The 139,179-nt window shown below is 52.9% G+C and overlaps 8 protein-coding genes across 17 annotated transcripts; 2 read left to right on the forward strand and 6 right to left on the reverse strand.

Annotated features, from left to right (window-relative positions):
- The first annotated feature begins 1,423 nt into the window (after nt 1–1,423).
- On the forward strand, nt 1,424–4,368 carry LOC102574080 (POU domain, class 5, transcription factor 3). Its single transcript, XM_006276531.3, has 2 exons — nt 1,424–2,379; nt 4,185–4,368. Exons 1-2 carry the CDS (start codon nt 1,789–1,791, stop codon nt 4,362–4,364), a joined length of 771 nt encoding a protein of 256 aa, XP_006276593.3. The 5' UTR covers nt 1,424–1,788; the 3' UTR covers nt 4,365–4,368.
- Nucleotides 4,369–8,587: 4,219 nt separating this feature from the next.
- On the reverse strand, nt 8,588–21,228 carry ABHD16A (abhydrolase domain containing 16A, phospholipase). 5 transcript variants are annotated; one of them, XM_006276529.4, is made up of 20 exons: nt 21,045–21,224; nt 19,374–19,430; nt 18,394–18,460; nt 17,802–17,888; nt 17,175–17,260; nt 16,489–16,562; nt 15,994–16,098; nt 14,895–15,009; nt 14,243–14,344; nt 13,775–13,838; nt 12,875–12,924; nt 12,365–12,488; nt 11,646–11,750; nt 10,866–10,929; nt 10,557–10,613; nt 10,305–10,367; nt 10,045–10,121; nt 9,456–9,554; nt 8,908–8,954; nt 8,588–8,795 (listed from the first exon to the last, which is right to left on the reverse strand). In XM_006276529.4, exons 1-20 carry the CDS (start codon nt 21,174–21,176, stop codon nt 8,712–8,714), a joined length of 1,659 nt encoding a protein of 552 aa, XP_006276591.1. In that variant the 5' UTR covers nt 21,177–21,224; the 3' UTR covers nt 8,588–8,711. The 5 variants fall into 5 exon arrangements, 4 of the variants coding, with proteins under 4 accessions (XP_006276591.1, XP_019346846.1, XP_019346847.1 ...); XM_019491301.2 differs by having other exon boundaries at nt 18,372–18,460; nt 21,045–21,188; XM_019491302.1 differs by lacking the exon at nt 21,045–21,224 and adding an exon at nt 20,300–20,356.
- Nucleotides 21,229–21,282: 54 nt separating this feature from the next.
- LOC109284092 (uncharacterized) lies at nt 21,283–24,680 on the forward strand. 2 transcript variants are annotated; one of them, XM_059714365.1, is made up of 5 exons: nt 21,283–21,539; nt 23,162–23,443; nt 23,658–23,811; nt 24,001–24,038; nt 24,138–24,680. In XM_059714365.1, the coding sequence occupies exons 1-5, from the start codon at nt 21,422–21,424 to the stop codon at nt 24,188–24,190; spliced, it is 645 nt and encodes a 214-aa protein (XP_059570348.1). In that variant the 5' UTR covers nt 21,283–21,421; the 3' UTR covers nt 24,191–24,680. The 2 variants fall into 2 exon arrangements, with proteins under 2 accessions (XP_059570348.1, XP_019346849.1); XM_019491304.2 differs by lacking the exon at nt 21,283–21,539 and adding an exon at nt 22,395–22,654.
- Nucleotides 24,681–26,689: 2,009 nt separating this feature from the next.
- LOC102573215 (lymphocyte antigen 6G6e) lies at nt 26,690–31,021 on the reverse strand. 2 transcript variants are annotated; one of them, XM_006276528.4, is made up of 3 exons: nt 30,921–31,021; nt 27,811–27,924; nt 26,690–27,065 (listed from the first exon to the last, which is right to left on the reverse strand). In XM_006276528.4, the coding sequence occupies exons 1-3, from the start codon at nt 30,970–30,972 to the stop codon at nt 26,857–26,859; spliced, it is 375 nt and encodes a 124-aa protein (XP_006276590.1). In that variant the 5' UTR covers nt 30,973–31,021; the 3' UTR covers nt 26,690–26,856. The 2 variants fall into 2 exon arrangements, with proteins under 2 accessions (XP_006276590.1, XP_019346841.1); XM_019491296.2 differs by lacking the exon at nt 30,921–31,021 and adding an exon at nt 28,980–29,079.
- Nucleotides 31,022–32,794: 1,773 nt separating this feature from the next.
- LOC109284088 (sperm acrosome membrane-associated protein 4-like) lies at nt 32,795–39,781 on the reverse strand. 2 transcript variants are annotated; one of them, XR_009455422.1, is made up of 3 exons: nt 35,925–36,030; nt 34,435–34,551; nt 32,795–34,342 (listed from the first exon to the last, which is right to left on the reverse strand). XR_009455422.1 is itself a non-coding variant. In XM_059714372.1 (3 exons), exons 1-3 carry the CDS (start codon nt 39,561–39,563, stop codon nt 34,119–34,121), a joined length of 390 nt encoding a protein of 129 aa, XP_059570355.1. In that variant the 5' UTR covers nt 39,564–39,781; the 3' UTR covers nt 32,795–34,118. The 2 variants fall into 2 exon arrangements, 1 of the variants encoding a protein (XP_059570355.1); XM_059714372.1 differs by lacking the exon at nt 35,925–36,030 and adding an exon at nt 39,515–39,781.
- A 3,019-nt stretch (nt 39,782–42,800) lies between these two features.
- LY6G6C (lymphocyte antigen 6 family member G6C) lies at nt 42,801–73,368 on the reverse strand. The gene is made up of 4 exons (XM_059714103.1): nt 73,357–73,368; nt 46,902–47,100; nt 44,621–44,734; nt 42,801–43,503 (listed from the first exon to the last, which is right to left on the reverse strand). Exons 1-4 carry the CDS (start codon nt 73,366–73,368, stop codon nt 43,283–43,285), a joined length of 546 nt encoding a protein of 181 aa, XP_059570086.1. The 3' UTR covers nt 42,801–43,282.
- Nucleotides 73,369–87,084: 13,716 nt separating this feature from the next.
- LOC106738204 (uncharacterized) lies at nt 87,085–110,165 on the reverse strand. Of its 2 annotated transcripts, none has more exons than XM_059714340.1 (3): nt 110,081–110,165; nt 90,824–90,918; nt 87,085–89,254 (listed from the first exon to the last, which is right to left on the reverse strand). In XM_059714340.1, the coding sequence occupies exons 2-3, from the start codon at nt 90,824–90,826 to the stop codon at nt 87,920–87,922; spliced, it is 1,338 nt and encodes a 445-aa protein (XP_059570323.1). In that variant the 5' UTR covers nt 90,827–90,918; nt 110,081–110,165; the 3' UTR covers nt 87,085–87,919. The 2 variants fall into 2 exon arrangements, with proteins under 2 accessions (XP_059570323.1, XP_059570324.1); XM_059714341.1 differs by lacking the exon at nt 110,081–110,165 and adding an exon at nt 107,878–107,965.
- A 9,516-nt stretch (nt 110,166–119,681) lies between these two features.
- Nucleotides 119,682–136,093, reverse strand: LOC132243839 (uncharacterized). 2 transcript variants are annotated; one of them, XM_059714338.1, is made up of 2 exons: nt 136,012–136,093; nt 119,682–123,917 (listed from the first exon to the last, which is right to left on the reverse strand). In XM_059714338.1, the coding sequence occupies exon 2, from the start codon at nt 123,592–123,594 to the stop codon at nt 122,230–122,232; it is 1,365 nt and encodes a 454-aa protein (XP_059570321.1). In that variant the 5' UTR covers nt 123,595–123,917; nt 136,012–136,093; the 3' UTR covers nt 119,682–122,229. The 2 variants fall into 2 exon arrangements, with proteins under 2 accessions (XP_059570321.1, XP_059570320.1); XM_059714337.1 differs by lacking the exon at nt 136,012–136,093 and adding an exon at nt 133,808–133,893.
- Between the last annotated feature and the right edge of the window lie 3,086 nt (nt 136,094–139,179).

The raw sequence follows: 139,179 nt of genomic DNA on the forward strand, positions 1-139,179 counted from the left end.
AGCGGGGACCCGGCTCTCCGGGCTCGCAGACACCCCCTTGATCTCAGTGCACCCCGCTCCCCCCAAAACCCGGCTCTCCGGGCTCGCAGACACCCCCTTGATCTCAGTGCACCCCGCTCCCCCCAAAACCCGGCTCTCCGGGCTCGCAGACACCCCCTTGATCTCAGTGCACCCCGCTCCCCCCAAAGCCCGGCTGTCCGGGCTCGCAGACACCCCCTTGATCTCAGTGCACCCCGCTCCCCCCAAAACCCGGCTGTCCGGGCTCGCAGACACCCCCTTGATCTCAGTGCACCCCGCTCCCCCCAAAACCCGGCTGTCCGGGCTCGCAGACACCCTCTTGATCTCAGTGCACCCCGCTCCCCCCAAAACCCGGCTCTCCGGGCTCGCAGACACCCCCTTGATCTCAGTGCACCCCGCTCCCCCCAAAACCCGGCTGTCCGGGCTCGCAGACACCCTCTTGATCTCAGTGCACCCCGCTCCCCCCAAAACCCGGCTCTCCGGGCTCGCAGACACCCCCTTGATCTCAGTGCACCCCGCTCCCCCCAAAACCCGGCTGTCCGGGCTCGCAGACACCCCCTTGATCTCAGTGCACCCCGCTCCCCCCAAAGCCTGGCTCTCCGGGCTCGCAGACACCCCCTTGATCTCAGTGCACCCCGCTCCCCCCAAAGCCCGGCTCTCCGGGCTCGCAGACACCCCCTTGATCTCAGTGCACCCCGCTCCCCCCAAAACCCGGCTCTCCGGGCTCGCAGACACCCCCTTGATCTCAGTGCACCCCGCTCCCCCCAAAACCCGGCTGTCCGGGCTCGCAGACACCCCCTTGATCTCAGTGCACCCCGCTCCCCCCAAAGCCCGGCTCTCCGGGCTCGCAGACACCCCCTTGATCTCAGTGCACCCCGCTCCCCCCAAAACCCGGCTCTCCGGGCTCGCAGACACCCCCTTGATCTCAGTGCACCCCGCTCCCCCCAAAGCCCGGCTGTCCGGGCTCGCAGACACCCCTTTGATCTCAGTGCACCCCGCTCCCCCCAAAGCCTGGCTCTCCGGGCTCGCAGACACCCCCTTGATCTCAGTGCACCCCGCTCCCCCCAAAGCCTGGCTCTCCAGGCTCGCAGACACCCCCTTGATCTCAATGCACCCCACTCCCTCCCAAACCCAGGTGTCCAGGCTCACAGACACCCCCCCCCCCGTGATCTCAGCGCACCCCACTCCCCCCAACCCAGGCATCCAGAGTCCCAGCCCCCCACTCCCCCTGCCCAAGAGAACCTAGGTGTCCAGGCCCCCTTGACCCTGACCTCCCCCAGGCTGGAGGAGGGGCCAGCCCTTGGAGGAGGGGGGAATCAGCCAATGGGGTGGGAGCAGGCAGGGAGGGGTTAATGGGGGTTATCAGCCCTGGGATACCTGGGCTCTTTCCAGCCCCAGCCCCAGCCCCAGCCCTCCTCTTGGCTTTCACCCTGGGCAGGGGACACCTGGGTTCAAAGGCTCCTGGACACCTCAGCTCCCACTGTGGGCACCGAGTGCCCCCCCAGCCCCCTTGGACTACTGGGTTCCTCCTGGACTTCACCTTGGAGTGGCAAGTGCCCAGACACCTGGGTCCCTCTAGGCAGCTGGGCCTGAGCCTGAGGTCAGAGGTCGGGCAAGGGGGTTGGGGGGGGGGTGGAGCTGAACCCTCCTGGACACCTGGGCTCCTTGACACCTGAGCAGCTTTTGGACGCCTAGGTTCCCCATTGCCTGGACACTGAGATCCCTCAACAGCTGAGAAGCTCCCGGACACCTGGGTCCCTTGTGGCCTGGATGCCAGGGGGGTCCCTCGACAGCAGAGCAGCTCCCAGACACCTGGGTTCTTCAACTCCCGGACTCCTGGGGTCCCTCATCGCTTGGACATTGAGGTCCTCGGACAGCACAGCAGCTCCTGGACACCTGGGTTCCTCGTCTCCTGGCTGCTGGGGTCCCTTGACAGCGGAGCACCTCTCGGACACCCGGGTCCCCGCCATGGCTGGCTCCTTCCCGTATGACTTTGGGGGACCGCCTGGCCCAGCGCACACCAGCTCCTTCCTGCCCGAGGGCTTCGTGGGGACCCCGGTCTTGGCCTTCGGCCCCCAGGGGGGGCTGCCTCCAGCCTGGGGCCCCTTCCCGGGGGGAGGCGGTGAGGCCTGGGTGCCCCCCGCCGGCCCCTACCCCCCCGGCCCAGCTTACGCCAGCCCCCAGCCGGAAGCTGAGGGAGGGGAGCATGAGGCCGTGGCTTGGGGAGATCCCAGCCCCTCACCCCCTGCCCGCCTTGCCAGCCCCAACCCCGGTGATGTTGGCCCTGCCAAGACCCCAGCCCCTGTGGCCCCCGAGGACCCTGCTGCTGGTGAAGCTGATGAGGCCCATGGGGAGAATGAGGTAAGGGCCAGACTGGGGGGCTGAACACTGAGATCTCCTGAGATCCCTCCTCTGCTTCCTCCAAGATCCCCAGAGATTCCTCCCTCGGTTCCCCTTTAGACCCCCCCGGATCCCCAACTGAGATCCCTCCCCTGGCTCCCCCAGGATCCCCCTGAGGTCCCCCAAGACCACCCTAGCATTTTTCCCCTGGTTCCCCCAACCCCCCCTGAGATTTTACCCTGGCTCCCCCAAGATCCCTCCTCTGGTTTCCCTTGGGATCTCCTGAGGTTTCCCGTAAGATGTCTCTCTGGTTCTCCCACCCCTGAGATACCCACTTGGTTCCCCCATAAGATCTCCCTCTGGTTCCCACTGAGAACCCTCCCTGGTCTCCCCAAGATCCCTTTGAGGCCCCCTCCTGATCCCCTCAGTTCCCTCTCCTGGTTCCCCCTGAAATCCTCCCTGTATCTGCCTGAGACCTCTCTCTTTAGTCCCCCTTCCCCAAAGCCGACATAGGATTCTCCCACACAAGATCCTCCACTAGATCCCCTAAGACTCCCCCATGTCCCCTCTCAATCTCTTGAGGCTCCTTCTGAGATCCCTCCTTGGACCCTAGATCCCCCAGAGCCTGGCTTAGAAACTGCTGAAACCTTCCCTGTTTCCCCAGGGGGCCCGCAGGTTCCCCTGCTAGATCCCATGGAGCTCAGTGGGACCCACACATATCTTGGGTCACTGGGATCACTGCTTCCCTCCGGGCCTTGACTGAACACCCCACAAACCTGGACCGGACCCCCCTGGATTCCCACTAGATCCCTCAAAGGGGGCATGGGAGAGACCCACCAAGAGACTAGTGGGGTCCCTCAACAGATCAAGTAGATCCCTCCCCCAGGACCCAACTCAATCACCACAGATCCCACGGGGGTGGGTGAGCTCATGGGTTCAGCGGAACTGACTACACCCCATAAGGCGTCGCAATAGGATTCACCCCAGATGCCAGCTAGATCCCCCAGGGTCCTGCTGGGATCCTCCCAGTTCAGGAGTGGATCCCTGGCAAGGGATCACCTGGCTGGGTCCCCTTGGGGAGTTGGGGGGGGGGTCTGCTTGAGACGGCCTTCGCTGTCACCCACACAGCCAGAGAGGGAACCCAGGCGCCCAGCCCCCACTCCTCCCAGGGAACCCAGGTGTCCTGGGTGTGGAAGCCCTGGGGGTGGGCGGGGGTCTGGGACCCTCCTTGATCTGTATCAGCCCGGATGCCTGGGGTCCCTGGGAGGGGGTGGGGGGATGGGACAGGACAGAGAGGGGGGAGGGGGCTGGGAGCTCAGACACCTGGGTCCACTGGAAGGGGAGTGGGGCCTAGTGGTTGGGGGGCTGGGAGCCCAGACTCCTGGGTTCCCTCGGAGGGGGCTGGGTTGGGCTCATTCCTGGCTGATGGGCCCATCAGGGCCCTGATAGCAGCACATTGTCCCTAGGGGCCCAGCCCTGGACGCCTGGGCTCTCTGGGGGGCAGGGAGGGGAGACTTGGGGGTGATAGCAGGGGGGCTGGGAGCCCGGGGGGGGGGGGGATGATGGGGGCCGGGATGCCTGGGCTCTCTCCCCTCTCTGTAGGGCCAGGGGAGTCTGGAGGCCTGGATGCCTGGGTCTCCTTCCTGCTCTGGGTGGGTTGTGGGGCTGGGGGTTGTCTGGGGAGCTGGACACCTAGGTTCCTTCAGGGCTGGGAGGAGACATCCGGGCATGTGGAGGCCTGGGCTCTCTCCCTGCTCTGTGTGGGGGGCAGGGGGAGGGCTGGAGTCCCAGACACCTGGGTCCCATGGTATTCTTCTCTTCCCCAGACCATGACGACAGAGGAGATGGAGCAGTTCGTGCGGGAGCTGAAGCACAAGCGCATCATGCTGGGCTTCACCCAGGCTGACGTGGGGCTGGCGCTGGGCGTGCTCTATGGTGCGCTGGAGGCCTGGGACCCTTCCTGGGGGAGGAGTGGGGTCAGCCGGACACCTGGGTTCAATCCCTAGAGGGAGATGGGACATGGGATGAGGTCCCCCAGACACCTAGAGAGGTATCATCACCTGGATGGATGCCTGGGGTCCCTTTCCTGGTGCGGGGGGGTAGGTTCTCCCAGACACCTGGGTCTCTTTCCCAGACAGGGTGGGGTTCCCCAGACGCCTGGGTCCCTTTCCTTGGAAAAGGGGGGCGATACGAACAGACGCAGCTGGACACCTGGGTACCTTTCCTAGAGGGAGCGACAGGGTTGGTCAACTACCAGTCCCCCCAGATGCCAGGGGAGATGGGGGTTGACTTACCTGGATGCCTGGGTCCTTGTCCTGGGTGGAGGCTAGGTCAAGGGCTCCCAGATGCCTGGGTCTGCGCTGACCCCCTATCCCCACCCTCAGGCCGCATGTTCAGCCAGACGACGATCTGCCGGTTCGAGGCACAGCAGCTCAGCTTCCGCAACATGTGCCGCCTGCGCCCGCTGCTGCACCGCTGGCTGCGCGAGGCTGACGCGCGTCCCGAGCTGCAGCAGGTAGCATCTGCGACCAGCGGCACTGGGGCGAATGGGGCTAGGGGCGGTGTCCGGTGGTGGTGTGGGAGGATGACTGACCCCATGTCCAGCCACCCCAGGGCATTGATGTGACCAGGCCCAGGGGGGGCATGACTGGGCCGTGGGTTCTGGGAAGTGTGGGGTCATCTGGGGGTGTCTGACACCCGAGGGATTGGCATGACCAGACCTGGGGCTCCCATGAGCTGTATCGGGGGGATGGGGGGTGGTGGTGAATCCTGTTTCCGGCCCTCCTGGGGAGTCAGTGTGACTAAGGCCAGGGCATACCGGGGGGGTCTGACCCCTAGGGCGTTAGCATGACCAGGACTAGGGGGGTGGGTGGGGGCTGTGGGACATTGGCGTGACCAGGCCCAGGAGTCTCAGAGGGGCCGTGGGGGCTGGTGTGACCAGGCAGGTGGTCCTAGCTGGGGGGGAAGGGCCCAGAAGGCTGTGGGGATTGGCATGACCAGGTTCACAGGGACTGGGGTGGGGTGGGGTGGGGTGCCCAGGCTGGCATTCTGGTGGTGCCTGACCCCCACATTGCCCCCCCCCAGCTGTGCGGCATGGAGGTGACGCAGGCCCACAAGCGCAAGCGCACGCGCATCGAGAGCGGGGCCCGCTGGCGCCTAGAGATCTGCTTTCGCCACTGCCCCAAGCCCGGCCTGCCACAGATAGCCCGCATCGCCCGCAGCCTTGGCCTCGATAAGGATGTGAGTGGCTTTCCCGCGTGGGGGTGGTGGGGCATCTCAGGGGTGGGGGGGGCCGTCCAGGCCTGATGCGTCTGTCTGTTCCCCCAGGTCGTCCGTGTCTGGTTCTGCAACCGACGCCAGAAGGGCAAGCGCCGAGGGGCCGCGGCTGGGACTGGCCCCCCAGCTGAGGCCTTTGAGGGCCCCACCCCACCCTTTGCTCCCCCCGGCCCTGCCCCGCCAGGCCTTGGCCCCGCCTCCCTGGGCCCTGGTCCTGCCTACATACCCCCCTTCCCCCCCCAACCTGGGGATCTCTATGCAACCCCCACCCCCATGCATTCCAGCTAAACCCAAAGCCTTGTGGGTAATCCGGCCTGCCCCAGGGGCATCTAGGTTATTGGGGCTTGGGGGAGGGATATACCTCCCAAGTTTTCAGTGGCAAAAGATCGTGGGTAAAGCTGGAGGCGGGAATTTGCCCCTTTTCAATGGAGATGCGGGGAAGAGCAGAAGATTATGGGTAAGGGAGGAAGTGGGGATTGCCCCTTACTGGGACAAAGGATTATGGGTAATGCTGGAGGGTGGGAACTGACCCCATATTGAGGGGGTAAAGAGCAAAGGTTTATGGGTAAGGCTGGTTAGGGCGGGGCAATTTACCTCTGCCGAGGTGGAGAGAAGCAAAGAATTGTGGGTAAAGGTTGTAGACTCACCTGGCGCTTAGGGGACCCAGAAGGTCCCAGAATGCTCTGGGTGCTGCCAGGTGTCTTCTTGGTCCCAGCAGGTTCTAGGTGCCTCAATGGGGAATGCTCCCAAACCCCTTAGGTGACCAAAGGGGGGGGTGTGGGGCGCAGGGAGGTTCTCATCCCTCTGCCCCCGCTTCCCTCCCAGAGCTGGGGAGAGAACACGTGTCCAGGCCAGGGGTGGACAAAGGCCCTTGGTTGTAGAGCAGGGCGGGGATGGGAGCGGCCCCGGGGCTCCTCCGTGGGGTGGGGGCGTTAGAGCTCCCCCAGCCAGGACTAGAAAAGGTGGGGTCCCAGATGGGGTTGGGGAACCTAGAACCTATTCTAGACTAGTCACTGAGGGAGGTCATGGGGTCCCAGGGGGACTAGCTCCACCCCCTCCTGCTGGGATTGGACTCCAGGGGGCTGGTCCCACCCCCCCCCACATGCCAGGATTGGATCCCCCTGGGCACCTCTGGTCTGGAGCGTAATTTGGGTCACCCAATAGGTTTTAGACCCCGCTCTTGCTGACAGGGTCCCAGCCCCTGCTGGGATAGGGTCCCATGGGGCTGGCCTCACCCCCTACCCACCCCCAGATTGGGTCCCCCTGCCCTAGGGCACGTTCTAGACCGCCCAACCCAAGGCCTTGAGTTGCGAGGGGTCCAGGAAGGCACCACCCTGTTCCCCCCCCAGGGGTTCTAGAACTGGCCCTGGCACCTAGAACCCCCCCACCCCAGGGTGGGGTGGTAGATGTCCCCACCCACTCTTTTCTGTAATAAAGTATTACCCCCTGTAATAGGGTGTGTATGTGTGTGTGGTGGAGGTGCGGGGGTGGAGAATCCAGGCATCCTGGCTCCCAGCCCCCCATCCCTTGCTGAGAGTTGGGGGAGAACCCAGCTGTCTGGGCCAAGGGCCAGGTTTCCCCCCAAGGCTGGAAAAGCTGGGTGGGTGGGGGGGGGTCTCTATATAGCTTCCCCCCTCTCTATGGTGCCTGGGGCCAGTGGCCCTCGATGGGGGGGAACAGTCCTTGGCAATGGGACACAGCAGGGGTACCCCAGTTTCCTTGGCAACAGGGGGAACATTAGTATCTCCTTGGCAACAAAGACCCCCTCTGTGACCTCTTGCTGGAGCCCCAGTTTCCGTGGGGGTGGGGTGGGGCAGAGGGAACATAGCAGAGGATTTGTGGTCTCCTTGGTAACAGGTCCCGCCCCCCCACCATGTATTGCAGGAAACCCACTTCCTTTAGAAACAGGGACTCACACAGTGTAACCCCGGTCGGTCTCAATGGCAACAGCCCCCCTGCCCCTTAGTGAAGCAGTGCTGGAACCCCATTTCCTTAGCAAAACTGAGCCCCCACCATATGATACTGCCATGAAAATGAATCCCCCCAACATAGTGCTGGCCCCCAGTCTCCATCGCAACAGGGGTGCATCATGCTGGAACACTGGTTTCCTCAGCAACGGGTACCCCGCTGGTTTAGCAAGGGGGAGAGGGTGACATCACGCTGAAATCCCAGCTGTCCTTAGCAATGAGGGTGACAGCATGGTGGAACCCATCTCCGTAGCAACAGAGTGACATCCTGAGACCCTTGTGGTCTCCATACAGGGGTGATATCTCTGCAGCAACAGGGGAACCCCAGGGTCCTCCCTAAATGGGTTTTCTGGTGAGGCAGCTGAGGAACACCGGTCTACATGGCAACAGGGTCCCCATGTGACCTAGTGCTGGAAACCCAGTTGCCTTAGCAACAGGGAAGGCCTTGCACTGGACCCCTGGTATCTGCCTGGCAATGCAGCTCTGCAGCCATAGGCGACTCCTGGGTTCCCTGGGAGTGGAAAGGGCGGAGGAGGGGGATCCTGCCAGGGGAGATCCCAAGACTCACCCCCTCCCTCTCCCAGAGACCCCAGGTACCTGTGCTCTGACCTCGCCCAGACCCAATTGCCTGAGAGAACCCAGGCATCCAGATGCCCAGAGCCCCCTGCCACCCCGCTCTAACTGCCAGATGTCCCCCTCCAGGAAGCCCAGGCAACCCCCTGCTCCCAGCCACCCCCACCCCAGCATCTCCCCACCCCAGAGCTGGAAAGAGCACAGGCATCTGGGCTCCTCCTAGGGGTGCCTGAACCCATAGCTGTATCCCCAGCTGTGACCTCAGCAAGGGGGCAGGGCCAGTGCCTCCCCCCTAAAGCTGAGTGTACCCCAACTGATGAACTCAGCAAGGGGGTGGGGCCAAAACAGCCTTTCCCCTCACAGCAGGGCTGGGTCAAGGTCCCCCCCAGAACTGGGCGCACCAGGGCACCAAGTACAAAAAATACCTCCTCTTTATTGCAGGCTCCTCCAGGCCCAGACGGTGTGTATGTGTGGGGGGCAGGTATGGGGGGTGGGGGAGCCATAAGTGCAGAGATGGGGGTTGGGCAGGGGGCAGGGCTACAAGCGCCAGGGCAGGCGGAAGTTGTGGTGGGGCAGAGGGGTGCAGTGCGTTGCCTCGAAGTTCTGCAGGTGCTTGCGAGCCTGGGGGCAGGGGGGAAGAGTGGAGGTGAAAACCCAGGCATCTGGGTTCCCAGCTCTGCCCCTGATCCCCCTCCCAGGGAGCCCAGGCATCCAGGTCCCCCCCAAGCCTTACCAGGAACAGCGCCAGCTGCCGTCGGCCCTCCGGCATCATGTCGTCCCCTGGGGGTGGGAAAATGCAAATGAGAAAGGGGAGGGGCCATGGGAGACCCTTCCCCCTGGCCCATGTTAGCCAGCTGACTAACCATGCAAGACCCCCGGCCCAGCCTGCTACCCACTGACCTCCCCTCAATTCCACCCCCCACTGCCTTTCCTGACTTGGCTCCCTTCCTTAATCCCACCCCCTTAGGCTCATTCCCCAGTGCCTGTCCCTCCTTAGTCCTGCCCACTCCCCTCAGCCTCCTCCCTTACTGGCTGTCCCCAGTCCCACCCACTTCCCATAATCTTCTCCCCATTGGCTGCCCCTCCCTGCCTGCATGCAGCCTCCTCCCCATTGGCCAGATTATGGCCCTCCTCCCCCCAACACCCCAGTGGCTCACCCAAACCCCACCTGCACCCCATTGGCCAAGCCTTACCCCACCCCTTCTAACAACTTCTAGCCTCACTGTCTATCGCCCTCCGGTCCCACCCCTGCCTTCCCATTGGCCAGCTCCACCCACTCACCTACGCTCCAGGGGAAGTCAGGGCCATGCTGGTCGCGGTAGGAGCGAAGCACGGACATGCACCAGTCATCCTCCACCTCATAGCGGCTGCACACGGCCACTGGAGGGAGCAAGGGGGAGGGAACGTCAGCCCGGACACCTGGGTTCCCTCCTGGATGCCTATGTTACTTCCCCAAGTGGGGGTGGGTCAGCCTAGATACCCAGGCTCCCTCCTGGACACCTGGGTTCCCTCCTAGAGAAGGGGAAGGGTAAGCCTGGACGCCTGGGTCCTCTTGGGGGCTCCAGGTAGAGCCCGAGGAAGGGGGTATGGGCTTGGTGCAGGTACTGGGGACCCGGATGCCTGGGCTCCATCTGAGCATGGGGTAGGGAGCAGGATCTGGCAGGGCGGAGAATCCAGACACCTGGCTTCTCTACTCAGCTGTGGGACAAAGAAGCTGGGGCACCTGGGTAGAGAAACTGGGAGCTGGGAGGAGGTGGGGAGCCTGGAGACCTGGGTCCCTCTCCTGGCTCTTAGGAGAGAGGGGCCTGGGAGCAGGGGCACAGTACTGGGGGCCTGGACACTTGGGTTCTCTGCAGGGTCTGGCCATTACCTTCCTCCATGGGGCTGGAAGCTTCTAGCCACTCCCGGACCATGCGCACCCCCTCCTCACCCATCACCTTGGGGTACCTGGGAGGTGCAAGGGGAGGAGTTAGGTGCCTTCACCCCCCTGGTGCCCCTCACTTCCAGCCTGCAGCCCCCTGTCCCCCCAGCCCTGCTGGTGCCCCTCACTACCCAACCACAGCCCCCTGCTGCCCCCAGCCCTGTCAGTAACCCTCAACTCCGACCTGCAGCCCCCCACCCCCGACTCACCGGTGCTGGAGCAGTTTGAGCAGCAGATCATTGCCTCGGTTGGACATGATGTCCTCTGGGACCCTGGCCAGGGATGAGGCAGAGTTAAGGGCAATGACTGGGACACCTGAATTCCCTCCATGCTCTGAGAGGGAAGGGAGAACTGGGAGCCTGGGTTCTCTGGGAAAGGTGCAGGGGCTGAGGGGTGGGAACGGGAAGGGCTGGGAGCCCAGAGGCCTGGATTCTCTGGGAGGGGAGTGCAGGCTGTCTCACGTGGTAGTGATGATCTCATCCTTTGTCCTTCGCACCAGCAGCACTGGGCCCTGATATCTTGAACAAAGAAGATGGTGTGAGAGCGGCTGCAGGACATGCATCCACCCCAACGCCTCTTGCCCCTCAAAAGAACCCAGGTGTCCGGCTTCCCACCGCTCCTACTCTCACCCCCCCAAACTCCCTCCCCTCTGCTGCCACAGAAGCCAGGCATCCGGGCTCCCAGCCTCCCTGCTCTACCCCCAATTCCTCTCCCAGAACAAGAGAACCTAGGCATCCCCCCGCCCCTCCCCATCACTGCCCCCCAGGTACCTGCACAGCTGCTCCCCATTGTTGAGGTTCAGGTGTTGCCTCACGGTCCTGGTCACCAGCCCCCCTAGGAGAGGCAGGAGAGGGAACCTCGTTACAATCTTGGCTTGGTTAACGAAGCAGTTCATTAATGAGCAGAATGTCCTTGGGGGAGGGGGTGGCTCTCCCCAGAGTGGGTGCTACGTAGGAAACTGGTACCAACAGCCATTTGGGGAGTGGGTCTCCTGGGGCCGGGTAAACACCCTGTTCACAGACTGGGGAAACTGAGGCAAGAGTCCCAGGTGAAGCTGGCTCTCCTGAATCAAAGTTCTGGCCAGCCCAAGCCAAAGGCTGGGGGTCGGCAGGGGAACTAGATGCAGATATAGGTAGAGCAGGGCTCCTAACATGGTATTACATGTGGTACGGTCCAGTGTTGCATTGGGAGGGGGGAAATCAATTGCCACCTGCCCACCCCCACAGGCATGGAGCTCCCTCCGAATGGAAACTTCCACTGCCCCTGCACCATTTATACATAGAGCATTCCACAACCTCCCCCCATAATGGAACCTTCCTGCTCCTCCCACCCCACCCCAGCTGTGCCACATGGGTTGTGCCAGCCTATTGACTGGCAGGGTGGGGTCATATGACCTCCTAGCAGTGGGTGGGTGAAAGTTTCAGTGAGAGGGGAAAGGTCAGCAGGCTTTGGGCTGATTAATGGGTCTCTGGCTGGATGGGGGGAGGTAATAATTTGGACTGGACTGAAGCACACCACCAGGAGTGGAAGTGGGCGGGGGTGTTACTTACTCCAGCTCTCAGGCATGACCTTGAGGGCCAGGGGCACCAGGTCGTCAAAGGAGGCATCCAGCACCAGGGCGCTGATCTCAGGGTACGTCATGGCTGCCCAGGTGGCTGCGAGGACAGATGCATGGATAGCATCATCTGTGGCGGGGAGGGGCTCAGAAGCAGCCCCACCCCCAGATCCTCCTCCCTTCTCCAATCCACTTAGTTTCTCCCATTCGGTGCCCGATCCCCCATCTAGGGGGGAAGCTAGGCCCACACAGTTCTTCCTGCTCTCCTCCTTCCTCCCACCATAGTTTTTCCCATCCAGTCCTAGCCTCCCCCATTCACTCTATCCAATTGTTCCTCTAGTTCCACCTTCTTCCATGCACTTGTCAGAACCCCCCTCCACGCCCACATGGTTCCTTCCATCCCTTTTTAGCCCACCCCCACCATCCATATGGTTCTTCCCCCACACATTACCCCAGGGTCCCTCTCATCCCTTTTTTGTCCCCACCCTCCGTCACCCACATGGTCCCTCCCATCCTGTTTTAGCCCCTCCACACATCTCCCATCCCTCCCCACATCACCCACGACCCCCTCCCATCCTGTTCTACACCTCCCACCCCCCAAATAGTTCCTCCTGTCTCCCCCCACTATCACCCACATGGTCCCTCCCATCCCATTCTAGCCCCCCCATCTCCTACAAGGTTCCTCCCAGCATGTCTCTGCGTGGTCCTCCCCACCTGTGAAGCCACCAATGGACCAGGCGTACAGGACGATGTCGTCAGGCTGGAAGCCAAGGCGGTGGATGGCAAATTGCACCACAGCGTCCATGGCATTGGCCTCAGCCTGGGGCAGCGGGATGCCCTGCGGGGCCAGGCCGGGGTCAGAGCCAGCACTTGGACACCTGGGTTCCTTCCCTGTGCCCATGGGCAGTGGGGATGGAAAGATGCTAGCTTCTCTTCCCACTGAACTAGGAGTGCGATCTGGTGGGTTAGAGCAGGGGAAGCCTGGCTGCTCTCAGTGTGGGGAGGGGCAGGGCAATGGGAGCCCAGACGCCTGGGTTGTCTGCCCTCTGCTGAGGAAGGCCGTTTTCTTTCCATGCCTCAGTTTCCCCATATAGAGTTGGAGGCTCTGAGGGTCTTGACTGGACCTCCAGGGCTTGTGAAGGGGCTGATCTGAATCCGAGTGGCCCATGCCCCCTCCCACTTCTGTAGTGGTATTTCCTGGGGTGCGTGGGGGGCGGATCTCACCGTGCTGCCTGCAAAACCAGGGTGGTTCCATCCGAGCACCGAGTAGCCAGCTGGGGAGGTGGGAAGAGAAGCCTGGATTAACCTAGGACCACATCATTTTGGATCCCCGCCTCCGCTTCACAAGAAAACTGAACCTCCCCAATGCCGCCCCTCCCCCCAGCCGCAGAAATAAAGTCGGCACAGGGCCAACCACTCCCACTTTCAATATAGCACAACCCCCCTGAAATGGATTTGTCCAGGAGATTCCCCCCATAAAGGAAAATGGAAAGGTCCAAAAGATCCCCCCCTCCGTTGGAAGGAAATGGATGAGGCCAAGAGATTCTGCCTCCCAATGGAGGGAAACAGAATCTCTTGGACTTATCTTTCCCCCCAATAAATGGAAATGGAGGAGTCCAAGCTATTTCCTGCCTCATTAAAGGGAAATGAATGAGTCCACGAGATTTTCCCCAGTTAAAGTGAAAGGATGAGTCCAAAGGATGTCTCCCCCCACTTAAAAGGGAAGTGGATGACTTCAAGAAGAAGATACCATTTTCCTTCACAGCAAAATAGTTCTGTCCATTAGGGCAAAATAGTCTCCCCATCCATGCTGATAGGTAGAGTTGCCCCACAAGGTGAGGTTATGTCTGCCCCTCATGGAGGAAAAGCTGTCTAACCCAAAACACCCTCCACAACAGAAAACAGAATGGATGGGTCCACTCCTAGCTGCATTCCTCTGCAGGGAAAATGGACTGGTTCAGAAAGGCCCCCTGAAGCAAAGGAATGGATGAACCCACACAGGGCAACTTTCCCCCTACAACAGAAGTGATCTGGTCCAAGATGATCCATGTCCAAGAGAAGTGGATTATTTCAAATGGGGAAAACGGGGGTTGGGAATGAACCATTCCTGGAAGCGGATCATACCATCCAGTGGGGTGGAGAGGCACCCCACTTCGTAGAATCCAGCATTGCCTTCGCAGCAGATCACCTGGGAAGGAGGGGATCAGTGTTATACCTGGTCGGACACCTCCCCAGAGCCAGCTGCAGCTCCTGTCCCCATTGTAACCAGCCCAATGTGCCCCAGAGCCAGCCACACGTTGACATTGTGTGAGGGACCCCATATCCCCAGGCAGGGGGTGACATGAGAGTGGCTGCCTTTAAGGAAGCTAGGCCCACACAGATATTCAGGTCCTCCCTGAGGTGGGAGATGCCCCTGGAGGGGATTCAAAGTCCTTCCCCCCAGCAGGGCCCAGGCAGTACAGGGGGCCGTTTGTATTCACAGTCTGCTCCCAGGACAGCTGGGTTCTCTGGGAAGGGCTAGCGGATTAGACCAAGGGGGCTGGGAGCCCGGATGGATACCTGGGTTTTCCCCCCACATTCCCCGGGCCTCACCAGCTTGGCGCCCTGGGGCTCTGAGGTCCCACGCCGGTCCATGAACATCGTGTCTATCTCGTTGCCATCGCAGGCCAGCAGCTTGGCCCTCTTCCCGCCGCACTGCCGGGAGGGGTGGGGGGGGCGGGGGGGTTAGCCCGGATGCCTGGGTCCGCTCCCAGGTCTGGGAGAGGAATGGGGGTAGCGAGTCAAAGCTGGGAGCCTGGACATCTGGCTTTTCTCCAGATCTGAGAGGGGGGTGAGTTTGGGTGGATGACAGCAGAGCGGGCTGGGAACCTAAATGCCTGGGTTCTCTGGGAGGGGGGGTGAGAACCAGGGGTCTGTGAACACGGTTGCAAGGGAGGACTGGGGGTGGAGGGGAGGGTAAATGGATTAGATCTTAGATCAGGGGTGTAGCTGGGAGCCTGGATTCTCTTCAGGGGGGGATTGGGATGTAGAGAGTTACAGCAGGGGGTGCTGGGAGCCTGGGTTCTTTTCTAGCTCTGACAGGGAAGTGGAGTCTGGGACAGGTAAAAGGTGGGGGGAACTGGGAGCCCCGACGGGGCATGGGGGGTTGGAAACCTGGCTTCAATTCCAGCCCTGGGAGGAAGGTGGGGACCGGCAGCTCGCACGCCTGGGTTCCTTTCCCCAGCTCCCTGCCCCCCAGACTCACCTCCTCAACGAGGCGGGCCTGGCCCTGGAGCAGCATGGGCATGAGGGCTTTCTGGAGCAGGTAGACTGAGCCAGGGTAGAGCATCCGGCGCCCGAATGTGTGAGCCACAATGTAGCTGGGGGGTGGGGCAGGGGGCAAAGACAAGGGTGTCGTGATGCTCCCCAGAGCCAGCTGCAGCTCCTGTCCCTGTTACACCCAGCCTGACATGCCCCAGAGCCAGCCACACCCCAGCACCAGGGTCCCAGACCCCTGTTGTCACACCCATGCCATATTTAAAAAGTTACTAGTTAGGTGATCTCACCCCCTGGCCAATAAGCAGTCATAATTACCCCAGTCAATCTCCGTGAACCCCACTTGCCAGCCTATGAGCTATTTAGATCCTCCCCAGCCAATCAGGTGCCAGAATTCTAGCGTTACTTCCTCTTCCATCCCCCCAGCCAGGCCAACCCCCAAGCTGGCCTATCTGCAGGCGCCAACCTTCCGATTCCTACCACCAATCAGCATCCTTTTCAGCTCTGCCTCCAGCCAATCAGGACTCTGAGCTGCAGCCCCTTCCCCAGCCAAACCCCAGCCAGAGATCCCTCCAGAACTTCTCAATGCCTACCAATCAGTATCTTGGGCCCAAGCCCTCAACCAACCAGGGGACAGGTCTCTGGACCTAGATTCCTAAGCCACACCCCACCAAGCCCTGCAGCCAATCAGGAGCTAGGGATCCCTCCTGCAATTCCCAATGCCTCCCTCCAATTAGCTGCTGGAAACACCACTCTGACCAATCAGAGGTCAAACATCTTGGAACAAAGATTCCAAGGACATGCCCCCCCAACTCACCCCAGCTGATCAGCAGCCAGGAAACCCTACCATGATTCCCAATGCAGCATCCTGCACCCACGCCCTTGGCCAATCAGGGGACAGGTCTCAGGACCAACATAGCAAAGCAATCAGCAGCTAGGGATCCCCACCCACACTCCCTGCAGCCTCCCAGGATGCTTTCCCACCCCTCACCCCTCCAAAGGGAAGCCTGCAGACCCCACCCCTTGGCCTGTTGCAGCCAATAGGGAGGCAGGGAGCTCAAACCCCTCCCCTGGGGGGAGGGTTATACCTGGCAATCTGGCAGGGCAGCTTCTTTACAGCATTGAGGAATCCGTTGGCCGTGCTGCGGTGCTTGGGGGGCGGCTGCAGCAAGGAGATCCCCCGCGAGTCTGACCTGGGGAGAGCCAGATGCCTGTGTTCTCAGCTCAGGAAGAAGACGGGGGCTGAGGGACTGGACGCTTGGGTTCTTTACGAGGGAAGTGGGGGCTGGGGGGCAAGAGCAGGCAGGGCTGGGAGCCTGGACACCTGGGTTCTCTCTCACTTCTGGGAACAAAGTCAGGGCTGGTGGGTCCGAGCATCAAGCCAGGACTCCTGGGTTCTCCCCTTGCTCTGGGAAGGGAGTGCCTGGACACATGGGTTCTCTGGGAGGGAGGGAGGGAGGGAGGTGAAAGCAGGGGATGCTGGGAGCCCAGATGCCTGGGTTCCCTGGAAGGGGAGGGCATTGGTGGGTAAAAGCAGGAGGGCTGGGAGCCCGGACGCCTGGGTTCCCTCCCCGCTCACCCACCGGCTGGAGACCTCATCCCAGCGGAAGTCCACGGGCCAGCTCCGGAAGTCAAAGTTGTAGCTGGCGAGTTTCTTCTGTGCACACAGGAAGGAGAATGGTTGGGGTTGGGCATGAGGGGCTGAGACCTCATGCCCCCCCCAAAACTACCCCCCCACCAGCCCCTCCTTGGGAGTGGGTGGGGATCCCTGCTTTGGCTCCACTCCCCTAGCCAACCCCCAACCCCCCCAGACCTGGGTCTGGTTTCTGCCCCTTTAAAAGCAGGGAAAGCTGGTAGCTGCAAGGCATGCTGGGAAAGAGTCCAAAGCACAAAAATGGTTGGGCTGCAAACCATCCTGGGAAACAAGGGGGGGGGGGGGAGTGGTGGGCAGCTGCAAGGCATGATGGGAAACTGAGGCAGGCTTGGCTGTTGTGGTACGGTGAGGAGGTTAGGGTGCAAGGCATGAGGGGAGAAGCGGCAGCTCCCATCATGCCTTGCGGCAAGGCCTGGCTGCCAGGGATGGTGGGGAAGGGGAAGCTGAAAGGCATAACGGGAAACAGCAGAAGGTCATGCAAGACCAGGAGGGGGTGGTGCAAGCTGTGAATGGCTTGGCAGGAGAGGGCGGGGCATGCAAGGCACTGTGGGAAGCAGCAGGGTGGATGGCATGCAGCCTAGAGGTGGAGCCAGAAGCCCGGTCACAGAGCCTCACCTTGATCTCAGGGGTGCCGATGCGGTGGCTGTCCTCCAGGATGGTGATAAACTGGATGTACTGGGGGTTCGTCCAGCGCCCAATCCCTGGGCGGGGAGGGGGTGCAGTTAGATAGGCTGAAGGGTTGTGGGAGAACCCCAAAGTCTGGGCTTCCACCCCACAGACCCTACCCCGCTCCTAGAGAACTCCAGCGTCTGGGCTTGCAGCCCTAGCCCCTAGCATACATCCCCCTCCCGAAGAACCCAGGAGTCTGGGCTGCCACCCCCACACCCCAGCCCACTCCTAGAGAATCCAGGCATCCGGGCTTCCAGCCCTAGCCCACCGGCATTCATCCCCCTCTCGGAAAACCCAAGCATCCGCGTCCCTAGCTCTCCCTGCTTCCACCCCGCAATCCCCACCCCCTCCTAGAGAACCCAGGGATCCGGGCTCCCAGTCCTAACCCCTCACCCCCCAACATCTTCCCAAAGAACCTGGGTGTCCGGGCTCCAAGCCCCACTCTTCTCCCTGAGCTGGGTAGAAGGGACCCCTGTCTCCCAGCCTGCCTCCCTTGCCTCCGGAGCTGGGAGAGAACCCAGGTGTCCAGGGGGCGGGGGTGTAGCCCTTTCTTACCCACAAGCCCCCACTCACCTCTGAGGCAGGCGACACCGGCCAGGAGGAAGAGCATGGTGGCAGCGTAGTGGGAGAAGGGCACCACTTTGGACATGGTCAGGTAGCCTGGGGGGGAGGGTGGGGGCGGGGGGAAGGGGCAGAGGAGAGGGCGTCATGGCCAGGCCCCCGACGTGCCCAGCTCTGGGATGAAACAACTTCCCTGATATGCCCTGGCCCCTTAAACAACCCCAACCAACCCCCCTGGCTCCCCCTACCTGCCCCTTCAACCTACCCCCCAACATGTTGGTGCCCCTTAGTCACCCCACCCCCTCATTTATCTGCTCCCCACCCCTCTACCTGTCCCCAGGTCCCAGGAGCCTGCTCTTCCTGACCTCCCCACTTGCCCCCCAAGCCTCCTACCCCCAACTGATGCCCTCTACATGGACCTTGCCTCCCCTAGATCCCTCCTGTGTCCCCTAAATGCCCCCTCAAGCTGTATCTTCCCCCCCCACCTGCCCCCACAATAGCCCCTACCTGCTCCCCTAGTACACCCCCACCAGCCCCTCCCCATACCCCATATATGCCCCCTGCCCTCCACAAGCCCCCTACCTGCCCCCGCAGTGCCTCCTACCTTTCCGGTACAGGTAGAAGAAGGCCAGCGGGGAGGTGTAGTAGGAGATAGACCAGAGCACCGAGGCCTGCAATGGGACCAGACATCAGAGTCAGTGCCGGACACCTGGGTTCTCTGCAATCCAGGGAAGGGGTGAGGGCTGGGAGTCCGGACACCTGGGTGCTCTGGGAGGCGAGTGGGAGCTGGGGGGTGAAAGCAGGGGGGGGATGGAAGCTTGGGTTTTCTAGGAGGTGAAGAGGGGCTGGGGGGCCAGCACGGGTGGGGGGGGGGCAGCGGCCCGGATGCCTGGGTTCTCAAGGAAGGAGGCAGGGGGTTGGGGCAAGGGCCCAGACACCTGGCTTTTCTGGGAGTGGAATGGGGGCCAGGGGCTGAGAGCCTGGACACCTGGGGTCCCTCTGCAGGGAAGGGAGTGAAGCCAAGCTAGCTCAGTGCACGGCCAGGACACCCGAGTTCTCTGCCCAGTTCGAGGAAGGAAACAGAGTCTGCTGGGTTACAGCAGTGGGCGCTGGGAGCCCAGACACCTGGGATCCTCTCCTGGGGGGTGAGGGCAGGAGGAGCTGAGAGCCCGGATGTCTGGGTTCCCTCCACGCTCTGAACAGGATTGGGTCTGGTGAGCCAGAGCAATCGAGGCTGGAAGCCTGGACGCCTTGGTCATCTGGAACAGGAGAGGGGCAGGGCGGGGAGCCCGGATGCCTGGGTTCTCTGGGAAGGAAAAAAGGCGTGGTGGATTCAGGCAGGACAGGGGAGCATGCTGGGAGCACGGACGCCAGGGGTGTCTTTCCGCTCTAGGGGACAGAACCGGGGGCCTCAGGGACTGGAGCAGAGATAAACATGTTTGTGCTGCCAGGACTGCTCCCCTGGGCAGGGCCCAAGAAGGGGAGGAGCCTGGACACCTGGGTTCCCTGGAAGGCTGGGGAGGGGGGGGATGGGGAGCCCACATGCCTGGGTTCCCAGCCTCCCCCAGAAGCAGAGGAGCTCACCAGGGCCAGGATGCTGTCCGAGTGCTTCTCCAGGCTCCGCGGCTGGTAGTACGAATCCTGCACGGAGAAAGTCTCCATCACCCCAAGACTTGGGAGGGGGTCAGTGCCACAGGTGGGGAGTGGGGCATGCTGGGAAATCAGCCAGAGGGGCACAGTAAAGCCCTTGGCTAACAGCGAGGGGGCAGTGCAGGGCATTATGGGATGCAGCAGCCGTTCTGGGGTGGCCAAAATGGAGTCACGCTAATGGTCACCTCATGGTCAGGGACATGGTGGCCATTGTGGCGATGCCATGGGGTCACATCAAAGGTCACCTCACCATCAGGGTCATGGTGGCCATTGCGGTGATGTCACATGGGGCGCATTGGCCATGGTCTCGCGTGCACAGCACCTGTATTGCCCCCTGCCAAGGCAGGATCACGACAGGTTACAGCGGAAGCCAGGCCAATCCAGCCCAACCAGGCGGGCACCACGGTGGCCAGGGCAATGTGGGCAAACTAGGAAACGCCACCACCGCCATCTTGGCCAGGACGCCCACCTTGGCTTGGCTGTTCTGGTCATGCCAGCTGAGCCCCATTGGGGAGGGTGGGGGCGGGGGGAGGCAATGTCTGCCATCTTGGCAACACCAGTCATGCTAACCCACCCCCTACTGTGGCAGACTGGTAGCAAACTTGAGAATCACACCACCACGGCACCTCCCCCTGGGTCGAGGCCCTGACTGCCATCTAGGAAGTCGTGCCAACATGACGTCCCCACTAATAGAGGGGCCCCGGCCGCCATCTTGGGGGTTACGCCAACCCGGCCTTGCCAGGCTGGCGTCATAGCACTAGGGAAGTAATACAGGCCAGAGGGGAGGACGGGAGATACCATATGAGGTCCTGGAAGGGAAACGTGTCCCCCTCTACCCACTGCTTCTACAATGGTCTCACCCAGAGGAGTATCAACAGCTTCCTGAGGGTGAGGCGTACCATGCAGGAAACAGGAGTGGGAGCACCCCTCTTTTCTACAATGGTTCGTCTCAGGGTAGTAGCAGCAACTTGATACAAGGACTGCAGGGCTGCACAGAACAGGGTGGGGAGATACTGTTAGGGGGAAATATATCCCCTCCCCCACCCCCATAGCCTGATCCACTGGGGGAGGGGGAAATACCATCCAGAAGAGCAATCATGCTCTCTGCCCCTCAAGTTCCTGCCCCCTCTTTCCTCACAAGGGTTTGTCCCCAGATAGCACTATCCTAGGGGACCTGGATAAGGAGAAGTGGAGAGGAAGAGGGGCATAATTGTCCCCTCAACTCCATAACCCCACTTTCTAAAATGGTCTCTTTCAAGAGGGGAGGGGTCACTTGGGGGGCTCATAGAAGAAGGAAGTAAGGGGTAACAGAGTCTCCCTTTCTTGTCCAACATGGTATCGCCTTAACGGGCATCTAGACGCGACGACTGGGAAGGTCCCATCACGGCCACGCAAAGACACATTCCGCCCCTCCCCCCCATCATGGTACCGGCCTAACGGACATCCAGACCCAGCGACTGGGAAGGTTCCACTAAGGAAAAAGGGGGCGTGCCCCTGAACGGCACCCCTCTCCAGGCAATGGTCTCGTCCGAACTCCCGTAGAGAGAGGCAGTCGGGAGATACCACTTCTCCCCCGCGGGGGGGAGGGTTAAAAACGGCACTCACCCAGGAAGACTCACGGGAGGCTGGGGACCCCTCGGCAGCCTCGTCCCCATCCTGGGGGAGCCGTGCGGGCCCCCGTTCCCTGTAGACCCGGTAGAGCCGCGGCCCCAGCACGCAGCTCAGCAGCTTCGCCATCTTGGGCCGGACCAAGCCGGGTCGGAGACCGAGCAAAAGCGCCACTTCCGGGTTCTCTACGGGGTACCGGAGGTAGCCAAACTTCCCTCAGGGGTTATGAAAACGCGTTTTCCCGGCGTCCTGGCTGCGGGCTTCTCTCTCCCCCTCCCACCTCCCTTGTTAAAGAGCCAGGCACCCATTTCTGCCCTTCTTCCATTGGAGTGAAAGAGTCGCCATCTTGGCCAACTGGGGGGTGGTTACACCACATGGGACACCAATTAGAGGCAACTGGGAGAAACTGGTGTGCACAGGACAGCCATGTTGGCCTGGTTCTAAGCTGCTCAGGGTTGGCAATACAGCAGCCATCTGGAGAGTCACGCCAAGGTGGGGTGGGATCTGTGGGGTCGCTGAACAAGGGTGGGGTGGTCAGGCCAACTGGGATACCACTGGAGGGCAACTGGGAGACACTGGTGGGCACAGGGCGGCCATGTCAGCCCTAGGGGACTCACACCAACTGGGCCACTCAGTGTTGGTGACACACCGGGCATCTTGGAGTCACATCAAGGGGGGATCTGAGGGGTCACTGTACAAAGGTCAGGCCACCTGGGACACCAGTGGGAGGCAACTGGGAGACACTAGTGGGCACAGGGCAGCCATGCTGGCCTGGCACTAGGGGTGCACACCAACTGGGCCACTTGGGGTTGGCGATACAGTGGCCATGCTGGCGTTAGGTCATGAATGGGCACCATTTCCGAGCCGCCATGCTGGAGGTAGGTCAAGATGGCGTCTGTGGGGCGTGGCAGCCATGTTGGTGCCACTATGTTGGAGTTAGGCCAAAATGGCATGTGTGGGACATGGCAGTCATATTGGTGTCGCCATTTTGGAACGGCATCAGCTAGGTGCCTCAAGCCTGGGGCGGCTGTTACTCAGCCGCCCCTGGGGTGGAGAGGCAGCATGCCAATTGTTTGGGCAATGCTAAGTGAAGGGGAACTCATAGGGGAGCGTCTGCTGGGATGCCTCTATGTGAAAAGAGCTCCTCCCTGCCTGAGTTGCGGCTGGCTTGGGGGAGTGTGGGGTGGCTTGGGCTGGGTATAACGGGCGAGGAGCTGCAACTGGCTCTGAGGGGGAGTAGGGGTGGATGTAATGGGGGTAAAGGCTGTGGCTGGCTCTGGGGTGGAGCAGGGCTGGGTATAACAAGGACAAGAGGTGCAGCTGGCTCTGGGGTGGAGCAGGAATGGGTGTAACGAGGACAAGAGCTGTGGCTGGCTCTGGGGGAACAGCTGCTTTGTGTCACTTCCTCCACACATCCATCCCTGTGGGATCCTGATAAGGTCCCTCATCCTTCTGCTGCGTCACTCCAGACATGGCTCCAGCCTGACCAGCTCCTGGCGCCCTCCCCTGGGTCACACCCTGCATCCCCGAGGAGATGCCGGCAATGGGGGCAGCCGTAGAGCCCTTCTGCCTCCTTCTCCTGCTGCTGAGACCCACCATGGAGGGAGGTAAAACCCTTCTGTCTGTTCCACCCCAGAATCAGCTGCACCTCCCTGTATAACCACGTTCCACCCCAGAATCAGCTGTGTCTGTGTTTCTCCCCCATTGTACCCCAGAATCAGCTGCATCTCACCCTAGAATCACTCACATGATCTATGTTCCACCTCAGAATCAGCTGCATGTCTGTTTGCAACCATGTTCCACCCGAGTCAGATGTGTCTCTGTGTATGACCACGTTCTACCCCAGAATCAGTCAATTTTGCTGTGTATAACCAAAGTTGCCCCCAGAATCAGCCACATCTCTGTGTACACTCAGCTGTTTCACCCCAGAATCAGCCACGTTTATCCCCTTTCACCCCAAAACCAGCCACATGCCTGTATATAACTGCTTCACCCCAGAATCAGCTGCATCTCTGTATATACTCAGATGTTCCACCCCAGAACCAGGCGCATTCCCAGTGCATAACCACATTCCACCCCCGAATCAGCTGTGTCTCTCCCTTTGCTCCCACCAGAGGTCTCCGTGGCTGTGGGGGCTTCGGTGGAGCTGCCCTGCCCTGTGCAGCGCCACCTGGGGGCCGGGGAACAGCTGTTGTGGCTGTATCGCAACAATAGCCTAGACCTAACCGTGGCTCAGCGACTCCCAGCTCCGGGGCTTGGAGGGGACCAGGACCGGCTCTCCCTGCTCCCCAGCCAGTCTCTGCTGCTGCGAGAGGTCCAGGTTGGGGATGCTGGAACGTACTGGTGCACGCTGGGGGGAACGACAGTAACCGGCTACGAGCTGCGCGTGGTGGCAGGTGGGTGAGCGTTGCAGCCCCAGGTGGGGCAGGGTGCCTGGGTTCCCCGGGAGGGGAGGGGAGGCAGGGGGTGGGTGGGTGCTGAGAGCCTGGTTCCCTTGGGGGTGAGAGAAGTGGAAGGTGGGAGCCCGGATGCCCAGGTCCTCCAGGAGGGCAGTGGGCCCGGGAGTCTGGACACCTGGGTTCCTCTATCCTGCTCTCCCGTCTTCTCCAGTACCGGGGTCTTCCCAGTGCCCCGAACCCCAGAGCCGGGATCCTGGGGTCTGTGACACCCTGTGGGCTCCACTGGCTGCCTGTGTTGCTGTGGAAACCCTCCTCCTCCTCGCCATGGGGGCAGCACTGTGGAGGCAGAGACACCAGGGCCGCAGGTGAGGGGCTGGCAGCCTGGGTTCCCTCGGTGAGAACAGGGGCCTTGGAGCCCCGATGCCTGGGAGGGGAGCGGGTGTCTGGACTCCTGGGTTCTGCGGGAGGCTGGTGGGGCCTGTGGTTGGAGCAGGGGGGCTGGCAGCCCGGATGCCTGGGTTCTGCACCCCTGCTCATTGCCTCTTCCCCTGCAGGGCGGCACCTCCAGCCCTCTTGTTTCAGGCCCCGCCAGGTGAGTGCTGCTCTGGTCCCAGTTCCCCTCCCTTAGTGGGTGAACTGGGGGCCCTCCATCCACCACATTGAGCTAACAAGCCCCCCCACTGTCTTGCAGGCCCCCTGGAATCTAAGGGTGAAGCCAGCCTCTACGAGAACATGGGGGCCTGATGGCCCCTCCCGGGGGCGGGGTTCCACCCACCTGGCCACACCCCCAGCACTAGCCCTGCCCCATCAGAAGCCACACCCCCATGCCCAGCTCCATCCCCTAAGCTCACCCCTGTGAAGGCCCTACCCTTAGCTCCATCCCTTCCCAGCCCTGCCCCTGCCTAAGCCCCACCCCCAGTTGCAGCCCCTCCCATCTCTGCCCCTTGCTCAGACTTTTCCTTCATTTGAAGGCCTGCCCCACCCCAAGCCCTACCCCTCAGAAATCCCACCCCAGAACCCTCCCCTACTAAGCCCCACCCCTTCCTGAAGCCCCCCGCCCCCCCACTCCTCATCCTCAGCCCCTCCACCCCAGTCCCTCTCAGCTGCCCCCTAGAGGACCCATCCAACCAGGCACAGTCCCACTGGGAAGGGCTGGGGCAAGGGACCCTGGTGTCTGGGTGCGCCCTGGGCAGGGTCTGGGGCAGGCGCTGCGAATAAAAGCAGCAACTGGGAACTGGTGGCTGCAGCTTTGTGTCAGGCCAACAGGCGCGCAACCCAGGCATCTGGGACACACATGAGCAGGGAACCCAGGCATCTGGGACAGCTCCCCCTTGCCCCTCCCCTCATATCCAGGCCTCAAACCACAGTATAATCAACACAGCCAGTGGTGATGTGCCTCCCCACGAGCGCCGGCTGGGGAGTGGAGTGCCGTTTCGCTCCCAGAAGCAGCCTTAGCCATTCCCAGAAGCTGACTAAGGCAGCACCAGTCGCCCATGAACACAGCACAGGCCTGCTGCATCACCCCAGGGCTGCGGGTTGGGAATGAGGGACACCAAGGCGTAGGGGGCTGAGGGTCGAGAGTGGGGTGCACCGGCAGGGCGGGGGCAGGGGCTGCGGGTCTGGAGTGAGGGGCACTGGGGGGGGGGGGGGGCGCATGGTGCTGTGGGTTGGGAATGAGGGACACTGGCAGGGCTGGGGGGAGCAGGGGCTGCAGGTCTGGAGTGAGGGGCACCGGCAGGGCTGGGGGAGCAGGGGCTGCCTGGGTGGGGCAGGAAGCCAAGCAACTCTGTCCAGATGCTGCAGTCTGGGGAGAGGAGAATGAATAAAGCTACAGAGGAAAGAGAGAACGATGGGATGGATGAAGGAAGGAATGGGTGAATAAAGCCATGGAGGAAAGCAGGAATGGCGAAAACCAGAGAACTCAGATGAAGGGAAGAAAGAACAAAGGACAAAACTAACAGACAAAGCCACAAAAGAAAAGAGGAACAAAGAAGCAGCAGAGCAGATGACTGAATGAAGGGGAGAATGAATGAGTGAAGGAATGAATGAGTGGGGGGAGACAATGGATGAAGGGACAAGTCAATGAATAAACTCACAGAGGAAAGAAGTAATGAAGAAGGCTGAATGGATGAAAGAACAAATGGATGAAAACAGCTGTGGAGGAAGGGAAAGAAACCAGAGTGAACAATGACGGGAAGAAAGCCTGAAAGAAGGAATACATGAACGAACAAAGCCACAGAAGAAAGAATGAATGAACAAAACCCAGAACAAACATGAGAATGAAGCAGAGAATGGGTGAAGGAATAAATGAGTGCATAAATGCATGGAGGAAGAAAAGGAAAGAAAAAAGCAGAGCGAATGGCTAAAGGAAGGAAGGACCAAGTGAATGAGCAAAGCCACAGAAGAAAAGGAACGAAGGTGAGAATGAATGGATGAACAAATGAACACACAGGAATGAACAAATGAAAAAAGTCAGAGTGATTGAGTGTATGAATGGAGGAAAAAAGAACAAAGGAAGGAACAAATGAATGACTGAACAAATGAGTGAACAAAAAACCAGAGCGAGTGAATGACAGAAAGAAAGTGAGGAAAGAATGAAGGAAGGAAGGAACAAATGAATGTACAAACCCATAGAGGACAGGATAAAAAAGAACAAAGGAATAAGTGAATGAATAAAACAAAAGAAAAAAAGGAGAAAAGAAGGAATGAAGAAAAACTAGAATTATAAAGTGATCAAAAGAAAGAAAGAAAAAAACAAAGGGAAGGAACAAATGACAGGAACAAAGAATGAACGAAACCCAGAGCAAACACGTCAATGAAAGAAAGGACAAAGACCAAGTGAGATCAAGAAGGCATGAACCAAAAAAAAAAAGTGAACAAATGAGTGGGGGAATGAAAGAATAAACCAAAAGATGTGAACAGGTGAGGGGAAGAACCAAGGTGTAAAAGAAGAGGGGGAGGAAAAGTAAGAAGGAACAGACAAAGGGTGAATGAAGACAGAAGGAATCAAAACAACCATGGAACAAGAGTGAGAAAGGAAGGAAGGGGAAGAAGCCAACAGAGAAGAGGAGGAGAGAGGAAGACAAGGAAGAATCCAAGCTCCAAATGACCAGGAAGTGAGGGGGCTTGTCAAGTCATTTCCTGCCAACAGATGCCTCTCCCTCTCTAGACCCCGTCCCCCTTGGCCCCGTGTTCTTATGGCCCCTGGCGCCTGAGAAAGGTTGGAAAAACCACACCGGGATCTGTTTTTTTGATCACCCCTTTAAGGCCCAAAGTGGGCGGAGCTATTTAAAGGCAACCTCAGGCTGAATTTTTTGCCCTCCTGCAAACATATAAAAATGTAAAACTCTTTCCACTCCCTCCTTCTCCACCCCAACCTGTTTCTTCCCATGACTGGGGTGGGGGCAGGGCTAGAAGCCCCTGGCCAGCCACACCCCCAGAGCAACTAGCCCCGTGGCCAATGGGAGGTGGGGCCCAGCACCGGCCCGGGAGTTGCAGAAGTCGGTACGGCAGCACTCGTAGCTGGTGACATAGGAGATGCCCAGGTAGGTGGTGGTGTCATTGCTGTGGCACTTGGAGAGAGGGACGCAGTTCTTCCTCTTGATTAACTTTTTGCCAGCTGTGGGATGGACAGAGAGGTGGACCAATGGGAGGGGACCCAGCTGAATTAGCTCTGTCCCCTTCTCTAGAGCCACTGGGATCCCATTCCCCTGCCCAATCCACTACTCTGCTTTCTGCTCCCTGGCCTATACTCCCAGATCCATCCACTGTTCTGCTTTCTGCTCTCTGCCTTGTGCTCTGTGCCCCATTGGTTGCTCTGCTCTCTACTTCCTGCCCTGTCACCCCTGCCCCATTGCCTACTCTGCTGTCTCCCTGCCCCATCCAAATGGCCTGTCTTCTGCTCTGTTTTCTGCTCCCAGCCCCATCAGCTGTTGCTTTTTGCTCCCTGCCCTGTACCTCCTGCCCCATCCACTGCTTTGTTTTCTGCTCCCTGCCTCATCTACTGTTCTAGTCTCTTCCCCCTGCCAGATCTGCTACTCTGCTATCTGCCCTTACCATATCCACTGCTCTGTTCACCATACTCTGCCCAATCTGCTGCTCTGCTCTCTGCTCCCTGCTCTGTCCTTCATGCTCTGTCTTCTGCTCCCTGCCCCATCTTCCCTGCCTGCTCTACTATTCCAGTCTCTGTTCCTTGTCAAGTCCACTGCTCTGTTCTCTGTTCCCCGCCCTGTATCCTCTCCCTGATCTGCTGCTCGGCTCTCTGCTCCCTGCCAGATCTGCTGCTCTACTCCCTGCTCCATCTCCTGCTCTGCTTTCTGCTCCCTGCCCAGATGGGCCCCAACCCCTGGGCCCGAGGGACTCACCGGCATGCCCACGGATGATGGCACAGGCCTGCTCAGCCTCACAGGTTACAGGGCTCGTGTGACACGGCAGGTCGAAGACTGTGAAGCTGCACTTGAGGCACTGCAGGGCCAGGCCTGGGGGACATGGGGGTGGGGGTGAGGGCCAGGTGGGGGGGGTGGATACACACACACACACACACACCCACCCCACTCAGGTGTTTGGGCTCAAAGCCACATGAGGCCTTTCAACTCCTAAGGAACCCAGGTGTCCAAGACATTGACATGGGCACACACACCCCAGCATGGGACCCAGGTATCTGGGATGTGCATGCACGCGCGCGCGCACACACACACACACGGCATCTGGACAGGGTCATACACAGACAACCCAGGCACCCCCGCCCTCCCTCCCACACAGAACCTAGGTGTCTGACACCCCCCCTCCCCTGCAAGCATCTGGGGGACACACACACTGTTGTTTTCAAGCCCTGCGGCAGCCTCAGCCCTGCCTGGAAAATGCAGGGTCTGGCCAAACCACAGACTGGGAACAGAGACAGTGTGTGCACGCATATGTTTGTGTGTGTGTGCATGCATATATGTGTGCATGCATGTGTCCTGGATGCCTGGACACACACACACGCACACAACCCACACACACACACACATACAGAGCCCAGGTGTCCAGGACACACACACAAAACTAAAGCAACAAGGACACATGCGTATGCATGCACGCACACACCCCCAAGGGGTCTGGGACACACAGACACACAGAGAACCCAGGGGTCTCACACATACACACACAACCCAGGCATCCAGGGCACACGCACACATGCACACATACAGCCCACACATCCAGGACACCCCCCCCCGCCCCCCGCCCCAGGAGTCCAGGATACAGACACAAAACTGAGGTGCCAAGGACACTTGCACACAAACACAGACACAGAACCCAGGCATCCAGGACACACACACACCCCCTTCCTCTGGAAAAAACCTACGCCAGGGCACAGCCAATCTCAGGACAAGGGGTGGGTCCTGGGATGGGCAGGGTGGAACCCAGGCATCTGGGTCCCCCTCCCCTGCCCCTTGCAGATCCCACTGCCCCCCACCCCAGGGTCTGGGTCCCCCCTCCCTGCTGTGACTCCCCAGACCTCCCCCCCACCCAGACCCAGGGTCTGGGCACTCACCCAGCCCCAGGCAGCCAAGCACCAGCAGCGCTCCCAGCAGCAGCCGGCCCATGGTGGCACTGGAAGCACTGGGAGCACTGCGGTGGGTGGGGCTGGGCCCCTTGATATCCTGTGGGGGGCAGGGCTAGGCTGGGAGAGGGGCCACACCCCCTCACATACAAGCCCCCCCATTACACAACCACATAGGGTAACACAACATTGACCCGCAGCCTGATATAAGACACAAGAGGGAACCCAGGCAGCCCCTCCCCACACACACACATCCCAGTCACACAGACTATAACACAATCCCCCCATAACAGTCCCCACAACCACTCACACCATAACCATGTACACAACCACACCCAGCTCCCCCAAACACACACACACACACACACACACCACATGCACAACATGGCACCTCCCTAACACACACACACAACTACATAACACAACACAGGACGGCCCCTCACACAGCCATACCACACACAACACAACCACACACACGACACCCCTGATTACACAGCACAATGACACACACGTACACAACACATGCCCCTTCACACTGCCACACATGTCCCCCCATACCAACCTCCCACAGACACACAGAACACAACTCCCAAAACACACACACCACCGTGCCACACAACTACACAACTGATGACTTCTCGCACAGCCACACCCATACCCCCTTAACACCCCTGGCAAGTACACACTACACAACAATGCACACACTACACAACATATCAGTACCCCCACAGCTCACCACACTCATACACCCCCCCAGCAAACGTCCTATAACACACACACACACACCCCACAGCCATGCATACAACATAGCCCCCACACACTACAACCGCACACACAAGTACACACCATAACCCTATATGCACATGCGTGCAGCCACACGCATATGCCCACATACACAACCTGAAACCTCAGTAACAACTACACAACACAACCCCTGCACACCACTACACCCATACATACATACCCCATAACATAAAAGCACACCCTAACACACACACAATATGTAACACAACGATACACAAAACTACATAACCCAAATTATGTACACATGTATGCAACCACACCAACACACACACAACCCACAACCACACTGGCAACTACACAACACAACAACCTTCACGCACTGCTACACCCATGCATATGCATATCCATAGCATAAAACACACTCTAACACACACACAACACAACCACACACACAACCGTGCAAAACAACCCATGTGCACACACAACTGGCCACACCCATGCACACATACTACCTAAAACCACATTCACAGCTACACACCATGACCAAACAGCCCTCACACACCACTATACCCCTACATACACATAGCCCAGGACACAAAACACCCTGAACCACAAGCACAACTTAACCTTCACCACAGCCCATAACACAACCACACATACAACTACACAATATAACCTCCTGTGCACATATACCCTGCCACATCCATGTGCACGTAGACACATCACAACCATGCACACACAACTACACAATGCGATGTAACTCCACATGGGCATGCAGACCGCCACACCTGCCCAGGGGGCATCACAGCCACCTACACAGGACCCAGGCATTTCACACACACACACACACACACACACACACACACACACACATGCTAGGAGTCCGAGGACCACCCTGCTAGGTCTCTCTCTCACTACACACTACTCAAACCACACAACCACATCCACACCCACTGCTAAAACAACCCCCTGCCTGCATGTGCACACACACAACTGCAACATAACCAGACACCCATCCACATCTGCTCCCCCCCAGGCAGACCTCTGGAGAAAACACAGCTCCAGAACACAACTGGTCCCAGGACAAGAAGCGGGTCCTCCAGCTGGGCGGGGAGGAACCCAGGGTCATGGTCCTCCTCCCCTGCTCCCCCCTAGATCCCCCCCTGAGCCCAGGGTCCAGGCACTCACCCAGCCCCAGGCAGCTAAGCATCAGCACCACAGCTAGCAGCAGCCGGCTCATGGTGGCACTGGGAGCACTGGGGCGGGTGGGGCTGGGGCCCCTGATGTCTTGCAGGGGGCGGGGCCAGGCCCAGGGAGGGGCTGGACACACCCACTACACAATCATACAGGGTAACACAACATCAGCCCCCAGGCAGATAGTAGGAGGCACCTCAAGAAGACATACAGAGGGAAACGTCCCCCCACATCCCTCTCACCCCTGCCCCCAGGTCCCTCTCACACCCACACCCACACACACTTCAGGAGTCTGGGGACCACCCCCCCAGGTGACACACACACACATACACACTGTCATGGAAAACACGCAGCAAACTTTTGGGTCAGGTCAGCAGAAGATTTATTTGGCTAGAGCTACAGCTGTAGGAGGGGCCCAAAGTGACATGGATTCACCATGCACTTGGAGGGGGCTCCCTTCCTAAACGTTAAAGCAAAAGGCTTATATACCTTTTAACAGCCACCTACAATTCACGTGAACGTATAGTGATTTTTTTTAGAAACCTAGCTGCGGTAACAGTTACAAAAACATTATTTTCATTTCTTTATTACAAAACACTCCTTTCTTGCTGTCTCAGTAACCGCTGATTACCACAAAGCCAGACATTCTTCCTCTTTTCCTAGCCCACACTTTTACACAATGCCTTTTTTATCTTTACAACCTTTTTTTAATCAAAGTTTAAGGCCTTTGATTTTTTTATACCTCAACACACATTACACAACATAATTGCACACCACACACCTGCATGCACACTGCACACATTGGGGCTCACACAACCCCCCCCCCCCCAACTACACAACATGACCCTATGTGGCTCCATGCTGTCAAACATGCTGTCAAACACATTCAAACCCACAACCACCCTCACCTCTGCTGCCTCAACCCCCTCAACCAGCCTCGCATCCGCTGCCACAACCCCCTGCCCACATGTGCACACACACAACTATGCAACATAAGCAGACACCCATACAATACACATCTGCCACCACATGCACACACACAACCCAGGCATCCAGGACCCCCCCACACACACACATGCACACATTAAACACTCCCCCTTCCCCCACCCCAGACAGGCACTAACCACACATCCGAATAAACTGGTGACACAACCAGCGCTGGGCTGGAAATAGCCTTGTCTTAACAAACTCCCACACGCAGGGGGCATTGGGGTGGGGGATGGATGGGAACAGAGCAGTATCTGGGGGAACGTTTGTTCACGAAAGCGCCCCAAGAGATGACGAGGTCGAATGGTCACAAACTACTACAAGACCATTTCAGGCTGGACATAAGGAAGAATTTCTTTACTGTCCAAGCCCCCAAGGTCTGGAACAGCCTGCCGCCGGAGGTGGTTCAAGCGCCTTCATTGAACACCTTCAAGATGAAACTGGATGCTCATCTTGCTGGGATCCTATGACCCCAGCTGACGTCCTGCCCTTTGGGCGGGGGGCTGGACTCGATGATCTTCCGAGGTCCCTTCCAGCCCTAATGTCTATGAAATCTATGAAATCTATGAGAGCAGGACACACACAAACCTGGTCATCAGGCAGTACATACACAGCATGAAGGGGTACACCCCCCCCCACCCCGGGCACACATAGAACACAGGCGTCCAGGACACACACACACACACACACACACATAGCTAACACAACCAAGGTATCGAGAACAGATACACAGACGCAGACAGACAGACATGCACACACACACACACACAATTCAGGCATCTGGGCTCTTACCCCCACCTCGTACCCCCCCCAGCATGCCCCCCTCCCAGAGAACCCAGGTGGGGGCTCCCAGCCCCCACAACACCAATGAGAACATGAGGTCAGGGGGTTATCATTTATTGGGGGGTGAATATGCACAGGGCTCTGCATGGACCCCCTGCACCTCCCCCCCCAGGCTCCCAGGGACCCAGGCATCTTGGAGGGGCTAGAGTCTGGAGGTGCTGGTGCCCCTATAGGAGCAAGGCTGGGGCAGGGGTGGAGCCTGGATGCCTGGGTTCTCCCCCACCTTGTGGGGTTTAACATGGCTGGGACTGTGGTGAGTCACAGGAAGGCCATGATGTCAGTGGTGGGCGGAGCTGGCCTCCTGTGAGGTCACAGCCAGGTGACATCATCATGGGTAGCCACCATGGGGTCAGTGAGGTCACTCACCATGGCCACACTGGGAGGTGGTCATTGGTCATGTGATGGTATGTCAGAGGTCATGTGGCGTCAGCACCATGTGTATGTTGGGGGGTGTGATCAGAGCTATGAGATCATAGGGGAGATGAAGTCAAAGGTGGTCACTGTGGTGACACCATGGAGGTTGGTGGTTATGAAGTCACCATGGTAACGTGAGGGGCTGTCACAAGACACTGTCACCATGGCCTCTGGCAGATGAAGTCATCACCAGGGGCCTGTCACTGAGGTCAAAGGTTGCTTGCACACATGGGTCAAGTGAGGTAATCACATCCATGAGGTCAGTGAGGTCATTCCGTGATCACTATGGCAACACCATTGGTTAGCTGGCTATGGCAACATGAAGGCGGTCATGGGCCATGACCATGGCTGTGGAGGGTCACAATCATGAGCATGGTGACATCACAGAGGTCACGTGATGTTGCCATGGCTACCCGGACGAGGTTATAGGTTGTGACCATGGCAACAACACAGAGGTCACAGGTAACTATGGTGACACTCTAGTGGCCATGTGACATCACGGGCATGGCAAGATTACTGACATCAAAGGTCGTAGGCAGGGCCACACCACAGCGACCATGTGACATCACAGCCATGGCAACTTCATGGAGGTCAAAGGTCATAGGCAGGGTAATACTGCAGCGGCCATGTGACACTGCTGCCATGTCAATCTGCACGAGGCCATGGGCCACAACCACAGCAACCCCCTGGAGGTCAAAGGTCACAGGCATGGTCATACTACAGCGGCCATGTGACCTCACCACCATGGCAACCAGGTAGACATCAAAGGTCATAGTCAGGGGGACACTGCAGCAGCTATGCGAGGTCACAGCCCATCACCATGGAGATGCCACGACATCCCCCCACCCCCAATCAGGACTGTCCACTGTGACCCGCTCCGGGGCCCTGCCCTCCCCAGAGCCAGGAGGAGGCAGGGCCTGTGTCCAGTGCGGGGCAGAGGGCACGGGGTCAGAGGGCACGGGGCAGCCAAGCACCCAGGGCAGCGGCCAGGCCCAGCAGGGTGGGGATTGCTGGGGGGAGCTGGGCCGGGGGGGCCGCATTGCACAGGTCAGAGCTGCAGCAGGTGGAGGTGATGCGGTAGGAGCCCAGGTATCCGGGCAGGTACTCCCGGCCCCCGCAGTTCCATGCTGCCGCGCAGCCCCGGCTCCAGATGGGGTCGTGGACCTTGTGATCTGCAAGACAGAGCGAGAGTGAGAGGCACCGGGGGGGGCTGCGGGGGGCAGGGGAATGCAGGCCGGGAGTGGGGCGCACCGGGTGCCCATACCTGCCAGTCCTTTCCAGATGGCGCACTTGTCTCCCTCTTTGCACGTCACCACCTTGACCTCACACAGCTTCTCAAAGCCGCATTCGTAGCACCTCAGCCGGTGATTTTGGGATTCCCCTGGAGAGAGATATGGGGTTAACGAATGGGGGCAGGGGGCTGCGGGTCAGGAGTGAGGGGCACCCGCAGGACCAGGTGTGGGGGCTGCACATCTTTCCAATCTCTCCAACATCTTAATCCATGAATCTCCAATTAAATCCAGGCAGAAATTTCCTATCCACCCCTATTTTTTTGCCCCAGAAAACATATGGATTCTACCAACAAAGAGTCCCTCCCTGGGGAATTTCTTCCTATGGTTGAATCAAAGACAAAAAAACCCACTTTTTCAATGAAGAATTGCCCAGAAATATCCTTTGCACACTTGAACCAATCAGAGCCCTTATATTTCTCCTTTATGAGCACGAATTTGCCACTGGGCCCCCAAAACAGCCGGAAAAAGCCCTTCATTGGGCTTTTTTCTAATAATACCATATTTATCTGTGTATTATGCACCCATAAAAAGACACCCTGGGGAAGGCAATTTGAAGATGACAGGAGGTCCCCCCCCCCCCCCTTTAATCAAGATAGTTAGAATCAGACCCATTTTTAATGACTAATTTTGGAATAAGAAAAACAATTGCTGTGTGGTACGTAGTTAATTATGGTATTTCATTTAATCCTTTCTTTTTCCACCTGAGCACACCTTGCAACTGGAAGCTTGGCTGAGTCTCTCCCCGCCCCTGGAGTCGAGGGGGGGGGGGGGGTTCCTATATTACTGTACATTCTCACATATCGTTTGTCCTCAAATAAGACCCACTCTTTTGTTTTGGGGGTGAAGAAAAAGAATACCATGTCTTGTATACCAGACACCCTCATCTAAGACCTACATATTATTCTGGGGAAGATACAATGAAGGAAAAATAAATAAATGTATCATTCCATACAGCAGTGTAAATCTCCAGCTCATGCACTCAGCCTGTTCGAACCATTTGCACGGCTGACATATTAGCAGCTCAGCCAAAAGCTGCAACCCTAGCTGCTGCAGGAGACTGGATTCTGCGGTTTTGGAATGAGCTAAAAACAGGTTGTGAAATAGGAAGAGAGAGACTAGGAGTAGCCAATAAATGGCACAAATTCCCAAAGAGAGGTTAGCTTACTTAGTGGAACATCCAGCTTATTATAAAAGGAGAAAGTCTCATTAGCGGCTGTAGATTAGCAGGTGGAGTCTAACAAGCAGTGATGTTGGTTTGGTCTGAATTGAAACTTTCCCTACTATAATGGAGCTTTCCCACTTAAAAACACATCCCCCCATTTTTTCTGGGGGGCAGGGGCACACAAAGGGGTGCATATGGTAGGCTGAGAAATATGGTAGACTTCTACAGCCTCTGGAAAAGAAGAGAAACATTGCCAATGGAATGGAAAAAAACAAATAATTTGGGTTATATCATACTCACAAATCCTTGTTTTTCTTGTTTGGCTGGAAAAACTGAGACTCGTTTTGCCAAAGGAGGCCAGAAATCAAGCCTCCACCCAGCCCTTCTTCTGTTTAGTCAGTGGAAAAACAAAAAAGGTGGGGGGGGGGGGGGAAGGAAGAGGGGAGGAACATTCCTCAAACTGCCTCTTAGGATAGGAGAAAAAAGAAAACAAGGAGGATGAAAGGGCAAAGGAAACAGCTAATCCTATGGATGTGTTTGAAACATGGTTAGCTGGGAACGTTAATCTAAGGAATACTGAAAGCCAGACATCGCTAGCTGGACACACTAATACAGAATATTGAACAACTAAATGAGCTAATCATAAGGCCACATTACAAGACATCCTTAGCTTAGCTGTTAATTAATCAGGAATGCTGAAAGATAAAATCAAGATCTAGTTGTCTGGATTTGTTAGAAGATCTCGTTAGCTGGTCATTGTTAATTAATAATGAATACTGAGAAAGAAAAGAAATACTGAATCATATGGCTAGCTGGACACATTAACTAATAAAAAATATTGAAAGACTAGATAAGCTAATCATCATATGGACATATTTCAAGACATCGTTAGCTGGTGGCAATTAATAAGATCTATTGAAAGACAAAAGAAATACCCAGTCAATTAATAAGGATTGCAGAAACACAAGAAATAACCAATCATGTGGCCATATTATAAAACATCCTTAGCTTTAAATAACAATTAAAGTTGCATAGTTGAAAGGGAGGAAATAAGTAGTATGAGACCTAAGTGGAAAGTGCCAATTTTTAAGGCCAACTGAAAGACAATTGAAGGACAAGGAAATACACAACTATGTGGCTGCATTCCAAGCCATTGCTAGCAGAAAATAACAATTTAAAGCAAAGTTTGAAAAACAAGATTATAGCTCATCATGTGGACGTGCTATGAGACCTCGTTAGCTGGCAATACCCATTAATAACCCAAGTTCCTTCCCAAATCTAACCATGAAAAGGAGTGAGATCAAAAAGACCATGCTAGTCAGGGAAGCCTGGAGGAAATCTGTAGTGACCACAGAAGAAGAGAGGCCAGACGACTAGTTCAGGTCAATGTTGACCAACAGAAGCAAAGGGTCTTGTGAACATGACCTGATGGACCTTTCCCAGCTTGGACATCCCAAGGAAAAGAGACCACCATTTTCGACCTGGAGGGATGTGGGCAGTGGGGTCCCCCATGGCTCGGTCCTCGGGCCCGCACTGTTCAACATCTTCATCAGTGACTTTGACGAGGGGGTAAAAAGCACCCTATTCAAATTTGCTGATGACACTAAGATGTGGGGGGATGTGGGCATACTAGAAGGGAGGAATAGGCTGCAATTGGACCTAGAGAGGTTACAGGGGTGGGCAGATGAGAACAGGATGGGTTTCAACACTGACAAGTGCAAGGTGCTGCACCTAGGGGGGAAGAACCAGCAGCAGACCTACAGGCTGGGGAACTCCCTTCTCGTCAGCGCAGAGCCAGAAAAGGATCTGGGAGTCATTACTGATGCCAAAATGAACATGAGCCGGCAGTGTGGGGACGCGGTCAGGAAGGCAAACCATACCTTGTCATGCATCTACAGATGCATCTCGAGCAGGTCCAAGGAGGTGATCCTCCCCCTCTATGAGACACTGGCCAGGCCCCAGTTGGCGTACTGTGTCCAGTCCTGGGTGCCGCACTTCAGGAGGGATGTGGACAGCATTGAGAGGGTTCAGAGGAGGCCACCTGCATGATGACAGGGCAGCAGGGCAGGCCCTACGAGTAAAGGTTAAGGGACCTGAACCTGTTCAGCCTCCACAAGAGAAGGCTGAGGGGGATCTAGTGGCCTGTTACAAACTAGTCAGGGGGGACCAGCAGGCATTGGGGGAGTCCCTGTTCCCTCGAGCACTACCGGGAGTGACTAGAAATAACGGTCACAAGCTGGCAGAGGGTAGATTCAGACTAGATATCAGGAGGTATTTCACTGTCAGGGCAGCTAGGATCTGGAACCAACTTCCAAGAGAAGTGGTGCTGGCTCCTACCCCGGGGGTCTTCAAGAGGAGGCTGGATGAACATCTTGCCGGGGTTGTTTGACCCCAGTGCTCTTTCCTGCCACGGCAGGGGGTTGGACTTGGTGATCTGTCAAGATCCCTTCTGACTCGACCAACTGTGAAACTATGAAGGACATCCCGTTCCCATCATCTCAGTGACTGTATGGCTAAACCATGGTGCCTTCCTTCTGTGAAGGTCTCTCCTCTGTCCATGCAAACAGCGATTGGCCCACCTGGCTCTCAGGGGTCCAATCTCCTGCTCTGGGTGGAGACATCCTGATCTGACCTTCGAGAGTTGGTTAGAAAATGATGCACCTGTGATCTTTTCCGATGGGGGTGGATGGAAAGTCAAGTGGAAGGCACTGAACACAACTCAACCCAACCCAACCCAGTGGGTCTTTGGGCTTTAAGGACTGGGGGAGAGGTCCTGAGAGGGATGAAGCAGGGTCCGGGGGCCTTGTCTTGTGTTTTGGGGCCAAGGCTTGACCCTATTGACCAAACTCCATAGGGGTCTTGTGTCTCACTAGGAGGGGAGGTCAAAATGGCTGGATGTGACGGTGGCCACCATACATAACTCATATACACAGACCCTGAGGTTAATGGGAATGACTTATGACCTCCCAGGGGGGTCATGGTTAAAGGCACAGCAGCTCCAGGTCCGGAAATGGTGCCCCGCACTCCCAACCCCAGCCCACATCATTGTTGGTGCCCCTCACTCCTGACCTGCAGCCCCCTGCCCACTCTGGCACTGCTGATGCCCCTCACTCTTGCCTGCAGCCCCCTTCCCCACAAAGCCCTGCTGGTGCCCCTCACTCCCAAACCATAGCCCCCTGCTCCCCCAGCCTTGCCAGTGCCCCTCACTCCTGACCTGAGCCCCCTGAGCCCCCACTCTACTAGTGCTCCTTACTCCCACCCCACAGCCTCCTGCCCCCCCCACCAGTGCCCCTCATTCCTGACCTGCAGCCTTCTGCCCCATCAGCCCTGTTGGTGCCCCTCACTCCAGACCCATAGCCCCCTGCCCACCCAGCTTTAATGGTGCTTCTCAGTCCCAAGCTGCAGCTCTCAGCCCTACCAGAGGGAGATGTTATGAGTCTTTCCCGGTTTCAGTTCAGCTCCAGGGCTCATAGGGGGCCTGAGGCACCACAGGGCTGGATGGGGAACAGCTAATCCACGTGGGGCAGGAACATCAGATCAGGCTGGGGGCAGGGGGCGGGGAGTGGCTCCTCTATGGGCTGGAGCTACTATGAGTTGCCTTGTTCTTTGGAACCCAGGGGTCTGGGCTCCCAGCCCCCCCTGCACTGATCCAAAAGTCCCTCCTCCTCTCCCAGGGCATGGAGAGAACCCAGGTGTGTGGGCTCCCAGACCAACCCTACTCAAACCAGCAGAGCTAGTGAGCATGGGGGCATCCAGGGCTCGGGGAGCAGGGGGCTGTGGGTTGGGAGTGAGGGGCATCAGCTGAGTTGGGGGGATCAGGGGAGCTGCAGGGTAGGAGTGAGGGGCACCGGTAAGGCAGGAGTGGGGAGGGGGGGGGGGTGATCTCTTACCTGGGTGGCACAGACACCCCAGAAACAGAAGCAGGGCTGAGACCTTCATGGCAATGCTGGGGCAGGTCCAGAAGCCTCCAGGACCTTTATAGCCTGTGGCAGGTGGAGACAGGAAGACTGGGACAGGTGAGGTGAGGGATTGGGTGTTCCAGCCATGCCCCAAGGCCCCGGTGTGGGGGTGGGGACAGGGCACAGCCCAAGTTCCCCCCCCACCTCCCCGTCCTGCCAGTGCCTCTTGCTCCCAGCCTGCAGCCCCTGGACCCCGCAATCCCTGATGGTGCCCCTCACTCCTGACCCACAGATCCTGCCCACCCCCCAGCCCAGCCTTGCCAGTGACAGGCTGTCAGTTCTTCACCCGTCAACTGGACAAGTCCCAGCCTGTAATTTTCATTCCTCATTATTGTTATCATCAGACCAACCTTCTGTTAATTATAGCTCACATCTGAGCTCCTGCGTGTTCAGGGCGCCGGGGAATTTTGGGTTACAGCGGAGTTGGGCGGGGGGGGGGTGGGCGTGGGAGGGCTGTGAGCTCGGACACCTGGGTTCTCTCCCACCTTCATCACAGCTTTGGTGCCAGGGAAGAAGAGCCCTAGCCCTGTTGGTGCCCACCCGGTACCCCTCACTCCCAACCTGCTGCCCCCAGTGCCCCTCACTCCTGACCCATCTCTTGTCCAGCGGAACCCGGTGTCTGGGCTCATCATGGTCCTTCAGTTTAGCTGCATCTGTGGGCCATCATGGTGGAACCTCCCCATGCTTGTCCATGGGCAATGCAGCATTAGGGTGGCCAAGAATTCCTTATGTGCTGGTTGGTGGAGAAGATATCGCATGACCTTATCTTCCAGCTGGCCCTCTGATACCCATGAATGACCTCCATGACCTTGCAACTGCCAGAGAAGGTGAAAGGAATGTCACCATGAAGATGAAGTGGCTGTTTTGGGGGAAAGCATGGAGGTACTTCCAAGGCACTGGATGATCCACCAATGTCATCAACCCAGTTGCCTTGGTTTTGACTTCTAGGATGTCCCATGGGACATGGTGGGGGTAGACCTATTACTTCCCCAGAGCCCGGGACCATCTGTGGAGAACAGGCCCAACTCAACCAGGGGAAATATCCTAGAGGTGGGAGCTGTAGGTAGGCATGGATGCTTAGGGTTAGGCTGAGAGATTTGTCCCCTTGGCTCCTGGTGCCATGATGGAAGGGGAGGGGGTGGATGGATGGACTCGCTGAGGGCTTTCTCAGGGCCTGGCATGGAAGGCTTCTCCATGGTGGTGTCAGGTCTAGGTGGTTATAGGCTGGGGTTCTAGGTGTGTCTTCCATCACAGGTGCCCCTGGGTGGTCATTGGCTGGGGATCAAAGCATGTTTTCCATCACAGACTCCTCTGGTTAGCTATAGGTTGGGGTTTTAGGTGCGTCCTCCATCACTGACCCTTTTTGTTAATGGTAGGCCAGGGTTCTAGGTGTATCTTCCATCACAGATACCCCTGGGTGTCCATAGGCTGGGGATCAAGGTGTTTTTCATCACAGATCACCCTCCCACTCGGGTGGGTATAGGTCAGGGTTCTAGGTTTGTCTTCCATCACAGGCCCCTCTGGGAAGCCGTAGGCTGGGGTTCTAGGTGTGTCTTTCATCACCACCCCCCCCCGCAGGTGGCAACAGGTTGGTTTCTAGGTGTGTCCTCCATCACAGAGATATCTGGGTGGCTGTAGATCAGTGTTGTATCCTAGGTGCATTGTCCATCACAGGCCCCACCCTGGGTGGTCACAGGCCAGGTTCTGGGTGTGTCTTCCATCAAAGACCCTCCTGAGTGGCTATAGGCTGGATTCTATGTGTGTTTTCCATCACAGACCCTGAAAGGCAACATGGTTGGTCTCATGGAGGCTCTGATGAGCACGAAATGAGTCACTGTCTCCACCTAGCACCCCAGGGCAATGTGGGCACTACCTTTTGAGCCCTGACAGCTGCCTGGCATGGCAGGGAGGGCAGGTTGTTTTGAGAAGGGCTTAGCGGGGTGGAGGCTTCAGGCCTGGCCTATCCTAGCCAAGGAACAAGAGCCCCATTGATAGGTCAAGATGTGGCAGCTAGGCAGGTGGGAGATCCACCAGTTGGATAATGGGTTGGAGGTGGGTGGGCACTGCAGCTCTCCCACCAGCCATTGGAGGGCACCAAGAGGTCCCCACTGGCCAACCCTGCTCAATGGAATGGTCAAGCCAGTGGGTGGCACAGGCTGGAGCTCAGTCAAGAGACTGCAGGGGAGCTGAAGGATGGAGAAAGGGGATTCTTAGTGGGGTGGGAGGTGGTTGGACTGGGAACAAGCTCCCAGTGTGGGGGAAGGGAAGGGAAAGGAAAGGAGTGGCTGGGATTTCCCTCGGGGCAACAGTGAGTCATCAGTAGAGATGGAAAATACCGTGGCCTAGCACATGCCCAGGGCTGGCAGAGAACCCAAGCATCCTGGCAGGTTGCCTCTGGTTGTGTTATAGCCAACGTCCCCTCCCAGACCTGGGAAAGAATTCAGGAATCCGGGCTATGCTCTAACTCACCAGCCCTGCCTGCATTCCCACAGCCAGGGAAGAAACCAAGCATCCAAGTTCCTAAAACCCCTCTACTTGCTCCAGCTCATCGGCCCTCTGGAGTGGAGAGAGAACCCAGGCATCCGGGATATTAATGGAAACTTTGTATTTACGAGGACCTAAGAGCCTGTCCTCCCACTGTCAACCCACAGCCCCCCACCTATAGACATGGGGCCTCTCACTCCCAACCTATAGCCCCCTGCCCCCCTAAGCCTGGTTGGTGCCCCTCACTCCCAACCCACAGCCCCCTGCCCTCCCCAGTCCAGACAGTACCATTCACTCCTGATTTGCGCCCCCTCCCCACCCCCAGCCCTGCTAGTACCCCTCACTCCAGACCCACAGTCCCTGCTCCCCCCACTTTGGCCAGTGCCCCTCACTCCCAACCCACAGCCCCCTGCCCCTCCAGCCTGGCTGATGCCCCTCACTCCCAGCATGCAGCACCCTGCCCACAGCTGCCTGCTGCTGGACCTTGAGCTTGCACTGCCCCCTACTGGCTCAACCTTTCATTGCAACTCCCTGGGGCACTGAAGGGGTGGGGCAGGTACAGCAGGGATAAAACCCAGGTGTCCAAGCTCCCAGGGCCTCCTGCTTCCACCCCACAGCCCCCAACCCCCTCCCAGAGAACCCAGGCATCTGTGCCCACCTCCACCCCAGCTCTGATGTGCCCTGATGTGCCCATCCCCACCCCAAGCCCAGAGCGCACACACCAGACTTCAGGAAGATTTCTCTGGCTTTTATTAACCCCTTGAGACCCACCACAGGCTCCTGGGCTCTCTGGGAGGTGAGGATGGGCATGGCTGGCCCCTGGACTCCTGGGTTCTCCAGCTGATGGGGGTGAGGCCTGCCACACAGACTCCTGGGCTCTCTGGCAAGTGGGCAGGGGCCGAGCGCCCAAACTCCTGGGTTCTCCAGCAGGTGGGGGTGCGGTCCGGCACCCGGACTCCTGGGTTCCTCAGCAGGTGACTGCGGTCAGGCCCCCGGACTCCTGGGTTCTCTGGGTGGTGGTGGGGGCTGGACTGCAGGACTCCTGGGTTCTCCACGGGGTGTAGCTGGGAGCCTGGACACCTGGGTTCATCAGCAGAGGGCTGGGGCTGGGAGCCCGGACTCCTGGGTTCCCTGGCAGTGGGGTAGGCCTGGACGCCTGGGTTCTGCTTGTGGTGTGGCTGGGCACCCAGATGCCGGGGTCTCTCCAGGGGACCCCTAGAGCAGCAGGGCGGCAGTGAGGGTGGAGGCCAGGCCGGCCAGCAAGAGGCGGGTGGGTGGGGTGCTGGAAGAGGGGCTGGCCCCATTGCACAGGTCGTGGGGGCAGCAGGTGCGGTTGTAGTTGATATCAAAGATGGAATCGTGCTGCTGTGTCCGGTTGCACTGGGCCATGCTTTCATTTGTGGTGCAGCCGGACTTGGAGAAGAGCTTTACGTGCCCTGGGGGGGAGGGGGGAAGAGGTGAGGGCCTGCCTGGACACCTCGGTTTCTGCCCTGCTCCCACCCCAGCCCTCGTCTGCCTCCCAGAAAACCCTGGCATCCAAGAACCACCCCTGTCTCCCCGCCCCAGCCACAACCCTTGGGAGATGCAGCCACCTTGTGCCCTGTCCAGTCCTGGGACCCCTGCCACCTCCTGCGCACACACACACACCCACCCACACACACAGAGCCACCCCTGAGGTCTCACGTGCACACACACACAACCCAGGTGTCTGACCCCCCCACCCCAGGTGTCCAACACACACATACTTGAGGTGTCTCACACACACACACATACACATTGGGTGTGCACATACACACACATCCTAGGTGTCTGGGATACACACACAGGCTCCGCCCCACCCTTTCCTCAAGCCACGCCCTTCTTAAGCCCACCCCCAGAGCCGCCCTCCTCAGGCCACTTGCATTCCTGAAGCCCTGCTGCACCCAGAGTCCCTCCCACACTGTAAACCCCTCCCCTGCCCAGACCCCACCCTCCCTTTCCCAGGCCCCTCCTATTCTGGAAGCCACACCCCCTCAGTGCACCCCTCCCACTCCTCTAGCCCCTCCTCTCCCAGGCTCCTCCCCCCATGCACCCCTACCAGGCCATGCCCCTCCCACCCTTCAAGCCACACCCTTCTGAGGCCATGCCCCTCCCACTCAAGACCTGCCCTCCCCCAGGTTGGCCCCTCCCCAAACCCCTGCCACCCCTCAAGTCACCCCCTCCCTGTCCTTCAACCTGTCCTCTCCACAGGTCCTACTCTCCTGTACCCCCATGCTCCTCCCACTCCTCAAGCCCCTCCTCATGCCCCTCTCCTCTCTCTCCCAGGATCCTCCCAAACCTCAATCCCCATCCTCCTGTTCCTCAGGCTCCTCCCACTCTCAAGCGCAGCCCTCCCCAGGCCACCCCCCACCCCCTGGTGGCTACCAGAAGCTGTTGAGATATTAGGAGTCCTGGTTCCCCAGCTCTTACCCCTCAAGGCTGGGGGCAGGAGGCATTTCTGGGCCCCAGAGCCCCCACCCCAGGGCCCTGCTCCCTTCCTGTCCCCCTGTGGGGCAGTTAGCCCCCCCAACTCACCAATGTAGGCCTTGATGACTTCACACTGCCCATCCATGACCAAACATGGGTCCTTGCGGTGGAAGCAGAGGGAGCCCACCTTGAACTTGCAGACATTGCAAACCAGGCCCTGGGCTGTGAGGGGAGAAAAGTGGAGGAGAGGTCAAAGGGTGCCTGGACACCTGGGTTCCTTGGGAAGGGAGTGGGGGTTGGGGGCTGAGAACAGGGGGCCTGGATGCCTGGGTTCCCTGCCCAGCTCTGGGAGGATTTGTTCTGGGCCTCCCCCTCCCCACCTCCCAGTCCTCCCTTCCCAGCCCACCCCTCCCCACTGCCCAGCCCACCCCAGCTACTTCCCAAGGCCTTTCAAACCAGATACCCAGCTCAGGGAATTCCTGGGGGTATCCAGCACTCAAGATCCACATGGATCTCATCCATGGATGCCGCAGCTGGCTCTATCACAGAGCCAGCTGCACCCTGGATGGTCAGATAGACTCAGCCGCTCCACTACTGAGCCAGTCACTACCCAGAGCCGAAAACCAGCTCCACCCCAGAGCCAGCTGTGTGTGGTAACTTACTCACTGGTCCCACTCCAGAGCCAGCCACAGCTCCTACGCCTGTTACACCCAGCCCAGTGCAACCCCTAGAGCCAGTCCCAGCTCCTATCTCCATTATGCCCAGCATGATGCCCCCAGAGGGCCAGCCATAGGAAATAAGCCTTTCAGGAAGCCGGGAGGAGATGGAAAACTGAGGTGTTGTCACCGCTACTGCTGGTCCCATCCCTCCCTTTCCCAACCCCACCCTGCTCTATTCTGTTTGACCCCTCCCAGAGATGGGGCTCGCAGCCCAGATACCTGGGTTCTCTGGGAAGAGAGTCGGGCTGGTGGGTTGGAGTAGGGGCGTGCTGGGAGCCTGGACGCCTAGGTTCTTTAGGAGGGAATCGGGTAGGAGCAGGGTGGGCTGGCCTGGGTTCTCCCCCATTTTGAGGAAGGGAGTTTGGGAGAGGAGTGTGGGCCACTGCTTAGAGTGGGCTTTGGGTGGCTGGGTGGAGCCCAGATGCCTGGGTTCACTGCCCTTTCTTAACATCTGGGTGACACAGAGGCTTGTTTCATCACTGGCCAAGACATGTGAGCCACCCGCTCCCCACCCCTCCCCTGTGACTCAGTCTCACATTGGGGGGAAGCTGCGGCTGAGGCTGGGGTGGAGATGGGACCCACCCTGCAGCTCCTCTTCCAGAGGACTCAGGTGTTCTGGCCTCTCCATTGCCCAATGGTTTGAAGCAGGGATATGGGACAGGCTGAATGCTGTTGACTTCCAGTCCCCGTGGGGTTGGGGTCCAGATGCCTGGGTTCCCTAAGAGGGCAGTGGAGGCTGGGAGCCCAGATGCCTGGGTTCCACTCCCCACCCAGGAATGTGCCAGGGAAAAAGTGTGCCCAGACCCACTCTGGGTGAGACGTTCCTGGCTCTCAGGCTCAAGTGGAGTGGGAGGGGCATGAAACCACTCAAGGGGTCAAGAGGCATTCCTCAGGGCTGCATCAGGGCCCTGCGAGGCATGTAGGGACCCAAGCATTCCCTCCCCCCGCATACACAACCCAGGCATCTGAGACACACACCCATGAACAACATACATGCACACTCCTGACCCAAGCTTCGTTGCTGAAAGAAAGCTCCTTCACCTAATGGTGCTGGACCCCCAAGAGAACCCGTGCACCTGGGCTTCCCCCATAAAGAACTCAGGTGTCTGACACCCCCCCCCCACCCAAGTTTCATTGCTTAACTAAATCTGCTTCACCTAATGCTGCCTGAACCCCAAGAAAACCCACAAGTCCAGGCTCCCCCTGCAAAAGAACCCAGGTGTCTGGGCTCCAGCCCCTGGGACTCACCCAGTGTCAGGCTGAGCAGCAGAGAGACCCCGAGGAGCAGGACACGTCTCATTGCTGTAGCCTGAGGAGTCCGGGTGCTGGTGAGGGGCCAACCTGGTCTGAAGTATTTAAGCCCTGCCTGGGGTGGGGCAGCCAATCAGGGGCAGGGAGGGGCTGGGTGGGGCCGGACCGGGTAGGAGAGGGTGGGAGCACCTGGGGGAACCCAGATCTGTGTACATGTCCCCTGTTCCCCACCCCTTCCCCCCAGCCCCCCGCCCCCAGCCCTGCGGTGTCCCTCACTCCCCACCCACAGCCCCTTGCTTGCCCCCGCCCCAGCCCTGCCGGGGGCCCTCACTTCCGACCCGCAGCCCTCTGCCCCCCCAGCCCGCCTTTCCCCCCTCCTTCAACTTTATAAAGGGCTTGTTGTTTTCTTGTCTTCCTACATTCTTCTGACTCGCTGCTGCTTGCTAGTCGTGGTGAGCAGCGAGGGAGGCGGGCAGAGCTGGAGGGGCCGCGGGTCAGGAGTGAGGGGCGCCGCAGGGCTGGGGGATTCCGGCCGCCCCCGGGCTCGTGGGCGCCGGGGCTCGTCCAGCCTCTCCGCTCCCGGGTGGGGCTGGGGCGTGATCCCGGCACTGCCCCCAGCTGGGGAGGGAGGGACTCAAGCGTCCCAGCCCTCCCACGGCCCTGCGCACGCCCAGCGCCGAGAAACCCACGGTCCGGTTTCGTTCTGTCTCTGTCACCCCCCCATCACACAGACCCCGAGCAGCCGGGGCTCAGACACACGCAGTCCAGGTGTAAGGTGCACACACACACACACACACACACACACACACACACACAGAATTCAGGTGCCTGGGACACACACACACATACACACCCAGGTGTCTTGGAAACACAGACACAAACACAGAATCCATGTGTCAGACACAAACATACACATACACACCTTTCAAACACCAGGTGACCAGGGTATGGACCCCCTCCCCGGGGAAACACACGCACACAACCCACCTCTCTCTCTCTCTCTCTCTCTCTCTCTCTCTCTCTCACACACACACACACACACACTGAACCTGGACGTCCAGGAACCACACACACACACACAACCCCCATGTGTGTCTCTCTCTATCACACACACACACACACACACACACTGTCTGAACCCAGGTGTCTATGACACATGCAAGCGCTAACATGCACACTCACCCACACACACAGAACCCATGTGTTGGACTCCCCCTCCCCCCCCAGCCATCACACACACACACACACACACACACACACACACACACACACCCCTCTCCCTTGAACACCCTCCTCCCCAGGCTCATCAGACCCCAAGACTGCGGCTCCACCCCAGACCAGTTGCCCAGTCCATGCCAACTGGACTTCACTGGGACATTGGGTCCCTATCCTGCTTTCTAGCAGAAGTGACAGTACAGTAAAAGCCCACCCCTTCCTTCCTGTTGGCCGAGCCCCGGCTGGCCTATCATCGCAGGCACTTCCATTTGTGCCCAGTAGATGGCAACGCCATACACAAAATACCCGATTCTTTCTCAAAAGGGTTTATTTCGCTGTCCCCTGGGTCCCCACCTGGGTCCCTTAGACCCAACACCCTTTGTTCCACCCCCAGCACCAATCATTAGACCAAAGAGTCCTCATTAGACCCAAGACAGCCCTCATTAGTTTCAAGAAAACCTCATTAAACTCAAGGCATCCCTCATTAGATCCAAGTCCTCCTCGCTAGAGTCAAAGGCCCCTCACTAGACCTAAGGACCCTTTGTGGGACCCAGGCCCCTCTCGTTAGACTCAAAACCCTTTCATTAGACTTAAGGACCCCCTTGTCAGACCTAAACCCCCATTAGGTTTAAGACCCCATCGTTAGACCCAGGAAACCCCTTCATCAGACTGAGGACATCCCTTGGCCAAGACCTCATTAGACTCCAGGCCCCTCATTAGACTCAAGGCCCCCTTGTTAGACTCAGGGAAGCCTTATTAGTCATAACCCCCCACTTTGTTAGACCCAAGACAACTCTTGTTACGCCCAAGCCCCTCACATTAGACACAACACACACCTTGTTAGATTCCTAAGACAGCCCTGGTGACAAGCAAACCCCCTTATTAAGACTGTCACCACCCCATGATCCTGGCTCCATCTCCCGGTCCTGCTCCTGGATGCTGTTCCCTGCCCACCTGAAGCCCCATCCCTTCCACCCGGCCCAGCCCAGCGCCCTGCCCATGGGGGTCCCATGCCAATATCCATGCAGACCCCACTTGCCTCTGCCAGTGGGTATGAGGAGATGAACCCAGGGCCAAATGAGAACAATTGGAATCTCCCTGGTACTTGCCCCCCCCCCCCACCCCAGGTTTAAGGTTCATTAATTTTATTGGTAGAAAGGGAGGACAGGAACAGGGAGATAAGGGGAAAAACAATCTGGGGCTGCAATTCAGGAGGTGCCACATGCATGTACCCACCCACATGTGGTTAGCATGCAGCCAGGCAGGGCGGTGGGAGCAGCTGCGGCAGCTACAGGCAGGTAAGTCTGTGGCAGGTGGGGGTTTGAGGGCCAGGGCTGGGGGAGGTGCCATCAGGGTTGGGGGCCGAGCTCTGATGAGATCAAATTGGCCCTGCATCACTAGTGGGCCCCAGTGATGGCACAGGGGAAGGCTGGGTATGCCAGTGTAGCAGAAAGCCCCCTTTTCCTCTTGCCTGCATTTGCTCTCCCCTCTTTGGATATGTTTCTCTTTTTCTACCTTTTCTTCCTTCCTCTCTCTTTCACTTTAAGATAAGGAATTGTGTTTTAAAATTTGTATGTGTGCATTTTGTATCTCCCCTTGTAGTTTGGTATTTTTATCTATTTGTGTGCCATGGCATTTGTAGCTTATATTTTATACTCCTCACCTTTCATCTTTCAACTGAATGTATTTAGTTTCATAAGTAAGTTATACATTGCAACAATGTTAACAAGGGCAGGAACCAAACTGTCCTTCCCTGTATCAGGCTGGCCCCTGAAAGAGCCAGTGAATCAGTGATTGAATGTGTAACACTGTAGCAGCAGACAGCAATTAACACCTAGGACACTGCAGATCAACCAACGGAAGAATTCAATAGAAGACAATGTAACAACCGGGAAACCTCTAAAGGTCACTGATCAAGGGCTAGAAGCCCTGGCCTGAGTTAATCAATGCTGGGGACCAACTTTTGAGCTGAATATCTCCAGATCACTCCCAGAGCCCTATTCAAAATTCATCCATGGACTCCCAAACCTGCACGTAACATGCGGATGACCCCTGGGGCTGACAGATGCCATGCAGTAGCCACCGAGGGTGGGGAAGTCCCACGAGGGTCAACGACCCCTGTATTGGGCAAACCTGAAAACTGGGGAGTCACCAAAGTCTGCCAAGGACAGATAAAAGGCAGTGAAAAGTGATCCTCAGTGGTGCCCTCTTGATCTCCTACTCGACCAGACCTGTCCAGCCAGAAGGACCAGCCGGTGACCCCCTTCTGGAGGATAACACCACCCTGAAAGAAGCCTCGACTGGTCATTGACGGCAGACTCCGGCGCTTGTAGAATAGGTATACCTGACTCTGTAGCTTGCTACTGTGTGTGTGTATGTGTGCATGTGTGTGTGTGGGGGGGGGGGGACAAGCCCCAAGGTTTATGATTTAACTCATTACAGTGTTTCAGTCCGCCTAATAAACTAGAATTTTAAGGATCCCGAGTTGGACATTTGTAGCCAACACCAGAAGTAGGTGCATGGCCCTGATGGCATGGGGGGGGGGGGAGGGGGTATTGGGTACTCCAGAGGTTGGTGCATGGCCCTGATGGCACAGGGCTGGTTGGGCTTAAAACAGGCCAAGCTCTGTTAAGTCCAGGCCAGGCCTGAGCTATCAGGGCAGAGGCCAAGCTATGGCAATGCATGAGGGGTGGACACGTGCTATGAAAGCTGCAGAGTCCCCTGCCACCCACAGCTGCTGGGGTACACGTGCTCCTCATGCATGCCCCCACCACCTGACAAACACCTACCCACCCTACACAGCCATATAACCACCCCAACACACATCCCCTGCCCCACACGCCCACCCTCTATGATACACACCTTCTGCCACATACACGTACCCCCAACCCACACGTCCATCCTTTGCCACAGCCCCCCTCTTCCTCACAGACCCATATCCTTCCCTACACACCCATCCCCTGCCCTATGCACCCACCCCCTACCCCACACACCCACCACTATGCTACACACTCCCTGCCCAACACAACTACCCATAGCCGACATGCCCATCCCTTGCCCCACACCTCCCCTGCCACATGGACCCATCCCCTACACTGCATAGCCCCTGCTCCACACACTCACACCTTGCCCAAGGTTTCTTCATGTGTAGCTTTCTTTGAGAAGTCTCTATCTATTATATAGTATTATAAACATGACATCAAAAGTAGCTCTACAATAAAGATCAAAACTCCCTTGTCTCTTTAGTACCTGCCCTGATCCCCACTGTACACTACCTGAACCCCATCAACAATCACCAGTCATTTTACACACACACACACACACACACACACACACACACACACACACACACACGTGTATGTATGTATGCATCACCCAACTGAGTAACACCTGATGGACAGTACCTTGTTAGACTTCACGACTCCATAAAGCACAATGCAATCCCATTGGTTAATGACTGAGTAGCAGTATTAGGTAAAGTGAGTCTCATTGCTAACTGTGGCCCTGTGCAGAGCTGAAGTCCATCCCTTTTCCATCTGGGTTAATGTTCTGGTGTTGGTGATGGCAATAGCATCATGTCCACAACCTCAGCCCTGCCTTGTAGGATCATTAATACCAAACTCAGTGGGTGCAAGGTGATCTCTTCCACGAGAGTCCACCCAGGGGTCTTTCCTTCTTCTTGCATCTTGTCCATCTCCTGGGCTTGTTGTCGGATGAGGTCAGCTGTGGGAAGTAATGATTCCTCACTGCAGTTTACTAGGCCTTGCTCATCTGGGTGTAATTCTATAATGGGGGAAACAAATCAGTCATCAAATTCTTTATATTTAGGGTGATCATGTGGCCCAGACTGGATGGGACAGTCCTGGATTTTGGATGCTGGCTCAGCTTTCCGGCTGTTGGAGGAAACTGAAGCAAAAGTTCCTGGTGGGCAGGAACCAGGGAGCTGTGGGGTTGGGGCTGTGTGTTTGTGTGTGTGTGTGTGTGTGGGTGTGTATGTGTGCATGCATGTGTGCAGCCCCTTGTGCCCTCCCCCCTGCTCAAAGCAGGACCAGTCGCAGCTATCTCATCCCAGCCAAGGTCTAGCCAGACCTTCAAAACCTCCAAGGATGGAGATCCCACAACTTCTCTGGGGAGCCTGTTCCAGTGCTTCCCCACCCTCCTAATCAGAATATTTTTCTTTAATATTGAACCTAAACTTTCCTTGCTGCAACTTGAGACCATTGCTTCTTGTTCTGCCATTTGTCCCCATTGAGAATAGTTTAGCTCCATTGTTGTTTGAATCCCCCTTCAGGGAGTTGAAGGCTGCTATCAAATTCCCCCTTGGTCTTCTCTTCTGCAGACTAAATAAGCCCAGTTCCCTCAGCCTCATGTGCTTCAGCCCCCAAACCATTTTCATTACTCCTCTCTCCATTGGGGAGGAGGGTCTTCTCAGCCAGACTGGCTGACCTGCTCCACCGGGCTTTAAACTAAGCTTGCCGGGGGATGGAGGGACTACCGCCACTGCTGGCCCACTGAGCGGCCCTTGCAAAGCTATCAGGCCAAGGCACATAAGGGATCCCACCCAAGCCCCAGCCCTGGAACAAAATGTAGGCAGGGCAAGGGCCCCTATGGGGACACTTGCGTGTCTACACACAAATGTCAGGAGACTGGGAATAAATAGGAGGAACTTGTTCTCCTGCTAAATGCAAATAACTATGATGTCACTGGGATAACAGTGACCTGGTGGGACTCCACCCATGACTGGACCACAGGTATAGATGGCTATACCCTGAACAGGAGGGAACGAGTGGACAAAAGGGGCGGGGGCGTAGCTCTTTATGTCAAGGAAATCTACGCGTCCCTGCAAGTCAACATTGGCACCCACAGTGGATGACTTGAGACCCTCTGGGTTAAAATCCGTGGGGAACGCGGTGCAGGGGATACTATGGTGGGGGTCTACTACAGACCCCCTACTCAGAGTCAAGACCTTGACCAGGAGTTCACCAGGGAATTGGCTGAGGCTGCACAATCCCTGTGTATGGCTGTCACAGGAGACTTTAACTACCCAGACATCTTGTGGGAGGAGCGCTCGGCCAAATCCGAGCGGTCGCAAAGCTTTCTCTCGTGTGTGGATGACCGCTATCTGACACAGGAAGTCTACAGGCTGACAAGAGGTAAAGCACTGCTTGACCTCGTACTGGCAACTGGGGACGACCTAATCAGCAACCTAACAATCAAAGGGAAGCTGGGTGACAGTGATCATGAACTGATCACCTTCACCATCCACTGAAAAGCTGGCAAGTCAGTCAGTAATACAGGAGTCCTCGACTTCACGAAAGCTGACTTTGACAAGCTAAGGAGGCTTGTCAGAGAGGTCCTAAAAGGCCACAATCCAATGGTGAGGGGAGTTCAGGATGAGTGGTTGCTCCTCAAGGGAGCAATCCTGGATGCGCAAGCAAAGTCCATCCCATCTCGGAGGAAAGGCAGCAAAAGGGCACAGCAGCCCCCTTGGCTCTCCAGGGAACTGGTGGACCTCCTGCATCTTAAAAGGAAGACCTACAAAGGATGGAGGACTGGAACCGCCACCAAGGAGGAATACTCTGCTCTGGTCCGGACCTGCAGAGAGCAAACCAGGAAAGCCAAGGCTATGATGGAACTCCAGCTAGCTACAAATATCAAGGACAATGAAAAGTCCTTTTTTAAATATGTGGGGAGCTGGAGGAAAAGCAAGGGCAACATTGGACCCCTGCTAAACCAGATGGGGCAATTGACTACCGATGCCCAGGAAAAAATGAACTTCCTATATGGGTACTTTGCATCAGTTTTTCACCAGTCCCATGGGACAGCCCTGCCCACTATGGGTCAGGGAGGTCCAAGTGAGGGAGATTCCTTGCCCTCCATTGAAGCTGACCTTGTGAAGGAACACCTTGACAGGATGGATACCTTCAAGTCAGCCGGGCCTGATGGGTTACACCCAAGGGTACTCAGGGAGCTGGCCAGCATCATAGCCTAGCCTGTGGCACGGATCTTTGAGAGCTCCTGATGCTCTGGTGAAGTGCCCAATGACTGGAGGAAGGCCAATGTGGTGCCTACCTTCAAGAAAGGGAGGAAAGTAGATCTGGCAAACTACAGGCCCATCAGCCTGACCTCTATCCTGGGGAAGGTCTTGGAAAAGATTATCAAGGAGCCTATCCTTAACAGACTAGCTGATGGTAATATCCTGAGGGATACCCAGCATGGGTTTGTTGCAGGTAGGTCTTGCTTGACCAATCTCATTTCCTTTTATGACCAGGTGACCTATCACCTGGACAAGGGGGAAGAGATTGATGTTGTATACCTCGACTTTAAAAAAGCCTTCAATCTGGTATCCCACGATCACCTCTTGGCTAAACTGGCCAACTGCGGCCTTGACGTCACCGTGATCCGCTGGCTGGGGAACTGGCTCTGCAGTAGGACCCAGAGGGTGGTGGTCAATGGGAGTCAATCATCTTGGTGCGCTGTGACCAGTGGGGTCCTACAAGGCTCTGTCCTAGGGCCTATACTATTTAACATATTCATCAATGATGTGAACATTGGTGTTAGAAGTGGACTGGCCAAGTTTGCCGAAGACACCAAACTGTGGGGTAAAGCATCGACACCTGAGGACAGGAGGGTGATCCAGGCAGATCTGGACAGGCTCGTGAAATGGGCGGACAAGAACCTGATGGTGTTTAACACCTAAAAATGCAAGGTTCTCCACCTTGGGAGGAAAAACCTGCAGCATCATTATAGGCTCGGCAGTGCTACACTGGTTAGCATCACAGATGAAAGGGACTTGGGGGTCATCATTGACCACAAGATGAACATGAGCCTGCAATGCGATGCTGCGGCTAGTAAAGTGACCAAAACGCTGGCTTGCATCCAGAGATGCTTCTCAAGCAAATCCTGGGACGTCATTCTCCTGCTGTACTCGGCCTTGGTGAGGCTGCAGCTGGAGTACTGCGTCCAGTTTTGGGCTCCACAATTCAAAAAGGATGTGGAGAAGCTTGAGAGAGTCCAGAGAAGAGGCACGCGAATGATCAGAGGTCAGGAAAACAGACTTTATGATGACAGGCTGAGAGCCATGGGGCTATTCATCCTGGAAAAGCTCAGGCTCGGGTGATCTGATGACCACCTATAAGTTTATCAGGGGTGCTCATCAGGATCTGGGGGCAAGTCTGTTCACCAGAGCACCCCAAGGGATGACAAGATCAAATGGTCACAAACTCTGCCGTGACCGATTCAGGCTGGACATAAGAAAGAACTTCACTGCCCGAGCCCCCAAGGTCTGGAATAGCCTGCCGCCGGAGGCGGTTCAAGCACCCACTTTGAACACCTTCAAGACACATTTGGATGCTTATCTTGCCAGGATCCTACGATCCCTGCTGACTTCCTGCCCCTGGGACAGGGGGCTGGACTCGATGATCCTCTAGGGTCCCTTCCAGCCCAAATGTCTATGAAATCTTTGAATTACTCTCTGCTGGACTCTTTTCAACTTGTACACATCCTTTCTGCAGCGGAGGACCCAAAACTGGACACAGAACTCCAGATGTGGCCTAACCAGTGAGGAATAGAAGGGAAGAATCATTTCCCAGTTTCCTGAACAGGTTTTTCCTTGTATCATAACATGAGACTGCCCTAAACCACATAGTGTATTTGTGGTAGAGCTGGAGGGGCAAAGAGGAGAAAAGCCCCACTCGCATGTCCACCCTAACTGCCTGGGCACCCAGGATGTATCTGGATGCTAAAACTAGCATGAAGCCGGGAGAGTCAGGGCAAGATCCTTAATTCTCCACAGCTGCACAGGGGTGACTCATGGGGCTGGAGGCTGATGCCAGAGGTGTGTGCCAGCATGAGCAGGTTTTCTGATTAAGGCAGGGCCAGAGCCTCATGCCAGCCCTGCTGCTGAGTGGAGAGCCAATTAATCAAGAGCTAGTCATTTTTTCAGCAGGGAATGCAAGCCACAGCTGTGCAGCAGAGATAACAGGTGATTGGAGCTGAGAGCCAGCGGGATGTCCCATAAAGCCCCCAAAATTGAGGCACAGTGGTAGGCAAGCAACAGAGTATGCCAATCACCAGATAGGTGAGAAGCAGCCAAGCTGATCACCCTTCATTATACCTGTAAAGAACAGACTCTTGGGTATACCAGGAGCCAAATCAGGCACCTTCAGCTATGACGCTGTGCTCAGACAAGACTTTGAATAATTATAAGACTGGAAGTACGAGGCAGGAGTGTAGGGGTTGGAGGAGCTCCCAGATTTGGCCTCTAAGGGCAGCCAAGTAGTCCTGGAAGACACAGTGTTGAGCAGGACTGGTGGTATTTTGCTGATGGTCTTCCCCACTTGAGGATTGACTGTTCTCAGATGGATCATCGCTCCTGTAATTTCTCCATCAAAGTCATGGTGGGTGAGACTAAGTGAGGACAGGAACAGCTTCCCCTGGGGAAGGGAATGAGCCAGGTTACCCTATCAGAGGCTAGGAGAAACCTGGTCACTGGGACTTACTAACCTACTGCAGGAGGTGAGATTGACCCAGTGACAGTATTATTCACTCAAACTCCCCCCATTCTTTCGGTACACATTGGACCCAGCCCCTTTTTGTGCTATTGGCAGTGAAAGAGGTGTAGGACTCACAGAGCCACCATTCAGTGGTTTGTAGTAACTTCTAGCCTGTTTGTGCCATCAGGGGAATACCAGGGTCATGCTGCTTGTATACAATATTCATAAAGGTCCCCATGCTGCTCATGTAGTAGACCATCGTTGGCCACTGCTGTAACTGCAGTTGGAATAAACTCTGCTTAACCCAGCCAACAACGTTACTTCCATACATCATCATGCAAATCAGCGTGGTTTTCTGGAAAACAAAATAAAATAGTGCCTCTCCTTTTTCTTATTTTTAAATACACACCACAACCCAGGTTTCAGGGTTTCATCCTATCTGCCTCTCTGTCACACGCATCACATAGCATCTGTATCACATACACACATGCACACACAACCCAGGTACTCAGGACACACAGACACAGATACAGACACAGACACACAACTTAGGTACCTGAGTGACACCCACACACATACACATGCACAGAACTCAGGCATCTGGAATATACCCCCGCCCTCTCCAACACACAGAAACTGTGCCAGACACCTCCTTCACACACGCACACACAACCCAGGTGCCTGGCACACATGCGCACACACACACAGACATAGACAGACACATGCTCAGAGCCCAGGTGTGCAGAACACACAGACATAGATGCAGGCACAGACACACAGCCTAGCTACCTGAGAGGCACCCATACATACACACACACACAGAACTCAGGCACCTGGGACACACATACACACACCCACACACACAGAACCTGTGTGTTAGATACCCCTTCCACACACACATGCACACAACTGAGGTGCCAGGCACACATGTCACACACACACTCACAACCCAAGTGTATGGGACATGAATGTGCACACACACAACGCAGAACCCAGGGCTCTGACTCAGCCCCCTGCAGCCATCTGACACCCCCTGCCCCCAAACACATAGAGACACAACCCAGGTATCACAGACACGCACCCTCCCCCCCCCCGGCACACAACCGAGGTGTCACAGACACGCCCCCTACACACAGAGACACACACCCCAGGTATCACAGGCACACAGACACAAACACACACACCTCTTGCTTTGAACATCCCCCTCCCCATGATCATCAGGCCCTGAAGACCCCAGTCCTCCCCAGATCAGTTGCCTGGTCTGCACCTACTGAGCCTCACTGGTTTTTATCATGCTTTCCAGGATTTACTTTAAGAGTCTGCCCCTTTGTTCCTATTGGCTGTGGCTGGCTGTCAGTGCCCCCACTGGCCTATCATCTTGGCTACTTCCATTCAATCCCAGTAGATGGCAGCGCCATATCACAAAACACCCAAGTCTTCCTCAAAAGGGTTGTTTCAGCACCCCCTGGTTCTCTGCCCTCATTAGACTCAAGGAATTACAGCCAATGAGGTTGGAAGGGACCTCAGGAGGTCACATCGTCCAACCCCCTGCTCAAAGCAGGACCAGCTCTAACTACATCATCCCAGCTAACGCTTTGTCAAGCCATGTCTTGAAAACCTCCAAGGATGAAGACTCCACTGCCTCTCTGGTTAACCTGTTCTGGTGTTTTACTATCCTCCTCATGGGAAAGTTCTGCCTAATGTCCAACCTCAACCTCCCTTGCTGCTACTTGAGCCCATTGCTCTTTGTCCTGCCATCTGCGACCACTGAGAACAGTCCAGCTGCATCCTCTTTCGAACCCCGCTTCAGGGACTTGAAGGCTGCTATTAAATACCCCCTTGGTCTTCTCTTTTCTAGACTCAATAAGCCCAGTTCCCTCAGTCTATCCTCACAAGTCACGACCCCCAGGCCCCTCACTATTTCTGTTGCCCTCTGCTGGACTCTCTCCAATTTGTCCACATCTTTTCTGTAGTGTGGGGGCTACAACTGAACAGAGGACTCCAGATGTGGCCTCACCAGTGCTGACCATAGAGAGGAAGAATCACTTCCCCCAACCTGCTGGCAACACACCTACCAATGCAGCCCATTATGCCATTAGCTTTCTTGGCAACAAGGGCACACTGCTGGCCCAGTCCTCCAATTCATCTAGGTCACTGAATCCTAGCCCTACCCTCCAGCGTATCTACTGCTCCCCCCAGCTTGGTGTCATCTGCAAACATGCTGAGGATGCACTCTGTGCCATCTTCCAAGTCATTGTTGAAGACATTGAACAAAACTGGCCCCAGGTCTGACCTCTGGGGCACTCCATTTGATACCAGCTCCCAAGTAGACATTAACCATTGATTATTACTCTCTTAGCCCAATGCTCCAGAGAGTTTTTTATCCACCTGACAGTCCATTCATCCAGCCCATACTTCCTTAGCTTGCTTTTGAGATTGCTGTGGGAGACCATATCAAAAGCCTTGCTCCCCTCATCCACAGAGCCAGTCATAGAAGGCAATAAGATTGGTTAGGCATGACTTGCCCCTGATGAATCCATGCCGACTGTTCCTAGTCACATTCTTGTTCTTCAAGTGCTTAGCAAAGGTTTCCTTGAGGATCTGCTCCATGATTTTTCCAGGGACTGAGGTGAGGCTGACTGGTCTATAGTTCCCTGGATCCTCCTTCTTCCCTTTCTTAAATATGGGCACTATGTTTGCCCTTTTCCAGTTATTTGGGATCTCTTCTGATCACCATCAGTTTTCAAAGACGATGGCCAATATCTCTGCAATCACATAAGCCAATTCTCTTAGCACCCCCCTGGGTACATCCCATCCGGTCCCATGGACTCATACATGGCTAAATTTTCTAAGTAGTCCCTAACCTGTTCTTTCACCATTCAGGGCTGCTCACCTCCTTCCTAAACTGTGCTGCCAGGTGCAGTAGTCTGGGAGCTGACCTTGCCTGTGAAGACTGAGACAAAAGAGGCAGTGAATACTTCAGCCTTTTCTGCAGCCCCTGTCACAGGGTTGCCTCCCCTATTCAGTAAGGGACCCACACTTTCCCTGATCCTCCTTTTGCTACCGACATACTGACAGACTCATGTCCTCTCATTAGACTTGACACACTTTGGTTCACCCAAGACACACCTTGTTAGTCTCTAGTCCCCCCGTTAGACAAAAGGCACCCCTTGTTAGACTTAACACACTTCATTAGACCCCATTCCCCTTGTTCAACCCACAATACCAATCATTAGACTCAAGGAGTCCTCATTAGACCCAAGATGGGTCTCCACAGAGACTCAACCTGCTGACTTCAGCTGTTGCAGCTGGTGGTGGGTACAAGGCAGACAGGCCTGGGATCTGATAGAATCAATTGTCATCTCCTCAGGACCCCCACCCCATTGCCAGATGGTGTAAACTAGTGTTTCTTAACTTTTTAAGTAGCAAATGCTCCCTAACTTCTGAAAAGTTTAATAATTACCCCAACACAATTTTCCAGGGGATTTTATATCTACAGAGTAATGTGTGTCATATATTGGAAGAAGGGTTGTGTATATAAGGCTGCGATATGACAGATATCTGATCTAGTGTGGGTTGGTTTGCCACGTTTTACACCAGGGGTGCACAACTCAAGTACATACCTGGGCTAGAGGTGATGTTGGCCACAACTAGGAGCACTGAACCCAGTGCTGTGCAAAGCACGGCATGCCAAATTATTACTGGGGAATTTAAAGTGCTGTGCAATGCATGGCGTGCCAATTTTTTTGCCATAGTTTTGAGAGGAGGAAGGGGTGAGAGAGATAGGAAAAGAGGGCTAGAGAAAGACAAACAGGGAGGCAGCTGCTGCCAGCCATGGAGCCCAGGCTGTTCCCAGCAGGCAGCTAGGAGACTGAAAGCCCTGCTGCAAGCAGCCCAGGATCCATGGCTGGCAGCAACTACCCAGAGGCTGGGCTGGTTACAGTCAGGAGGCTGCAAAGAGATGCTCTGGGCTCCAGCATCACACGCCTTGGAGTGCATGGTGAGGGGGGTCCCTGAGGCAGGGCAGCCCAGAAAAGCCCGGTGCCACTGCCAGCCTCCACCAGTAGCCAGCCTGGGCTCTGGGCAGCTGCAACAGGCAGCGGGCAGGCTGCAAACAGCTGCACCAGGCTCCACAGCCCCGGCATCCGCTCCATACTGGTGACTGCATGTGTGTATCAGAGCAGAGAGAGGGGGAGGGTTGTGCTGCCTCAGGACCTATCCCCTCTCTCTGCTCCAAGGTGCGCATGCAGTTGCCAGTATGGAGTGGATGCCGGGGCTGCAGAGCCCAGTGCAGCTGTTTGCAGCCTGCCCGCCTGCTGCAGCTCCCCAGAGCCCAGGCTGACTACAGGCAGGGGCCGGCAGCAGTACTGGGCTTTTCCTGGCATTCGGCAGTGGTGCTGAGGGGGCAGGTTGGGGAGGGCTATGGTGAATACTGGGGTGGCAGCAGCCCCCCTCCCATCACTGCAGCCCACCCCGAGCTCTGGGAAGAGTCTGGTGCTGCCGCCAGCCCCAGCCTGCAGTGGCAGCCTGCTCCCTCCCACATACAATGAACTGGGTCCCACGGTGCCCTGGCCCTACCGCACTCCCTCCTGCACTGTGGGGGTCTTGGCCTGTCATTCCCCACAAGCCCAGGCAGGATAAAGAAAGAAACTTACCTGCCTGTGGCTGGGTTGGCAGGGAGTGTGTGGGTACCTGTGTGCCCACCCTTCCCCTCCTGCAGCAGCCTGTAGCCAGCTTCCGGGGGGGGGGGCTAGTGGATGGACGCGAACCCAGCAGCAGTGGGGGGAGTGGTGGTGCTCCCTTGCTATGTGGGTTTTTGGCACACACGTACCTCCTGCCAGTTTCTCGTGTACCCCCAGGGGTACGCGTACCATAGGTTGAGAAACTATGGTGTAAACAGTTGTGATGAGATGCCAAGTCTGGGTAAGTACCCACACACTGCCCCACAACAGCTCATCAGAACTCCTAAAATGGCCCTCCCTGTCCTACAAACACATACACACACGTACACATATGTGTGTGTCTGTGTGTGTGGGTGTGTGTTTAGGACAATGATAGGGGATTATTTGGGCTCATCAGTTGTCACTCCATTGAGTTGTATGTGTACAGGTGATATCTTTTATTAGACCAACAAGATTTTTTCAAAAATATTCTAGACCAATACGGCCACAACCTGGATACCTGACACATGGAAGATATCGAATTTTAGCTGATTTTTAAAATGCAATCTTCATATTTTCCCAAGCAGGAAGCAACTGTGACCACCTGAACCCAGAGAAACCAGAGATACTGCTCTTGCCTTGGTTCAAGGTAATTTGCATCATAACAGAGCCTCACAAGAGAGCTGAGAGACTCTTCACCAGCTAAGAACTGCCTGCCCACAGGAGCTTTCTATCTACTGACTCCTCTGTGAAATCCTATGAAATATGAACATTAATTTCTACCCAGGAGAACTTTTATAATCTTTTCTCTGATGCCTGATGAAGGGTGTCTGTGCCTCAAAGCTTACAATTAAAGAATCTTTTTTTGCAAAAAACTTGTTGGTCTAATAAAAGATATTACCTCTACCACGAGCTCTGATTGTGTATATGTATACACACACATACACACACAACTCAGCTGAGTAACATCTGATTAACAACACCTTGCTAGACTTCACGACAGCATAAAGCATAATGCAAACCCACTGGTTAATGACTGAGTAGCAGTATTAGGTAAAGTGAGCCTCATTGGTAATGCTGGCCCTGTGCAGAGCTGAAGTCAGTCCCTTTTCCATCTAGGCTAGTGTTCTGGTTTTGGTGATGTTGATAGTAGTATATTCCAATTAGCATAATCACAGTCCCACCTTGTAGGATCATTAGTACCAGACTTAGTGTTTCGAGTATTGGGTGCAAGGTGATTTCTTCCAGGAGAGCCAGCCCAGGGGTCTTTCCTTCTTTTTGCATCTAGTCCATCTCCTGGGTTTGTTGTGGGATGGGGTCAGCTGTGGGAAGTAACAATTTCTCGCTGTGATTTACTAGGCCTTGTTCATCCATGTGTATTTCTATGATGGGGAGGAAATAAGTCACTCATGAAATCCTTTATATGTAACCATATGTTCCAGCTTGGCCAGGACAGTCCTGGATTTTGGAGGGTGTCTCAGCATCCTGGCTATTGAAGGACATTAAAGCAAACATCCTCGATGGGCAGGAACCAGGGAGCTGTTGGGTTGGGGCTGTGTGTGCATAGTGTGCGCACGCGCTTGCGCATGTTTGTGTGTATGCACACATGCATGCAGCCCCTTGTGCTCCCCACCTGCAATCCTGGATATCCGTAAAATAATTATGGTCACCCTACTTCTGTTATCAGAAGGAACAATAAGCTTGCTTAGTGCTTTGGCACTGGCTCGCAAGAAAGCCTGAGTCCCAATTTGAATTGTATGTGTTATATTCAGATAGGATCATATGAGATAAGGGTTGGCAAAGACCTCAGGAGGACACATCTAGTCCAACTCAAAGCAGAACCAGCCCCAATTAGATCATCCAAGCCAAGGCTCTGTCTTCCTGGGTCTTCAAAACCTCTTGGGATGGAGCATCCACCACCTCTCTGGGTAACCTGCTCCAGTGCTTCACCACCTTCGTCGTAAGGGAGATGTTAATAATATCTAAACCGAAACTTCACTTGCTGCAGCTTGAAAATGTTGGTCCTTGTTCTGTCAGCTACCACCAGTGAGACTGTCCAGCTCCAACCTCTTTGCAACCCCGCTTCAGGTAGTTGAAGGCTGCTGTTCAGACATCTTCTCTTGACTAAATAAGCTCAGTTCCCTCAGCCTCTTCTCAGAAGTCATGTGCCCCAGCCCCTGGACCAATTTTGTTGCCCTCCACGGGAGTCTCAAACTTGTCCACCTCCTTTCTGTAGTGGGGGGAGCGGGGCAAAACTGGACACAGGACTCCAGATGTGGCCTCACAAGTGCTGAATAGAGGGGAAGAATCACTTCCCACTTTCCTGGATAGGTTTTTTTTCTGCATCATGAGACTATGCCAAACCACATAGTGTATTATTCACTCTAACTCCCTCTTGAATCCATTCTTTCTGTACCTGTTGGACCCAGCCTGTTTTTGTGCTATTGGCAGTGAAAGGTGTAGCACTCTCAGAGCCACCGTCCAGTGGCTTTTAGTAACTTCTAACCCCGTTTCTGCTCTCAGCCAAACACAAGGGTTGTGCTGCTCATATACATGATTCACAAAGGCCCCCAAGCCATTTGCATAGAACAAGCAGTCCTTGGACTTACAACACAATTGGTTCCTGAAAACAGTGTCTTAAGTCAAAACGTTGTAACTCAGAATCAATTTTCTCATAAGAAACAATGTTATAAATGGTGGATTGGTTCCTGAACCAAGGAACCATTGGTTCCCAATACCCTGTTTTCATGAAAAATATCTCAGAATTTTGTACTCAATCAATTATAGATGAGTAATATAGCTACATTAATGCATTTATTTTGTAAATAGCAATCATATTGATTTGGAAGGACTTCTTTGAGGTGACTTTGCTGGACTTTTTGAAAGGCTCTTGGCTGGTGTCTTCTCAGGAGTCTTGGCTGCAGGTTTTTCTGGAGTCTTGTCTGCTTTCTTAAAGAAAGTGTCCAAGCAAGTTTGGACAGATGTTCTCCAGGGAGATGGGCAATACAGCGAACTTGTTCGCTGGTGTGGCGTTGCATCAGATCAAGCATTGTAAAGTTGAAAGGGATGTCAGAAAGTTGAACTAGGGTGTCAATTTATAAATGTTGTAAGCATGAAACATTGTAACTCAAAACATTGTAAGTCCAGGACCGCCTGTATACTGTCACTGGCCACTGCTGTAACTGCAGTTGGATAAACTCTGCTTAACCCAATGAATAACATTACTTCCATACATCGGCATCCAAATCAGGGTGGTTTTCTGGAAAACAAAATAAGATAGCGCCTCTCCCTTTTTTTGTTTTTCAACACATGCACATGCCCGCACACGTGCACATGCACACGTACAACCCAGGTATCCAACACAGGCACGTGCACAGACATACACCACAAACCAGGCGTCTGGTTTTCACTCTATCTGTGTCTCTCTCTGTCATACAAACATGTGCCATATGGACCCCAAGCATCTGGGGATCACACAGACACAGATGCAGACACACACACACACACACACACACACAGATCTCAGGTATCTGGGTCACACATGTGCACACACCGTGCTGAACCCAGGTCTCTGACTCAGCCCCCTGCAGGCATCTGACACCGCCCTACACACACCCACACAGATGCAACCTAGGTATCACAGGTACACAGACACAAACACACACACCTTTTGTTTGAACACTGCCCTTCCCTGGCTCATCAGGCAGTGAGGCTCCCACTCCTCCCTAGACTGATTGCCCAGTCTGCACCTACTGGGCCTCACTGGGACAATAGTTTTTTATCTTGCTTTCTGGGACATACTGTAAGAGCCCACCCCTTTGTTTCTATTGGTTGCAGATGGCTATCCGTCCCTCCCCTCATCATCTTGGCCACTTCCATTCATGCCCAGTAGATGGCGGTGCCATATCACAAAATGCCCAAGTCTTCTTCAAAAGGGTTTTGGCATCTCCCTGGTTCCCCACCCTCATTAGACTCAAGCTCCCTCATTAGAGCTGGCACCCTTTGGTTGACCCAAGACACTCCTTGTTAGACACCAGGCCTCCCCCCCAGACAAGACACCCCTCGTTAGACTCAACACTGACCCTTCATTAGACCCTGTCCCTCTTGTTCGACTCACAACACAAATCATTAGACTCAAGGAATCCTCATTAGACCCAGGCAGGGGGTGCCATGTGCATGCCTATGGCCCCAGGCATCCTGGAGAGCAGCTTCCAGGTAAATCAGGGGGGATTGAGGCCTCCATAGGGATGGGGGAGGGTGGGAATTAAGCAGGGCTGGGGCTGCTGCCCAGCCAGGCAGTATGTGGGGCTTGGGGCCTGGGATCACACCTGCTACAGGGCCCCAGTGGAGAGCAGGAAGGGGCCACAGGAAGCTTGTCTGGGGGGGCATGGGCTGGGGCTGGCTCCTCACTGCTGCTTGCACTCCCAGGGGCAGGGGTGACTCTTTACTAGGGCACTGTGGAGCTTGCAGCAGTGGGCAGCCTTTCTTCATGGCCGTGCTCTGCCCAGCCACAACAGGTTGCACCCGCTGGGCTGTGGAGGCCCCAGTGTGGGGCAGCAAGGCAGAGAGCCCATGGCCTTTTGTTAGACCCCAGATCAGGGATGGGCAAAATGTAGCCAGTGGGCTGGATGCAGCCCACCAGGCCATTCTATCTGGCCCATGGGGCTCCTAAAAAATTGACAAAATTAATATATATCTGCCCCTGGCTGCCTGTCATGTGGCCTTCAATGGCTTGCCAAAACTCAGTAAGCGGCGCTGTGCCTGAAATAATTGCCTGCCCCTGCCCCAAATCCTCTCATAAGACACAAGAAACTCCTTGTTAGACCCCAGTTCCTTGCATTAGCTATAAGACATTCCTCATTAGACTCAGTACCCCCTTGTTGCACCCATACCCCCTTATTAGACTATCGCTGCCCCACTATCCAGACCCACCCTCTCATCCCACTCCTGGAGGCTGCTCCTCACTGCCTGCTTCCAGCCCTACCCATCCACCTGGCCATGCACCCTGCCCATGGGGCTCCTCTGCCAGTCTCCACAGAGACCCAACCTGCCCGCTTCTTCTGGTGTACCCAGTGGTGGTATGAGGCAGAGGGACCCAGGGTCTGATAGGATCAAGTGGCATCTCTCTAGAGTCCTCCCCCCGCTCCCTGCTAGATGCTGTAAAGAGTTGTGATGGAGGCCCAAGGCTAGGTAAGTACCCCTGCCACTGCCCCACAACAGCTCAAAGTTCCTTAAATAGCCCTTGAGCCCAAATAATCACCCACTCCTGTCCTACCCGCACACAAACAGACACATATACACATATGTGTACGTGTGTGTGTGTGTGTGTGTGTGTAAATAGGACAGGGATGCATGATTATTTGGGCTCGTCAGTTGTTACTCTGTTGAGTTGTGTGTATGTGTGCGTATATATACATATATATACACATACATATACCTATATACATACATGCTCCCTCCCCCACCCCACCACTCCAGGTCCATCCCCGCTCTAACCCCTGGTCCCTCGCCAGTTCAGATCCATCCCTGATCTACCCCCCTCCCCCCTGCCACTCTGGGTCCAGTCCTGCTCTACCTCCCCCCATGTTGGGCCCCATGCCCCCACCTTTACCGCTCAGGGTCCAGCCCCACTCTACTCCTCTCTTCCCCCATTTCCATTTCCCCCACCACTATGGGTCCTGCCTGGCTCAACTCCCCCTGCCACTTTTGGTCTGCCCCCACTCTACCCCCACCCCTATGCCCGGCAGTTGAAACATTTCAACATGGAATGCAACAACATTTTCAAAATTAAACAAAACTTGAAATGAAACACTGTTCCGTCGAAATGTCGAAACGGAACACTGCTGTTTCGCACAGCACTATTACATATGTTATATGTATTTAACAACAAGGCGTGGCAGGAGAGAGGCGGGAGGCTTGCCCAAAGATGGGAGGGTGGGCTGATACTGAGACTTGGCCCAGGAGTTTGCCCCGTCACAGGGACATACTGAAATTGTGATTGTGTGATTTTTGTGGCAACTGCAATTTCGGGCAGGTTCTGTGAAAAAGTGCAGGATCACTGAACAGTTGGAGGAGGGGAGTGGAGGGGGGCAAAAAAAAAAAAAAAGGTTTCAAAACAGAAAAGGGTGAGAAGCCCTGGCATACTGAAGTACAGGGGAAGGGAGAGTGGTGATTAAAATATATAGCATTTAATACCTAGCATAAATTGCCTGTCTCAAGGTTAGCATTCAATTTCAGTAGACTCCTTTTTATAATGTCTTTTAATAAAGTGTTTATAGTTGGCATTAGTGAATAAAGTGCATATACTTGGTATTAGTTACAATTCATGTTGCACATAGCTTTTTCATAAAATATTTCAGTTTAGAGTTTAATTCATTGCTTAGATGGTATTAATTAATAAAGTGTATGTAGTTGGTATTACATGCAATTCATGGTGTGCATAGCTTTATTTTAATAAGGTATTTCATTTTAGACATTAATTATGTGCTTAATTGCTTAATAAAGCATCAATTAATGGCTTCCATTGGACTTAATCCTGTGATTAAGCTGATGGAAACTATTAATTGATTCATTATTAAGCAATCTAAGTGGCCATTAATAGCTTCCATGGGCTTAATCAGGGGATTAAGCCCATGGGAACTATTAATTGATGCATTTTAATCTAAGCAGTTTGGGGCCATCTGGCAATCTGCAGGGGGGGTGAGACTACTAGGGCCCCTTGGCCATTCAGAAGTGTGTGTGTGTGGTGGGGGAACCTGCTGCATTTGAAGAAAATAGCTAAGAAAATAGTTGTCGGTCCTGGGATCTATAGTTTTTGTTGTAACCAAGTTTTCCTTTCCTTTAACAGCATACTGTTTTTTAATTATGTATAAGCAACTAAAGGGTTAATGATTTAACATCATAATTTTGTGTAACTTGCAACATTGTTTGTGTTTCTACAATAGTTTTTACTGGATAAGCATGAAGCTCATATTTTACAATAGGGATCCCTGCCCCCTTGTTTAATAAAACATTTACAGGCCTGTCCCTATCTCAGGCATGATTATAGGGGTCTGAATTTGTGATCCATACACCCGCTATTCATCAACTGTCCTGGAGGTGTCTAAACACCTTAGGGAGTTAAGGACTGCCCCTTCCTTCATCCATTGGGCAATAGTCAGAGTGACTGGCTATTAGCTGTAAATAATTAATTAGGGGATTAATACAATGAGTATTTAACATAGTACATAAGTTATTGGCTTTGTATTCATTACCTTGATAACCCCTTAATCTGCTTTTTTTGCATTGTAAATAATTATCAACTGTTATTTTTGTATAAACTCATCCTTGTGTATTGTTAATAGAGTATTGAAAACTTTTGATAGTATTTCATATTTGCTTGCATATAGCAATTATTTTCTGTATATAATTAAATTTTGTAAATAGTTACTCCTGAGTCTGCAAGGTCTTTCCATTGTAAAAGGGATCCCCCTCCTCTCAGGGAGCCTCTGGCCACTCCTAGGTGAGCTGAGCGGGGGTAAAGCTATCTGGCACCCCAGGTTCCAAACATCTGGGCACAGCAGACGGTAGTGTCATGCACCAAGGGTTACATGAACATGGAAGGCGAGTGCCTCTCCTGGCTGAAATGCACTGCACCTCCTCAGGAAAAGTACAGGAGAATTGCATGGCTGCATGGGTGAAAGGGGATGCTTTCTGCTTTTTGCCTGATTGGAGGCTCTGTTTTCTGCTCCCTGCCCCATCCACATCTATGCTGCCTGTCCCCCGCTTCTGCAATCTGCCATATACCACAAACTGAGGCTGCTTGTACCACTTAGTTTCACAGTTTCATAGTGGGTAGGGTTGGAAAGGACCTAAGCAGATCATCAAGTCCATGGGCAGGAAAGGATGCTGGGGTCAAATGACCCTGGCTAGGTGATTGTGTAGCCTCCTTTTGAAGACCCCCAGGGTAGGGGTGAGCACCACGTCTCTTGGAAGTTGGTTCCAGATCCTAGCCGCCCTGACTGTGAAGTGGCGCCTCCTGATGTCTACCCTGAATCTACTGTCCATCAACTTACGGCTGTTGTTCCTTGTTACTGCCGGTAGGGCTCAGGGGAACAGGACCCATTGCCTTCTGGTCCCCCTTGGCAAGTTTATAGGTGGCCACCAGATCCCCTCTCAGCCTTCTCTTGTGGAGGCTGAACAGGTCTAGGTCCCATAGCCTCTCCTCATAGGGCCTACCCTGCTGCCCCCTGATCATGCGGGTGGCCCTCCTCTGGACCCTCCTCGTGTTGTTCATACCCCCCTGAAGTGTGGTGCCCAGAACTGGACACAGTACTCCAACTGCGACGTGAACTATGTCACATAGAGGGGGAGGATCACCCCCTTGGACCTGCTCGTGATGCATCTGTGGATGCATGATGAGGTGCGGTTAGCCTTCCTGACCACGTCCCCACACTGTTGGCCCATGTTCATCTTGGACTCAGTAGTGACTCCAAGATATTTTTCTACCTTTGTGCTGACAAGAAGGGAATTCCCCAGCCTGTAGGTCTGCTGCTGGTTCTTCCTCCCCAGGTGCAACACCTTGCACTAGTTAGTGTTGAAACCCATCCTGTTCCCATCCTCCCAACTCTGTAACCTGTCCAGATCTAGTTGTAGCCTGTCCACAAGTTGGCCACCGCAGTCTACAAGGTATTCCTCTACCCTGCCTTCTGGCCAGCAGTCACTAGAGAAATCATTCAGAAAAACACTAGTCACTAGTCATTCAGAAATACACTAGTGATCAGAAAAACACTAGTCATCATTCAGAAAAACAAGATTTTTGGGGTGGCACATTTTATTGTACAGGACAAACTCTTCTGCAAGTGCAGCTACAGATGAAAACTTTGCTTTCCTCCACAGTTTTACAACCTTTCCTGCTTCCTGAAGTGGCTGTAATGCAGGGGCGGGCAATTTTTTTGGGTGGAGGGACACTTATTGAGTTTTGGTAAACTGTTGATGGCTGCCTGGGTAGCCCTGTCCCTTGACAGGTGTCCTGCCCCCTAGTTGTCATCTTGTTTACAGAAGTCCCTCCCACTAACCCTCAACCTTTGCCACCAGAAGTCCCCCCCCCCACCTTCTCCTTGCCTCGAGAAGTACTCCTTTCAGCAAGGAGTTTTGCCATATCACAACCAGAAAAATACCAAATTATATTCTAAAAATCTAATATGTACAAGAGTCATTAATTTGATTAAAAATATTTTTGTCCTGATTTACATGTGTTTGTGTAGTTTACATAGAGGTGATTGCACAATAGCTTAAAATGAAGTCTTATGCTTGTATGTTGTGGGGTAGGTATGTGGGGTGTGTGGGAGGGTATGGGTGTATCTATGGAGTGTTTGTGGAGGGGTGGATAGGTGTGGGGGTGTGCGGTGAGGGAGCATGTGGGTGTGTGTGTGGATATGTGGGTGGATATGGGGTTTGTAGGGGGATGTGTGTGGGGGGAGGGTGGCTGGGGTGTGTGAGGGGGGAGTGGGGTTTGCATGCATGGTAGTACAAGGGGGGTATGGGTACATGTCTATGGTGGGGGGCAAACACATACAAGGGGCAGGGGTGGGGGGAGGCTGGGTTTGGGGCAGGCCTGGGTGGGCTTTGTGCTGGACTGCCAGTCCTGCTGTCAGCTTCCCCTGGGTCCTACTGCACCTGGTTCCTGTCATCTTTGAAAAGCAGCCAGGAGAAAATAAATGTTAACTTTCTAAATTTTTAGGGGCCCTGTGGGCCAGATAGAATGGCATGGCAGGTTGGATTTGGCCCACAGGCCATATTTTGCCAAACCCTGCTGTAATGTGAAACAGAAGTCACTATTTTATCTGGTATTTAGCTGAGGCAAGAAATGTAGGCCAGCCACAGGAGCAGAGTAATTATCACACCATTAAAATGACCAGTCAGCTACAAAGCAAGTGCTTGAAAATGTGGCACAACTTTAGAGCTGGTTCCTTCTACTTCTTTAAGTGACTATTGCTATTTACCCAATGGAGTTCAACAGAACTTACTAGAAATGACTTGGTATTAAGCTGACGCTGAATCTGCTTCTTTCCCAGCCTTAAGGAAGGGCACTTTGGGCCAAAGTCTTGTCTAACATCTCTCCCAACTTTATATCTGTGCCAATGAAAATACTACTTAAAAAGGGCTTCGAAAATATTTCTTGGACTGTTCTGGCTACAACAACAAGGCATCAAGAGAGTGAGGACAGTACTCACTGTGGTCTGGCCAGTCCTGGGTTAAAATGGGGAGGGTGTATGGAGTGGATCTGGAATAAAACTTCATAACACAGCTGTTGTGCTATTTTCATTCTGGAACAAAGCTAAAGGAAACGTTATTCCCTACTGGCAAAGCTCACCAGGGCACACCCAGCTTCACATTCTTGTTGCATGTCATCATTTACCCTTCTTCTACCTCTGCTTTGTTTCCATCTTCCCACCATATCCTCCACAAGACTATGTGCACACACAAATCCATGGAGACAGCAACAGAAGAGAGGAAAGGGCAGATCACCCCTCTGCATTTTTCATATATGAACCTCAGTGGGAAAGTACATGGCAGAGAGCAATGCAGTCCAGGGATCCTGGCCAACGTTACCCAGAGGCGCAGGTCCTCCCAGGAGACTGACATGTGTAGGTGGCCAGTGAGAAGGATTTCTCTCTGGCTACCTTTCTAGTGACAGTGTTTTGGGGGAGGGACCTAGAAACAGCATAAAAGCCTCTGTTTGGAGGTGTGCTGTGCCTTTTTCTAGCTTGTTCCCTCTCACGAACTGCGTGAGAAAGGTACCCTAGCAGACTCAAGCATCTCAGCTTGGTTACTTTACTCAGTAGTTGAACTTGCCTGCTCCTTTTTGTTGTTAGAAAGGATTGGGTAGGATTTAGTTTATCTTAGCTTAGCTATTACTATTACTATTACTATTCAATTAATTTCTTTCAATTTATATTTGCTCTTTTTCTTTTGTGTGCAAACTTTGAAAACAGAAAGCTGTGTTTTTCCTGCTAGCATGATCCATCACTGCGCAGGGAGGCACACAGATTGCACACATGCACATACACACACAATATAAAGAAGAAAAATCAGATATTCATAGAAGAAGACAGACAGACAGCACACAATTTTTACATAGCTCTTAACACTGAAGCAAACAATCAAAAGAAGAGCCCAGTGCACGCATGCAACAGAGGGAATAAAACACACAGCACAAAAGGAGTGACACACACACACAGACCTTTTGCAGCACAGGAAAGATGAATATGAAGCATGCTGGAAAGGCAGGTGCCAGGTCTTCTGGCAGAGGAGGGAGACAGCTACAGCTGAAAGGCGCCCCCCGTCCCAAACACAGACGCATTCTCTTCCCAAGCAGCCATGACATCGGTGCTGCCAGTGGAAGCCAGGCGGTGGGAGCAGTGTCTGCACCTGATGGCCCTGCACCTGCACCACCTCTGCTCAGTCCAGAAATGGGCACCAGCAGAGGAATCACTGCCTCTTCCACCCCAATTTCAGCTCTCAGCGTGAGCCTCCCACTGCCAGAGGAGGAGCTGGAGTTGGAACCAGGGATGCTGAGCATGCTGGCTCAAGCAATTCTGGGGACTGAGGGGGAATCAGAGTTTGTGCTCCATGCCCCCCAAATTTCCCCTAGACGCAGGTCTCCTCTGGAAAGCAGCCCCTCGGAGGAGGCTGAGGTTGTGGAGGCAAGTGGCTCAGCTGAGGCAGCTCCTCCTGCTGTTCAGCCTGAGCCTGCTGAGGAGTGGGATAAGGCAGGATCCTCAACCTCAACCCAGAAGCGGGGGAGTAGTGTAGTGTGGGAGCATTTTGAGGTGGCAGATGATCCCGGGTTTGCCATCTGCCAGCACTGCCGAAGGCACATGAGCCGTGGCAAGGATGTGAGACACTTTTCCACCATGGTGATGCTGCTGCATCTGAGGAGGCAGCACCCCTTGCCCTTCTTCCTGCTCAGCTTGGCACCAGTGCAAGCATGCTAAAAGGGAAGTCCCCCGCTCACTCCAAAGTCCTCTTACCCCCAAAGCAGAGGCAGGCCACCCTGGACCAGTGGGGGAAAGATGGACAGAAAGTGGGGCGCATGCCCAAAACAAGTGAGATCACCCATAGCACTGGGGAGATGCTTGCTCTGGATAGCCAGCCCTTCTCCCTAGTTGAGCGGCCAGGGTTCAGGTGGTTCATAGCACTTCATTTTACCAAGTGCCCTCATGCACTACTTTTAGCAGGGTGGTGGTGCCCACCCTGTATGAGGCATGCAGGGAGTACTTGAGGGAGGAGCTGTGCAAGGCAGGGCCGCAGGTAGTCTTGCACTTCACCTCTGACATCTGGAGCAGCCGGGGTGGCGATCATGCCTACCTCTCCCTGACGAGGCAGTGGTGTGATCAGTCAGGCCGTTGGTGGTCTCTACTGCAAGCTGAGGTGCTGGATGAATCCCACATGACAAGGGAGATCATGGGGGTCATGAACCGCATGGTGCAGGAGTGGCTCACTGGGCAGGCCAAGCTCACCTGCGGGTTCATGTTCACCAAAAATGGGGCCAATATGGTGAAGGCTGTCCGTGATGCCAATTTTGTTGGCATCTGCTGTGTGGCACACAGGCTGCACCTAATAGTGAGGGATGTCTTGGTGGGGGACAGGGCTGCTGGTGACGGCACTGCCACCACTACTGCTACAAGCCAGCTGATTTTGAAATGCAGGAGGGTGTCGGACTACTTCCACCGCAGCATCAAAGGCAGAGCTGAGCATCCTGCAGCACAGAATCCTGCAGGATGCGGAGACTCGGTGGAATCCACATACCTGATGCTCGAGAGGCTGGTGGAGCAACAGAAGGCCAGCCATGAGATGGCCTTGCTTGGGGAGATTGGGATCAGTGGCTCCCTGAACAGAGCTGAGTGGGGTACCATCTCCCAGATCTTGGTAGTCCTCAAGCCCTTCCTCGAGGCCACCAAGACCCTTAGCGCTGGCGATGCCCTCCTCAGCCAGGTGATCCCCCTAGTGAGGGAACTGGAGGAGCAAATGGAGAAGTTGCAGGGGATCAATGTTCCTGGCTGGGGCAGGTCGCTGTCACCAGATGTGCAGGCACTGGTGAGGCAGCTGAAGGAGAGCATCAGGTGATGCTTGGATCCCTTGCGGTCCATTATGGTCCAAATGATTGTGGGCATGTGTGCCCTGAGGGTGAAGGGAAGCATGTGCACTGGCAGCCCCAAAACCCTCGATCACTGGATGCAGGTGCTGGTCAACAAAGCCAGGGAGGCCAAAGTGCAGAGGCAAGGGGATGTGGAAGAGGGGGCTGCCAGCACTCCCAGCACCGGCGCCAGCACCAGCCAGTCTCCTCCATGCCAGCCACCGCCAATGTGGGCCATGGGCATGGCTTCAGTGCTGGGGTCCAAACACACCAGAACCCAGCCTTGGGCAGGTAGCACTGAGGCTTTGGTGGCTACCTATGTCACTGAGGATGTGGAGCCACTGGACTATGACCCCTTGGCCTCCTGGGCAAACCACAGCCAGATGTGGCAGGATCTGGCCATGGCTGACTGGCAACACCTGTCCTGTCCATGAACCAGTGTTCCAAGCGACTGGGTGCTCAGCATTGCTGGGGATGTTGTGGCACCCCACCGCACCTGCCTGGATCCTGCTTTCGTGGGGCAGCTGGTGTTCCTAAAGGTGAACCTCCTGCTGTTGGGGTTCCCCAAGCTGCACCTGCAGACGGACTGAGTGCCACCCTCCTCACTCTGTCTGCACCAATTTCCCTTTTTGTGGTTTGCATTGTAATTTGTTCCCTCTCAGGATCAGGCCTGAGAGACTGGAGGCAGAGTGTTTTTTTGGTGAGGAACGTGCCCCCACAGGTAGTTGGGTTTTGTTGTCTTTGCTAGATTCTGGTGTGCAGTTTGTGGGGTGCTGGAGATAGTTGGCAGGTTTTGTATTTTGAGCTGTAGGAAGTTGGTTTCAGTTCTGGTGATGAGGTTAGGTGCTTCTTTGAATGTACAAAGCACTTTTCAGAGCTGGGCCTATGAACCGCACTTCATCAGCCTCCTAGGTAGCAGGCACAGAAACTCATGGACTCAATACACACAGTGGAGTTCTGGCACACTGCGACCTGCCGGACATCTGACACCCCAGGCACCTCTGAACTTTTACCTGTACTGCTACATCCCCTTTTCTCCCTACCCCCCCCCCCCCCTCCCGAATGTCTTCATTTCCATTTTTACTGATGGGCTTTCTTGCCTGCACTGCGGGCCAGGCCAGCCTCTGGCTTCTTTACTATTCCTTCCATCCAGGACCAGGTACTTCCTCAGCCAGACAAAGGGATTTTCAACCCTAAAGCTTCCAAAGATACATTTTTTTAAGTACTCCTTTTTTTTCATAATACACATATAGACATAAAAACACAAGATAAGCCATCACACACCATGAGTAACATCATATGTCCAACACAGCACAACATCTTTACTTCTTGCTGTCAATTCCTTTATAAAAAGAAAGGCTCTGTGACAGTTGTGTTTGGGTACCTTTGATGCTGCTGTTGCTGCTGGTGTTGAGCCAGCTAAGTTATTTTAGCTGCTGTCACATAAAGCGGAAGACCAGGTGTGAGGCTGTAGGGGAGGAGGAGGCCTCAGTGGGGCACACTGCTGTGTTGTGCAGAGGCCTCAGCACCAGGAAGGGCACATCTTAACACACACACAGTGTCACCCACCCACATGACGAGTTTTGCCTGTCGGCAGCCTGGGGTGCAGGACCCCAGACAACAGACTCCCCCAGTGAGACACACACATCTGGCAGGCTTCATGGCCTGGCAGAGCCCAGCACTCAGGCCTGCACTAGGAAACACACACACAGCTGGCAAGCTTTGTGGCCTCAGCACCCCTGCAGTTTTCAGCCCGCTGTGCCTTAACACACACAGGGTCATTTGTATCATGAGTTTTGCCCGTCAGCAGCTTGGGATGCAGTTCCCCCCAAACCCCTACACTGATCTTCTTGAAACTTGGCAGACTTGGTGACCTCAGTAAGAGTTACCATCTCTGCAGTTTGGAGCCCCCTGTGTTGTAACACATAGACGTGACAGGAGTTTTGCTTTCAGAAATTTGGGGTGCAGTTTCCCCCAAACCCCTGTGCTGATCTTCTTGAAACTTGGTAGACTTTGTGGTCTCACCAGGGGCTACCATCCTTGCAGTTTTCACCCCCCTGTATTGTAACACGTACATGTGATGTGAGTTTCACTTTCAAGAATTTGGGGTACAGTTCCCCCCAAACCCCTGCACTGAACTTCTTGAAACTTGACAGAGTTCATTCTCATAGCAGGGGCTACCATCCCTGAAAGCTTCATCTAAATCAGACAAAAACCAACAAAGTTATAGATATTTCATTGATTCCCCATTATACCCTATGTCCATTTCTCCGAGGTGGCTCCAAAGCTTTGGAGCCGCTTTGGCCGGATTGAGGCGGAAACCCGGTCCGAAGCTCCAGATCAGATCGCTGCCATCTGAAGCGACTGGATCTGAAGCCGGATTGGATCACTGCCAACTCGCACAGGCCTAGTGCATGGTGTCCTTTCTCCACGAGGCCAGGGGGACGAGTGTTTCTGAATATGCGTGCATCATGTGCACTGCCAGCCCACCCGGTAAAAATGTTCGTGATCCAGCTCCAGTGGTCCACCATGGCTTACAGGACCATGGAGGCAAATCCTTTCCTGTTTCTGAAAGACCTCCCCCTCCCCAAAGGGCACAGCCCTGGGATATGAGTGCTGTCTAAAGCCTCCATGCAGTTAGGGAACCCCTTTTTATTGAAGCCATCTATGACTTCCTGTGGATTTGCCAGCAGACCTGTGCGAGTCGGCAGGTATTCAATCCGGCTTCAGATCTGGCCGCTTTGGATGTCAGTGATCTGATCCGGAGATCCGGGTTGCTTTGCTACTTCGAACCGGCTAAAGTGGCTCTGAAGCTTCGGAGCCGCCTCAGAGATCCGGCCATAGGCCATAATGGGGGATCAATGAAATATCTATAACTTCATTGTTTTATCTCCAATTTGGGTGAAACTTGCAGAGGTAGCCTCTGCTGAGAGCATAAAGCTTGCCAAGTTTCAAGATGATAGGTGCAGGGGTTTGGGGGGAACTGAACCCCAAACTCTTGAAAGCCAAACTCTTGTCATGTCTAAGTGTTGCACCACAGAGGGGTGAAAACTGCAGGGATGCTAGCCCCTGGTGAGGCCACAAAGCATGCCAAGTTTCAAGAAGATAGGTGTAGGAGTTTGGGGGGGACTGCACCTCAAGCTGCTGACAGGCAAAACTCGTGATGTAGGTGGGTGCTTGGGCGACTGCGTCTGTCTTGGGGCACAGGGTTGAAATCTTGTGCAGGTCTGGGTTCTGGGCCCTGCCAGGCCATGAAGCCTGACAGCTGTGTATGTGTCTTGCTGGGGAAGTCTGTCTTCTGGGGCCCTGCACCTCAAGCTGCTGACAGGCAAAACTCGTGATGTGGGTGGGTGAGATGGTGTGTGCGCTTGAGCTAGAGTTGCGCAAGATGGAGCACGAGGTTAAAGAGGCCCAGCTCAAGTTTGAGCAAGAAGCTGAAGAGGCAAAGCTGAAGTGCAAACATGATTTCTCAGTCCTGCAGATGCAGGAAAACAGTGGAGCGATGGCCGTTCTGCAGCAGCTGATGCCAGCGGCAGCCCCCCCAGACTGGACACCCCGATCTTCACCTTGTACAAGGATGGAGAGGATCCAGAGATGTTCCTGACTAACTTCAAAAAACAAGCGGACCAATGGGAAGTAAAAGAGGAGGACCATTTGAAATACATTGCTGGACAAGTATTGAGTGAACTCATGGCTGTCCTAGACAGTCTCCCTCTGGGCCTGAGATTACGTATGACACTTCTAGAGATGCTGTGTTTCAAAGGTATCGGTTGGGGCCAGATTATTTCCAGAAAAGGTTCTGTGATAATACCCCATGGCGGGGAAAGTCCCTAACTGAGTTTGCAGCTCAGTTGTAGGATTTATATCTCAAATAGAGGAAGGGAGCCAAAGCTAACACCATAGCGGAGGTGGATGTATTTGTGGTGCTGGACTAATTCTATTTCTGGTGCCCTAGATGGATTAAAGACCTAGTCAAGGAAAGGACCCCAAAATCACCAAGGAGGCTGCATTAATTGTGGATTAGCTGTTTCTCAGTTATGAGGGACTGAACAGAAGACCTCCTCACTTGGGGGGCACCAGAGAGCGGGGAAGGTCAAGCCAGTCCCAAAGCAAGAGAGTGGGCCGCTCCCTCCAAAGCACTGGGCAGCTTTGGATTTGGCCCAGTCACACAAATTGGATAGGAAGGGGTGCTTCAACAGTGGGGAATTGGGCCACTTCAAGACCCACCGCCCAAAGTGGGACAACCCCAATAAAACTGTCAACCGAGTAGTCTCTGTATGCAACAAAGGGGGAGCCCTGAGCTGCTCTAAGGGGCATATCTTTGGGTACATGATTACAAACCCAGAGAAGGTAACAGCCCCCTACAAAACAGAGGTGACAGTAGGTGGGAAGGCCATCATCGGGGAAGTGGACACAGGAGCAAGTGTGTCATTAATTAGTGCCAACCTCGTCTTGTTCTCGGATATGGTCCCTGGAAAGACTCTTACCATAAAAGGGCTGAGGTGCCAGCTATGCAAGGTACTGGTAGTCTGTCTCCCCATCAAGTGGAAGGACTTGGCAGCAGAGCTGGAACAGGGAGTGCTGAGGCGTGCCCCTGCCCCCACGTTGGTGGGGAGGGATATATTAGGACTTGGGCAGATGACAGCCACCAGGGAAAACCTTATGGAGCCCTACCTCATTGATGTGGTGACTCACCCACAGAGCAGGAAGGCAAAGGCAGGAGGTGGGGAAACCTCCCAGGGCTAGGTAACCTCATTGGCTGTGGAGCCAGAGGGGAAGAAGGAAAAGACTCCTCCTGGCTGTGAAACCGGCAACTCTGGGGTTAGGTTAAGTGACAGCCCTGAGGAAGAGCCTGGTCAGTCAGTGGCAGAGGGAGCGGAGCCTTCCAGGGACCATTAAAGAAGATCCCTGCGGGGGAGGATGCACCGGTTCCTGGAGCGCTGGAGCTCCCTGCTGGTTGCCTGGCTGGCCGGGGAATTCAAGCAAGAGGCTCTAGTGGATTCCAGCTTGGAGGAGCTCTGAAAGATAGCCCAGGAGCAAGAGCCAGAGTGCACCTTGAACAAGAGGGAACAGGTGATCTGGGATAAGGGACTCCTTTATTGGTTATGGGCACCTAAGAACCATGCCAAGTCCTGGGAGCCTTATTGCTAGCTCGTGGTACCTCGTAAGTTCATAGCTCATGATTTACCTTGTGCTGGTCACATGGGTAAGGGCTGGATTTTCCAGCAGCTGTTGGCCAACTTCTACTGGCCCAGGCTAGCCCAGGATGCGACAGACTATTGAAAATCCTGTGAGACATGCCAGCAGACGGGCCGGAGTGGGGACAAAAAACAGACTCCCCTACAGTCCCTCCCTATCATTGATGAAGCTTTCCAAGAGTGGGAATAGATATTGTAGGCCCCCTGAGGCATAAGACACACAGAGGAAAGAAATATATCCTGACTCTTGTGGATTTTACAACGCAGCACCCAGAGGCAATTGCCTTGGCCTCCACAAAGGCACTCGTAGTCTCTGAGGCCGTGACAGAGATCTTCCAGATGGGCTTCCCCTCTGAAATGCTGACTGTCAGGAGTGGGAACTTCCTGGCTAAAGTAATGAAGTGCCTGTGGGAGTACTGTGGGGTTACACACCTCAGGACCACAGCCTATTGTCCTCAAACAAATGGGCTGGTGGAGATGTGCAATGGGATCTCGAAGGGTATGCTGAAGGCATATGCAGACTCTAACCCCAATGACTGGGACAAGAAACTTCCACACTTGCTTTTCACCTACTGAGAGGTGCCCCAGGAGTCCACCGGGTTCTCGCCATTCAAGCTGATGTTCGGGAGGCGAGTCAGGGGCCCTCTTGACCTGGTGACAGCAGAGTAGGAAGGGAAAATCCCCGCCTCTAAAACATCTGTGGTGGAGTATGTCCTGGGCTTTTGCCAGAAGATAACTGATATGATGAAGGTGGCGCGAGACTCCCTGGCCCAGGCCCAGGAGAAGCAGAGTGTCTGGTACAATAAAGGGGCTCACTTGCGTACCTTTGAACCAGGAGATAAAGTCATGGTTTTCCTGCCTCTAAAGACAGAAAAGCTGCAAGCAGCATGGGATGGTTGCCAAAAGACCTAAGGTGGTACATGTGAGCATGCTTAAACCCTACTATGACAAGAATGATGCTGTGCTGTAGATTTCCTTGGTTTAGGAATCACCTGAGGACCTGGAGGAGCCAATCCTGTGTGATGACGAGGGAGGAGAGGCAGGAATCGAGGAGCTTTGCCTGCCTGATTAACTGCCCACCTCAGACAAAGACAAGCTGCACACAGCTCTCAGAGACTTTGAGACAGTGCTCTACAACAACCAGTGAAACAAACCTGGCAATGCACGCTATGGACTTGGGCAGCCATCGCCCTGTCCATACCATGCCTTACCTAGTCAACAGGTAAGTGCTGCAGGAAAAAGAACGTGAGCTTGCTGACATGCTAAGGCTGGGGGTAATAAAGCCTTCCACAGGTCCATGGGCTAGTCCCGTGGTACTCGTCTGGAAGCAGGATGGGACCATCAGGTTCTGTGTAGACAACTGGGAGCTGAATGCTATTACCACCCCCAACGTTTACCCTGTGCTCAGGATGGACTCTCTGCTCTACACCCTGGGCTGAACCAAGTTCCTCTCCACTCTCAATCTATCCAAGGGGCTCTGGAAGATGGCACTGGATCTGGACGCTGTAGCCAAGTCTGCTTTTACCATGCCTTTGGGACTGTATGAGTTTGCCATTTTACCTTCTGGTATGCACAATTCTCTCGCTTCTTTTCAAAGACTGATTAATAATTTGCTGCTTGGATGTGAGCAGTTTGCAGTGGACTACATCAATGACATCGCCACCTTCACTCAAGACTTGGAATCACACCTGATTCATTTAACCACTGTGTTAGACAAAATAAAGCCAGCTGGACTTACAGTGAAAGCAAAGACGTGCCAGTTAGCATCACCTGATGTGGTGTATTTAGGACACCTTGATTGCTCCCCTGAGGGAGAAGATCTGGCCAACCCCACAAAAGAAAAAGCAGAGCAGAGCCTTCCTTGGTCTGGCCGGATACTACAGAAGGTTTGTCCTTGGGTTTGGAACAATGGCAGCTCCTCCACACGAGCTAACAAAGAAAGGAAACACTGATCCGGTAGACTTGAAACAAGAGAGTCAAGAGGCATTTGGCATGTTGAAGGCTGCCCTGATCAACCAGCTGATTCTGAGGGCACTGGACTATGATAAGCCCTTCTGTGTTGCTATGGATGTTTCAGACACAGGACTTGGAGCTGTACTCCTGCAGGAGCATGAAGGGACATGACACCCCATGGTTTACTTAAGCTAGAAGTTAGTTCCCCATGGGCACAACATGTCATCTACTCAGAAGGAGTGTTTGGCAATTGTCTGGGCACTAAATAAATTGAGGCCCTATCTGTGGGGACAGCAATTCACCATCCTATCCCACCATGCCCCACTTCAATGGCTGCAGACAATGCAGAACACCAATGCCGAGCTTCAAAAGTGGGGCTGGCAGCTTCAGAAGTTCAACTTCACTGTCAACCACATCAAGGGAAGCCAAAATGAAAACGCAGATTTGCTGTCACGGAAAGACTCTGGGTAGCAGGCCAGATGGACTCAGGCCTAAAGCGCTCTGGCATGGGGACACCCCAAATGGCCTTGATGTTCATGGGTAGTGCTGTTTTTTTTTCCTTTTAAGTATAGGAGATAACCTTTCCATACAAGGAAAGTGCCCACAGCTCAGTCAAGCAATGGGCACAGGTGCTAGAAGGGGGTGGGAGGCGGGAAGGAGAGGTGGGGCTACAGCCTCAACCCCTCCGCGCTCTGGTTGCAAACTCTGACTGCTGGAGTCACCTGGTCTCCTAGGTAACGGGGTGTAAATTCCATAGGGGGGGCGAGCTTTCACTCTCTTTGTGTAGGAGTTCCCACTACTGCAGGTCAGGTGACTAGTCTCCTCACCTGATCAAGGTGATGTCATTTGGAAGCACCAGTCTACAGCCAATGGATCTGCTTTTGTGGGGAACTGGTGTGATGAGGTCACAACAGGGATATAAACCCACCCCTCAATGAGGGGTGTGGGCAGGCGACATGTTGGGACTTTTATAGATTCATAGAAGTTGGGGTCAGAAGAGACCTAAGTAGATCTTCAAGTTTGACCGCCTGCCCTGCACAGGAGTGAATACTGGGCTCATATGACCCCAGCTAGGTAACTATCCAGCCTCCTCTTCAAGACCCTCAAGGTAGGAGCCAGCACCACCTTCCTTGGAAGCTGGTTCCAGATCCTAGCCGCCCTGACTGTGAAGTAGCACCGTCTAATGTCCAGCCTGAACCTACTCTCAATTATCTTGTGGCCGTTATTCCTTGTTACTTAGGGAGGTGCTCGGGGGAACAGGGACTCTCCCGTTCCCCACTGGTCCCCCCCTGTAAGTTTATAGATGGCCACCAGATCCCCTCCCAGCCTTTTCTTGTGAAGGCTGAACAGGTTCAGGTCCCGTAGCCTCTCCTCGTAGGGCCTGCCCTGCTGTCCCCAGATCATGCGGGTGGCCCTCCTCAGGACCCTCTCAATGCTGGCCACATCCCTCCTGAAGTGCAGCACTCAGGACTGGACGCAGTGCTCCATCTGTGGCTTGACCAATGCCTCATAGAGCAGGAGGATCACCTCCTTGGACCTGCTTGAGATGCATCTGTGGATGCATGACATGGTGCAGTTAGTCTTACTGACTGTGTCCTCACATTGGTGGCCCGTGTTCATTTTGGAATCGATAATGACTCCAAGATCTCTTTCTGCTACCGTGCTTTCGAGAAGGGAGTTCCCCAGCCTGTAGGTATGCTGCTGGTTCTTCCTGCCCAAGTGCAGCACCCTGCGCTTGTCAGTACTGAATCCCATCCTATTCTCATCCGCCCACCCCTGTAACCTGTCCAGGGCCAGTTGTATCCTGTCCCTCCCTTCTAGCGTGCCCACCTCACCCCAGATCTTGGTGTTGTCAGTGAATTTGAACAGGGTGCTTTTCACCCCCTCGTCCAAGTCACTAATAAAGGAATTGAACAGTGAGGGTCTGAGGACCAAGCCCTGGGGGACCCCACTGCCCACATCCCTCCAGGTCGAATATGACCCGTCCACCACCATTCTCTGGGTGTGGCTCCTCAGCCAATTTGTGACCCATCTGACTGTGTAGGCATCAATACCACAGTTGTCTAGCTTTTTAATGAGAATGGAGTGGGAGACAGTGTCAAAGGCCTTCCTGAAGTCCAGAAAGACTACATCCACTGCGACACCTACGTCCAATGATTTTGTGACCTGATCATAGAAGGCAATCAGGCTGGTCTGACAGGACATAGCAACTTGGACTTCTGCCACTTTCTCTCTTTCTCCCAGGATCTGGAAGTGAGTAAATTACTAGAAACTTGACTAGAAATGTAGCTTACTGTATTCTAGAAGCATATCAAAGGCTACCGAATTGGTACTGTTTGCTTTGGGTTATTCTGCCCCTGGGCACAGGGGACACAATGGTGGGAGTCTACTACAGACCTCCCACCCAAAGTCCTGAGCTTGACCAGGAGTTTGCCCAGGAACTGGCTGAGGCGGCATGCTCCAGGACCATGGTTGTCATGGGTGACTTCAATTACCCAGACATCTCGCGGGAGGATCGCTCAGCAAAATCTGAGCGGTCGCAGAGCTTCCTCTCGTGCGTGGATGACCTCTACCTGACTCAAGAAGTCTATGGGCCAACGAGAGGCAAAGCACTGCTCGACCTGGCACTGGCTACTGGGGATGACCTAGTCGGCGACCTAGTGATCGATGGGAAGCTGGGTGACAGCGACCACGAGCTGATCACCTTCACCATCCGCCGAAAAGCTGGCAAGTCAGTCAGCAACATGCAAGTCCTTGACTTCAGGAAAGCCGACTTTGACAAGCTCAGGAGGCTTGTCAGTGAGGCCCTAAGGGACTGTGACCACAGGGAGAGGGGAGTTCAAGAAGAGTGGTTGCTCCTCAAGGGAGCGATCCTCCATGCACAAACTAAGTCTATTCCATCTCGGAGGAAAGGCAGCAAGAGGGCACAGCAGCCCCCCTGGCTCTCCAGGGACCTAGCAGACCTCCTGAGGCTAAAAAGAAAGGCCTACAAAGGATGGAGGATAGGAGTCACCTCCAAGGAGGATTATTCTGCACTGGTCCGGTCCTGTAGGGAGCATACCAGGAAAGCCAAGGCTGCAACTGAACTCCAACTAGCTTTGAGCATCAAGGACAATAAAAAGTCCTTTTTCAGATATGTGGGGAGCCGGAGGAAAAGCAGGGGCAACATTGGACCCCTGCTGAACCAGATGGGCCAACTGACAACTGACGCCCAGGAAAAAGCCAACCTATTAAATTGGTACTTTGCGTAGGTCTTTCATCAGTCCCATGGGACGCCCATGCCCGCTACAGGGCCGGGAAGTCCGGGTGAGGGTGATCCCCTGCCCTCCATTAATGCTGACTTTGTGAAGGAACATGTTGAGAAGCTGGATACCTTCAAGTCAGCCAGCCCTGACAATCTTCACCCCAGGGTACTCAAGGAGCTGGCGAGCATCGCAGCCCAGCCCCTGGCACGGATCTTTGAAAACTCTTGGCGCTCTGGTGTAGTGCCCGAAGACTGGAAGAAGGCCAATGTGGTGCCTATCTTCAAGAAAGGGAGGAAAGTGGATCCGGCTAACTATAGGCCCATCAGCCTGACTTCTATCCCGGGGAAGATCTTAGAAAAGTTTATTAAGGAGGCCATCCTTAATGGACTGGCCGACGCCAACATCTTAAGGGATAGCCAGCACGGGTTTGTTGCGGGTAGGTCTTGCTTGACCAATCTCATTTCCTTCTACGACCAGGTGACCTATCACCTGGACAAGGGAGAAGAGATTGATGTCATATATTTTGACTTCAAAAAAGCCTTTGATCTGGTTACCCATGATCGTCTCTTGGAGAAACTGGCCAATTGTCGCCTTGGGTCCTCCACGATCCACTGGCTGGAAAATTGGCTCTGTGGTCAGACCCAGAGGGTAGTAATTGATGGAAGTCACTCATCGTGGTGTCCTGTGACCAATGGGGTCCCCCAAGGCTCTGTCCTTGGACCCATACTGTTCAACGTCTTCATTAATGATGTGGACACTGGAGTCAGAAGCGGACTCATCAAGTTCACCAATGACACCAAACTTTGGGGCAAAGCATCCACACCAGAAGACAGGCGGGTGATCCAGGCTGACCTGGACAGGCTCAGCAAGTGGGCGGATGAGAATCTGATGGTGTTCAATGCCGATAAATGCAAGGTTCTCCACCTTGGGAAGAAAAACCCGCAGCATCCTTATAGGCTCGGCAGTGCTGTGTTGGCTAGCACTATGCAAGAAAGAGTCTTGGGGGTCATCACTGGCCACAAGATGAACATGAGCCTGCAGTGCGATGCTGCGACTAGTAAAGCGACCAAAATGCTGGCTTGCATCCATAGATGCTTCTCAAGCAAATCCTGGGATGTCATTCTCCCCTTGTACTCGGCCTTGGTGAGGCCGCAGCTGGAGTACTGCGTCCAGTTTTGGGCTCCACAATTCAAAAAGGATGTGGAGAAGCTTGAGAGAGTCCAGAGAAGAGCCACGCGCATGATCAGAGGTCAGGGAAGCAGACCCTACGATGACAGGCTGAGAGCCCTGGGGCTCTTTAGCCTGGAAAAACGCAGGCTCAGGGGTGATCTGATGCCACCTATAAGTTTATCAGGGGTGACCACCAGTATCTGGGGGAACGTTTGTTCACCAGAGCGCCCCAAGGGATGACGACTAGGTTGAACGGTCATAAACTACTACAAGACCGTTTCAGGCTGGACGTAAGGAAGAATTTCTTTACTGTTCGAGCCCCCAAGGTCTGGAACAGCCTGCCACCGGAGGTGGTTCAAGCGCCTACATTGAACACCTTCAAGATGAAACTGGATGCTTATCTTGATGGGATCCTATGGCCCCAGCTGACTTCCTGCCCTTTGGGCAGGGGGCTGGACTTGATGATCTTCCGAGGTCCCTTCCAGCCCTAATGTCTATGAAATCTATGAATCTATGACATTATTTTGATACTTCTCAAACCTGTACTCTTCCCCAAGTCTGCCCTCTTTAAACAATAAAGCTCTCACTATAGCAAGCTTGGTGGTACATGCTTGAGAGGGATGGGGCATGCCTCTATGCTCCCTTTGCTTGGCTGACTAAGGGAGGCTACTTTCTGTGTTTCAGGCTAAAGGAAGCACCCCAAGTTCTCTCAGTGGGTCAAGCACCCTCAAGGTCTACAAGTCCTGTGTACCCTGGCAGGCACATGGCCTGACTAAAGACCAGATCCTGGGTGGTGGCAGCAGTTACCCCAGGCTTGCAGGTGCGCTTCAGGACAGGGGTCGGCCACATGTGAGGCACCCAGGGGAGGCACTTGGAGCTTGGTGTTTGGTTGGGCGCAGTGAGGTGGGTGGCTCAGTGCCTGAGCACCTCCTACTGGCCCACCATAGACCACACTTGAGTTAAGGTTTTGAGCTTCTGCTAAAAAGAGTCTGCAGGGCTGTGAAATAGAAGAGGGATGTTACCAAGAAGGGCTAACAACAGCAGCATTGTAAAAGAAAGGATGGTTTGAATAGTGGAAGACTGTTAAAAAGGAGAGAGGGTTGTTCACACCTGTGGAGTGGAGAGAGATTAGTAGGAATCAACCAGGAAGTCAATTGACCCCATTAGCACTACCTGGGTAGAACACCAGTGGTCCCATATCATATGGAGAAGAAGTGAGATGAAATGATATGTCCATGTGTGGATCAAGGCTTTTGAAAAGTGGGGTGCTGATGGCATGGTGCATCATCACATATAATATAACACATATTTTTCTCCAGTTAAAAAGAAACTAGAAGCTTTACTACTATGCAAAGCACTATATTACTTGTATATCTAAGCAAAAGAAAGTATGTTTTATTGGAATGTGCACCGATTTGCTAAATTATACACTTGATAAATATTTTAACAACCCAGAAACTAGGCAAAAAATAGTTAGAATAGTAAAAAATAAAAGCTTCATTCATATATCTAAGTTAAAGAATAGTGCAAAAAACTAGGCAAAAATAGTGCAAAGATAACATTTAATTAATCGTGTAGTCATTATAGTTAAATGTGCAACTCTTGTTCAGATTTGTAAAACAGTATTTAGCTTTCTTGAGTTTCTTGTCAGTGCCTCCAGTACTTCACTATCAGTCATTTTTATCTACCCCCAAGTTCATAGGATCACATCTGAGTCAAGGTTTTTAGCTAGAGCTAAAAAAGCTTTGCAGGGCTGTGAAACAGAAGGACATCACCAGGAATGCCCAACAGACAGCAACATTGCAGAAGAAAGGATAGCCTGAATAGTGAAAGATCAAGACCCTTCCAAGGGAGAGAGGGTTGTTAACATCTGAATCAGAATTGGTGATCCAAAAAAACCCCTCCTGCTCTTCAGCTGCCTCTGAGCCTTGGGGGCAGAAGGGGGCAGAGGTGGGGGGGTAATGGGGCTCAGCACCACCAAATGCAGGGCAGCAGGTATGGACCCAGGGAAGCCTGGCCGCAGGCTGCTGTGGTGGTGGGGAGTGGCGCACACACTCACATGCCCTGTGCAGCCAGGATCACAGCAGGCCCAGCAAGATATGGGGTGGGGGGGGGACAGTGGGGGCTGGGGGAAGTGGTGACAGCAGAAGTGGCCACTAGGTAGGACTCCTGGGTTCTCTCCCCACTGTGGGAGGACTGTGGGATCTCAGGTATGAGATCAGGAGGCCTGAGAAACCAGGACATCTGGGTTCTCTCCTACCTCTGGAAGGACTGTGGGGATTAGTGGGTTCAAGTTTGGGGAGGGGGAGCTGGGAGCCATACTCTGGATTGGTCTCTTCATTGCTTTGGAGCCACCTTACTGACTTGCTGTTGGCTTTTGTTACATATATTTTCCAATTAGCGGAAGCAATTTAAGGAACTCAGGAAAGTGTTTGACCATATATTTTCCAATTGTCGGGAGCAATTCAAGGAACTCAGAAAAGCGTTTGACCATATTGTTAATTAATGCCTCCCACAAACTTGAGATTATGTCCATTAATGTCTTAAGGAATTTCACTTCTGTTGTCTCCTGCAGATTTTTGTAGTAAACCTTGCCATCACTGAGGTATACGTCCACTATGTTTTCTCCTTTCCCAGAAACAAAGACGATCTCCCCAACATCACACTTCATGACCAGCTTTGCATTATTTTGTAGGACCTCCTGCTCAGCGAAGAACTTCTCTATGGCCATGTTGAAAACATCCTCAACCTTGTCAGGCACTCCTTGCAGATTCCTCACCTTCTGGCGCACCATCAGGAGGTTCTCCTTACTTAGGGGTTGTTCACTAAGCTTGAGCATCTCTTGATATATCGCCCAGGTCTTTACTTGAACGTTGTACGTAGCTTTATCATTCAGCCATGTGACAGTGACCGTGAGATCTCCCTCAAGGAACTGCAGCCTTGTCCCATCCCACTTCATGTTCATGGTGGGGATTTCTTGGATGCATGCTGGCTCATTGGGAAACTTCTCCAGAAAGAGGTTGAAACAGGCTCTCAGCTCTGTGCTTATCTCTGTCCAGGATGCCAGCCCTTTGCGGATTCTCTGGAGGTTCTCCATGCTCAGCCTTTGGGGCCGGGATAGCAACCTTTCCAGGAACACTTCTGCCGTGAGTTCCTTGACTCTGTATCGGGGTTCACTACTGCACACAGCAATCTCACATTTCCTTTCTCCTGAAACAAATCTCAGCTCCATCCCATCACAGTGGATCACCAGATAGGCATTGCTTCTCACACACAGGGTTTCTTGAGGGAACTCCTTGAGGACCTCCTCGAAACACAGTTCCATCTCCTCGCTCAGAGAACCCCAGGTCTCCAGTGTTTTCTTGATGTTCTTAAGGTTTTCAGTAGTCAGCAGTTGAGGTTGATGGAGGAGCCTGTCCAGGTACATGGATTTTGTGGGTTCCCCCACTTTGTACTGGGGACAGCCTTCAGCACTGGACACCTTGATCTTACACTCCCCTTCTCCAGAGACAAACTTCAGCTCCATCATCTGGCTTGCAATGACCATCTGGGCATTGTCCTGCACACACTGGGGCTCCTGAGGGAATTGCTTTAGGGCCAGCTCAAAGCATCTCCTTAACATTGGAGTCATCAGCCTCTTGGACTCCAGCTGGGCCTGAACTTTCCTCAGGCTCTCAATGCTCAGCTTCAATGGTTCCTTCTGAGGTTTCAAACACTGGATGAAAAGATACAAGTGAGATGGTAATTATCCCACCATAAAAATGGCCAACCAATTACAAAGATTGTGCTTGAAAATGTGGAAAAACCTTAGTGCTGGTTTCTAGCCAGTTTTAATTCAAACGTGTGGCAGGGCTCTTAAAGGCTGAACATTGATATAAACAAGGAAGACAAGTGCCTCTGCAGGCTGAAACAGCCTGTACTTCCCCAGTGAAAATATAAGAGAATTACATGGCTGTGTGGGTGAAAGGGGATGCCTTCTGCCTTCTGCTTCCTGCCTGATTGGAGGCTCTGCTTTCTGCTCCCTGCCCCATCTATTTTCATGCTGCCTGTCCCCCACTCTGCAATCTGTCATATGCCACACACACATGCTGCTTGTGGCACCTCAACCACAGGTCAGCCACCCCTGGTCTAGGAGGTGCACCTCATCCTGCCTTCTTGCCAGCTGTCACTACAGCACCATTATTTTGAGAAGCAAGACTTTTGAGGTAGCATGTTTTAATGGATGGGACAAATTCTTTTGCAAACACAACTACAGCTGATAACTTTGCTTTCCTCCACAGTTTTACAGCCTTTTTCCACTTCTTGAAGTGTCTGTAATTAGGGCCTGATTTAAATAGCAACTTTACCTTTTTTTGTGAAAAATCATAAAATTAAGTGATGAACAATGCAATTTGCAATGAAATGCCCAATGGGGTTAGTTGCTGCATGTTTCACTTTAACAAGACGGCTGCTAAGAGTGTAGGACAGAGGAGGGGGTGATTTAAAGAGACAGGAGCAGCACAGCTGGCTGGGGGAGCAGTGGCAGAGCAGAGGAGAATAGCTTTCCCCTCCCCTGACTCCATGAGGTGGCGGCATCAGTACCAGCCACCTCCCCAGCCACATCTTTGTGCCCTGTTCAGCCTGCTCTGCCTGGCTTGGCACCACACTTTGTTTGGCACTGGGGGGGGGGAAGCAGTTGCCTGCCCACCCCCTCCACAACCCATGGATGGGACACAGTATGAGGGGGTCAGAGCCCCTGAGGTGGCAGCGGCTCGAGGAGGTAGCAGCCAGAAGGAAGGAGCTGGCTCGCTTGCCACCTGGCGTGGCCCAGCCTTGTCCCTGGCCCCAGCCTGGCTGAGACCAGGAGAGCAAGCATATTTTCATCCTGCAGCAAAGCTGTTTCCAGCTGGAGAAACCTTACGCCCCAAGCTTACCAGGGCAGACCCAGCTTCGGATTCCTGTTGTATGCCAGCATTTCCCCTTCTCCCACACCCTGATTACTTTCTGCCTTCCCATATCCTCCACAAGATCCTGTGCATGCACAAACCCATGGAGAGAGCAACAGCAGACATGAAAGGGCAGACAAGTCCTCTGTTTTTCCTTGTAGGAACCTCTGTAGACAAATACAGAGCAGAGAGCAATGCAGTCCAGGGAGACATGCCAATGCCTCTCAGAGGCATAGGCCCTCCCAAGAGAGGGTCACTTCCTGATCTCTGCTCCTCCAGCTGGAGACCACCTGCGGGACATGGACCCTGAGCTGAGAGGGCTTTCAGACAAGCCAAATCAAAGGGCACGAGGAACTCACCATGATGCATTGATGACAGCTGGTTCAGTCGGAGTTAGACGGAGTGCTTCTGCCTCTCACTATTAGGAAATGCGCTCCGGGAGCTGGAAGGAAACCTGTAGCAGGGCAACAGAAAGGAGCTAGGCTCAGTACCCCTCTCTCAGCCCCATCCATTTCTCACTGTTGGATGATAATGGGAAACGTGGTAGAGGAAAGAAGTGAAAGACTGCATAACTGAAAGAATTCTGCTCACTGGACTGGGGAGAAAAACCCAGCCTGGAATAAATCCTGAAGAACGCAATGCATAAGTGATGACAGTGCTGCTGCCACCACCATCCCCGGCCACTGTGCCTTGGGTGGAGTGGGGCTGCAGCCCTATGCCCTGCCATCAGTGCTGAAATCACAACCCCACCACCCCCACTGCAGCTGGAGATGTTCTGGGAAACTGTATGGAGGAACTTATCTTAGGATGCAGCTGAGTGACAACAGGCAGACGTGCCAGGGGATTGGTCACCCCGAGCACTTGCCAGATAATTAAAGGCAGCTGTTACCTACTGGAATGAGGAAGAGAGAGGAGTGAAGACTCCCACCTGCAATGGTTCCAGCTGCAGGTGAGAGGAGCAAATGGCTTCTGTATTTCCTGTTACTTTATATTTTTGTTAACAATGGTGGATGTGGAAAGAACGTAGGGGTGGTGGAGCTCCCACCCAATGGCACCATGCTTCAAACACGTGGAGCAACTGAACCAGGCAAACACAAATGGCCTTTACAGAAGCAGGTCCTAAATTCTGCTGTAGAGCTGGACAAGCCTTTTCTTTTCTTGAATATACAGCATGAAGGTGAATCACATCCTGTTGTGTTATTAAGCTTTAACAACAAGTTACGGCAGGAACAGAAGGCAAGAGGTGGTAGTCACCTATGGGCCAATTTAGGTCAGGGGAGTACCCAGTCCTGGGATTCAACCCCTGATGCACCCACATTTGGTGCATCAACCAGGAATTCTGTAATCCAAACCGGATAGAGGGAACTCTGACTGCTTCAGGGACCATGGATACCTGGCAGCAAATGCAAGAAGTAAGGCCACAAATCCTGCAGGGGCATCAGCGGCAGGTAGAGCTGTTGCTGAAAGAGTGGAAGAGAATGAGGTCCATAGGTTGCTGTTTGCCTGTCACCTAGCCTTGAATGAGAAGATGGGAAAGGTGTCTAGGGCTCTAGGAGGAAGGACAGAGGAATTCTGCATACCCTGGATGGTGGACAGGGAAGACACAGGAGTGTACCATGAGGCTTTTGAAAGGATGGCAACAGTGGTTGGGAGGGACAAAGCCAAATTGACCTACCAGCTGATGGGTAAAGCCCAGGAAACTTATAGGGCTCTGTCTCAGCAAGAAGCCAGGGACTACCGGAATATGAAAACAGCAATTCTGTACTGGCATGGAGAATTATAGGTTGAGATTTAGGGAGAGAAAGATGCCAGAAGGGAAACAACCCTAAATCTTACAGTTACTACAGGACCTGGCGAGAAAGTGCCTGGATCCTGAAAAATGTAACTTGGAAGAAATACTAGGCCTGATAGTGCTGAAACAGTTTATTGGGAACTTAGCTGAAGGAACCCAACAATGGGTGTACCAACACCAACAGCAGTCTGGGTTGGAGGCCCTGAAAATAACAGAGGCGCATGCCAAAATGGAGAAAAGTGCATGGTGAGACAAGGGGATAAAGCCCTATTCACTCATAGGTAGAAGAATAGCTGGAGGACCTGGCAGAATAAGAGAAGGAAGAAGGGGTGGCATTGAGAGGCATGATAAATGTTATAATTGTGGGGAAAGTGGCCACAAAGCAAACCACTGATCCCAGGAAAAAAGGGAAACTTGCCCATGAAAGAGACACTGTATGTTAATCAAGATGGCAAAAAGGATATCAACATCCCAGAGAAGATGGACTGTAGTTATAGTAGGAAAGTGCACCAAAATCTAGTAAAGCCTACTGTGGAAGTAAAACTAGGAGATCTAAGGCTTTGTGCTGTGGTAGACACTGGTTGCACCCACACCATGGTGCAAACCTCACTAGTCCCAGCCAGCATGAGGAAACCAAGTGGGGCGATAATGGTGATATGTCTGCATGGGCATGCCAGAACATACAGTAGCAGAAAGTCCCTTTAATGATACTTGGGAAAATGCCTGCCAGTGGGATTATCCATGAATTTACTAAATGCCATGATACTAGGCTGTGACTGGCGTCATATTAAGGAGGTGCTGTGAGAAGTAGCCTCGGAACTGGAGGTGCTGAGAAGCCCATGGGACTTTAGCAGGCTGAATGAGGGACTGATAGGACAAGATGAAGAAGGAGGGACTTTACGGGAGGATGAAGACAAGCTGCTGGATATGCAATGACTGGCCAGACAAGGACAATTCTGTGCTGACCAGTGGCAGGAATTTACTTCTTGAAATGTTTATGAGCATAACATGGTCAACTGGAATGGGGAGATCCTATGGCCAGGGCTGATGGATCAGAACCTACAGTTTGAGGTAAAGGACAACACTCTTTATTAGATTGGCAAGGGGATGGCGAAAGAAAAAGAGACTCAGATATTAGTAACCCGTAACTATAGAAAGCCTTTGCTACAGGTGGTTCACATCCTACTTCTGGGACACACCCACCCCATAGGCCTGTGCGAATAGGGTATTATTTGATATGGATTCAGCCAATTTGGAGGACAGTGATTCAATTCAAAGATTTGGATCACTGTCCCAACTCGATTCGGCTGAATTGCTTTCAGAAGATTCGGTGCTGATTCAGAAAGATTCAGTGATTCGTCCATAGACTATAACGGGGAATCACTGAAATACCTATAACTTTGTCATTTTTTGTCAGATTTGAATGAAAAGAGCAGGGACGGTAGGCCCTTCTCTGGGCATGAAGTCTGCAAAGTTTCAAGGAGGTAGATGCAGAGGTTTCCAGGAAATTGTACCTCAAACTATTCAAAGCAAAACTCATCCTTAATGGACTGGCCGATGCCAACAACTTAAGGGATAGCCAGCACGGGTTTGTTGCGGGTAGGTCTTGCTTGACCAATCTCATTTCCTTCTACGACCAGGTGACCTATCACCTGGACAAGGGAGATTAGATTGATGTCATATATCTTGACTTCAAAAAAGCCTTCGATCTGGTGTCCCATGATCGTCTCTTGGAGAAACTGGCCAATTGTCGCCTTGGGTCCTCCACGATCCACTGGCTGGAAAATTGGCTCTGGGGTTGGACCCAGAGGGTAGTAATTGATGGAAGTCACTCATTGTGGTGTCCTGTGACCAGTGGGGTCCCCCAGGGCTCTGTCCTCGGACCCATACTGTTCAACATCTTCATTAATGATGTGGACACTGGAGTCAGAAGCGGACTCATCAAGTTCGCAGATGACACCAAACTTTGGGGCAAAACATCCACACCAGAAGACAGGCGGGTGATCTAGGCTGACCTGGACAGGCTCAGCAAGTGGGCGGACGAGAATCTGATGGTGTTCAATGCTGATAAATGCAAGGTTCTCCACCTTGGGAAAAAAAACCCGCAGCATCCTTATAGGCTCGGCAGTGCTATGTTGGCTAGCACTATGGAAGAAAGAGACTTGGGGGTCATCATTGACCACAAGATGAACATGAGCCTGCAGTGCGATGCTGCGGCTAGTAAAGCGACCAAAACGCTGGCTTGCATCCATAGATGCTTCTCAAGCAAATCCCGGGACGTCATTCTCCCCTTGTACTCAGCCTTGGTGAGGCCGCAGCTGGAGTATTACATCCAGTTTTGGGCTCCACAATTCAAAAAGGATGTGGAGAAGCTTGAGAGAGTCCAGAGAAGAGCCACGTGCATGATCAGTGGTCAGGGAAGCAGACCCTACGATGACAGGCTGAGAGCCCTGGGGCTCTTTAGCCTGGAAAAGCGCAGGCTCAGGGGTGATCTGATGGCCACCTACAAGTTTATCAGGGGTGACCACCAGTATCTGGGGGAACGTTTGTTCACCAGAGCGCCCCAAGGGATGACAAGGTCGAATGGTCACAAACTACTACAAGATCTTTTCAGGCTGGACATAAGGAAGAATTTCTTTACTGTCCGATCCCCCAAGGTCTGGAACAGCCTGCCACCGGAGGTTGTTCAAGCACCTTCATTGAACACCTTCAAGATGAAACTGGATGCTTATCTTGCTGGGATCCTATGACCCCAGCTGACTTCCTGCCCTTTGGGCGGGGGGCTGGACTCGATGATCTTATGAGGTCCCTTCCAGCCCTAATGTCTATGAAATCTATGAAATCATGACGTGTGACTTTGTACGTGTGTTAAGGCACAGTGGGATGAAAACACCAGGCATGGTAGCCCCTTATGAGGCCATGATGCTTGCCAAGTTTCAAGGAGATATGTGCAGGGGGTTCTGGGAAACTGCACCTCAAACTGTTCCAAGCAAAACTTGTGTCATGTGTGAGTGTTAAGGCAGAGCAGGATAAAAGCATCAGGAATCGTAGCCCCTTCTGAGGGCATGAGAACTACCAAGTTTCAAGGAGATAGGGGCAGGATTTTTGTGGAACTGCACCTCAAACTGTTCAAAGCAAAACTCATGTTGTGTGTGTGTGTGGTAAGGGGTGTAGGTTGTAGCCATGTTGGTCTAAGGACATGGCAGACAAGGTGCTTTGGGTCAATCTCATATCTTTTATTAGACCAACTAGTTGGAGAGTAGTTGGAGAAATATATCTTAGCAAGCTTTCGGGTTTAAAAAACCCTTTGTCAGGCTGAGGAAGCATGTGCAGGTGGTGCGTGTGCTCTTCCTGGATGGAATGAATAGTAAAGAAGCCAGAAGCTGGTCTACATGCAAGAAAGGCAGTCAGTGAAAATGTAAATTGAGGTGTCACGGGGTGAGAGACAGGTTGGGGGAGGGGAAAGGGGATGTAGCAGGTAAAAGTGGAGAGGTACCTGGGGAGTCAGATGTCAAGCAGGTTATAGTGTGTCATAAATCCAGTGTCTATATTGAGTCCATGAGGTTTTGCATCTAGGAGGTGGATGAAGTGAAGTATGTTGTTTCTACATCCCTACCCCAGAGCACTGTGACTGGAAGGGAACTCAGGGAAAGATCACAGTCACTGGCTAGCTACAGATGTTAGTCCTCCTCCCTGCCCCCCCGCCCCGCTCCCCCTCCCTCTTCTCAGTTTCTGTTTCCCTGCAAGACCGCCTTCCAAATCACTGAATCTCCTAATCTTTTTCCAAATCTTTTCCAAATCAATTTGGATGCTTCAAATCAATTTGGAGGTTTCTACGGGTCTCTTGATTCAATTCAGATTTGATGATTCAGCGTCCGAATCAGGCCGAATCTTCTCCGAATCAAATTGACAACTAAAGCTTCACCCTTCCCGTCCCCCACTACACATCAGCCTGGGAAGGGATAAGATAGTGGCCCATTTGGTAAAACCTTTTTCTGCCTGAGCATATATAGGGAAATATAACAGTTCTGTGGGGGTTGCCCATCCTGCCTAAAAGTATCGACCATACAAACCCCCGAGCCCTGTTCATACCTATGCCAATAATTAAAACCTGTTTCAAAGAATCACACAAAGCATTACAGGACCATTCCCCAAATGCACTGCAGGGTATCAATATGTTTTCATCATTATGGATTATGCCACAAGATACTCAGAAACTATACCTCTGTGGTTGGTAACAGCTCCCAAAGTAGCATTGGAATTGATGAAATAGTTCTCCCAGATGGGACTGCCCTGAGAAATTTTAATACATAAGGGGAATAATTTTATGTCCAGGGTAATGTGGGGGTCTATGCATCAAACAACTATGTACCACCATATATCATCCCCAGATGGGTGGCCTAGTTGAGATGTTCAATAGAACTTTGAAAGGGATGATAAGGGCTAAAATTCAATGATCTTCACAACCAGGACCAGGTTCTTGCCCCAGTATTGCTCACTGTAAGGGAAGCCTCACAAGCTTCAATGGCTTTCTCCCCTTTTTGAACTAGTATATAATTAACAGCCCAGATGACTCCTGGGCATAGTAAGGGAAGACTGGGAAACCAAGGAAAATGGTGTGACCATGGTTCCAAATTATGTGGTGAAATTGTGGGAAAGGCTACACACAGTGCATCAGTTGTCACAGGACAATTTATGAAAAGCCCAATACAGACAAAGAGAAGAATATGATTACAGAACCCAAGCGTGAGGGTTAGCTGTGGGAGGTAAGGCACTTGTGATGCTCCCAGAACAGGGATGCAAATTTCTCTCTTGATGGCAGGGCCCTGAAGAAATAGTTGGTAAGGTGGGCCCTGTGGACCTGGGACAAAGGAAGGAGCTCCAGGTCTGCCACATTAACCTTCATAAAAAATGGAAAGGTCAAGAAGGCTGGTTGATGGCTGTGTATTCAGACCCCTAGAGTTGGGACCTTTAGGAGAATGAAAAGCAATGAATGAGGAAGATTTCTGTATAGCCATGGGAGCACACCTCAGGGAAGAAGAACAGGAGCAGTTACAACAGATAGTACAAGCTTTTGATGATGTGTTTTGCCCCCAGCTTGGTTTGGCTATGGGGGCAGTGCACTGGATCAAGACCTCAGCAGGTTAGGTAGTGCAGGAGCATCGGCGGTGGTTGCCACAGGGACTGCACAAAGAGATAAAAAAGGAGATTGAACAGATGCTGGTAAAGGAAATAATCAAGAAATCAAGAAATCAGTGGTGTAGCCTGTTGGTGGTGGCACCAAAAGAAGATGGGTATTTGAGACTATGTGTTGATTTCAGGAAAGTTAATGCTATAGCTCAGTTTGATGCCCTCCCCCTTACCAAAGTAGAATAAATGATCAAGAAAACAGTTCAGGCTATATATATAGATATATATATAGATATATATAGATATCTCTCTCTCTCTCTCTCTCTCTATATATATATATATGTTAGATTTAACTAAAGGCTACTGGGAAATACCCATGGCACCTGAGGATTGTGAGAAAATGTGCTTTGGGACTCCATGGGGTTTATCCACATTTCAGAGACTGTCACTTGGCCTCAGCATTTTATGGACCAGATCCTTGCCACCCACAAATCTAGGGCTGCAGTCTATATCAATGATGTTTTTATATTCTTGATTCGTTGGTAGCAATATTTAGAAGACCTACATAATGTATTAGAGGAACTGAGAGCAGCAGAACTTACTGCCAATCACTGTAAGTGTGCCTTAGGACAGGAAGAAGTGAAGTATCTTGGGTCTTGGTAGGGCAAGGCAGGATAAAGCCCCTTCTGGATAAGGTGGAGGCATTAAAAACATACGAAGTCCCGCAGGCAAGGAAACAAGTAAAGTCCTTTGTGGGATTAGCAAACTATTTCTGGAAATACATACCCTACTTCTCCAAGCTGACAGCCCCCCTCATGGACTAGACAAAGGGACAAGGAGACAAACCTGTGGTGTGGAACCATGAAGCAGAGCGTGCCTTTGAAAAAGTCAAAGTGGCCTTATGCAAAGAGCCAGTGCTCTTCATGTCTGATTTTAATAGACCTTTTTTCTTACAGATGGATGCTTCAGGAAGAGCTCTTGGGGGCATATAGATGAAGAGATTCAAAGATGAAGGACTGCTAATGAATGTAATGACTGAAAGCTGTGAAAGTTTGGCTAGACCTACCTACACATAACATCCAAATGACCAAATTAAAATAACAGTGCATCTTGCACAAAAATGAAAGATCATAGCTGGAACCATGCAAAGTAGAGCAATCCCAATTGATTTAATCTTCTGTGCTACTTGCAAATGTACCCGATGTTTTATTATGCCAAATCATCATAGTGTTTGTAATCACCTGAAAGTTTTAATAGCTACGAAAAAACCCTCCTGCACAAAAGACAGTAGCTGGAGCAAGATTGAATTGTGGTAACAAGAGTGCCACAAAGATCAGCCTCCACTAATGGTTGCATCCCATTAGGCACCGAGAAATTGGAACTTGCGGCACCCAATGCCAGACCCATGCCATAAGATGATAACAGTCATAATGAAGGATGGGGCAGGAGTGGATGAAGATGGTGAGAATGCTATCAAGAAGAACAAACAGTTGCTCTGCTAGTGTCAAACAGTTGCTCAATGCCTTTAGGCATTGAGTTAGATAGGCCTCAACCCTTACCACACCCAAGCCTAAAAATAAAAGTGATGGTTCTTTTAAAAGGAGTGTGTCAGGTCTCTGTTGGCAGAGACCTGACACACTCATCACATGTGTATAACAAAGCTAAGAGAGCAAGAGAGGGGCCCAGACTGCTTGAGCTAGTGTAACTAAAGAAAGCAGGAAACTACATATACATTTCAACTGAGCTAGTATGACCAAAGAAAACAAAGGATTAAATATATATTTCAAAGCAAAACCTGTAAGAGGCGAAAGATTGAAACCCACTGAAGGCAGGACATGAGGAACATGAGCATGCTATATGTGACAGTAAATATATCCTGGTTAACACATTCACCCTTGATTAAGGCATGTTTCTCAAAGCAAGCATTCAACGTCTGTCTGGGGTTTTGTAAATGCCTCCATAGACTATCACCATATGAAATATTGTAAAAGTAAATTCTGCCCCATTATTAAAACAGCTACCCAACCATGTCCTGTCATAAATGCTCCAAGGTATTCCATTCAGTCAATCAAGATCCATTTTCAGTTGATCAAAACCCATCCTACTTGACTCAAAGTCATAGTTGACTCCAAGATGAACATGAGCTGGCACTGCAACAAGGCCATCAACAAGGCCAATCGCACCTTGTCATGCATTAGCAGGTGCATGACCAACAGATCAAGGGAAGTGATGCTCCCCCTCTGTGCAGCATCGGTCAGGCTGCAGTGGAGTACTGTGTCCAGTTTTGGGCGCTGCACTTCAAGAGGGACACAGAGGATCTGGAGAGGGTTCAGAGGAGGGTCACTTGCATGATTAGTGGTCTCCATGAAAGACCCTATGAGGAGAGGTTAAGGGATCTGGATCTCTTCAGCATTTACAAAAGACGGCTGAGGGGTGACCTTGTAGCTGCCTATAAGTTTATCAAGGGAGGACAGCAGGGAATTGGGGATGCACTGTTTACCAGACTGCCCCAGGGAGTAACTAGGAATAATGGGTGCAACTTAGTGGAGAGTAGATTTAAGTTAGACATTATCAAGAAATTTTTTACAGTAAGGGTGACCAGAGTCTGGAACGGGCTTCCAAGACAGGTGGTGCTATCACCTAGCTTGGAGCTCTTAAATTATCCTGAGTGTAAACAAGAGGAGTTACACCAGCCACCTGCTTGTCTCATTAAAATTTACTACAAGACAAACAGATCCAATTGTAAAGTTCTCAAAAGGAAATTAAAACCTCCATCGGTTACTTTAAACATACCAGGCCTTTGGGAAAACATAGGGCTGCCTCACTTAAATATGATACCAGTTTTCTGAAGGAATGACTTGGTAACAAGCATGGCTCACAGTTACCTGACAGGCACTCATGAGTCCATTCCTGCCTCACTTGCTGCCAGAGCTGACCCAAGCAGGGTGCGGAGCCTGGGGCAAATCAGCCCATGTGGGGCCCCGCTCCCACCCCACCCTGATCCCACGTGCCCCAGGCCCAAAGAAGCTTCTGCTGCCATCACCACCAGTGGTGGGGTAGGGGGTGGGGTGGGCAGCAAGCGTCTGGATGCGAAGCTGGCAGCATGGAGTCACCGTGGCCCCTCTGCCCAGCTCCAGGGGGCCCCGCAAGGTACAGGGCCTGGGGCAGTCACCCCAATTTGCCCCCCAATCAGCCCTGCTTGCTGCAGACAGGGAACGCTACAAGTGACTGATAGACAATGTCCACGTGAAACCTCTGATCAGTGACCAGGAGAACTGGGCCATGTCACTGAAGGAGGTTCCCATGTTAATTACTATCCTATACCAGTTCGGGTGAAACCTAAGAATGGATCCATGCTCTTTTCCAGGAATCTTCTTTGAAATGGAAGTCAGGAAATTTTCCTTCTCCATTGCTTTCATTCTCTAAGAGTCCCTACAAACACATCGCCCCATACACCCTGCGTCCCTCATTGTGCACAGCCCCTGCCACCAGTGGCAGCAGCAGGCAGTGAGGCCTCAGGGCACCTGTGGCCCACAACAGGTGGAGACCCCCGGTGGTCCCAGCAACCACAGAGCCCTTGCCAGGGACCATAGAGCTCCTGTCAGCTCCTGTCAGCCCAGGGCCCATGCTCCTGTTGCCCCACCCTAGACCCCTGCCAGCCCTGGCCCAGGGGCACTGGTGTGTGCTGCGCTCCCACCCACCTGCTTGCTGCCACTTCCCCTCCCACCAGACATGGCCACTTGGTGCTTTAATAAGATGGCTCCTGCAACAAGGTGGATGTGGTGAGTATTGGAAGGAGGAGGGGGCGTAATTTAAGGTCAGGAGCAGCTGGCTGGTGGAGCAGTGGCAGCAGCAGAGTGGAGACGAATAACTGCCCCCCTGCCAGGGACCCCTGGAGCCCCACTGGCTCAGTGGCACTGTCCGCCTTCCCAGCCCCATCTTTTTGCACCATCTTGTCTGCTGTGCCTGGCCTGGGCCTACGCTTTGTTCTGCACTGGCTGAGGAAAGCTGCTGCCTGTCCAGCCCCTCTGCAGCCCATGGGTAGGTTGTAGTGTGTGGGGACTGAAGTCCCTGATATGGCAGTGACTCAGTGACCGCGGTAAGGCTAACCGCACCTTGTCATGCATCCACAGATGCATCTCAAGCAGGTCCATGGAGGTGATCCTCCCCTCTATGCGACACTGATCAGGCCACAGTTGGAGTACTGCATCCAGTTCTGGGTGCCGCACTTCAGGAGGGATGTGGCCAGCATGGAGAGGGTCCAAAGGAGGGCCACTCGCATGGTCAGGGGGCAGCAGAGCAGGCCCTATGAGGAGAGGCTATGGGACCTAAACTTGTTCAGTCTCCACAAGAGAAGGCTGACAGGGGATCTGGTGGCCATCTACAAACTTACCAGGGGGGACCAGCAGGTAATGGGAGAGTCCCTGTTCCCCTGAGCATGACCAGGAGTAATTAGGAATAATGGCCACAAGTTGATGGAGAGTAGATTCAGGCTAGACATCCATAGGAACTACTTCACAGTTAGGGTGGCTAGGACCTGGAACCAACTTCTAAGAGAAGTGGTCCTGGGGGTCTTCAAAAGGAGGCTAGATAGACAGCTTGCCGGGGTCGTTTGACCCCAGCATCCTTTCCTGCCAGGGCAGAGGGTTGGACTTGATGATCTGCTCAGGTCCCTTCTGATCCTAACAACTATGAAACTATGAAACACTGCAGCAGCCAGCAGGAAGAAGTTCACTCACTGCCCACCTGACCTGGCCTGAGAAGTGGATCCTTCAAAAGTTACAGCAGTGACCTCTAGTGGTACCGGCCTCATATCCTCTTCTGGGTGTGTGGATGTCTGTTTCTAGATTTCTCATTGTTCAAACAAGAATTTCATGCTTGGCCCCGACTCCCCAGGGTGGCATTGCAAAAACACACACTGTTCCTTTGTTTGTTCATCACTTTTGTAACCTTCTTACCCTAAATTTTCTAATCATCATGTTTCTTATCCATAGGCAGAGGGAGAAAAAATTATTTGGGGGGGCTGAATGCACGTGCACATTCACTCCCTACTCTACCCAGAAAGTAAGTCTGTGAGGGAGGGGATGAGGAGAGGGGGGAAGGGCCATGGGGGGTGCAGATTGAGGCCCCTGCCATGTGCATCCTGCCACCAGGTGGGCAGGAGGCGTGGCACAGCCCAGTGGCAGAATGCAGATGGTGTTGCGCCACTCCTGGGGCAGTGGCAGTGAGGCACAGGGCCCATCACACAGCGGCAGCCCATCTCCACCCCACACACAGAATGTGGGGGCATGTGACCCCTGGGCCTCCGCCAGGGTGCGCACAGTGTGGGGACCCACCCATGCCCCTGGATAAGCCAACCAGCCTGGCCAGGCCCCATTCACCCCTGTCCCTGCCTCTGCCCCACTCCCTCCCTCAATGTGGGGGGTCTTAATCTGCTCCCTAAGCCCCTCCCCATCACAGAATAGACTGATACTTGCCTGCTGTCCTGAGCAGCCAGTGATCCACATGCTGGGTTACAATCCTGGCTGCATGGGTGCCCCTCTCTACTCCTGCTGCAGCTTCCAGGGCTGGGCTGCCTTGTGGCCCTACCTGCTGCCCTACTTTTGGAAGGGCTAAGCCCTGTTAGCTTTGGCCTTCCACTGCCTATGTTCTTACATCACATTTTTAGATAAGGTACTCCACCAATCCTATTCTGTTCTTGGTTTTCTTTCCTTTTAGGGAAACTGCTGTATCTGACATCCATTTACAGCACTTCTCTATTCTGCACTGCCTTATAAGGCACTCTACAATAATTGCATAATTCTGGGAAGGACTAACTCCTGCCCAAAAGCAGGAAGCTTCTCTGGGTTCATCTTCCTGCAGTTATATGTCCATCAGGGTCCATCTGAACTTGCCTCACTCAGCCAGTGTTGTTTAGTCTCTGTTAATGCTCCATGCTTCCACGAGGACTCTCAGAAGCTCTCTTCAGCCACCTCATTCTCCCTTCTCCAGGGAAACAGATTAACTGCCAGCTTCCTCTTCAACAGGTTATTCCAAGATGATGGCTAATCAGCGTTGGCTCCAGCGGAGGGCCTCTGCTTTGCTTGCATTCCCCTTTTGGTGTCCGACATTGTCAGGCATAGACACAGCAGGCATACAGCGGCCCCCACTCAAGCCCCTGCACAAAGCGTGCGGCAGGACCCGGCCCCATGTGGCTTCTGAGCTCAGCTTTGGACCAGACTGGGGAGGCGCAGGTCCTGTTAGCTATGTGGCCTGGGCTGGGTCATGCTGGGTGCATTTTCCATGAGGCTGAGGCAGTGATGGATGGCTGCAGCACTGTGCCTACAACAGGCCAGGGTGCATCACCACCTGAGCCTTATGGAAAATGCACCCGGCATAACCTGGCCTGGGCTGTGCAGCTAACAGGAACTGTGCCTCCTGGAGCCACACCTCCCAGTCTGGTCCAAAACTGAGCTATCAAGTCACACTGGGCCAGGTCCTGCCATGCGCCTCCTCCCTGCATACGCCACGGGTCTGGCAGCACTGCCACTGGAAGCAGGACCCAGTTGGTGCTCAGGAACAGTTTGTTGGTCCAAGCCAGCTTCTGCCACCATGGAAGTGGCCCAGCCTGGTGGTGTGAGCGGCCCCAGTGCTGGCAGGACCCAGCTCAGAGTGGCACATCCCCGCAAGTGGCGCCAGCCCCCAGGTGATAGCGCAAGCAGCCCTGGGGCTGCAGAACTGTGCGTGGTGCCACAGCGAGCCAGGCGAAACTTGCGACAAGTGGCACAAGTGGTGTCGGCTCTGAGCCACTTGTGGCTGCACTGAGACACAGTGGGGATGGCAGCAGTGGGCCCTGAGCACTACACAGCTGCTGCTGTTGCACAAAGCTGAAGTAGCTTTCTGTAGGAGAAACCTTGAAACTACATCTTCATATCTATTAAGTTCAGTGTCACTAAAGAAAATAGAAGAACTAAAATATCCACAGGCTACATAATAAATGACAGTGATATTCTTCAGATGTGTAAGGGTCCTATGTGGAGGAGGCAGTAGGGATACTGCATGGGGCACTGGAAGCCCGCCAAGCCCAAGCTTCCCTAAGCACACCCAGGCTTCCAGTGCCCCATGCACCGTTGGGTCCGGGGGGTGCTTGCCTGCAAGCTGGGGCTACACCCACGCAGCCCTGGGGGGAGGGCATTGCCACCATGGAAGGAAGCACTGCAGCTCAAAGACTGCGTGACCTGGTGGTAGCTTGTGTGACCAGGCTCCACCGAGAAAAGCCCCCCCAAAAAAACAAGGAGCCTTTTTTCTTTTTTCTTTTTTGTCCTGGAGCTTTCCTGGGTCTCCCATGTCTGGGGAGCAAGCTGTAAATATCCTGGTGCTAACCTAACTCACTGTCCCAAGCAGCCTTTGATCCTTACTACCTCACAGTGCATTTTTATAGTTCAACTGTCTTGTCTTTTTTGTGGCATTTTGTATTTTATTTTTTTACTTTTAAACCCTTAAGGAATATACTCCCTGTAGAATAAAGTTACACCCTGGACCATTGTTAAACCTGCATTGAAATTGTAATTGTAAAGTGATAAAATCTGTTATATTGGGCAGTGCCTTGTGTGAATGGGAGTGAATGATGATCATCAGTAGACAATAGCCGAGCCAAAGGAACTCCATTTTAAACTAATCGAGCTAAAGAACTGATTCTTGGAACGGAGCACCTACCCAATGGACTATTCCTGCAACCCTAAACAGTACCATTGTTAATTAATCAAAATCACAAACTGATCCCAAAACTGCACTACCAGCAGGCAAGACCCCTGTGACTAACAGCTGTCAGGTACTACTCCAGGCCCACATGGGACAGCGACCTCTGGATTGGGTAGCCAAGATGAAAGGGATAAAAGGCAGTGAAGCGTGACTCTCAGTGGCACCCTCTCACCCAGGACCTGACCTACCGAGACAGAAGGACAGGTAGGCGACCCTCTTCTGGAGACAAGATCACCTTGAAGGAAGCTGACCATCAACAGCAGACTCCAGGGGCTCGGACAGGGAGATATACTGACACCAGCGCTCTCACAATCATTACAGCAGCTACTACTCACTATACAACATGGGTTTGAATGAGTGAGTGCATGTGTGTGTATGTGTGTGTTCACTAAGGTGACCAGTACCACCCATAAATCCAAGTTTGCATTTATAATTTTATTGGTAACTTCACATCCCATCCAATAAACTAGAACAGGGGGAGGCAACGTTTTTTGGCCGGAGTGCTGAAAAACACCACAATGCCTACCTTGGAAGGTGCTGCAGTGCCGGCATGGCAGAAAAACAAAATGAGGGCAAGGGGTACATGGCAGGATGCCCTGCTTGTGCTCCTTGCCCCCAACCCAAAGCCCCTGCCCCACAGCCTGGGCTCTGTGGCTGCCAGCAGCTACCCTGGCTCTGGGTACCTGCTGGAGCCTGGGCTGCTCCGACCAGGGCTTGCAGCATCCCAGCCACCTGCTGGGAGCAGCCTGGGCTCCTGGTGGGCAGCAGGTCCCCCGAGCTGGGGCCAGCTGCAGCCGGGAGGCTCCTAAGAGCTGTGCTGGGCTCTGGCATCAGCTCCGCACCAATGTGTGCATTCGCGCGTTGGAGTGGGTGGTGGGAGGGGGGCCTGAGGCAGCACAGCCCTGGTCCTTCCCCCGCTCCCAGTACGGAGGTGATGGCAGGTTTCCAGAGCCCGGCGCAGCTGTTTGTAGCCAGCCCGGGCTCTGGGCAGCTGCAGCAGGCAGGGGACAGGCTGCAAACAGCTGTGCCACGCTCCACAGCTCCGGCATCAGCTCTGTGCTGGTGGCAACTGCACAGGCACCTTGGGACAGACAGCAGGGCAGTGCAGCCCGCCCCAGGGCTGACTGTGGCAAGCTGAGCAAAATGTCCTCGTGTGCCATGCTCGGCATGCATGCCGGGGGGTGCCGACCCCTGAACGAGAATTTATTATGATTCTGTGAGTTGGTCCTCTGTAGCCATCAGGGTGACCCCATACTGGAGCCCCTCAGAGACCTCTCGGGTCCTGTGCTGGGATGTGGCCCCTTCTGGGGTGGGAATATGGCCCTTCATTATACTGCAGGGGGGCATAACAATTTCCCCAAAGCAGTTCCCCTAGGTAATCCTGGCCCCTCAGGAAGAGGATGTCCCTGCAAAATCAAGGGAAATGATTCTCCCAATCTATTCAGCACTGCGAAGGCCACCCCTGGAGTCCTGGGTCCAGTTTTGGGCTCCACACATCAAGAAGGATGTGGACACATTGGAAAGAGTCCAGTGTGGAGCAACAACAATGATTAGGGGTGTGGGAAGTAAGCCTGATGAAGAAAGGCTGAAAAAAACTAGGGTTATATATTCTGGAGAGGAGAAGACTGAAGGAGGGGTTTGATCACAGCCTTCAAATCCCTGAAGGACAATGACAGAGAGGATGGAGATGGGCCATCCAGGGGTTTTTTCCTGTGGCCATATTGGACAGGACTAGGAGCAATGGCTTCACGTTGCAACAGGGGAAATTGAGGTTGGAGATGAGGGGGGAATTTGTGACTCTGGGAGGGAAAGTGGGGGGGTCAAGCACTGCAACGGGCTGCACAGAGAGGGGATGGAGTCTCCAGCCCTGGCAGTGTCCGAGAGCCGGTTGGACAGACCCTTGCTTGGGCTGGCTGAGTCAGAGTCAGTCCTGCCTTGAGTAGATGTGCCCTCGTGAGGTCTCTTCCAACCCGTCTTTCATATGAGCCTAAGACATCTCATGATACTGCAACAGGGCTGCTGTGCTGAGCTGGTGTGTTTTGCATTTAGAGGGGAACTCCGATACTGTGAAAGCACTTGGTAGGGCAGGAAGGGACGTGGTTTGTTTCCAGTCAGTGCAAAGAACAGAAAGCAGGGTCTGGGGGAGGGGTCCTCTGAGCTCAGCTGGGGTGGGCTCAACATCCTAAGGAAGGCATTTTAAGAGCACAAAACTGTACTTTCTCTACAGGTTAGGAAGGGAACCTGGAGAAGAGAAAACTGAGAGGGGACTTAATAGCAGCCTTCAACTCCCTACAGGGGGGTTGCAAAGGGGGTGGAGCTGGACGGTCCTCAGTGGGGGCAGACGACAGGACAAGGAGCAATGGTCTTAGGTTCCAGCAAGGGAAGCTGAAGTTAGATATTAGGGAAAAAACCTCTCTCACAAGGAGGGTAGTAAAGTCCTGAAACAAGCTACCCTGAGAGGTGGTGGAGTCTCCATCCTCAGAGGTTTTGAAGAGCTGGGTAGACAAAACCTTGGCTGGGATGAGATAGTTGGGGCTGGTGCTACTTAGAGCAGGGGGTTGGACTACATGACCTCCTGAGGTCCCTTCCAACCCACATTTTCTAGGATTGTGTGAAGAAGGAGGAATAAAAGAGGACTCCCAGAAGGGGTGGAGAAGGGGAGATACAGCAGATTGTTTAAAGCAAGTATTCCACTTCTTCCTACAGCTGGAAACAAAGGCAGTGAGAGCACACAGATCTCTCCATACTCACCGCCACAGGTGTTAACGACCCTCTTTTCCTTTCTCATGGTCTTGATCTTTCACTAACAGAGCTAGCCTTTCTTCTGCAGTTCTGCCATTAGCAGCTCATGTTTACATGGTTCCTGTTTCATAGCCTTGGAGACTGTTTCTAACTCTAAGTAAAAACATTAGTTCAGGTGTGGAACTACCGTTCAGGGAAGCATTGGATGCACTGTTCAAGAAGGCTGAACTTGATAAACCTGAAAGAGCAGTCCATTTAATTCTGATAGCTACAGGACTAAAGAAATAACATCTCTTGACTATTTTTTGTCCAGTTCATTGTGGGCCTTTAATAATAATGCATGATATAGCAAATTAATGCATATCCCAATCAATTTATGTGTGTTGACCAGCACTACGAATGAAAGAGACCTGGGGGTAATAACAGGCCACTGCAAGACTATGAACTGGCAGTGCGACTCTGTTGGCTGTGGAACAAGCTCCCTCCAGAAGTGGTGCAATCGTCTACCCTGGAAATCTTCAAAAGGAGACCGGACAGTTATCTTGCTGGGGTCACCTGACCCAACCTGTCTTTCCTGCCTGGTGCAGAGAGCTGGACCCGATGATCTTCCCAGGTCCCTTCCAACCTTTCAGTCTATGAATCTATTAAGCTGTTTATCTCTCGATATATTGAAAGATCTATCTCTTTCAATATATATTCACAGATGTCTCTATATATTTATAGATCTATCTATTTACATACATCTTTATAGATAGAGGGATCTCTCTCTCTCATATATATATATATATAATTTTTTTTACAGATCATATTTATAGATTTCTTTCTCTTTGTATTTATAGATAACTTATTCTCTACATAAAGATCTCTTTCCATCCCCCTCTATATATTTATAGATACCCCTTTCTCTATATATATTTTTAGATCCTTATTTATAGCTTTCTCTCTATATATTTATAGATCTCTTATTCCCTTCATGTTCATAGATCTCTTTTCCTCCCTCTATACATTTACACATCTCTCTCTATAGATTCACAGATTTCTCTCCATCCATCCATCCATCCATCCATCCATCCATCCATCCATCCATCCAAGATACACACCAATAAATAAAATAAATAAATCTCTGTCTCTATATAGAGATATCTATCTATCTATCTATCTATCTATCTATCTATCTATCATCTATCTATCTAATGTTATGTTAAACATGTGTGCGTGTGTGTGTGTGTGTGTGTGTTTGTGTATAATGTTAAACATAACATAATGTAACCAGTAGCCTGTAAGAGAGTGTATTGTGCTAGGTGGCCTGAATATTAATGTACATAAACTTTAAAGTGAGATAAGTTATAAGACTCGTTGCATATTAGTTTCTTTGCCAAGATAGGATAACTCCAACCTGATGCATTTCCTGCAGGTTAGCGCCATATTGGAAATTTATTTCTGTCTTTGAATATTAAAAAAAAATAGTCAAAATGAAGCCAATATTAGAATCCTGACAAGTCAGACCAGCAGGACTGTCAGGAGACCACGTCTAAGCCAGCCCTCTGCTACAGGCAGGACGGTTCCCCATCCAAATCATCCCAGTCACGTGCTTGTCTAATTTAATTCTAAAACAACACAGCAACCCTGTCACACATCTCCAAGGTCCATTGACCAAAGAAACCCCGAGTCCCCTGGACCTGACTCACATAAAGCAAGCAGACAAGGGCTGGCAGCGTCCCACCCCCATAGGGGTTAAGATACACTCAACAGATTCAAGAAGGGGTCTATGCAGACCAACCCCCCCCCAGCCCACTACCCCATACCAATCTGAGCGTGGCGGGGAAGTTCTTTCCTGCCCCCAAATGCAGCAATTGGGCTGACCCTGAGCAGGGGGAGAAGACCTCTAGCCAGGGCCCTCCAGCCTTGAGTCCCAGCAGGAGCACTGGCACAATTCAGTCACCACCCAGTGACTGCAGCCAACACCCAATGTTTCTGAGTTGACCAGACCCTCAAGCTACTTTGGGAGGAGGTGGGGAGGCTGTGAGAGGCCTAAAATCCTAACACTTCCATAAATATGAGAGAATTCATATTTATAGACGTCCCTGATCTCTGAAGGAACTAAAGCATGAAGTGAGCGGTGGGAGGTATGTGTGTGGGGGGAGGAGGGGGAGGAGGAGGTGGGGAGGAGGAGATTAGGAAGAGAAAGGCATTAGAAATGTCCTTGACTTACCTGCATGGGGTCAGGAGCTTTGCGGATTCCTCTCTCTTTTCCAGGGTGGCAATAGAGGACTCCAGTGAGAAACTGTTTGCAGCTGGGCTTTTGGTTTCAAAATGACTTCTGTTCCCTGCACACTGCTTTAAGATAGCGTCCGAAAACAGGAAGCTTCAGGTTTTAAGCTCTGTATGCTGTTGTGATATAAACCTGAGGGGATCTCTAATGCAAAGGGCTGAGTTTTGCCCAGGGTCCCATCTCAGTGACATTAGGTGCAGATCTGGACAAGGGGTGGACCTACCATTTTAAAAAGGCAGATGGTGAGATCTATATATAGTAAGATAGATGGATCTATCTGTAGATGGCTATTGGATAGGTCTATACATATATCTAGAAATATAGATGTATCTATAGATGGGTAGGTCTATACATAGAATTAGAAACATAGATGTATAGAGCTATAGATAAATCGCTCTACATCTATATATATAGATCTATATTTATATAGATCTATTTATATAGATCTACAACTATTTATATGTAGACCTATTTATATAGATCTAGAACCATATATATCTCTATCTATATCTCTCTCTCTATATATATAGATATCTATATATATCCCTATCTCTCTCTCTATATAGATATCTAGATATAGAGATATATAGATATATATGGTTCTAGATCTATATAAATAGGTCTATATATAGATAGTTGTAGATCTATATAAATAGAGCTATATAAATAGTGCTTGACAGACAGACAGATCTGTCTATATACTAGCTAAACCTGTAAACCATTTGCATTCAAACTTTTATTGCAAAAGTATTTCTTTAAATACAGGATTTGTAGTTATCCTTTGAATACTTTAACGGAATCAAAACCTCTCACCCTCAAAAAGGCCACATAAAGCTGTCCATGTGTGAACACAGGCTTAGGAATATTTTAATATAATAAAGGGCTTAGTCTGCCTGTCTGTGTGGCTGTCTGTGTGACTGTCTGTCCATAATGCTTTTAGCTAACTGTATATGCCACCAAGAGGGCGAGCAGCAATTGGCTTCACAGCCACGTGGGCCCAAGTTTGTGCAGCTGCCGAGGAAGTTTGCGGTGACACCGAACAACCCCTGCCTGCCCGAACAGCAGGATTTCCCCCCCATCTCCCTGCCTGAAGGTGAAGGCGGGGATCATGGTGCCAGTGAAAACCTATCTTCTGGTGTGACCACACTGCCACATACCTTGGTGTCATCCATGAACTTGGTCCATAAGCTTTTTACTTCCCGCTCCAAAACATTGATAAAGATGTTGAAAAGCACCAGTCCAAGCACAGACCCCTGAGAGAGACCATTGGCTACTTTGTGCCAAGATGACACGGATCCATTCATGAGAACTTTCTGGGTCCTACCCTGCAGCCAGCTTCCCACCCACTGAACCGTCGAGTAGCTGAGCCCACAGTCTTCCAGTTTTCTCACAAGGATATCATGGGTTACTAGATCAGAAGCCTTTTGGAAGTCTAGGTGTATAATGCTTACCTTGTCTCCCATGTCCAGGTGGCGAGAGACCTGGTTGTAGAAGGAGATGAGATTGGTAAAGCAAGACCTACCCTCAACAAAGCTATGCTGCGTGCCGTTCAGAATCCTACCTTCCACGAGCGTATTGCACTGATTCTTTAATGAGCTTTTCCAGGATTATCCTTGGGATAGAGGTTAGGTTGATTGGTCTATAGTTGCCTGGATCCTCCCTCTTCCCCTACTTCAAGATGGGCACAACGTTGGCCCTCTTTCAATCCTCGGGATCTCCCCAGTGCACCATTAATAAGGAAAGAGTTTTGCCAGGGGTCCCGTGATGACCTGGGCCAGCTCCTTCAGCACTCTCGGATGGAGTCCCTCCGGTCCCACTGATTTACAAACGTCTAGCTTTTCTAGTTGGTATTGCACCCACTCAGCATCCACAGTAAGGAAGCTGACAGTCCTGGTATGCCCCCTATGTGCTGTGTCTTGCTTGACTTTCCCCATGGTCTGGTGAAATACTAAAGCAAAGTGGGCATTCCAAACTCAAGTCCTTCTCAGCTGCAGGGAGTCTGGGGGCCAGGACACCTAGGTGAGTATGTGCAGTGGCAGGATGCGGATGGACACCTCCCACCAATACCCACAGCTCTGCTATCAAGTAAACAACCCTTCATCCCTTGAATGCATAATATCTCCTCCTTCTCTGGCCACATCTATTGCCTGTTTCTGAAGCAAGCACACAGGAACCGACCAGACAACTTTGCACAGGCCCCTGGTTGGGGTGTGATGCTTCCAGAGAAGGAGGAAGCTGAATTGAGCGGCCCTTCAGCACCGCTCAGAGAGTGGGGAGCATGGAGCTGCTGCCAGCACAGGTTTCTGTCCTCCTCCACATCACCCTTTTCCTACCCACCAAGGGATCAGGTCAAGAAGGATGTTTATCCCCTGTTGAGATTGATACAGACTGGGGATGGGTTGCCTTCCTCTGTCGTGGGGCACATGGTATCTCCCTGGGATCTTTTGAGTGTTTAGAAACAAACTTTTAAAGCAGCAGGACATTGGCTGCTGTGTTCCCTCTGCTTTCCCTGTGGCAGATTTGGATATGATGCCTTGTTCTATGTCAGGGTTGACATTGTTTGACAAAGAGGATGGGTTTGGTTGGGATGGTTTGGACAGGGCTGACCGAGCTCAACCATGACTTCTCTATGGTTCTGTGATTCCCTTTGGGCCACAGGGTGCTAATGCTAGTGCCTCTCTCCTTCACAGCTCGTTTCAGAGGGCTGATCCCTATGTCCCTACCTAGGTCCCCTATACTACTGGGCTGTCATCTCCCTGCTCTTCACTGTTCTGCTCTCCCTGGCCATCATCTTCAGCCTCCTGCCACCAAGAGGTACCATGTCAGCATGTGGCTTCCCTGCCTGGCTTGCCATGATCTGTCAGACAATATCGCCATGTGGAACAACTGTCTTTGGCTCTGCTCCACCCCAGAGGAAAAACACATCTCAGAGTTGGGGAAAGGCACCTTGTTTAACCCCAGTGCTTGTGGTCAGATTGGTACAGACATGGAGGGTGGGTGGTTGCCTTCCTATGTAAAGGGCATGGCCTTTACCGGGAATCTCTTGAGCATATATTAACCACCTTTTATAGAAGCAGGATGCTGGGCTGGCTGCTGTGGTCCCCCTGGTTTACATGTGGCAGGTTTGGGTGAGATTCTCTGTGCCACCATGATCAACCCATGGCTTATTTAAGACCAGAAGAGGAAAGGTAGTGGCCCACTGGGTCAGACTAGTGGTCCATATAACCCAATGATGTGGCAGAAGTGCATGTTATACAAGAAGAGTATTGAACTGGATATCTCACTATTTTGGGGGTTAGAGATGCCAGAGGAAACATTTCCATCCATTTTGTCAAACAGCCATTAATAGATCTATCCTATATGAATTTATCCAGCCCCTTGCTGCAAATGCTTCATGTCTCCACCACCTCCTATGACAATAAATTCACGTGTTAACTTCAAAATGCATAAAAAAGTTTTCTTTTTGGTTAGTTTTAAACTTCTCACCTACTAATTTAAGTGAGTACCCTCTCATTATAGTATTCTTGGATTTGCACTGGTACAGGTTACCCAGAGAGGTGATGGGATCTCCATAACTTGGAGGTTTTTAAGACCTGGCTAGACAAAGGCTTGGCTGGGGTGATATAACTGCGGCTGGTTCTGCTTGGAGCATGGGGTTGGATTAGATGTGACCTCCTGAAAAGTTATCTTTGGAGGTCCTTTCCAACCCTATTTTTTATGATTCTATGATTCTATCCAGCTGAGGCTGTATCTGCTTTTTTCTCAGCCCTGAGGAAGGGGGCTTTGGGCCAAAGTTTGTCTAACATGTCTCCCAACTTTATGTTTGCACCAAAGAAAATATTACCATAAAAGGGGGCTTCTCAAATATTCCCTGCACCACTCTGGCAACAGTAACACAGCTGTGATGCCATTTGTTCTGGAGCAAAGCTCTGTCCCCAGCTGGTGGAAGCATTACCTTATGAGGTCCCAACCAGCCCTACTTTCCTATGAGCCTAAGACATCCCACAAGCCCCCACCCCAAGGTGGGGTTTGTGACACTGGCATCATTTCCTGCATGGACATAATGTTGCAGAATAAAAGTAACGTTTGTCTGACCTGATTCTTCCTTTTCAGAGCAACACGAAAAGAATTTTGGAACCAGAATGATACGTCTGCACAGGATGGAGGGCTACATGGGTATTGTCAAAGGTGGATCCAGGACATTGAGAAGGTCGGGGTAGGGGTGGGGATGAGGTGAATGTGGCGTGGCCCATCACCACATAAAACAACACACATTTTTATCCATTGAAAGAGAAACCAGAAGCTTTACTAATAGGCTAAGGGCTTACGCCTGTTTTGGTCAGTTTAAAATCAAAGAAAAACAGAGATACATTTATTGGGGCACACACTAATTTGCTAGAGTATATAATGTTTGAAAAAATTCACCACACTAGGCCAAAATACTGAAAAGATATTTTGTTATTTGTCCTGTAATCATTACAGTTCAATACATATTGACCAACCTGACGGTGGGTGGCTGGACCCAGAACAGTGCTGCGAGAACAGGCCGGGGACGAAAGGGTTACGGGACCTTGTTTCTCCTTCTCTTATCTCTCTTCCCCTTGACAGAAAACAATTAAGGAGGCGGTGTAACAAATAAATGCTTTACTCACACTTTTGTATAGGTGGTTTCCTTTACAGCAGTTTCAAGATTAAACTCGCTGGTGACTCGAGAGCTCTAAACACATTCGAATGATATACTCGGTCGTGATGGGGGGCGTCCGGGGGGAAGGGATTTCATGGACGCAGGACCTCCGGTGAGGGTGATCAGGCCTCTCCGATATGGCACGGGTCCTCTCTCTTTTTTTGGCGCGCGCGCTTTTTTTAAACAGCTCGTCGCCTTTTTTTTTCTCTCTCCTCCCCCGATCACGCCCCCTGCCAATCAGCACGGGCCGGGACCGCCGATCTCGCGGCTATCAAGCTGCGCTCATCACCTCCCCCACGCCACGAGCACAACTTGCTCTTATGTTTGGCGTTTGGTCATTTTTTTCTTCTCTTTATCACATGCCCCTTGACCAAATGCCAATTTCGGACATGTTTAAGCTCGAGAACTTCTTTTCCTATAGCGAGTAAGTGGGTATATACAAAGCTAAAACGTACAAAATACAACATCTAATACAAATACATAAAAAGGCACTAAACAATGGTATCAAAAGTGTAAAATTTCACTCAAGACTTGCAAATAAGTCAGATAGTCAGTACTGAATCCAACCGCGCCTGTCTAGTTGCAGCACGGCGTTTTTGCCGGGGTCGTGGCCAATGGGTTCACTCACGGCGACAGTTGTCCCGAATACGAGTTTCACACCATGTCATACATCGGCGACTTCATGCCGTTTTGGGCTGGAAAACAAAACTTGGAGTTCATTAGTAATGTATACTAAACTGTACTACGTCGACTTAGCCAATTATGGTGGGCCAAGATGGTGCATGCGGGTGAGACTGCTTCAAGAGAAACAAAATAGGTATTCGGGTACTTGCCGGGTTTAAGTACAACACCGGGAGGTGGGGTTGGGCGCTTGCTGGTAGCTGTGGGAATGGCTAGTCACACTGTTTCTTGGGATGAGTAACATGGCTTCCAAGGCGGACGTGGCACCGGGATGCGTTCATCCCACAAAGCTTTAGTGGCATTCATGGCAATTAGTACATCATTGTTGTACTTGGTCCAGTTCTTGAACGATCTGTTTTCCTTTAGCCTTAACTGTTCCTTGTATAGTCCTATTTGGTGCTCCATGACACCATTAGACTGTGGGTGATAGGGTAGATGGTGATGCCACTGAACGTTATGCTCTGTCGCGAACCGCTCTAAGCCTTTTGAGTTAAAAGGTGGTCCTCCATCGGAGTGTATGATGTGGGGCACTTGCCAATGGGCCAAAGCGAGCTGTAGGCATCCTTGAATTACAGAAGCGGTGGTCTTCCTTGCGGGGAGGACGAGGATTTGACGGGTTCCCAGGTCTACGATTACTAGCCCATTGTTCAGTGTCTTGGCTCCTGGGAGTGGCCCGAGCAGGTCCACTTGCCACACCTTACCTGGAGCAAAGTGCACTGGGTCATAGGCGCCCTTTTGGTGCTTGTGGTGCACCGGTTTTTCTCGTGCACAGGCAGAGCAGGCTTGGATTATTCTTTTCCATTGTTCTACGCTCGGTCCTTTGTTGCTATGCTCCCTCCAGCGAGCTTGCGCCCTTTTTGCTCCGAGATGTCCCCAACGCTCGTGGAGCCAAGTGAGAAAGGGGTCGGTGTCTATGATGTCAGTGACGTGTAACTGAGGTGTGTCCTTTTGATTCATGGGTCATTGGTATGCCAGTAGCTGATCTATGATGGCATGTACGGGGTCCGTGTCAGGTCGGTGAGAGCGTGTGTGCTTGATTAAGGGGCAAACAGAGAAATGTAATATGGTGGTCTTGATATCGTCCCAGAGGGTTGTGTATTCTGTAACCTGTGCCATTCCGGTAACAATCTTGTATATATATTCTGAGTCTACGGCTATGATGGGTACCGGAAACGTCCCATTGTGGTGACGGTAGGTGTGTTCAAGAGCTAGTTGAAAGCCTCGTAGTTCAGATGCTTGGACCGACTCTCCTGGATGGGACGTTTGGAGCTCATAGTCGTGACAGGGGTCACAATAATATCCATACCCTCTGCCATCACGGGATGTACCATCTGAAGCTATCCACGCCGGGGATGTGGTCCCATACAATTATGGTACAATGAGATCATCCTCTTCGGCAGCTGGAATCATTTCTCCATCAGCGACTTGCCACGCCGACCAGTGATACCAGTGATGAAAGACTAGGGCTCTCCAAGTTTTTTCTGTGCCCTGATACTCCGGGTGGATTTTACCAGGGTTAAGTAATTCCAGTGTGGTGCCGCCGGGTGTGACAAGTACACCTGGGCTCGCCGCAAGGTGTTCTCCTAGTTGAGCAGCGAGCATGACTTTCCCTAGACAACCATACCGATGTTGGTGGCTTTTGAGTGTGCGGTGACCAGTGTACGCGAGTTTTCCCGTTTCGGCGTCACTGGCTGTAAACCAGATATGCTCCGGGGTGTAGCCTACGTGAATTGTCAAGAGATTGCCAGCGGGGGGGGGGGGGGGGGGGGGTGCGATCAGACGCATTTCTTTAACCTCTGTAACTTTTTCCAGCGCGGTTTGGCCTGGTTTGGGGATGTCCCATCCGGCCGAAAAGTAGGTGGAGGATTTTACCGGCTGAATGCACCCTCACTTGCCCAGGTCAGCCAAGAGGTTTCGGATCTGGGACTGCAGGTCAGTGCACGTCAGGATTGGCTGATACCGCCAGGGCGCAGGGTTTACTAGCACTGGCTGGTGTTTTTCGCCTGGTGCCACAGTCAATGGGAGTGCTAGGTATATGGCGTTCTTTAAGGCCAACGCCTTTATTGCGGGGATGCCCAAGATGTTTATGCCCCCTAAGACTCCATGCAGGACCCTTTTGTTGATCCAAAACTTGACCACGGGCGCGGATGACATGGCGTTTAACCCTTGTACAAAGATGACTTTGGATGTCTTGACATGGGGCGTTTCAGATCTGAACATGTTTACTTGGGCTCCCGTGTCTAGCAAAAAGCGCGTAGGGATAGGGGTAGAATCTGCAGTTCCGCTCACACTATAGGTTGCGTACGGGCATTCGTCATTGGTGGGTCGGCCGTCGTTGCCCGTATCGACGGCCGCTACTCGTTTTTTTCTTTATCTGGCTCCTGCCCCCTAAGCTTAAAGCCTAGGTTCAGCGCCAGTGCTCTTTGCCCCTCATCTCCTAACCCACGAAGCTGATTCTTTGTCAGGCCGCTTTTGCTTATCAGAAAACCAAACATGGCACGTTCCTCAGGTGTGCGGTCCGGTGGTCACCCGTGCGGCGAGCGATCAGTTCGGGGTTTACTAGGCAGTGCTTTCCACGCTCCTACTGCCTGTACTGCCGCTGGCGGGGTGGGCTTGGGTTCTGCTTTGCGCGCTGTGGTGAGCTTTCCCAGGCTACTTAGAACGTTCCCTATCAGCCCCCCTACCAGTGGGTGTAATAACAAGCGGAACATGGGTGTATTCATACCTCCATAAATCTCAACGCAGGCCTCCACTGCTGATGCAGACACAGGGACCTTGCCAGGATCATTACACCAGCGATGCGGCCAAATACTGTTTGCTTGATGTGGAGTTAGGCTTAGTGTATAACGTCCCGCGTCCCAGGTTAAGTAACTGGCTCCCGCTATTTCATACAGGAGCTGTGTGGGCGATGAATCACCGGGTGGATCCGTATGCCAAGCGTGGGCTCGGTTTAGCAGTGCTAGGACCACGGCAGCACACAAAGGGATTGGCTAAACCTTGTTGCGCAGTATTTGAGTCGTGTCGCTACACGCTCCTCCACTCCATGCGGGTTGGCGCATTAGGGTAGTACACCCCTCAGGGTCTACTAAATCTGACCCGTGTTCTAATATTAATCGTCCTAACCACATTACCAGTGTTTCACCCAGATTTAGTCGGGTGTCTCTTACCAACTCTTGGAGTTCCCCTCTGGTGCGTGTGCGGAAGGTAGTGAGGGTGCGGGTTCCCATGCCATCGGTGACAGTTTTCACTAAGGCTACAGGGTTTGCATGCAGAATGGGTGTGCCTACGTTGGCGGGGAGGGCAGGATATAGCTCCAGCGGGGTATTATACGGAGGCGGTTCCTCGGGCGGGCCGACGGGGTTTCGCTAGCATCGGGGTTTCCTGCCCGGAACTTTTCAGCCACTCCCTCTTCTTCTTTCGCGGCGCCATCTTTAAGCGGTGGCTCGGGCTGTGCGGTACTCTGCTGCGCGGTCACCTTAGTCAGCATATCTATTATGCTGGCTTGGTTCGCCGCATGTCGTAGTAAGGTGGTCACCAAGCAAAACAGGATATTAATCATCTTTCCCTTATTCCACTTTTGCCCTGTCCACCCTGTGGCGTCCCGCCCATCGGTCTCAAGACTCTCACTGAGTGCCGTTAGGATTTCATTTTTGGTGCCCCTGGGATCAAGGTTGGGGCATCTGAATTTATCAGGAGGGGTTTCGCAGCCACTCCCCTCCTTTAAGTACTGGATGCACCTGGCGTACTCTTTCGCGGGAGTGCGGTCGTCTGTGCCTGTGGGCTTGACATGGCTAAGTAACGCCTCTGGTTTTGTGTCGGGCGGGTGGTAAAGAACCGCGGAGCTGGAAAGGAGGCATCCTAGGGCTGCAGGACTGAGGCCGGACACGACCCATTCTTTAAGCGGCTCCTCGCTGCCCTCGGTTGGGCGGATGGAGACATAGCCACCTATCTTCCTGTCTTGTCCAGCTTGATGATACGCCACGTGGGCCCACAGAGTATTAGCGTCCATGGTCGGAGGCTGGTGATGGTTCCCCCATGGGCAATATCTGACTAACTCATCAACGTCTCCTTCGTTCCCCCTTTGCCTCAAGGATCCTGTCCGTGACGCCATGACCAACCTGACGGTGGGTGGTTGGACCCAGAAAAGTGCTGCGCGAACAGGCCGGGGACGAAAGGGTTACGGGACCTTGTTTCTCCTTCTCTTATCTCTCTTCCCATTGACAGAAAACAATTAAGGAGGCGGTGTAACAAATAAATGCTTTACTCACACTTTTGTATAGGTGGTTTCCTTTACAGCAGTTTCAAGATTAAACTCGCTGGTGACTCGAGAGCTCTAAACACGTTCGAATGATATATTCGGTCGTGATGGGGGGCGTCCGGGGGGAAGGGATTTCGTGGACGCAGGACCTCTGGTGAGGGTGATCAGGCCTCTCCAATATGGCACGGGTCCTCTCTCTTTTTTTGGCGCGCGCGCTTTTTTTAAACAGCTCGCCGCCTTTTTTTTTCTCTCTCCTCCCCCAATCATGCCCCCTGCCAATCAGCACGGGCTGGGACCACCGATCTCGCCGCTATCAGGCCGCGCTCATCACCTCCCCCACGCCATGAGCACAACTTGCCCTTATGTTTGGCGTGACAGCACCTCTAACACTTCAGTGTCAATCATTTCTACACCCAAAATAATATGGCCACACTTGAGTTAAGGTTTTGAACTTGTGCTAAAAAGAGTCCGCAGGGCTTTACCACAGACAGTACCAAGAAGGGCTAATGAGAGCAGCATTGTAAAAGAAAGGATGGTTTGAATAATGGCAGACCATTAAAAAGGAGAGAGGGTTGTTCACACCTGTAGAGTGGAGAGAGATTAGCAGGAATCTTGCAGGAAGTCAACTGACGCCCTCAGCACTGCCTGAGTACAACACCAGTGGTCCTATATTATATTGAGAAGAAATTAGATGAAGTGATAGGTCCATGGGCAGATCTAGGATTTTGAAAAGTAGGGTGCAAATGGCATGGTGCATAATCACATACAATATAACACATGACATCACATATAATATATTTTTCCTCCGGTTAAAAGAAACTAGAAGCTTTATTACTATGCAAAGCACCATATCAGTTGAATATCAAAGCAACAACAAATATATCTTTGATTGGAACGCGCACTTATTTGCTAGATAATACACTTGAAAACATTCTAAAAAACCCAGAAATTAGGCAAAAATTGTCAGAATAGTAAAAAAAAAACTTGCTTCATTCATATATGTAAGTTAAAGAATAGTGCAACAAACTAGGCAAGACTAGTAAAAGATAATATTTCATTAGTCTTGTAGCAACTATAGTTAAATATACATCTCTTATTCAGATCTGTAAGACAATATCTAGCTTTCTTGAGTGTCTTGACAGCGCCTCCAATACTACACTATCAGCCATTTGTGCCCCTGAGTTCATAGGATCGCACCTGAGTCAAGGTTTTTAGCTAGAGCTAAAAAGCCCCTGCATGGCTATGAAATGGAAGGGCATCACCAGGAATGGCCAACAGACAGCAACATTGCAGAAGAAAGGATAGCTTGAATAGTGGAAGATCAAGATGAGAGGGTTGTTAACATCCAAATCTGTGCTGCAAAAAAAAGCCCCTGTTTTTCAGCTGGCTTTGAGCCCTGGGGCATGCCTAAACCCCTTAGGTAGCTGGCTTCATGCCAAAATTCTCCCAAAGATCTCCTTGCTCAACTGCATGTAAACGCAAGCCTAGAGCCAAGTGCTCTGGCTTTGGCAGGGCTGAGGAAATGAACACCTAGAGTCCAGGCCCAGAGGGTCAAGTAACTGGTTGCTTCCCCTTTCATGTAGGGAAGCTGGGTCTGGTTGGGGAGTCATGACACTGGGGTTCTCTTCCCAGCTGTGAGTGGACAGTGGGATCTGGGGGTGGTGCAAACTGGAGGGGTGAGAGGCAGGACTCCTGGGCTCTCCCCCAGCTGTGGGAGGAGAGAGGAGTCCATTGGGTTAGAACACAGTGGGGATGGGATCCTGGACACTTGGGCTCTGTCCCAGCTCTGGGGTCTACTGGATTACAATGGGGGGCTCTAGGAGCCACGATTCAGGGTTCTCTTCCCAGTTCTGAGAAGATGATGGGATCTGGAAGTGTTGAGAACAGGAGGGATAGCGGGGAGGATTCCTGGGTTCTCTCCTAACTCTGTCAGGGTAATGGGGGCTACCAGGTAAGAAGGAGTTGGGGGGATTTAGAGCCAGAATACCTGGGTCATTTCCCAGCCTGGGGAAGGCAGTGTGGTCTACTGGATTACAATGGGGGTAGGCACAGTGAATCAGGACACCTGGACTGTCTTCCACCTCCGGGAAGGGAGTAGGGTCTACTTTGTTCCAATATGGGTACTGGGAGCCAGGACCCCTGGCTTCGCTTCCATCTCTGGGAAGGCTGTGGGATATGGGGAGGGGGGAGAGGGGGTTAGAGAAGGAGGGGTTGGCAGGAAGGACTCCTGGGTTGTCTCTCCACTATGGGATGACTGTGAGACCTCAGAGGTGACAGTAGGAGGGCTGAAGAGCCAGGACACCTGGGTTTTTTCCCACATCTAGTGAGTTTTCAGGGTGAGAGCTGGAGGGCCAAGAAGCAGGAGTCCTGGGTTCTCGCCCACCTCTGGGAGGACTGTGGGGCCTAGATGGTTCAAGCTCAGGGAAGGGGAGCTGAGAACCCGACTCTGGATGGGTCACCTCAGTGCTATAAAGCCACTTTACTGACTGGTATACAACATGAAAGAAATGGCTGAACGCGTCTCCAAAAAATTGGAAGTAGCTTCCGGAGAATGTATAGGGATGCCCTATAGATCTTCACTTGTATGGTCTCCTTCACATTAGAGTAGACCTTCCCACCAGTAAAGCACACATCCACTCTGTTCTCTTCTTTCCCGGAGGTGAAGACGATCTCCCCAACATCGCACTCCATGACCAGCCTTGCGTTCTCCCGAAGGCACCTTGGCTCATTGGAGAACTTCTCTACAGCCACGTTCAGCACATCTTTGACCTTGTTTGGCACTTTCTGCAGACTCCTTACCTTTGACCGCACCTCCTCGAGGTTCTCTGTGCTCAGAGGTTGTTTACTACACTGGAGTATCTTCCGATACATTGTCCAGGTCTTTGTATTGACCTCATAGGTAGGTTTCCCATCCTGCCACGTGATGGTGACCGTGAGGTCTCCATCTGAGAGGAACTGCAGCCTTGTCCCATCCCACTTCATGTTCATGGTGGGAATCTCTTGGATGCATGCTGGCTCATTGGGAAACTTCTCCTGGAAGATGTCAAAACAGCTTCTCAGCTCTGTGCTTATCCCTTCCCAGGATGCCAGCCCATTGTGGATTCTCTGGAGGTTCTGCTTGCTCAGCCATTGGGACCGGGAAAACAACCTTTCCAGGAACACATCTTTAGTGGGTTCCTTGACTTTGTAGTGGGGTTTCCCTGTGGACACAGTAATCTCACATTCCCCCTCCCCTGAAATGAATCTCAGCTTCATCCCATCACCGTGGATCAGCAGGCAGGCATTGATGCTCACACACTCGGGTTCTTGAGGGAATTCCTTCAGGGCCTCCTCAAAACAGATCTTCAACTCCTTTGTCAGAGAACTGCAGGCCTCTAGTCTTGTCTTGACATCCTTGAGGTTTGCAATAGACAGCTGTTGAGGCTGATGGAGGAGCCTGGCCAGATACACGTCTTTTGTGGGCTCTCTCACTTCATACTGGGGACTTTCTGTGGTATGGAATACCTTGATCTCACACTCCCCTTCCCCAGAGACAAACATCAGCTTTGTCTCCTGGGTTTCAATGACCATCCAGGCATTGTCCTGCACACACGGGGGCTCCTGAGGGAATTTCTCGAGGGCCAGCTTGTAACAACTTCTTAACCTCAAAGTCATCTTCCCTTGGGACTCCAGCTGGTGCTCAACTTCCCGCAGGTTCTCAATGCTCAGCTCTCTCTGTCCTTTCCACTTCCCCCAGCCATGCAAGAATGGCAAAAGGCAACATGGAGGCTGGGACTTGGGGTTGTGTCTATGACCTTGAGGAGAAATGTCTTGATGGGCTCTTTCAACCATGATCTCCAAGGATTGCAGGGACTCTCAGCTCCAGATTCCCCTCACAGCCCGTCAGCACCTATCTGGCCTCCTCCTTCTTCAGTCTATGGCAATCTTTCAGACCTGAGGTATCCCTGCTGCTTTTCAGAGTCTCCTACTTTCTCAGGGGTCCCTGCTTCTCCACGTCTGAGCTACAAAATACAGCTCCTCTGTGTCCTAGGCCTAGATCTTTGATGACCATCCAATGGGTGCTGTCTCACAGCCACACACAAGACTTGCTTGAGAAATCCTTCTGGGCTCAGCTGCAAGCCAGGTTTTCACTCAGCATCTTCTTCTTTCAGGATCTAGAAAAAATAACAACCAAACAGGATTGGCTTATTTAGTGTTTGCCAGAGAGACAAATTGAGAGATTAAGAATATAGGAACTGCCATTGACTGGGTCAGACCATAGGTCCATCTTGCCCAGTCTCTTGTGTCCCACAGGGGCAGACAGTGGATGCTGAAAAGGAGAGTGAACTGGGCATGACCAGGTTTTTTTCATTGCTCCTCTCTCACTTGCAGCCTTCGGCATTTAAGGTCTAGGGAGTTCTGATTCAGAGGCCATGCCCCTCACTCCCATGCTCAATAATGACCAATGCCCCTTTCCTCCAAGAATGTGTCTAATCTCTTTGTGAATCTGGCTCACGGTCAGCTTCCATTGCATCTGGTGGCAATGAGACCCACGCTTTGATTCCACACTGATGGAGAAGAACTTCCTGTTGTTCATTATCAACTGACTCCCTACATGTACGTTGTCTTCTATGTGATGAATTTCCATCCTTTGAGGTTTTTGAGACCTGGCTAGACAAAGCCATGGCTGGGATGATCTAGTTGGGGGTGGTCCTGCTTTGAGCAGGGGGTTGGACTAGATGTGACCTCTTGTGGTCCCTTCCAACCCTCATGTGCTATGATTCTGTGATGTTCCACACTCTCACATCCCCATCTTCAGCATCCTAGATGTTCCGCCATTTTTATACTAGTCTATGGGCCCATCTACATGAGATGCTTAACGTGCAGGAACCTAATAAAACTGTGCAGTAGCACATGACAGCACAAACAGTGCTAAGATGCTACTGTGTAGTGTTATTAGTGGTGTGTCACAAAAAAGGACGCCAGGAGTGTCACAAAAAAGGATGTCCTGTTCTTAGTGGGGTGTCACAAAAAAGGCATTTGCCAGTGCTACTACACAGTAACTGCATTTGCTGTGCATTTAGTTAGTACTTCATTAAGCAAGTACTAAAATAAATCTTCACCAACTACTGTGCATTAATGAACATGTAGACATGCCCTATGTGTGGTAAACTCTTGTTCTGTTATGGGTATAGTCAGGTTTCTGATCACTTACATCTGTAAAAGTGTAATGTCTGTACCTGGCCAAGATGTTAGACTGAAATAACAGATGGCACATCTACACATGCAATTAATGCGGTCGAATAAATTGGCACAGTTTGAGCAGGAGTAAACTAATCTAGACATCACTGTCTATACATGCGTTTAAGTGCAGTAATTTACTCCACCACTGGACAGTGCTTGTGTCTGATGGGACTATGCAACAGTGCAGTAAATTAGTCTAACATAGGCCTAAATGCTGCCCATGTGTAAACGGTGATGCTTTACTGAGCAGCAAATTAGTCTACTGCACAGTAAAGTGCACATGTAGATGCATCTGTAAAGTACCAATTTAAACTGGGTTACCTGGTTTCACTCTAAACTCTCATGTGGATGCTTTTATTCTGGCATGAAAAGTCTCATTTCTCAGTCTCACTTAAACTGATTCCCAGTGAATATATGGAAGACTGAAAAGAGGCCATGTTTACACTAGGAAAGGTGCACACCTACAGGTCAATCGGGTACAATTTTGCACATAGACCAGATATTCCTTGACCCACAAAGCTGTCACAAAGTAGGGGAAGAGCTCCATGTTGCAATCTAGCAAAACTGCAGAAGACTTGGACCAAGGCAGCAAAGAGGGAAAAGCCTGTTCAGGCTTGCACTGTCCAGTTGAAAGCAGAAGAAATGGACAAACTCAATCCTCCTTCTCGCATCTGTGTGATCATCTAAGACTTGTTTTAATGGCCTGCAGATGTTTGCTGTTCAGTGTGGAACACCCAGATAGTTCAAGCAATCAAAGGCTGGTACCATATGTGACCTCATTAGGAAAGCCAAGTTGGGCAGGCAGCTTGGATAGTGGTGTTCCCAGGCACAGTGACGGCTACCAATCCCTTCCCACACTCAGCCCCCCAGCCTGGCCAGGCCCAGCAGCAGAGGTGACCTACACATGCCAGCACTACCCAGCACAGCTGGTGCAGCAGAGACTGGTCTGTCAGGAGTGTGAGACAAGTCACACATGTAGGTGGCAGGACCCCACCCCGGCCCCGCGCACAGATCACCTGCACCAGTGGGTAGCCTTCCTACTGGCATGTCTCCCAGTCTGGGAGAGGGCTAGCATGAAGACCAGACTTCTCTTGCCAGTAGAAGTTGCTTCTTCACCTGGTGCTTTGCTGGCCCAGCTGGCTAAGGGAGGCTGTGGCAGGGCAGCCTGGCCCAGGCCCGGAGTCCTGCTGCTGCTCTGCAGAACCAGCCTGATGCAGAACTTCAACTCCCGCATTTGGCTCCTTACCCAGACATGGCTGCTCACACCATAGCCAGACTGGGACTGAGGGTTGCTCTGGCCCAGGTTGGTGCAATGCCCGCCCCCGCCCGCCTGCAACTGCATTGCTGATTGGGGGATGAAGCACCCCAGACCAAGCTGCCCACACTGGGTGCTGGTTGCTGGAATACCAGTCCTAGTCCTGGTAGGTGTTTCCTTCCCTAGATGGCCCCTGTGCCCCAGAGAGGCCAGAGATGAGTCCCTAGGGATGCTGGCAGTACAAAGGCAGCATGCAGGGATGGAGCTTCTGGCTGTGCCCACACACCATGGGCAGTTGTGTCACAGATAGGGGGAGCTGAACCAGACTGAATCAGATGGGCCCAGGACACTCAGAGCCTGAGATGCAGGACCACTGCCCTCCTCCCTCCCCCCACCAGGGCCTGTTTCCACTGCCTGGCTCCAGGCATTGCTGCTCACTGGGGGTGTCTACCAGGACAGCCATGGTCCCCAGGAGCAAGAGCATTTGCCTGCCCTGCCCACCCCACCCAGGGTCTGGACAGACAAGCCCACTGCCCCATGCTGGGGTGGTCTTTAGCAGCCTATCCCCTGCCAGGAGTGGGGGAAAATGAACACTGCCCCCCCAACCCTGCCCCCACCCTGCACTCATCATGCCTGCTTCTCTGTCTCCACAGCCCCCTCCACATGCCCCCACCCAATGTTCCCTCTAAGGAGTAGTGGTCCATGAGTGCAGCACCTCGGTCCGTGAGCACGCTGCCTTGATCTGTGATTGTGCCACCTTGGTCCATGAGCACGCCACCTCGGTCCAGCGTGGGACGCTTATCAAAGGGGTCTGGGGGCTGGAGGCTGGGGGCCAGAGGCTGTGGCTGGGGGCCAGGGGCTGGAGGTTGGAGCGGTGGCTGAAGGCTGGGGCTGTGAGCTGGAGATGAGAGGCTGAGGCTTAGGGCTGGGAGCTGGGGGCCAGAGGCTGGAGCTGGAGGCTGGGGGGCTGGAGCTGAGATACTGGGGCTGGGGACCAGAGGCCAGAGGCTGGGCCGGGGGCTGGGGGCTGGGGGCCTGGGGCCGGGCGCCAGAGGCTGGGCTGGGGGCCTGGGGCGAGGGGCCAGAGGCTGGGGCTGGGAGCTGGGGGCTGAAGCCGGGGGCTGGTGCAGGCTTCGCTGGCTCCAGGGAAGTGCTCCACTCCCCCACATCAGGGCCGGGGAGTGGAGCACTTCCCCAGAGGTGGTGGAGCCCACACCAGCTCCCCACCCCAGCCTCCAACCCTGCTTTGCCTCACCTCAGGGAGGAGCCGCTGCCTGCCCCAATGAGGCTCTACTGGCTCTGGGATACTGCTCTGCTTCCCGGCATGGCCTCAGGGGACATGTCCTGCAGTGTCCCGGAGCTGGTGGAGCCTCACTGGGGCAGGCAGGCAGCGGCTCCTCCCCGAGGTGAGGCAAGGCAGGGATGGAGGCTGGGGTGCGGGGCTGGGGCGGGCTCCACCACCTCTGGGGAAGTGTGCCACTCCCCGGCCCTGATGTGGGGGAGCAGAGCACTTCCCCGGAGCTGGCAGAGCCCGTGCCAGGCTACTGCCCCAGACTGGTGCGCGGCGTTGAAAAGGCTGTGCGTGGCCACACTTTTAGTTGTGCATGGCCGCGCACGCACACACCTTAGAGGGAACTTTCCCCCACCCCTTCTTCCTCACTTCCAGAAGCCCGGCCCTGGTGCCTTAGGACCAGTTGCCAGGGCCTGTCCCAGGGCTCAACTTAGCCGCTGCCCAGGGGCTGGGGTCTGTGTAGGGCCAGCCAGGCACTGCCCACCTGCTTCTCTGAAGGGCTCAGCACAGCCAGGACCCAATACTGACCTTCCTCAGCCAGGATGCAGCCTCCAGGGTGCACCCTGCAGCTCAGAGCAGCTAGCCCTGTGGACGTCAGTAACCCAGGGCATCTGCAGATGCCCCCCCAGGCCCTCTTTCTCTGTCATCAGTGCTGTGACTGGGAGCCTCTGGCATGTAAGACCACCCCAGACCTCTGGCCCACAAAGGGAGGGGCTGTCTAGGTTACCTTTAATCTACACTGTGGGGTCAATGCATTTGTGCTGGGACCGTTGCACCTTGGTGACTCTGGGGCCTCGGTGCCAAGCTTTCCTCCATAGCAGCACATGCGCTGTCTGTCCAAGGAAGCAGAATCTGGCCTGCAGAATCCCAGTTCTCCAGGGGCTGCGGCTTTCCTAAGGACACCAGACGCCACAAGCCTGGCAGCAGCTCCAGGAGCTGGCAGTGGGGAAGGGAGATGCTTGGTGCCTGCCTTTAAGTGCTGGGTCAGAGCCCAGGGATGGGGCTGTGACTCCCCTACCACCCCAGAGTGGATGCCACAACTGGTTCTGCCCATCTCTGCAAAGAGGGGGCTAAGGCCTGCGGGGGCCACTGGACCAGGGTAGTCCTGCCAGAAAGTTGCACTCATCCTGAGCCCCACTCCGCTGTCCCACGGGAGGGCTCTGTGCTGGGGTGAAGGAGTTCCTGTCCCAGCTCGGCCCGCTGTGGGGTGAGGCAGTAATGCCCAGCATTGCTGCCTGGCATTGCTGCCCTGGGTGATGGCACATAGAGACGCAGGCACTGAGAGGGGGAACGGAGAGACTGGCTACAAGGCAGCGAGTATGTGAAAACGACTCAGGGGTCATAGACCCTCATCTATGTCTCCCCAGACCTCACCCCCTGAGAGCCAAGGGAGAACCCAGGCCTCCGGGCTCCTCTTCCCCAGCTCCACGCAAGGGCTGGCAAAGCAAGGGTGCCTGATTCTGCACTTTCTTTGTCAGCACAAGCTGCTCTCCAGCTTGCATTGCTTTTGGGAACTATTTTTATTTCCTTTTACCCTTCAGAGGAACAGGGCAGCTGGGGACCTTTGCTGTTTGCCAGGCTGGGGCAGAGCCACAGGGAACCATCGGTGCTGGCCCATGTGGGACCCTGCCTGGCCCCAGAGCTCTTGTTGGAGGGGATTGGGCTTGATGCAGCAGATGGTCCACGGTTGCTTCTTGTGTACTATCCCTGGCCCACAGGTGCGTTCACTCCTGCTGCACCACAATGGTGGCTTGGACAGAGGTCAGCATCAGCCCCTACCACCGTGCCCTGGCCTGTGTCCTGGCCCTGCTCAGAGCCCTCTCCCCTTCCTACATGGGCACAGCTGGTTTAATAAGCCCCAGTTGATCCCCCCAATGCCCCAACACAGCCCTGTCCTGGCCCTGAGATGCTGGAACCGATCCCTGAGGCAGGTGGCCATGGTTCTGCTCTGGTGCCATTGGCTATTTTGTACCCCAAGGCCTGCATGGGACAGGACACAAAATGGCCACATTAGGGGGACCCCCCTGCCCACCACCACCACCGGTGACGGACTGTTAGGGACAGGCCATGGGGCTGTGGTTGAATAGCAGGGCCACAACCCCTTGCTCCTTCCACCTCCCTCTGAGAAGCAGGGCTCAGCGGTACCTGCTGGCTCCCCAGGGCACCCCGCAGGCCTGTGGCTCTGCCTCTGCTCCAGGGGCTCTGATGCAGCAGGTGTCCAAGAAGCACCTGGAGGGATTTCCAGGGGGAACTGGGTGGAGAAATCCCCCTGCCAGGCCTAGAGAGCACATGAGGCCCGGTGACACTGGATCCAGAGCCCAGATCAGCTTCCAGCCTCCCTGTTCCCAACCAGGTTGGGGTCTGAGAACAAAGTGGCCAGGCATGCAGGCTCCCTATCATGGGGGGTGAGCTAAGCAGCTGAGGGGCATTATGGGGTTGTAGAAAAAGCCCCCTTTGTACCTTTCCCTTTTGGACATGGAGAGAATAGACGCCCCTTCTTGGCTGAACACCCGCCCCCCCCTCCCCACACACACATTTTGTGCATTTCTTTTCCTTCTAAGTATTGGCAGAGACCTAGCACACATTACATGGGTGTGGCAAAGCTCAGAGCAAGACACAAAGCTGAAGTAGCTTTCTGTAAGAGAAACCTCGAAACTACATCTACATATCAATTAAGCTCAGTGTCACTAAAGAAAATAAAAGAACTAAAATATCCACAGGCTACATAATAAATGACTGATATTCTTCATGTGTGCAAGGGCCCTATGTGGAGGAGGCAGTAGGGATACTGCATGGGGCACTGGAAACCCCAAGCTTCCCTAAGCACACCCAGGCTTCCAGTGCCCCATGCACCGTTGGATCTGGGGGGTGCTTGCCTGCAAGCTGGGGCTGCCCCCACGCAGCCCTGGGGGGAGGGCATTGCCACCATGGAAGGAAGCACTGCAGCTCAAAGACTGCCTGACCTGGTGGTAGCTTGTGCGACCAGGCTCCACCGAGAACCCCCCCCCCCCCCCCAAAAAAAAAAAAAAAAAAACCAACAAGGAGCCTGATCTTCTTTCTTTTTTGTCCTGGAGCCTTCCTGGGTCTCCCATGTCTGGGGAGCAAGCTGTAAATATCCTGGTGCTAACCTAACTCACTGTCCCCAGCAGCCTTTGATCCTCATTACCTCACATTGCATTTTTGTTTTTTTCTCACAGTGCATTTTTATAGTTCAACTGTCTTGTCTTTTTTGTGGCATTTTGTATTTTATATTTTATACTTTTAAACCCTTAAGGAATATACCCCCAGTAGAATGAAGTTACACCCTGGACCATTGTTAAACCTGCATTGAAATTGTAATTGTAAAGTGATAAAATCTGTTATATTGGGCAGTGCCTTGTGTGAATGCAAGTGAATGATGGTCATCAGTAGACAATAGCCGAGCCAAAGGAACTCCATTTTAAACTAATCGAGCTAAAGAACTGATTCTTGGAACGGAGCACCTACCCAATGGACTGTTCCTGCAACCCTAAACAGTACCATTGTTAATTAATCAAAATCACAAAGGGATCCCAAAACTGCACTACCAGCAGGCAAGACCCCTGTGACTAACAGCTGTCAGGTACTACTCCAGGCCCACATGGGACAGCGACCTCTGGATTGGGTAGCCAAGATGAAAGGGATAAAAGGCAGCGAAGCGTGACTCTCAGTGGCACCCTCTCACCCAGGACCTGACCTACCGAGACAGAAGGACAGGTAGGCGACCCTCTTCTGGAGACAAGATCACCTTGAAGGAAGCTGACCATCAACACCAGACTCCAGGGGCTTGGACAGGGAGATATACTGACACCAGGGCTCTCACAATCATTACAGCAGCTACTACTCACTATACAACATGGGTTTGAATGAGTGCATGTGTGTGTGTGTGTTCACTAAGGTGACCAGTACCACCCATAACTCCAAGTTTGCATTTATAATTTTATTGGTAACTTTACATCCCATCCAATAAACTAGAACAGGGGGAGGCAACGCTTTTTGGCCGGAGTGCTGAAAAACACCACAATGCCTACCTTGGAAGGTGCTGCAGTGCCAGCATGGCAGAAAAACAAAATGAGGGCCACAGCTACATGGCAGGATGCCCTGTTTGTGCTCCTTGCCCCCAACCCAAAGCCCCTGCCCCACAGCCTGGGCTCTGTGGCTGCCAGCAGCTACCCCGGCTCTGGGTACCTGCTGGAGCCTGGGCTGCTCCGACCAGGGCTTGCAGCATCCCAGCCACCTGCTGGGAGCAGCCTGGGCTCCTGGTGGGCAGCAGGTCCCCCGAGCTGGGGCCAGCTGCAGCCGGGAGGCTCCTAAGAGCTGTGCTGGGCTCTGGCATCAGCTCCGCACCAATGTGTGCATTCGCGCGTTGGAGTGGGTGGTGGGAGGGGGGCCTGAGGCAGCGCAGCCCTGGTCCTTCCCCCGCTCCCAGTACGGAGGTGATGGCAGGTTTCCAGAGCCCGGCGCAGCTGTTTGTAGCCAGCCCGGGCTCTGGGCAGCTGCAGCAGGCAGGGGACAGGCTGCAAACAGCTGTGCCACGCTCCACAGCTCCGGCATCAGCTCTGTGCTGGTGGCAACTGCACAGGCACCTTGGGACAGACAGCAGGGCAGTGCAGCCCGCCCCAGGGCTGACTGTGGCAAGCTGAGCAAAATGTCCTCGTGTGCCATGCTCGGCATGCATGCCGGGGGGTGCCGACCCCTGAACTAGAATTTATTATGATTCTGTGAGTTGGTCCTCTGTAGCCATCAGGGTGACCCCATATTGGAGCCCCTCAGAGACCTCTCGGGTCCTGTGCTGGGATGTGGCCCCTTCTGGGGTGGGAATATGGCCCTTCATTATACTGCAGGGGGGCATAACAATTTCCCCAAAGCAGTTCCCCTAGGTAATCCTGGCCCCTTAGGAAGAGGATGTCCCTGCAAAATCAAGGGAAATGATTCTCCCAATCTATTCAGCACTGCGAAGGCCACCCCTGGAGTCCTGGGTCCAGTTTTGGGCTCCACACATCAAGAAGGATGTGGACACATTGGAAAGAGTCCAGTGTGGAGCAACAACAATGATTAGGGGTGTGGGAAGAAAGCCTGATGAAGAAAGGCTGAAAAAAACTAGGGTTATATATTCTGGAGAGGAGAAGACTGAAGGAGGGGTTTGATCACAGCCTTCAAATCCCTGAAGGACAATGACAGAGAGGATGGAGATGGGCCATCCAGGGGTTTTTTCCTGTGGCCATATTGGACAGGACTAGGAGCAATGGCTTCACGTTGCAACAGGGGAAATTGAGGTTGGAGATGAGGGGGGAATTTGTGACTCTGGGAGGGAAAGTGGGGGGGTCAAGCACTGCAATGGGCTGCACAGAGAGGTGATGGAGTCTCCAGCCCTGGCAGTGTCCGAGAGCAGGTTGGACAGACCCTTGCTTGGGCTGGCTGAGTCAGAGTCAGTCCTGCCTTGAGTAGATGTGCCCTCGTGAGGTCTCTTCCAACCCGTCTTTCATATGAGCCTAAGACATCTCATGATACTGCAACAGGGCTGCTGTGCTGAGCTGGTGTGTTTTGCATTTAGAGGGGAACTCCGATACTGTGAAAGCACTTGGTAGGGCAGGAAGGGACGTGGTTTGTTTCCAGTCAGTGCAAAGAACAGAAAGCAGGGTCTGGGGGAGGGGTCCTCTGAGCTCAGCTGGGGTGGGTTCAACATCCTAAGGAAGGCATTTTAAGAGCACAAAACTGTACTTTCTCTACAGGTTAGGAAGGGAACCTGGAGAAGAGAAAACTGAGACGGGGACTTAATAGCAGCCTTCAACTCCCTACAGGGGGGTTGCAAAGGGGGTGGAGCTGGACGGTCCTCAGTGGGGGCAGACGACAGGACAAGGAGCAATGGTCTTAGGTTCCAGCAAGGGAAGCTGAAGTTAGATATTAGGGAAAAAACCTCTCTCACAAGGAAGGTAGTGAAGTCCTGAAACAAGCTACCCTGAGAAGTGGTGGAGTCTCCATCCTCAGAGGTTTTGAAGAGCTGGGTAGACAAAACCTTGGCTGGGATGAGATAGTTGGGGCTGGTGCTACTTAGAGCAGGGGGTTGGACTACATGACCTCCTGAGGTCCCTTCCAACCCTCATTTTCTAGGATTGTGTGAAGAAGGAGGAATAAAGGAGCGCTCCCAGAAGGGGTGGAGAAGGGGAGATACAGCAGATTGTTTAAAGCAAGTATTCCACTTCTTCCTACAGCTGGAAACAAAGGCAGTGAGAGCACACAGATCTCTCCATACTCACCGCCACAGGTGTTAACGACCCTCTTTTCCTTTCTCATGGTCTTGATCTTTCACTAACAGAGCTAGCCTTTCTTCTGCAGTTCTGCCATTAGCAGCTCATGTTTACATGGTTCCTGTTTCATAGCCTTGGAGACCGTTTCTAACTCCAAGTAAAAACATTAGTTCAGGTGTGGAACTACCGTTCAGGGAAGCATTGGATGCACTGTTCAAGAAGGCTGAACTTGATAAACCTGAAAGAGCAGTCCATTTAATTCTGATAGCTACAGGACTAAAGAAACAACATCTCTTGACTATTTTTTGCCCAGTTCATTGTGGGCCTTTAATAATAATGCATGATATAGCAAATTAATGCATATCCCTATCAATTTATGTGTGTTGACCAGCACTACGAATGAAAGAGACCTGGGGGTAATAACAGGCCACTGCAAGACTATGAACTGGCAGTGCGACTCTGTTGGCTGTGGAACAAGCTCCCTCCAGAAGTGGTGCAATCGTCTACCCTGGAAATCTTCAAAAGGAGACCGGACAGTTATCTTGCTGGGGTCACCTGACCCAACCTGTCTTTCCTGCCTGGTGCAGAGAGCTGGAGCCGATGATCTTCCCAGGTCCCTTCCAACCTTTCAGTCTATGAATCTATTAAGCTGTTTATCTCTCGATATATTGAAAGATCTATCTCTTTCAATATGTATTCACAGATGTCTCTATATATTTATAGATCTATCTATTTACATACATCTTTATATATAGAGAGATCTCTCTCTCTGTCTCATATATATATTTATATATATATATATATATTTATATATATATATAATTTTTTTTACAGATCACTATATATATTTATAGATTTCTTTCTCTATGTATTTATAGATATCTTATTCTCTACATAAAGATCTCTTTCCATCCCCCTCTATATATTTACAGATACCCCTCCCTCTATATATATTTATAGATCCTTATTTATAGCTTTGTCTCTATATATTTATAGATCTCTTATTCCCTCCATGTTCATAGATCTCTTTTCCTCCCTCTATACATTTACACATTTCTCTCTATACATTTACACATTTCTCTCCATCCATCCATCCATCCATCCATCCATCCATCCATGATACACACCAATAAATAAAATAAATCTCTCTCTCTCTCTCTCTCTCTCTCTCGATCTATCTAATGTTATGCTAAACATATGTGTGTGTGTGTGTGTGTGTGTGTGTGTGTGTGTGTGTGTATAATGTTAAACATAACATAATGTAACCACCAACCAGCCTGTAAGAGAGTGTATTGTGCTAGGTGGCCTGAATATTAATGTACATAAACTTTAAAGTGAGATAAGTTATAAGACTCGTTGCATATTAGTTTCTTTGCCAAGATAGGATAACTCCAACCTGATGCATTTCCTGCAGGTTAGCGCCATATTGGAGATTTATTTTTGTCTTTGAATATTAAAAAAAAATAGTCAAAATGAAGCCAATATTAGAATCCTGACAAGTCAGACCAGCAGGACTGTCAGGAGACCACGTCTAAGCCAGCCCTCTGCTACAGGCAGGACGGTTCCCCATCCAAATCATCCCAGTCACGTGCTTGTCTAATTTAATTCTAAAACAACACAGCAACCCTGTCACACATCTCCAAGGTCCATTGACCAAAGAAACCCCGAGTCCCCTGGACCTGACTCACATAAAGCAAGCAGACAAGGGCTGGCAGCGTCCCACCCCCATAGGGGTTAAGATACACTCAAGAGATTCAAGAAGGGGTCTATGCAGACCAACCCCCCCCCAGCCCACTACCCCATACCAATCTGAGCGTGGCGGGGAAGTTCTTTCCTGCCCCCAAATGCAGCAATTGGGCTGACCCTGAGCAGGGGGAGAAGACCTTTAGCCAGGTCCCTCCAGCCTTGAGTCCCAGCAGGAGCACTGGCACAATTCAGTCACCACCCAGTGACTGCAGCCAACACCCAATGTTTCTGAGTTGACCAGACCCTCAAGCTACTTTGCGGGGAAGGGGGGGAGGCTGTGAGAGGCCTAAAATCCTAACACTTCCATAAATATGAGAGTATTTATATTTATAGACGTCCCTGATCTCTGAAGGAACTAAAGCATGAAGTGAGCAGTGGAAGGTGTGTGTGTGGGGGGAGAAGGAGGAGGGGGAGGCAGGGAGGAGGAGATTAGGAATAGAAAGGCATTAGAAATGTCCTTGATTTACCAGCATGGGGTCAGGAGCTTTGCGGATTCCTCTCTCTTTTCCAGGGTGGCAATAGAGGACTCCAGTGAGAAACTGTTTGCAGCTGGGCTTTTGGTTTCAAAATGACTTCTGTTCCCTGCACACTGCTTTAAGATAGGGTCCGAAAACAGGAAGCTTCAGATTTTAAGCTCTGTATGCTGTTGTGATATAAACCTGAGGGGATCTCTAATGCAAAGGGCTGAGTTTTGCCCAGGGTCCCATCTCAGTGACATTAGGTGCAGATCTGGACAAGGGGTGGACCTACCATTTTAAAAAGGCAGATGGTGAGATCTATATATAGTAAGATAGATGGATCTATCTGTAGATGGCTATTGGATAGGTCTATACATATATCTAGAAATATAGATGTATCTATCTATAGATGGATAGGTCTATACATAGAACTAGAAACAGATTTATAGAGCTATAGATAAATCATTCTACATCTATATATATAGATCTATATTTATATAGATCTATTTATATAGATCTACAACTATCTCTATATAGACCTATTTATATAGATCTAGAACCATATATATCTCTATCTATATCTCTCTCTCTATATATGTACCCAGAGCAGCGGTGGGGGAAGTAGAGCAGAGCTGGGCCCAGAGTGGGGGGGGGCAGCAGGGAGTGGACTGGGGCTGGACACAGAGCGGTGGAGGGAGGGGGGCCAGACCCAGAGCGGCAGGGGGTGGGGGAGGAGTGGGGCCAGACCTGGAGCAGTGGGAGGGGAAGGGAAGGGAGTGCAGGGCCAGGTGAGGGGCTCTGACCCCATTCTTGACCAGCAATTCGCTAGTAAATACATATTTTGTCAAAAATCTGACCTTGAGACTAGTTTATAGTCATAGAATGATTGGCCCTTGTACACGTGAGGAAATTGCCCCTTTTAGTGGTTTAATTGCCCTTTTTAATGATTTAATTGCGTAGCAGTATAACATGTTCAGTGGCATGTTATGACCAAATTTCATAACAGTGCACACGTTCAGTGGTGTATCATGATTCAAATGACTTTTTACGCAGCAAACCAAAACACATCCCATGTATTTCAATTTGCTACAGAATAAATTACAGTGAATCCCTCATGTGTGCAAGGGCCCTACGTGGAGAAGGCAGTAGGGATACTGCATGGGGCACTGGAAACCCGCCAAGCCCAAGCTTCCCTAAGCACACCCAGGTTTCCAGTGCCCCATGCACTGTTGGGTCCGGGGGGTGCTTGCCTGCAAGCTGGGGCTGCACCCACGCAGCCCTGGGGGGAGGGCATTGTCACCATGGAAGGAAGCACTGCAGCTCAAAGGCTGCGTGATCTGGTGGCAGCTTGTGTGACCAAGCTCCACTGAGAACCCCCCCCCTCCAAAAAAAACCCAAAAAAACAAGGAGCCGGATCTTCTTTCTTTTTTGTCTGGAGCCTTCCTGGGTCTCCCATGTCTGGAGAGCAAGCTGCCTGCAGCTCGTGCAGCCCCTGAGTTGTGGGGGACCCCGGTGCTTCCCCTTGCGGGGGCAGTGCTCCTTGGGCAGCTCCCACCCACTGGCACCCCAGCCAGGCAGCCCCAGTGGACACCACCGCTGTGAAGGGAAGCACTGGGGGCCCCTGCAGCTCCGGCTCTAGTGAGGGATTAAAAGGATCAGGCCCCTCACCTCATTTTTTTTCCTTCAGTGGAGCCTGCCCGCTCAGTGGTGCAGGGAGGGGGGAAGGGGGCCCAGTGCTTCATTCTAACTCTGACTTGCCTACATGCCTGCTTGAAATCCTGCAGGATCTAGAATAATAACATACTTAAGTCTGTGTCCAGAGCGCACATCCTCATCCTCGACATCCTAGATCTGCCCATGGAAGTGCCCCTTCTCGCTGCTGGACCTTGGCCATGATTGCTCCAGTTTCAGTTCTTTCCTGCTATTTCTGTGACTATCTCCTAGACAGCAATCATGCGTTGACAATATTTTATTCTTGGTTAGTGGAGCAGGTTTTTGTTTCATTCATTCATTCTCTGCCAATATCAGGTGTTGATTCTTTTCATTGGATCACAGAATTGAAGGGAAGTGGGGCTGGAAGGGACCTCCAGATGTCATAGAGTCATAGTCATAGAGATGTGGGGCTGGCAGGGACCTCCAACGGTCATCTACTCTAATCCTCTGCCTAACGCAGAATCATCCCTATTCTACTGTCCACACCGATGGCTCATGTTCATGCAATGGTCAGTCATGACCCCTAGGTCCCTTTCAGCCGTGGTGCAAGTCAGGCTGTCACCTCTGAGCCTGTATGTATGTCAAGGGTTTTTTGCCCCCAGATGGATAACCTTACATTTGGAAGTGTTAAATTTCATCTGATTCCGGTCTGTCCAACTCTCAAGCCTGTCCAGGTCTGCTTGAATCTGCAGCCTGTCTTCTGGTGTGACCACACTGCCACGTACCTTGGTGTCATCCATGAACTTGGCCCATGAGCTTTTCACTCCCCACTCCAAAACATTGATAAAGATGTTGGAGAGCACCAGTCCAAGCACAGACACCTGAGGGACGCCATTGGCTACTTTGTGCCAAGATGACACGGATCCATTCATGAGAACTCTCTGGGTCCTACGCTGTAGCCAGCTTCCCACCCACTGAACCGTCGAGTAGTTGAGCCCACAGTCTTCCAGTTTTCTCACAAGGATATCATGGGATACTAGATCAGAAGCCTTTTGGAAGTCTAGGTGTATAATGCTTACCTTGTCTCCCATGTCCAGGTGGCGAGAGACCTGGTCGTAGAAGTGTTGAGCCCCAGCTCAAGTCTGGGATCGTGCCCGGTATGCAAAGGCCAATAAAGATACTGGGGTGAAAGTACAAAGAAGGTTTATTGCTAGCAATAAAAGGTGCGAGCGGAATAAATTCACGTAACAAGCACACCAGATCACTATTTCTAAGCATCTTTTATACAGGAGTTTTCAAGTTTTCACCAGCGTGCTTGTTTGCTGATTGGATGTAAGGAGTGACGCAAGAAGTTCTTTACTGAGCATGTCTCTATACCTGTGTTTTAGCTATGTATCTCATTTACATACATGTATGTTTCATTAGCATACTTTTTCCCCACCTAGGGGTGTGATTTTTAGTATTTTAATGAGCCCTTTAACCCAGTACTCTGCTTCTGCTTTTGTTTTCAAGCCCCCTTTATCT

This window comes from Alligator mississippiensis, chromosome 11 (assembly GCF_030867095.1).
Source record: "Alligator mississippiensis isolate rAllMis1 chromosome 11, rAllMis1, whole genome shotgun sequence".
NCBI classification, from domain to species: domain Eukaryota; kingdom Metazoa; phylum Chordata; order Crocodylia; family Alligatoridae; genus Alligator; species Alligator mississippiensis.

What these genes read in the sequence shown, in the direction of transcription:
- LOC109284088 (XM_059714372.1), bottom strand. Translation starts at nt 39,563, where the DNA reads ATGAAGGTCTCAGCCCTGCTTCTGTTTCTGGGGTGTCTGTGCCACCCA. An exon ending in GGGGTGTCTGTGCCACCCAG is followed by an intron (nt 34,552 to 39,514) that starts GTAAGAGATCAC and finishes ATCTCTCTCCAG; the next exon opens with GGGAATCCCAAAATCACCGG. An exon ending in CATCTGGAAAGGACTGGCAG is followed by an intron (nt 34,343 to 34,434) that starts GTATGGGCACCC and finishes TCTGTCTTGCAG; the next exon opens with ATCACAAGGTCCACGACCCC.
- LOC102573215 (XM_006276528.4), bottom strand. Translation starts at nt 30,972, where the DNA reads ATGAGCCGGCTGCTGCTAGCTGTGGTGCTGATGCTTAGCTGCCTGGGG. An exon ending in GCTTAGCTGCCTGGGGCTGG is followed by an intron (nt 27,925 to 30,920) that starts GTGAGTGCCTGG and finishes CATGTCCCCCAG; the next exon opens with GCCTGGCCCTGCAGTGCCTC. An exon ending in CATCATCCGTGGGCATGCCG is followed by an intron (nt 27,066 to 27,810) that starts GTGAGTCCCTCG and finishes TCCATCCCACAG; the next exon opens with CTGGCAAAAAGTTAATCAAG.
- LY6G6C (XM_059714103.1), bottom strand. An exon ending in CAGCAGCGAGTCAGAAGAAT is followed by an intron (nt 44,735 to 46,901) that starts GTAGGAAGACAA and finishes CTCCCCTCACAG; the next exon opens with CCCAGGGCCTGGTTTGCAAT. An exon ending in AGTCATCAAGGCCTACATTG is followed by an intron (nt 43,504 to 44,620) that starts GTGAGTTGGGGG and finishes CCTCCCCCCCAG; the next exon opens with GGCACGTAAAGCTCTTCTCC.
- LOC132243839 (XM_059714338.1), bottom strand. Translation starts at nt 123,594, where the DNA reads ATGGTTGAAAGAGCCCATCAAGACATTTCTCCTCAAGGTCATAGACAC.
- ABHD16A (XM_006276529.4), bottom strand. Translation starts at nt 21,176, where the DNA reads ATGGCGAAGCTGCTGAGCTGCGTGCTGGGGCCGCGGCTCTACCGGGTC. An exon ending in CTTCTACCTGTACCGGAAAG is followed by an intron (nt 17,889 to 18,393) that starts GTAGGAGGCACT and finishes CCTCCCCCCCAG; the next exon opens with GCTACCTGACCATGTCCAAA. An exon ending in TCGGCACCCCTGAGATCAAG is followed by an intron (nt 16,563 to 17,174) that starts GTGAGGCTCTGT and finishes CTGTGTGCACAG; the next exon opens with AAGAAACTCGCCAGCTACAA.
- LOC109284092 (XM_059714365.1), top strand. Translation starts at nt 21,422, where the DNA reads ATGGGACACCAATTAGAGGCAACTGGGAGAAACTGGTGTGCACAGGAC. An exon ending in ATCTGGAGAGTCACGCCAAG is followed by an intron (nt 21,540 to 23,161) that starts GTGGGGTGGGAT and finishes TGCTCCCACCAG; the next exon opens with AGGTCTCCGTGGCTGTGGGG. An exon ending in CAGAGACACCAGGGCCGCAG is followed by an intron (nt 23,812 to 24,000) that starts GTGAGGGGCTGG and finishes CTTCCCCTGCAG; the next exon opens with GGCGGCACCTCCAGCCCTCT.
- LOC102574080 (XM_006276531.3), top strand. Translation starts at nt 1,789, where the DNA reads ATGCCAGGGGGGTCCCTCGACAGCAGAGCAGCTCCCAGACACCTGGGT. An exon ending in AGGCCCATGGGGAGAATGAG is followed by an intron (nt 2,380 to 4,184) that starts GTAAGGGCCAGA and finishes TCTCTTCCCCAG; the next exon opens with ACCATGACGACAGAGGAGAT.